A 144,179-nucleotide genomic window follows, 5' to 3' on the forward strand; every position below is an offset into this window, starting at 1 on the left:
TAAAGCTGGAAAACTAACTATATCTTACAGGGTGTTTAACGTAGCATATTCCTCTAACACATATGATTGTTTGGCTATAGACAAAAGAAACTTAGTCTGGCAATTCTGAATAATGTTGGGATTAATTTTAAGGACTAAAGAGAATTAAAGAATTAAACGGAAATTTTAAGCTCCAGCACCAAAAAGGACATGATTCAGAACACTCAGTGTCTTAGAGGCTAAGGATGAGCAATTACATTTTTCTATAGCCCTATAGGGCCTCATACAATGTGAAAAAATAGGTAATTCTCCAAGAGCGATTTAGCATGTTTTTCCTAAAGGAAGGTGAATGCATTCTGGGTAACTGAAAAACAATAAATATCTACTTTAATCCACATACATATGTTCAACTATTTTAAAATAGTCAGTGAGAAATTGTGGTGAAACATTCCCTAGGAGAGCAATTTTTAAAATGTGCAGGCTTATGTGTCTATGATGATTTACTCATAATTTACAGAAACATTCTACTCTCTTAGTCCCAGACTATGAACAATAACTGCTATTTTTTTCTGGTGGTTTCAGATGTGTTTCCTTTTTAACTTGATGCATTTACGTATTATCTTTTTCTCTTCTTTCCTTCCTGATGTTTTATATGTCACTAAGAAATAATTAGAATGCCCTAATCAACCTATCAATAGACATGATATGTAATAAAATACAATACTCATTTATTTATTCTTTCAACATATGTTTATTAAATGGCTTCTGAGTATTAGTCACAATTATAAGAGGTAGAGTTTCATCTGTGAGTAAAACAAATGAATATCCCTTCCCTTATTCTTAAAAAAGGACACTATGGCATAATTGAACCTTCTCCACAATACATGCTACTATATTTATTTCACAATCAGTTAACTAAAAATGCCCTGAATATTTGTTAAAAATTATAGCTATTTAATGCTTTGTGAACACCAGCATTTACATTTATATACCAACTGACAATGAAGATAATCCATTTGTAATAGTATCTAAAATTGGAGCCCTTCTGGAGAGTAGAGTGATCTGCTTTCTATGCTGGAAGACAGCTGGATACATATCCCTGTCTCCCCAGATATATCCAGGTGCACACAGTGTAACCTTGGTTGTGATAACTCTTACACTAGCACCTGCATTGTTTCACTCAGTTTGGATATTTGAAATGACTCCACAGACTACAGAATATACTCATATCTCATATATGGCTTTTATTTAAAAGCAAAGAATATGTGCAGGGAGAGAAAACATGATGTTATACAGTAGGAATCTAAGAGGCATTCCAGAGCACAAGCTCCCAATGGCCCCAAACATATACAGAGAATGTGCTTAATGTGTCTTAAACTGCCAAGATCTGAGCAAAGAATCTCAGTTTCAGGACAGCTATGAATGGATGAAGCTTTCAATGAGAGGCCTTATAAAAACCCTTTATTCACAAAATTAAGCCAGGTTTGTCACACAAGTTAGCCTAACTGTAAACTACCAGTAAAGAAAGTAACTACTGTGTGTTTCCAGGAAGGATTATGGACTTTCATAAATCCACTGCCCTTAATTTGGCCATGAGTCAAACACCAAATATCTAGGCATTCCCAAAGATATAGTATGTGCCCACTCCAGCCATAAATCAGCTCTATCTCCCTAACTCCTGATTTAATCATGTCCACATTTGTTAATATATTAATGTGTACTAACATCTCAACATTACATTATCACTATTTTAATAATCTCTAATGTAATCTTTCTTACACATTGTCCCCCTGCCTACTCCAGTAGATGGGGTCAGAATATAAGCCCTATACTCCAAACCAGAATGGGCTGGGACCCTGTATGTAATTATGGGTCACTACATTTCCGTTTTCTGTCATGTTGATGGCCTTGTGTCAACTCGAAAGGGTCTTTGTGGGCTGACCCTCACTGTTCTCCTTTGTAAGACTGCAAGTGTCTGCTATGCTTCAAAACCAAATTAGAGCTCTATGACAGTCTGAATTAGAAGGTCTTCATACTGTATTCTTTCCTCTGTTGGAATGATCTTCCCCCAAGTAGTCTCACCATAAGCCTCATCACTTCCTAAATGTCTTTACTCAAGGTCACCTCCAAGTGCAGCTTCTCCTGGTCATCCTTTTTAAAGTTTCAAACCCCAGTGATTTTATATTCTCCTTTGTCTACTACATTTTTTCTCCTAAGCACTTATCACTGTATAATCATAATATTTTTACTTACTCATTTTGTATACTGTATTGTCTGCCTCAATCATAAGTAAACTCCAAGAGATAAGAATTTTTCCCTTTTTTTTTTTTACTGTTATATCCCTAATGCCTAGAACAGCATCTGACATAAAATAGGTAGTCAAACACTGTTTATTGAATGAAAAAACACAAGAGTAGACTTTGAGTATTGACCCCAGCTACAATCAAGTCCCCCACGAGATCCTCCCTCATTTTAACCCTGATTTGGAATTTATTTCCATGAACATAAAGTTCTTTGAACCAGCAAATAAGTCATCTACATTTGATATAATACACTACACAGGATTTTAGAGTATCCACTTGTGTCCACTCTTGTTTCCTAAATTTCAAAATGTAACAAAGAAGCCAAAATGATATTTTTAAAATGTAAGTCACATAATTTACTCTAAGCCCCTACATTTGGCTGAATTCTGCCTCTCCAATATCCACGTGGCTCACTCCCTTACCTTTTAGTTTTTTTGCTCAAATGTCACTTTCTCAATGAGGCTTTTTTTAACCATCTTATTTAAAAGCGTTATATACTTTTCCCTCTAAAGTAGCATTCCTTTTTCTCTTTATCCTGCTCTACCTTTTCTTTTTTCTTCCACAAAACTTGATCATCTCTAATATAATCTAACTTACACATTACTCATTAGATGAGAACAGAAGTTCCATGTCACCAAGGCTTTTGTCCTTTTTTTTTGTTTGTTTTTTTCTTTCACTGACATATCTCAAGTACCAGGTACAAATCAAGCATTTGGTAAATACATAGATAATAAATTAGTGCTGTGTTTTCATGAAAGGATAAGTCATCTTGTACTGTTTTTCTTTTATTTATTTTTTGGTAAGATATATATATATATATATATATATATATATATATATATATATATATGGTCAATGGGTTATTAAATTGTTTTTAATTTTAAAGGAAAGAACAATTTAAGAAGAATTTAGAATGTATTATCCATTCTTTGTTCATTTAAGAGCTGCTTAGCCTATCTAAAATATACCAAAAGCCCCACATTGTACTTTTTCTATATCCTCTGAGGAAGTAAGTAGATAGGTAATTACAACAAAGTACGATTAGGGCTACGGTGCAATCATATTGTAATTTCAACTTTTGCCACTGTGCTCTCTTTGCATTCTAGTTCTTGGCTTATAATAGAAAAGCAAATATAGCATGGTCTCATTACAATACATTGCATTATAAATAGTAAAATATGTACACAAGGGTATCTCCATAGTGTTTATGACAGTAAGGAACATACACCCTCTTTAAAACATCACCATGCACCAGGAATGTTCTGTACACTGCTGTGCTTTGGGGAACTATTCATTACAACGATTTTTTTAAATGCATACAACACTTATAACGATTCCACTTTTTTAATGACAAGACTGCTTCATTGAAAAAGTTTTTAATGCTTAGTATATATTATCACTGGGGGCATAACTGTCTGTTTTATCTTTGAAAAGTATTTTGGAAATGTTGCAGTCTCGTTTAAATAATTAGACTGGCTTTGGTTTTCCTGGTTCAGGGGGTGCCCTACCCCTTGCTGACTCCCCTGCCTGGGACGCAGGGTGAGCTCATTTCCTCTGTACCAAAGCTGAAACCTGACTACCTCTTGGTTCAAGAGTGCCCTACTGCTCATCAGGCATCATGTTGTCTTACCAAGCACCACAGGGGAGTTGTCATGGGGATATTGCTGATTGCCTGCACTTAGAGCTGGTAAATATGCAGACGTGTAGAATATTAAATTACTTTATTAGCAATCAACATATTATGCCATTAGGTTCATCTGTATGACTAAAAATTAGCAAAAATTAATCAAGTATTTTAAAAACCAATCAAATATTTTAACCCTGTTTTTATTCTTTTAAATACAGTTTCTAGTTTGGGTGACAGAAACTAAAGTTATGTGAAATCATTAAGGCACTACGTCCCTACTATTGTCCTCTTTTAAATACATGAATATACCAGTAATTAAAATGAAAGTACAATTTCATAAGCTAAGCAGAAAGAATTTGGGACAAATCAATATTTTTCAGTTTAGTCAAATTGACAACCCAGTATACACACAAATATAAATGTTAAAATTGAAAAAAATGTATCCTAAGATAAGTGAACATGATAAAAACAGGGTTCACTTTCTAATTCTATTATTACAAATTTAGGTTAGGTATAACAAAATTGTTTTCCATTTCCTATACTTTATATTTTTTTTTTCTGAACCACATCTGATTAATCCCAACACTGATATCTTTATGTGCCTGTATATATCCTGATCTATGAAATTTGTTATTTTATTCCAGATGATTTATTCCAACTTTCCAGGCTTGAAAGTTGTAGACTGGTTCTATGTTTTGCCACTTAACTGTCAATAGTTGTAATAAATATAAGTAAAATTCATATCATTGCACTTAAGAAGGGCTAGTGCTTATAGGATATTGAAAAGAAACTGTAGAAAATGTGAGCAAAACATGGAAAGCAACCGCGAACCACAGATAAATATTATGTATTTAGATTTAACTAGAAATTTAATTAAAATCTTGGCGCATTAGCCACTTAACTCTGAATAATTTATTGAACATTAATTTACAATCAGCCAATGAACGTATACTGACAATGAAAACACACTTACTAGTATATATGAATTTTATCAACAATTTCCTCAGACAGCTATACCATGGCAACACACAACATCTTAATGATTCCTTTTATAAGAACTTAACAATCAAAATTTTCACTCTAACAGGGGCCTCTTGTTTTCCTAATTCCCTCTTCCAATGCTGCCTCTAATCTACGTAGTAGATCCCACAATCCACTGATCCTACCACTTCTCTACGTCCCTACATGCCTCTGTCTTAGCTACAGTTCTTATCTAGACTAACGTCCATGGTCACTCATTAAAATCACTGCCTGACACAAACTTTTATTCTCTAGTTATCTTACTTAACAGTACTCCCTTGGCCAAATTCTGTTCTTATTATATCAAAACTGTATCCATCACTTGTCTGCAACTGCTTAGCTGAACATGACTGGAGGACAACACAAAACCATGCTGACGGTCCTTATTTCAAATCAGTGGCCACTAATCTGAACAGTTATAATATTTTTCCTAAATTATCTGACATTCTTATTATCCTATTTAATTATCATCCTCCCCATTTAAACGTATAACACATCCTTTCTTTCCCTCATACTCAGCTGATAATTTCGCATTTGTTTTCAGTTAAATAATAGAAGCAGTTGAAAGGAAACATAGTTGAGCTCCCTACTTGGGTCTGTGTCTGTGCACTTTGTCCCTTAGTATAAATTATCTCTGTTGCTAGCAAGGGCCAACTGCCGTTTGTGCATTAGATTACATTTCTTTCCATCCACGCAAGAAGACTGCTCTGGAAATGCTCTCCTTTCTCCAATGCAGTACCAGTTTTTCATGCTCTTTCTCATAAGCCTCAAAACTAGATATTCTCTCTGAATATAACTTTCTTGTCAGGTCCCCAGTAGCTCGCCGTGATCGTATAGTGGTTAGTACTCTGCGTTGTGAATATAACTTTCTTGATGTTTCTCCATCATTTCTTTTCCTTTTTGGCACAAATTCTCAAGGGAGTTCCACACACTTTGAATCCTTTTTCTCATAGTCTATTTTCTATCTCACCTTGTCCAATAGGAATATCTAGGCTGCCAAATGACACTTAACCGAAGTCAACAAGCACTACAGTGCTAAATCCAACTGCCCATTGATAATCCTCTCCCTACCTGACCTTTCAGCAGCATTTGACTAAATTGCTTACTTCTTGAAATATTGTCTTCACTCAACATTCTTGTTTTCTTTCCTTTAAACTCTTCTCATTTTCTTTCCATCTTTCTTTCCATTTCCTTATAATCCCCCTACATTCTCTAAACATTAGTGTGCTCAAGAGTTTAATCCTTGGACATTTTCACTGTGATCACTAAGGAAATTAGTGTAATGTCCTTAGTGATCACATTTACTTAATGATTTTGATATCATCAATATGATGATAGTTCACAATTGTATGTCTCAAAGCTGGACCATTGTCCTGAATTTTTGATAGGATGTGATGCTTATTCAACTTCTACCCCATATAAAATTAAAACTTAGACTAGCTACATTTTTTAAAGGATGCATTTGGAGATATTATCTTACCTGATTTCAAACTTACTATAAAGCTATATTAATTAAAAGTGTTGTTGTGGTGTGCTATTAGTTGACTTGTGTTCCACAGCCCTCCATAAAGATAAGTGAAAGTCTTAACCCCAGTACCTCAAAGTGTGTCCTTATTTGAAGACAGAGTGTTTAAAGATGGAATCATGTTAAAATGAGGTCATTAGAGTGGCCCTAATCCACTATGACTGGTGTCTTTATAAAAAGGGAGAAATTTAAGCACAGATATGCACACAGAAAGAAAGCTGTCTAAAGACTGGAATTATTCTTCCACAGACAGAAAATGACTAGAAGTTGGGAGAGAGGCCTAGACAGATCTTTTCTTAGTGCTGTTGACAATCATGGTGCCCTCTACTAGTATCTTGGACTTCTAGTCCCAGACTGTGAATCAACAAATTTATGCTATTTAACTCACTCAATCTGTGGCATTTTGTGACAGTAGACCTAAAAATCTAATACATGATGTTAGGATTGACAAATAGATTAAAAGAATAGAATATAAAATCCACAAATAGACTTATCCATCTATGCTCTTTTGATTTTTAACAATGATGTCAAGAATATGTAATTGGAAGAGTTAGTAATTTCTAAAGACAATGATGTAATAATTGGATATTCATATAAAGAGAAGCTATCCTCAATACTTACTTTACTCCATGTTAAAAAAATCACAAATAAATCATATACATAAACCTAAAAGATAAAACTAATAAATTTCTAGAAGAAAATGAGAAACATATGAGAAAATATTTTGAAATTTGGATTAGACAAAGAATTATTAGAATCCCAAATGTTTGAATCATAAACAAAAACAGTATATAAAGTATACTTCTTAGAAAATAATTTCATTTTCAAGAGCATTTTCACAAAAATGAAAAGACAGGCCAAAAATTGGAGGAATATAATGAAAAGCACATATCTGAATAGTGATTTATATCCAGAATACATAAAGCACTTTTACAACTCAACAGTAGAAAACAAGTTGCAAAAGGGTCAAATTTTAAATAGACACTTCACAAAAGAAAATATACAAATGACCATAAGCACATGAAAAAAAGTGCAGGGATCTGGAAAGGGTGAATTAAAGCCACCACAAGATTCAGCTACATAATCACTAAAATTAAAATTCTACTAAAAATATTTTGTTGGCCAAATTGGTCTCTGTTCAGATCTTTGATGTGGTCCTTAAGTTTTTCAAGTGAGCACTAATGAAGAAGATCAAGATTCAACCTTAAAGAAGGAAAAGACAGCCCAAGCCAGTTTTGCTTAGTTGTTAAAGAGTCGGCCTGTGGACCAAAGGGTCACCGGTTCGAATCCAGGTCAAGGGCATGTAACTCGATTGCAGTTTCGATCCCTGGCCCCAGTCAGGGCATGTGGGGGAGGCAGCCCATCATTGTGTCTCTCTCACATTGATGTTTCTCTTTCTCTTTCCCCCTCCCTTCTACTCTCTCTAAGAAATCCTCAGGTGAGGATTAACAAAAAGTGGAGGTATCTTGAGCACCAGAAAAGTTAGGTTCAGGTTCAAGACAGACTCAATTCCTTGCAAGTACCTGGAGAATCAGGAATCAGAAGGGCAGAAGGGAAACCCACCAGGTGGACTAGTCATGAAAAGTGAGTTGCTAGACCGATCCTGAAAGAATTATCAGATACTCAGAGTGTGTAGGTTATGCTTTTTAAATTATATTCACCAGTAGGAAAAGATTTTCTAATATATTTGCATTGATTTATTGAACATATAGATTTAAGCCATCAAGTGACAGACAAGAATTATGTGCAGTTATAAAAGGTAAGGGCAAGAGACGATGGATAGATGAGATGTCAGTCAGGCTCCAAGCAATATTATACTATATTTGACATATCCCTCCATAAAGTAAATATATGACAAGGGTAGCTGAAACTTGCTTGCTTTTCATGTAAAATGTCATACTATAAAACTTAACCTACAACTGGATAAAATGCTTAAATTGAATTTCAGAGGATAAATAGTTAGGTAAATACAGTTTGGGTAGAATATTATAGGACATGGTTTTCAAACTGTGCTTCATAAGGGAAAATGAAAAAAAAAAAGACACAAAAACCCACAACGCCCCCCCCACCACCACCACCACCACCACACACACACACTTAGAAATGTTACTATAGCCCTTTCTATCCTCCAACTATAAAGCAACTCTGCTTTTATATATTATATAATGGTGCACATTTCTAGTTGATATTTTATTTTGACCTAAGAATAATTCATAAAAAAACAAACAAAAAACTACTCTGAGTGAATACCAGAACACAAGTCACTTAGAAATAATAATGCTGCATTATTCAAAATGCAGATTCAAAATTCAACCAAATCTAAGATTTTTATTGTTTGTCTACTTTAAAATTACTTTAATAAAACACATTTTAATTAGTTCAACATAATGAAGCCCCTAATATGATCTATAAATAGCAAACATCAAGATCATGTGAAATGACTTTTCAGGACGATAAACTCTTTTCCACAGAGATGAACATGGAGACATTGGGTCTGTATCAGTTAGGAGCTTTTTCAGAAGCTACTTATCAGTATATCTAACTAACAATAACTTAAACAAGAAAATCACCAATTACTTAACAAAATTTAAAGGTGAGAGCCATTGTGGAACTCTCAGTGGCTTCACTGTGTCATCAAAGATCCATTTATGCTCTCACTATCCTCATTGTGTTGGATATTTTTTCCCACGACCGACTATCTCATGTGAAAATGTTTGCTAGAAGATCCAGGCCTTATTTTGTCACAAAAGCCTCTGTTCCTGTCCTGTTTTCTTTTATGACCTTATTGTGCTAAAGGACACTGTTGCGTTCACATACACACACAAGATAAGGGTCAATGAAAAGGAGAAAACAGCCATTGTCTAGGCAACTGGAATTACTCTCACAAGGAACATTTTACAATTAATTTATGATTTAAAAAATCAGACCCAATGTCTTTATCATAGGAGATAATGATGACGCCAGGCTGGGCTTGCAATAATGGAATCACAGATTTAGGAGATTTTTCAGAATTAAAGTGCAGAAAGCAAAATATAAGGTATGGTTAGAATAAAACTACAAGAAAAATGAATTTCACTCCTATCAAGGAAAGATGCTGTATAGGAATCTTTTATTTCCCTTTAAAGCAATTTATACCCAATCAAATTAAAATTCTCCTTTTTTTGATAACTATAAAAAATATTTATTATACTAGTAAAGCCTGTCAGATGAGAATGAAATTCTAATGAAGTAAAAAGAAAAAGAATTTCACACAACTTTCATATAGATTTGGCATTTTGTAAAGGGAGATATAAATTTTCCTCCAACAAAAATTTAAAAGATTCCACAAAACTATCAGATGTAGATTTTCAAAGAGCAAAATTCTAAAGTGATTCCTTAACCAAATATAATGACTTATTAGTATCTAACATATGAATCAACAATTTGATTCATTCATACTGATATGTATTTCTAAACACAGATTTTTAAGTATAAATAAGATCTAATTTTATTTAGGCTATTGATTAGATCCGATACAAAAAAACCAAACAAAAAAACACGAAAGTGACTGGTAAGGTTTTTGTCAGCAACAATTTGAGCCATATACATTAAACACTGGGCTTCCAACCTGCAGGTTTCAATGGGCCCTCATAATAAGATTCTGATACCAGAGGGTGGCCATGGGTGTCTCTGTGTCTCACATCCGAGAACAATCATATCGAAGAAAGAACAATTATTAAACAATTATTAAAGGGCCTAAATTGTTGTATAAATGTGATTGCACTTATGTAATTGACTGAAACGCAGGAGAACTTTATTGGCCCTTACAAGGAAAACCCTTATTTAAAAATTTAACCCATCCAGCATGGCTCAGTGGTTGAGCTTTGACTATGAACCAGGAGGTCACAGTTCAATTCCAGGTCACACATGCCCCAACTGGGGCTTGATCCCTGGTGGGGGGAGGGGGCACAGGAGACGGCCAATGAATGACTCTCTCTCATCACTGTAATTTATATCTCTTTCTCCCTCTCCCTTCCTTTCTCTGAAATCTATAAAAATCTATTTGGACAGGGGTATTATCCCAGACAAATAATGTATAGGCTTTTTAAAAAATGAGTAAGTTTATTATTTTATAAGAGTCTTACAATTGCTTTGCATTTTATTTAGCTGTGGACTTGCTGGTTATTTAAATGGCTTCAACTTGCCCAGAGAAAGGTGGAAATGGCAATGAGGTTACAAATGTGTCACGTCACTATTTTACAGTGACAAAGGGAGGCTTGCATGGGTAAAATAAAACAGAAATAGAGAAAAATTAACTGTTGAAAAAAAGAGACTTCCATCCTCCCTTTTTTTAAGAGCATTTACTTTAAAACTTAAAATTGAAAGTGTTGTCCTGGGTCTCTTTGAAATGTCTGTGAATGTTCTTAAATGCTAACTAAGCCTCTTGCCAGGGTTATGGCCCAGCTGTGTCTCACTCATGGACCTGGGAACCATCTCTGAATATCCTCATCTAAGATAGTGCCCCTGTCTCCCAGTTGTCTGGGAAGGTAGAAGTCTCACTCTAAGTTGTAGAATTCACTTCATGTCATAAAGATTTGAGAACTCATTTTCCTTTGGATAACCCAGAAGTTCGATTAATGAAGTGAATTTGGGATGAATTGTGTGTGAAAATGGTGCTGTTAGGTGCCCTTACTGAGGACTAATTATTTTTCATTTTGGGAACCTGTATGTAACTGGCTGTATCTGTTTGGCTATATAAAAGGGTGAGACGTCTGACTGAGATCTCTTAGTAGATGTCTGTGACAGGCATCACATTCTAGTTTACTGTTTATTCAATGAAGTTACATGCCCCATTAGGGGGCCTGATCTCCAGTGGGGGACATGCAGGAGGCAGCTGATGGATGAAATAATGTTCTCGCTCTTCTGCTTTTATGGAGAGGTTTTTTAGGTGGGGAGGAGATTGTGTTTTTAATTCTTTATCCCCAACATGTCATAATTGGATTTGTTTATTTAGACAACACATAGTGAATGTCTGAAAGTCAGAGCCCGAATATTGCATATATGCTTGTACCCATGCCTAGTACTTAATAGTCATTCAATAAATGTCCATTTAATCTTGTTATATTCATGAATGTAATATCAAACTTCTATATGATGATGAATGTTTAAAATACTGTAAAAGTAAAAGCCCTTCGACTTCAAATACAGATGACATCTCTTTATCTCAAGTCTGCTCTGTACCAGCTTTTCCTTTATCTACCCCCAATAAATCACTCCATCTCAGATTTTCTGAAATAGTTTCGGGTAGTTCCTCAAGTCTTCACTTTTCGTGGCCTTATACCTTTACATATATCCTATTCCCCCTACCCCTGCCTCAGGAATGACCCCCTACAAATTCTTCTACCTCCAGCCTACCTGACTTCTGGGCCCTGGGTTTTTATCTAGGGAAGATAAAGGATGGCTAAAGATAGGAGTGGCAGGTGGGTTTACTTTTGAAAGGTGTCTCTATATGTACCTTTATAATTTTGTTCTGTGTATGCATTAGCTACTCATAAATAGATAAAATATATTTATTAAATGGATTTTGAAAGGAGAAATTTGAGGAGTCACTTCTTGTAGGAATTCACCCATTATTCTGCAATCTCATTAAAATAGAGCTTTGGAACCAGTCACAGGGTCACTGCCTAGTAAAGCGTTGCTGAGTGAATGAAGCAATAGGAGGAAGCTTGTGCTACCGAGTTATCAGCGGCACCGACATTTTAAGGTAAACATCGATGCCAACTGCTATGGATAAAAAATGACAAAGCTCACTTCTCAGCTTTCTGACTGAAAAAAGGAGGCAAGTTGTTTTGTTTTTTAAAAAAAGAGTTAAGCCGAAGCCAGTTTGGCTCAGTGGATGGAGCGTCGGCCTTCAGACTGAAGGGTCCCAGGTTCGATTCCAGTCAAGGGCATGTGCCTGGGTTGCGGGTGCGCCCCCAGTGGGGAATGTGCAGGAGGCAGCTGATTGATGTTTCTAACTCTCTATCTCTCTCCCTTCCTCTCTGTAAAGAAATCAAAAAAATACATTAAAAAAAAAGAGTTAATATCTCTCCTGCAATCAACAATTTACTTATTGCATGGATATATTAAGAACAAGCTTTAAACAAAACTCCAGATGAAACAAGTCTTTCTTAACCAGAGTAAAGTTCTATCTCTGCCTGAGACGAGCTTGTGTTCAGTGATTGCATTTCAGTGGCTCTCTTTCCACAGACACTGTAAAACTAAACAGTCCTTAATCAGAAAAATAAGTTTAATAGTTAAAATCTGATAATAATGATTCAATAGTGTATCTCTTTCAAGAGGTATCTGCAGTATATTTGGTATTATGCGTTTTGCAAATACCTAAAAATACGACTAAATAAAATAAAAATGCTTGCTAAAAAGCAAAATAATCAGAATCATGATCATAACACAATTATCCTATCTAATAAAAGAGAAACATGGTAATTAGCGTATGACCGCTACCCTTCCCATTGGCTAATCAGGGCGATATGCAAATTAACTGCCAGCCAAGATGACGGCCAGCAGCCAGGCAGCTTGAAGCTAACATGAGGCTTGCTTGCTTCAGTGACGGAGGACTCCAACATTCCCCACCTGCCGCTGCAGGCCTCTGAGCTGGCAGTTTGAAACATAGTTACAAAAATAGAAGCTAAACAAAACCCCAGAAACCAGCTTTCAGCCGGCCGGGATCTCAGACCTGGAGTTGATACAGAGTTTCGATTGTAGAACCTAAACAAACCAGATACCTGCTTTCAGCAGCGGAGGCCTAAGAGCTGGAGCCTCAGAGTTAAAGCTGGCTTAGAATAAAAAAAAAAAAAAGAAAAAAGAAAAAAAGGAGCAGTTGGGAGCTTCAGTCACCCGCCAGCCTGAAAACAGCCCTCAGCCCCTCACCCAGACTGGCCAGGCATCCCAGTGGGGACCCCCACCCTGAAGGGTGTGTGACCAGCTGCAAACAGCCATCATCCCCTCATCCAGGCTGGCCAGGCACCCCAGTGGGGACCCCCACCCTGATCTAGGACACCCTTCAGGGCAAACCAGCCAGCCCCCTCCCAAGCACCAGGCCTCTATTCTATATAGTAAAAGGGTAATATGCCTCCCAGCACCGGGATCAGCGGAGCAGCGAGGTCTCCTGGCACCAGGATCAGCATGACAGGGGGCAGCACCCAAACCCCCTGATCGCCCTGCAGCTCTGTGTGTGACAGAGGGCAGGGCTACAACCTTCCTATTGGCCCTGCTCTGTTCCTGACAGGGGAAGGCGCCACAACCCCCTGATCAGCCCTGCTTTGTGACTGATAGGGGGGAGCTCCCCAACCCCCTGATTGCCCTGCGGCTCTGTGCGTGACAGGGTGTGGCGCCCCAACCCCCTGATCGGCCCTGCTCTGTGTGTGTGACAGGGTGCGGCGCCCCAATCGCCCTCCCCCCTCCCCCCACGGGCCCTGCTCTATGTGTGACAGGGTAGAGCCATAACCTCCCCATCGGCCCTGCCCTGAGTGTGAGAGTGGCGATGCCCCAACCCCCTGATCGGCCCTGCTCTGTGGGTGATAGAGGGCAGTGCCCCAATCCCCCCCCCCCATGGGCCCTGCTCTGTGTGTGATGGGGTAGAAGCCATAACCTCCCCATCGGTCCTGCCCTGAGTGTGACAGTGGCAGCGCCCCAACCCCCTGATCCTCCCTGCTCTGTGTGTGACAGGGGGCGGTGCCCCAACTCCCCTATTGGCCCTGCTCTGAGCCCGACCAGGGGCTGCAACTAGGGATTGGGCCTGCCCTCTGTCACCCGGGAGCAGGCCTAAACCAGCAGGTCGTTATCTCCCGAGGGGTCCCAGACTGCGAGAGGGCACAGGCTGGGCTGAGGGACCCCCCTCCCCCCGGAGTGCACAAATTTTTGTGCACCGGGCCTCTAGTCCTATATAATAAAGAGCTAATATTCAAATGGTCATCACACCCTTATGCTCTCATGTCGTTAACAGCTCAGACACTCAACACTGAGAGAGGAATGGGGACAAGCCAGGCACAAATGAGCTCGCGAGAAAGGAATGGGGACCAGCCAGGCTGTGGCCTGGGAAAGGGTCAAGCCTCCCACCCCGCGGTCCCGGGTGCCAGCAGCTGTGCCTGTGGCCCTGCCTGGGAGAGGGACAAGCTGCCCACCCATGGTCCCGGGTGCCAGCAGCTGCACCTGTACCTGTGGCCCAGGAGAGGGACAAGCAACCTTCCCCATGGCCCCTGGCGCCAGAGGCTGCATCTGCACCTGCAGCTCAGGAGAAGGAAAAGCCACCCACTCTGCGGTCCCTGGGCACTCGAGGCTGCATCTGCGCCTGTGGCCTGGGAGAGGGACAAACCGCATGCCTCATAGTCCCAGGTGCCAGTGGCTGCTCCTGTGGCCCAGGAGAGGGACAAGCCGTACACCCCGTGGTCCCGGGTGCCTATGACTGGTCGGAGAAGGGAATCCTGGGTTCTAGGTGTGGGGTGAGGCAGAGGCGGTTAGGGGCAGTCAGGCCAGCAGGGGAGCAGTTAAGGGCGATCAGGCCAGTGGGGAACAGTTAGAGGCGATCATTCAGGCAGGCAGGCAGAGGTGGTTAGGGGCGATCAGGCACGGAGGCAGAGGGGTTAGGGGTGATCAGGCAGGCAGGCAGGCGAGTGGTTAGGAGCCAGCAGTTCTGGATTGCGAGAGGCAGTCAGACATCCCTGGAGGGGTCCCAGATTAGAGACGGTGCTGGCCAGGCTGAGGTAAACCCCTCCAGTGCGTGAAATTCGTGCACTGGGCCTCTAGTGATTATCATAAAGACTCAAATGGCAGTGCTGGTTTATTCAATGTTATTTATGTGACAATTATTAGAACATTGAACACCAGACATTTCCCTCTGTGTTAGTGTGCCAGACAAAATGTGGGGACTTCTGAAGTAAGTGGTATAAAGTCAGAGATGGGGAAGGTAAAACAACCATCTTTCTTCCTAATGTAACCTCAGTTGAGAAAACCTACCTAGGGAATGACTGGATAAAAGAAGTCATTCTTGATAAGTTAAGAAGTATCAGTGACCATAAGGACAATGTTTTTTTTTAAGTGTCTTGAATAGAGTTGCATATTTGTTTCTTAGACTGCCTTTGCTTAATAGCTAGCATATAAATGATCCCAACTAGGATTAGAAGTTAGTGTTTTGCCGAAACCGGTTTGGCTCAGTGGATAGAGCGTCGGCCTGCGGACTGAAAGGTCCCAGGTTCGATTCCGGTCAAGGGCATGTACCTGGGTTGCGGGCATATCCCCAGTGGGAGATGTGCGGGAGGCAGCTGATCGATGTTTCTCTCTCATCGATGTTTCTAACTCTCTATCTCTCTCCCTTCCTCTCTGTAAAAAATCAATAAAATATATTAAAAAAGAAAGAAGTTAGTGTTTTATTACCCTCATTAAGAATACCTAAAGGAGGCATCCACATTTAAATTCAGGGGGAAAATTAGTCTAACTAAACTCCCCTGAATATAATCTTGAAGCAGCCACACAACCAAATTGAGCACCGATTAAGCACCCCAAGTTCCATGAAGAAACACACACACACACCAGGAATTAAAAAATTCATTGACACTATTTTCTCAAGGAAGTTAATTTTTCACATCACTTTTTTTATAATTAGAAGTTGGTACCTCTTGAACCCCTTCCCCTTGGCAACCACTTTCGTTCTCTGAGTTTTTCTTTGCTTCTTTGTTTTTAAGACACAACATATAAGTAAGATCATAGGCTATTTGTATTTCTCTGACTTATTTCACTTAGCATAATACCTTCAAGGCGCACCCATCTTGTCAGCAAATTACTAAATTCCAAATTGTAAATTTCAATTTCCTGGTCCCACTGCTGTATGTGTTTATGTAACAGGGGTTGGGGTACAGCTGCAAAAGTATTTAAATGCGACAACAGGATTTGAAGGTTCATGATGTAATAGAAGGCACTTTTGAGTCTTATATTCTCCATATTTTCACCATGTGCTGCAACTTATGCTTCATAAAATTTGAGAAAATATAGAAACATCTATCAATCACAAAATAGCAGTCTTGTTGAGCTTAGGGATATTATATTCTGCTGATAATCAACAGAATGCATGAAACAGAAAACTGAAGTTTAGTTGACAGTTCTTATGTAGAAGTTTTTTTCCTGGATCAATAACTATATCTGTATCTAGTATCTGTCTGGAATTTATTTTTCCACCTGCAGGTGAAATGAAATTATTACCACATTCTTTAAGCTCTATTTTAAATTGGTCTACTTAAGGCTATCATGAAATAGACATTTTAATTACAAATTACATTCAAGTTGCAAATTTTAAAATGCAGATTCATAATTTGAGCTATATTAAGCAACTTTCCTACCAATTATTGTATGTTAGCATTTATTCTTAGTGAAATGTCTATTCATAATTTTTGCTGATTTTTTTCCTTTTTAAACCAAGACTTCTTTATAGTTTTCATTTTCATTGTATATGCTGCAAATATTTTCTGCCTAGGTTCTTTTTTAAAATATGTATTTTTTTTTATTGATTTCAGAGAGAAAGAGAGAGGGAGAGAGAGACAGAAAGAGAGAGAAACATCAATGATGAGAGAGCATCATTGATTGGCTGCCTCCTGCATGCTCCACACTGGGAATCAAGTCCGCAACCCAGGCCTGTGCCCTGACCAGGAATCCAATTGGCAACCTCTCGGTTCCTGAGTTGACACTAAGCCACTGAGCCACGACGACTGGGCTCTGCCTAGGTTCTTAAGTAAATTTTAAGTTTTGCTTTAGTATTATAAAACAGTTTTTATTTTATAGGAGCAAATCATCAGGGTCCCTAAGACCACTATTGGATTCAGTGATTCCCCAGAAAGATTCACAGAACTCCGAAAAGCTGGCATACTCACAGCTACAACTTATTGTAGTAAACCGAAACCGATCGAAATCAGCAAAGATAAAAGGCATACGGCAGATTCCAGGTGAGACAGCTGCAAACTTCCAGTCGTCTTTTCCCCGTGGAGTCATGCCAACAACATTCAATCCTCCAAGTAAATATGCATGACAGCATATATGGAGACTGGCAACCATGGACGCGTGGTGTCCAGGGATTTTCTTGGGGGTTATCATGCAGCCATGGGGTACCTACCTACCAGCCTGCTGACCTTATTTCCTGGTACCTCCAGAGGTCAAACTGGTACTGCAGGTCCCAAGGCCCTTCCTTAAATTAGACTGGTTAGCTCAGACTTCCTGGTGTGTCTCAAGGCCCCAGGTAAAAAAAACACTTTCATCAAGCATGATATTATAAGGGTTTAGAAGTCATCTCTCAGGAGCTAGTCAAGGGTTAAACCGTTCTTGGATATGTGTAGGGTCTATTTCAAAACCACAATGAATAATACTCTATTGTCCTGATTTAAACAAAATAAGTTTCCTCCATCAGTAGCAAAAACATATTCTGGAATGAGCTCCCTTGTCATTTTCCATACAAGCTGAGCAACATGATGAGCAATTAGTGAATGTACAGATGTATGGCCATACCCGGAAACCTCTTGAGGGTATCAGAAAAATATGCTATTTGAATATCGGGAAGTAACAAAGTCAATCTAGTCTGATCTATGCAACCTGGCCTCTGAGTACCTAGGCTGCTGTCAATCACGCTTTCTGAATTAATGCTTAGCACAGCAGGAAATACTAACTTATGCAAAACCAAACTGCTGCCAATAAGAAAAAATATTTTAAAGAAGTTTCCTATCTGAAAAAAAGATAGTTATTGTCAAGAGGTATTCCATTATTTTAAAAATATCTTTGTAAGTACATAAATAAAAGGCATTTTAGTTGTGCAACCCATGTATTTCTGCTATAAAAAGACATTAAAATATTTCATTACTGAGTATACTTTTCCTTTATGTGTTTTTATACTATGTAAATATAATGGATATTGTAGTGCTTCAAAGACATTTATGAGATAACAATAAATATTTTTAAAGATCAAGTTGTATATTTGAATATAATTAATAATAGTACTAACAATGCAACCCATCAATAAAAAGTTAGTTTCTTAAACATGGCTATGCAAATATACTAGGCTTAAATTATTCCTTATTTACTTTAACTTTATGCTAACAAAGGCCTTGAAAAATATTTAAGGAAACTAAATCATCAACTATTATTTCCTATTTGTTTTCTTACCTTTTAATAACTGAGATCATTTTGAGAGTGGTTAATTTATGAAAAATAATGTAAGAAAATAATATATATGTCCTACTTATGACTGTAAAGGAATACTGTATGAATAATGTTCCTTAAAATATTTCAAAAATTAATAATGCCCTTTTAATAATGGTCACATTCTTTTGAATAAAATAAAATATGTTTAAGATTTTTAAAAATACATAAAGCAAAATTATATAATCTCCAGTTCATATAACAGAAGCACTTAAAATTTTTTTGGAAGTACTATATACTTGCAGGATGTTTAAAATATCTAATTTTATTTAATGATGGTTACCTGGTCTTTCTCATTCATAGAAAAATAAAGTCCCAAATAATTCTGTATTTTCCCAACTATGAAGTAGGCACTCAAGCGTAAGACCTAGGCTTTGGAGCCAGATTGACTGAATTCTAATTTTAACTGCATTAAATACTAGCTGTAAAATATTAATAGGTGGGATACTAATGGTATTTGATCATATGAATTTCTGAGGATTAAATGAGCTAATTTCTGAAAAGAACTTAACAACAGGGCCTGGTGCGTTATAAGTTTGCAATAAATATTACCTACTTTTATTTTTTGTTTGCTTTATTACTTTAAAGAATCTCCAGAATATTTAGAGGATAAATGTCAATTGACCATAAAACTTTTTTTTAATAATTCTGTTTCCATAAATGGCAACTATATGGTGCTATATACTTTAAGAATTAGTGTAGTCTATATCAGTGCCAACTAATAAGACTTTCTGCAATGATGGAAAGGTTCTATAATCTGAAATATCCATTACAAGTCACCAATAGCCACATGTGAATATTGAGCTTAAAATATGACAAGTTCAACCAACCAACTATATTTTTAATTGTATTAACTTTTAATTAGTTTATTTTGCTGTGTGTGGCTAGTGTCTATAGTATTGTATAGCACAGGTCTATATGCTTTATTTTTCAATACATTCCTCAGCTAAAATCAGATATTTCTAGCTATTGCTGCAGAGTAAAATGCATTCAATTGCACTTGCATTAAGGCAAGTGATAAGTCAGTTTGTTTATACTTCTTTCTTTAGACATGAGAGTAGTGTCTTTCCTCTGCTCAACTTTAGAAAAATTAAAACTTGAATTCATATTGGGTTGCAAGAGCAAAACTATCTCCTGACACTGGCCCTGAAATTCTACATAGAGAGTATGATCAGGTTAGGCCTTCTAATAGGAAACAGACGTCTGCAACTTGGTGGACACAGACAGGAGAAATGGCACAAAGGTCAGGCTCTGGATTTTCAAGGAACAGGGTGCACAATCATGGCAGGTCCACAAAGCCAGGAGGCTTCCCAAAGCAAGGGGTAGTTGAAAGTCTCTCTCAGGGCCCTCTCTGCCATGAGATATAATTCCTACATGTCAGTCCTTTAATATTATCTGATGCTTCCCATTGGCCAGGTCCAGCTGAAAGCCAGAGAGGAAGAGTGCAGCTGATGCCCACCACACAGCTCTGCCTCCTGGGGAGAGGGCTAGGCGGCAAAGAGGCTCCCCACAGACACAGGGAAGATACAAAGCATAACCTATTTACAACCTGAAACTAGACAGGAATCCAGGGAGGGTGTGATCCTATTCTGAAACCATGCATGCAGGTTTCATGAATGAAGAGGCGAATGAAGCAGGTGTATAACAAAAACAAAGTGGGTTAAAGGAAGTGCTGACAACTTTTAACTCCCTCCATGGAAGTTTCTGCTCTTTATGTTTCATGAGACCCCTTTGAACACTTCTACTGCCTCCTTTTTTGCTTAATCGAGATTAAGTTCTGCTTTTTTGCAACCAAAATTATTTGATTGCAAAAATATTCTATATCACTCCCTTATTCTACTTTCCCCCTAAAAAGCAAAATCAGACTTATATTTAATTTTAAAGAATATATTAATTTCTTATTGCTAGTTAAGTGAAACCACATCCCTAAACAATGGTTTGAACCCACATAAATAAGTTCTCATAAATTGAATGTCTCTGTACTTCACAACTCGTAATAATTCCTTTTGAAAATTTCATTATCACAGGCCCTGGCCAGGGAGCTCAGTTGATTAGAGCATCATCCCCATATGCCAAGGTTGTGGGTTTGATCCCTGGTCAGGGCACATACAAGAATCAACCAATGAATGCATAAACAAGTGGAACAATGAATTATGTTTCTCTCTCTGTCTCTTTCTCTCCCTTCCCCCCCCCCAATCAATAAAAAAAAAATAAAATTTTATTAGCACAAATAATAACTACAAGGAACTAAAATTTTGAAAGAAATATGTATATAGTGAGCTTGTATATAAATGTGTGCACCTATTGATTATCAAAAAATAACATAATAGAGTTACTCATTATGTATTCTATCAGTAGTCTAATATTAATCTTTAAACTATGAGAAACAAATTATTTATGGAATGCTTATTATCCCATATAATAAAAGCCTAATATATTAAGTGTCCAGTCATCCATTCAACCAATCAAAGCGTAATATGCTAATGACATGCTAAGGCCACTCAACTGCTCACTATGACGTGCACTGACCACCAGGGGGAAGACAGTCTACTGGTCAACTATGACATGCACTGACCACCAGGGGGCAGATGCTCCAACTGGTAGGTTAGCTTACTGCTGGGGTCCAGCCGATCAGTACTGAGCAAGACTGGCTGGACAAGCCCTGGAGTCGCCCTGTGGTCCTTCCTTAACTGGCCAACCTCCCATGTCCCTCCCCAGCCCTGATCATGCACCAGTGGGGTCACTCAGCCTGGCCTGCGCCCTCTCGCAATCCAGGACCCCTTGGGGGATGTCTGAGAGCCAGTTTTGGCCCGATCCCGCAGGCCAGGCCAAGGGACCCCACTGGTGCATGAATTCGTGCACTGAGCCTCTAGTTACATATAAGCAAATATGGAGAAAATTATTGGCAAATATTAGCATCACACTCTCTTTTTTAAAATCCTCACCCAAGGATGTTTATTGATTTTTAGAGAGAGAAGAGAGAGACAGAGAAACATGGATGGTTGCCTCCCGTTCCTGCCCTGACCTGGAATCAAACCTGCAACCTTTTGGTGTACTTTACTCTGCATTTGGTGCATGAGACAATGCTCCAACCAACTTCCACCCGATCAGGGCATCATCACCCTGGCTGGGCATCATCACATGACCAAAAATAATGGACTTAAAAAAATAAACAAAATTTACTTTGCCTAATGGATTTTTAGGATATTTACTTTTTAATATTTACTAAAAATACATAACATTAAGTAATAATAATCAAAGGTATGATTCATTGAGTACTTTCTATATGCCAGGCATTTTGTGAAGTGCGAAGGAAACAAATAAGAAATAATCTCTCGGAAGGAGCATTTTAATTTTTCAAAATACAACAAAGGATAATTAAAATGGAACACATGCACACCCCTAATTGGCCTGATGTGTACAGCAATACTTCCAAAAGTAGATGATTACCACAATGAACCATTCCTTTTATCGATGAAGACTACATTCACTTGATGCACTGAAGTATTAACTGGCCTATTTTTTCTACAGTCTCAGGTCAATTTCCATTTTTAATTTTTAGTGAAAAAAAATCTCTGAATTATCCAAGTAGAAACAATTCTGGATTTGGCAGTTCTTTATAGTGGAATCTTGGATTCAAGGTTACCACCACTACTCAGTTATGTGACTTCAGGCATGTTATTAACTAGCTATGTGATTTGGCAAGTTAATTGATTCTCTACCCCGCTTCTGCATAACTGTTGCATGTGAGATGAGAACGCTGAACTACATTATCTCTAAGGTATCTTCCAGCTCTGATCTATTACAAGCGCACATGTGCCCTAAAATTTCAAATTTATTTTATTTTTTGACTACCAAGAGAACGGTGAGTTATATATCAAGGGACATAATCAAATTCTCAAACCTATCTTAAAATATTGAAATCCTAAAGGCAATTCATAATAAGTGTATTGGGTCAAATTTGTCTCAGCATATCAAATTGACTATTTTAGTGTAGCAACTGCAAATGTACCAAGAATTACTTAACTATAGAGTTGCAAAAGCATCACATGGATGTAACACATACTTCTTCAGTGAGTTTCAATAAAGAAGAAAAAAAGTGTTATCTGAATGTCCTCAAACCTAACCAGCCTAATTAAATCACATTAAAAGTAAGATTTACAGTGTGCGGGGCTAATGATATCCTAATTGCAGAAATGCAGCATGTCAGTATCTTTTTGTGGTTTCTTTCCATCTCTGTCTTTAAGGAGTTCCCAGAGTAAGCAATGCATTGTTGAATCAAGCCTCTGGTGCTACACTTTCATGCATGTGCAATGCATTTCCGCAGGCTCAGAAAACACAACTCCGCCACTGAACACCTGAATCACCAAGGAGCTCCATGAGCCACACCCATTTCTGAGGGGTTGGGAAGTGCTCCTGCCTCGGCCTCAATGTGCCGGGAGCCGGTCCATGCTTGCTGTTTCAAGGGACCTGGCATATATGGCATACTGTTCTTAATATGTTTGCTCACCTTCTTGGCACTATGTGTTTTAACCAAGGTCTCTGAGAAAGGTTGTTTCCCCAGGTAGGGATTTTCCCCTGAAGTTAGGGAGGGAATAAAACTTCTTAACTAAGTGCCAGGTGGGTAATTAATCACTTTAACTACGAACAATCATGCTTAAGCTACATAATCTTTACTCCCTGGAATGGAGATAAGAAACGCCCTAACCTTTGAAATAGAGATTGATAGGATTGGAATCAACTGGTATAAATACAGATGCAACAAGACAGCAAGAGCCAGAACTCAGAACACAGAACGAAGAAGACAGAACTCAGAAGAAGGAACCTACACAGACAGAAGAACTTCGCTGGAGAGAACATGGCAAAAGATCCTGCACTGAACCTGACTACAGAAATTGGCAAGAGAACCTGACTAGAACCTGGTGACTGAACCTGGCTGGAGAACCTGGACAGAACCTGGCTGGAGAATCTAGCAAGGGAACATGGCTACAGAACCTGGCTGGAGAACCTAGCAAGAGAACATGGACACAGACCCTGGCAGGAGATCCTAAGCAGAACCTCTCTGGAGATCCAGACCAGAACTTGGCTAGAGATCCTGGCTAGGCTGCTGATCAACTGAACGCTGTCTCCATGTCATACCTTCTTCACTGACTCCGTCCACACCTTTGGGGACCCCTGGACCTGCTGGGGTTGGACCCCGGCATCAATGCTCTGCACAAATAGGCCCACAGGCCCACCCTCTCTCTACCATTTTCTTGGGCTGCCAAGGAATGCACCCTACTGCACCACATGGACCGAGTTCCCATTTCTCCTTGCTAGACAGGAACACTTCCCCTTTTTCTATCTATAAATATTTTAGGGAGTCCCCACAGCAATGCTGCTTACGGAACCAGATCTTACAACCTTTTTAGTTTTGTAAGCAGCCTTTCTTCCTCAGGACATGCAGCTGTCAGGACTGAGTACTCCATTCTAGGTCTTGTGCTCAGTCCAGTGAACTGAGCTGGGTCCCTTCTCCTAGGCTGCTGTTTGCCTCCACAATAGCTTCACCAGACCTCTGTGCATCTCTGAATCCCAAATGTGAACAGAGCCCAGCTGCCTGGGCCAATCAGCAGACCAGACACTGCTAGGAAGGGAAGGAAGTCGCAGAGTGCTGGGATGTAACCAGCACAACCTGGAAAACCTATGCATTCATTTCCTGCTCAGGCTGATTGATACACAGGGTTGCATAAGGGGGTCTTGCTGTAGTTCACCTGAAAATTAAATCAACAATGTCCCATTAATAGTCTAAATGTGCTCCGGAGATCTGCAATCCACACTAACCTGGGACAAAAGTTTATAACAGCAATAAACTGAATTTATATTCAAAACCTAAGCAAAATTTTGACCAGCAAATGCACTCTTTAATGAGTATATAAACAAAACAAACAAAATAAGAAAATGTTTTTTCTAATAACAAGACAAATTTTTTAAAAACATAAGATTAACAAAAGTCAGAGAGATTCACGGAAGAGATTGAAACTCACCACCCTAAAACATTCCCTATATTGTGTTGGAGTTTCCTTCCGAGTTTAATTCCTCTGTGTAGATTGTTGCTATTGCTGTTGATGTTAGTTTTTTGTTTTTGTTTTTTAACACTGCTGCTATAATACTGTGCATACAACTTTATAAACTTTGCTTTCATATTAAGATCATTACATATTTGTCTACCCTTGCCATTAGCTTGAATTTACCATTAACTATAATACCTGGTACACCAAAAGTTATGGTTATAACAAAGATAGTTAACCCTTTCTCTATCATTGGCTATTAAAGTTTCATTTCACACAATTTTACATTGTTTTAATAAACATATATGCACAAAACATATATTTATTTCCATTTATTTATTTAGTCTAAATTACAGAAGGCATCTCATTAAAGTCTATGAGTATTTGGAGATCCATAATATGTATCATCAGTTGGTTTTTAAAAGAATACCAACTTACAAAATCAGGTGTGATATATGAGAGTATTCAAGAAACATTTTACAAACTGTATTTTTAAATAAAAATTATATAATTTAACCACTGAAATATTAACATGCAATAAATAAATTTGCGTAAAAACTAGAAAATTATTTCAAATTAGTTTCCAGTTTACTGAGATGAGTCATTAATTATATGTGAATAACCTAGTTCTTTAGCCATAAATTATATGATCTAGTTCTTTATATTATCTGTTATCCATAAACTAATACAGAGGAAATTGTCATATGGCTTCTTTAGAGTACACATGAAGGCAATTTACCAAGGTTTCCTTATCTGAGAATCATGACGCTCTAGATTTTATTTTTTCTTTCTGAGACTCAGTATGTCTAAACCAGGGATAGGGAATATCTGGCCCGTGGTTCATATAAGGCCCTCAAAATCATTTGGTCTGGTCCTGCCAAGGCATTAGGGGTGAGTTAATTAAATGTCACACCAAATATATCAAGCTAATTATTAAATTGATAATTTTGTATGGTCTGTGAATGATATTATAAATATCCAAATGGCCCTTTGCAGATAAAAAGGTTCCCCATCCCTGGTCTAAACTTTACTGAGATATATGGTAAAACATTTTAAAAAATGTTTTCTCCACATGTATTATCTCAACAATCATCCTCTGGCTGGTACTCTTTTAACTGTAATAGGTTCCTAAGTAGTAAAATATATACATTATAACCATTCATTAAAATCACATATATGTTTTTTAAACTGAAATTCAGTATTACGTAGACTTAATCCTAGAGCATAGCAATTTTCAATCATCTTTCATCTCATGGCTCATATAAACTAACTAGAGGCCCGGTGCATGAAAATTCACGCACTGGAGTGGGGGTCCCTCAGCCCGGCCTGCCCCCTCTCACAGTCCGGGAGCCCTCAGGGTCGGGAAGCAACCCAGCAATCAGGGGAAGGCAACGCCCCCATCACACCTCTGCTTCTGCTACTGCCGGCAGTGCAAGGCTTGGCAGGCCCTGGTTACCTGAGCCTTGGGCAGCCCTGGGTGGCTGGGGGCTGAGGGGACTGGGGGACTCCGGAGGCAGGCATGTGGCAGGGCTGGGGGATTGGGTGCCACCATCTTGTGGCTGTGGGCGCCGTCATCTTTGAGGGTGGGACAGTCAATTAGCATATTTCCTCCTGTTTGGCTGGAGGAAATATGGCGTGAGGGTAAATTAGCATATTCCTTCTTTATTAGATAGGATTATTAAAATTTTGTGGCACACACGAAAATATATTTTTCACCAACTTGACCATAAAAAAAGGTATAATGTTGATAGATTTAAAAATAATAGTAGTAGTAGTAATACCTACCCTTTTTGCTCCAAAGTGACTTTGGAAAAAATCAGGTGTGTATACTTATATATAAGGATTTCTGGTACCAAGAATTAACCAATCAGACACAACCTTATTATATGACCTGACCAATAAGATGCAACTCTAATACATGACCTATATTTTTACGGTTCAAGACAGGGCATTCACACCAGATGGCTATTGTTGTATTGGCTGTTGTCATTGTTTTATTTGACAGTCTAAGGGAAAAAAGGTCAATGCCTCCATTTAAATAGTCAAGTATTGCATGTTTTAAAAATTCTTGTGGCACACCAGTTGAAAATCGCACTGCAACACACAGCTAGAAAATGGCAGATCTCTTTCCAAGGGGACAAGGCTGTCCTTGTGAAATATGTGGTGCCAACCGCTGGAACAGAAAAGTTAATTCCAGGGGTAGGGGGAAGGGAGGACGCATGTAAGACTCCCAACAATAAATACAGAAAAAGAAAAGTTAATTCTAAGAAACAGCTACAGCTCCAAAATAAAGAAGGGTGGAAGGGACTGGGTCAAGAACACATGCTTCCTCCTTCAACACTTACAGATGTAGTTGGGAAAGAGCCAATGGTATTCAAAGTCAATCCTTCCTCACGTGGACTAGGAGAGGAAACTTCTCCCATAATTATATCTGACTCCTTTAAATGCTTTTTAGGGGTGATTCCAGGTGCTTTACATGTATTTCCTCATTTACATCTCCCAACAATTTCACTAGGTAGGTACTGTGGTTATTCTGACTAGACAAATGAGAAAACAGACACTTATGTAAGCTAAGTTGTGTACATAAGGTAACAAACCTAGTAACTGGTGCAGTGAAATTTGAGTGCAGGCAGCTAGACCACAGGAGGGTTTTTAATCAGCTACAAAACTGAGCACCACACACTCATAATTTTCAAAGCAATGCATTGCTCTTAAAAAGATTCACTTACTGAGTGAATCAGACTGTACAACTACATTAGGATTAAATTTAGCCACAGAGTAATTGGCTGCTGGGTGACACAATGAAGGGCCAGGACTGATTTATATGCCCCCAAAATAGTTCTAGTTTGGGCCTGGAAACTTAGGGTAAGGCCGAGTATGGGAAATTAATGAGGCTGGGCGATGTCATTCACCTTGTATCATCAAGAATGCCTGCTTTGGAACCTAGAAGACGATATTCACTTAAGTCATCTTCCCTTTGTATGAATAGATGGATGGATTGATGGATGCACTAATATATAACTGGATGGAAGGAGACAGCCTGGATTTGAGTCAGGGTTGTATAAATGGCTTAGAAGCTCTTTTTTTATTACCTTGGTAGTGGCCTTCAAATAAGAGTACTGGTGTTCAGCTAATAAAAAATACAAATACAGGATGCCCAGAGGCGGAAGGTGATTCACTGAAGTGCTTTCTAAACGTGAATCCCTGGGGATCTAGCTTCTTACTGGATGTCGGCTGGAGGTCACTCTCAGATCCTAGAGGCATCCTCAGTTCTTCTCCACATGAGTCCCTTTAAAGCCAGCAAGAAAAGAGAGACTCCAGCAGGGCCAAAGCTGCAATCTTATATAAAGTTATCATGTACACTTCATCATCTTCAGAAGCAAATCACTGGTTATGCCCAAACACAAGGGGAGAGATTATTATAGATATGTAGGCCAGTGGGGGAATCCTGGGATCCTCTAGAGAGTTTGTCCTATACACATACTAGTCTCTCTCTGCGAAAAAGTGTATGTGCGTGTGTGTGTGTGTTTCACATACACACATACACCATTTTGCAGAAGACATTACTAAATATACATTTTAATAACAGCTAGAAATAACATTCACTTTAAGTAACAGCTAACCTTTGAAGGATGTTACTAAAGGATAAGGCATTCTTAGTGGATTTACTGTGATTTTACCATCCTTGAGAAGAATGAACAAGACACCTGTTCAGCTGAAACAAGTTATTGATGTAACTTGTAAAAGCATTATTTGTAAAGTTACATCATTCTTGTAAAGTAATGCTTTTTATTTTTTAAATATATTTTTATTGATTTTAGAGAGGAAGGTAGAGGGAGAGAGAGATAGAAACATCAATGATGAGAGAGAATCACTGATCTGCTGCCTCCTGCCTGCCCCCTACTGGGGATCGAGCCTGAAACCCAGGCATGTGCCCTTGACTGGAATCAAACCTGGGACCCTTCAGTCTGCAGGCTGACGCTCTATCCACTGAGCCAAACCAGATAGGGCTAATGTAATGCTTCTTAAAAGTGTCTTCATATTGAATAAATGAGTAAGCATAAACCCTGAGCAAAAAAAAAAAAAAAAGAGCCATTTATCACAAGGTGGTTAGTTGGCTTTACAGTTTCCCTAGGAATTTTTTCCTGGAATGTATCTTCGAGAGCTAAAAATCCTTGAGTAACCATTTCAATAAAGATTGGGGCATATTGCAAATAACAGACATCGAGGCTGAGTTAATTTTTGATATCTGCTATAAAAACAATTACCAGTGACACAGTGGAACAATGCAAATTTCATTCACTTACAGTTCTGGATTTCAGAAGTTGAAAATGGGTCAACAAACCTGTTTCTTTCTGGAGGCTCTAGAAGAGAATTTGCTTCCTTGCTTTTCTAATTTCTAGAGGGTGTGTACATCCCTGGATTCCAAAGCCTGGAATGTGGCATCTAAATCCCTCTCTGACTTTGACTCTCTCTCCTCTGCATCCCTCTTTCACTTAAAAGACAAATATCACATGATCTCACTTATATGTGGAATCTAATAAACACAATAAACTGATAAATAAAATAGAACCAGAGGCATTGAAACATGGAACAGAGTGAGGAATCTCAAAGAGGATAGGAAGGGAGAATGGGACAAGAAGAAATTAACCAAATAATTTATATTCATATATGCATTACCTTTGAACACAGACAATAGGGTGGTTGAAGGGCTGGGGCGGGGCTGGGACCTGGTGGTGGGAGGCAAGAAGGGGTGGGGAAAGGGGACTGGACATCTGTAATACTCTCAAAAATAAAGATAATTAATAAATAAATAAAATTTACCTCCCCTCCCCCCCAAAAAAAACCACAAAAAACAAAAAAGCAAAACACCTGAGATTACACCTGGCTCGGCCCAGTAATCCAGAACAGGCTCCCGCTGCAAGATTTTGAACATCTGCAAACTTGCCCTGTCAGGTATCAGACACAGGTTCTGGGGATGAAGATGAGGATGAAAGCATCTTGGGGAGGGCAATTTTTCAACACAGCACAGTGGCTGAAATAAGGAGCATGTTTTCCTCATGTGACAAGAAAGTGGGAGATAGCAATAATGTTCAGATAGAAAACTCCCATTTGCTCTCAAATCCACGTTTGTGTGAGGAAGAAGGAGGAAAGGAGCGGGAAGAAAAAGCACTAGTTAATTTCAGAGTATAATTTATTCCACAGAATCCTACTGGATGCAAGAAGAGGGCAATGGAGAATATAGCTTGCACAGCCAGAATTTTAGAGATAGAAAGAGGAGAGCGGTGCTACGTTTGAATATTTTGTAATCCAGTTGACCATTAATGCCAGAATTTCAGTATCTTGTAAGGGATAATTATATATTTTACTAATTGTAAAATTATATGGGAAGTGTGCCGTAGGTATTTTCCTACTTTAAAAAGAAATATTTTTTGGTAAATAAAATTATTTCATCAACCATCTCTGTGAGAACTACTTGAATAAATGTGATTTCTTCGCAGAAGAGCAAAGAATTCATGACTGCTATTTCCATATTTATACCCTTATCCTATACAGAGTCCCATTAGTCCTATGTAATCCCTCATTATTTGTTTTCCTCTTCGGACAATGAGTAGAGATTTACGAATGAACCTAAGAAATTAGGTTCTGTAGCTTTCAGCTATCAGTGAATTAGAGCTGTAGCCTTCTGCTTTCAACTTTCATGGTATGGTAACTGGAGGGCTGTCAATCAACTTTGCATATATTTTCAGACAGAGTGGAGCAGAGCAGACACATATTGGAAATGAATTTTGAACAGTTCACGCAGAAGAGAGGTTTACTCTCCCAGGAACAAGGCATTCAGCGGGAGTTAAGGTCAAAACTGAAGCACTTCAGTCAAAATGCTCCCAGATTCACACAGTGGAGCCTCCAGTCCTCTCTGGAATCCCCTGCCTGTCTCTGTCTGAGCTGGAATCCCAGTCCTATTGGCCTTGGGGGCACTAAACAAACATTTCTTTCAAGTTGGCTTACTTCAAGACATGGGGAACATTGTGCAACACTGTATCTTCTTTAATGCAGATATTTAGTAACTGATCTTTATTAAGTGACTATTTCAGGGAATGTTACATTTTATTCAATGCATACTGTGAGTCATTATACAATAAGATTAATAGTATAATAGAATAATAATAGTATTTTTTCTGACTCAAAAGCAATTTTTTCATAACAGGATAGTAAGAAGGTAGGAAAATTTCAGGGCAGGAGGAATAGGGAAACTGAAATAAGAACATTTTAGTTTAGGCAGCCTGAAACCAGCTTGTAAATAGCAAACCTTTATTTTCCCCAACCAAGGATGCTTGAGAATAAATAGTTAATGTCTCTACTCTCTAACCAGAGAATACATAGCAGAAATCACCCTGGGACTGTTAAGGCAGAAGTGGGTGAGGAGGAAGGAAAAAGGGAGAGTTTTATCTCACCCACCAAACACAGAAGCCAGCCATATTGGGGGAAAGGGAGAGGAGGAGGAGTTTAATCTTACTCTTTAAACAGAGAAGCCATAGGTCTCTGGGCTAGTCAAGATAAAATAGCCAGATGCTTCTCATAAATTCTGGGAAAGCAAAAAAATAAAAAATAAAAATAAAAAATAAATAAATAAGAAAGAAAGAGGGAGAACTTAAGATCTAGTCTGTACCAAGATAGCCAGAAGAGGAGTTTTAAGTTTTAAAAACTGTAGACGTCCTATATAATAACAGAGAGAGAAATATGCTAATTAGCCCGGATATGCTAATTATCACAACCAGTATGCAAATTGACCATCACTCCAACACACAAGATGGCTGCCCCCATGTGGTCAAAGATGGCCACCCCCATGTGGCCACAATATGGCCACCACAAGATGGCCTGCAGGGGAGGGCAGTTGTGGGCGATCAGGCCTGCAGGAGACGGCCGTTGGGGGTGACTAGGCTGGCAGGGGAGCAGTTAGGTGTTGATCAGGCTGGCAGGGGAGTGGTTATGGGTGATCAGGCTGGCAGGCAGGCGAGCAGTTGGGAGCCAGCAGTCCTGGACTGTGAGAGGGGTCGCAGATTGGACAGGGTGCAGGCTGGGCTGAGAAACACATACCCTCCAGTGAACAAATTTTGTGCACCGGGCCTCTAGTCTACACTAATAAAAGAGAAACATGGTAATTGGCATATGACCGCTACCGTTCCCATTGGCTAATCAGGGGGATATGCAAATTAACTGTCAGCCAAGATGGCGGCCGGCAGCCAGGCAGCTTGAAACTAACATGAGGCTTGCTTGCTTCAGTGACAGAGGACTCCAACGTTCCCTGCCTGCCACTGCAGGCCTCTGAGCATGCAGTTTAAAAAACACTGTAACGTATATAGACGCTAAACAAAACCTCAGCAAGCTGGGATCTCAGAGCAAGAGTTGATACAGAGTTTCGAGAACCAAAACAAACCAGATACCTGCTTTCAGAAGCGGAGGCCTAAGAGCTGGAGCCTCAGAGCTAAAGCTGGCCCAGAATAAAAAAAAAAGAAACAAAAAAAGGAGCAGTTGGGAGCTTCAGTCCCAGCCTGAAAACAGCCCTCAGCCCATCACCCAGACTGGCCAGGCACCCCAGTGGGGACCCCCACCCTGAAGGGTGTGTGACCAGCTGCAAACAGCCATCATCGCCTCATCCAGGCTGGCCAGGCACCCCAGTGGGGACCCCCACCCTGATCCAGGACACCCTTCCGGGCAAACTAGCCAGCCCCACCCATGCACCAGGCCTCTATTCTATATAGTAAAAGTATAATATGCCTCCCAGCACTGGGATCAGCAGAGCTGAGAGGCCTCCTGGCACCGGGATCAATGTGACAGGGGGCAGCGCCCAAACCCCCAGATTGCCCTGCGGCTCTGTGTGTGACAGGGGGCAGGGCCACAACCTCCCTAACGGCCTTGCCCTGACTGTGAGAGTGGCGGCGCCCCAACCACCTGATCAGCCCTGCTCTGTGGGTGATAGAGGGCGGCGGCCCACCCCCCCCACCCCCCACGGGCCCTGCTCTGTGTGTGATGGGGTAGAGACATAACCTCCCCATCAGCCCTGCCCTGAGTGTGACAGTGGCGGCACCCCAACCCCGATTGGCCCTTCTCTGTGGGTGATAGAGGGCGGTGCCCCAACCCCCTGATCCGCCCTGCTCTGTGTGTGACAGGGGGTGGTGTGCCAACTCCCCTATTGGCCCTACTCTGTGAGTGGCAGTGGGGAGCTCCTCAACCCCCTGATGGGCCCTGCTCTGTGCGTGACAGGGGGGAGCTCCCCACCCCCCTGATGGGCCCTGCTCTGTGCGTGACAGGGGGCAGCGCCCCAACCCCCTGATTGGCCCTGCTCTGTGGGTGACAGGGGGTGGCGCCACAACCTCCCATCGACTCTGCCTTGAGTGTGACAGGGGGCGGTGCCCCAACCCCCCAATTGGCCCTACCCTGAGCGTGACTGAGGGTGGCATTGCAACCTCCCAATCCGCCCTGCTCTGTGCATGACAGGGGGCGGTGCCCCAACTCCCCAATCGGCCCTGCTCTGAGCCCAACCAGGGGCTGCACCTAGGGATTGGGCCTGCCCTCTGCCACCCGGGAGCAGGCCTAAGCCAGCAGGTCGTTATCTCCCAAGGGGTCCCAGACTGCGAGAGGGCACAGGCCGGGCTGAGGGACCCCCCCCCCCCCCGAGTGCACAAATTTTTGTGCACCGGGCCTCTAGTAAAATTATAAAAGGCTAAATCTCTACTGGGCAATGCTACTCAGATTAGGTAAGAGCCCACCTGTGCTTCATAAGCCAGATGTATTTTGATAGATTTGTTTGCCTTGCTTCTTTGATAAATTTCCTTGCTTTACTTCTTTAATAAATTTGCATTATTACAATGCTGCTGTCACTTGTTTTAAGTCTTTCCTATGAGACTGACAAAAAACTGAGGCGGGGAAAGCCCTCTCCTACCAATGCAGGAGGCTTTCCCATAACACCTTTCCTGGTGTTTCTTGTGCTATAACACTTTCAGTATAGGCATATGACTTATCCTAAGACCTGAGCACAATCTGGCTCAAATGTATACATTGGCATGATTCTATTTATTTTTATCTTAATTTGGGATTGTATAAACCCTTATTTTGTTTTATTTACAAGAAAGACAAGATCAATTTCAACCTTTACACTACAAAAAAGAAAAAATATATTGAATGGCCTTTATTTTAAAACTAGAGGCCCAATACATGAAATTGGTGCATGGGTGGGGTCCCTCACGAGGCCAGCGATCAGGGCCCATCAGGGTCATCTCACCCAGTCCTGATAGGGACAAATCAGGGCCCATGGCTGGTGGCCAGGGAGGGTCCACAGTAGCGACTGTGAGAGGGCTCCAGGGTGTGTCTGGCCTCGTCTTGCCCAGTCCTGATTGGCCAGACCCCAGCAGCAAGCTAACCTTTGAGTTGGAGCATTTGCCCCCTGGTGGTCAGTGCATGTCATAGCCACCGGTTGGTCGACTGCTCGGTCAGACACTTAGCACACTAGGCTTTTGTATATATACTAGAGGCCCAGTGCACAAAAATTTGTGCATTTGGGGGCATCCCTCAGCCCAGCCTGTGCCCTCTTGCAGTCTGGGACCCCTTGGAGAATGTCCACCTGCTAGCTTAGGCCCGTTCCCTGGGGGATTGGGCCTAATCTGGAAGTCAGACATCCCTCTGGCAGCCCGGCAGCCCTCTGGGGATGTCTACTTGCCAGCAGGGAGCAGGCCTAAGCTGCAAATGGACATCCTTAGCGCTGCTGAGGAGGCAGGAGAGGCTCCCGCCACCACCACTGTGTTGGCAGCTGTCAGCCTTGCTTGTGGCTGAGCAGAGCTCCCCCTGTGGGAGTGCACTGACCACCAGGGGGCAGCTCTTGCATTGAGTGTCTGCCCCCTGGTGGTCAGTGTGTGTCATAGTGACCAGTCATTCTGCTGTTAGGGTCAATTTACATATTACCCTGTTATTATATAGGACAGAGGCCTGGTGTACAGGTGGGGGCCGGCTGGTTTGCCCTGAAGGGTGTCCCGGATCAGGATGTAGGTCCCGCTGGGATGCCTGGCCAGCCTGGGTGAGGGGCTGATGGCTGTCTGCAGGCTGTTCAAGCCCCCCAGTGGGGACCCTCACCCCATGGGGGTGTGGCCATCCTGGGTGAGGGGCTGAGGGCTGTTTTCAGGCTAGCCATACCCCCTTCAGGGTGGGGGTCCCCACTGGGGTGCTTAGCCAGCCTGAGTGAGGGGCTGAGGGCCATTTTCAGGCTGGCCACGCTTCCCGACAACCCAAGCTCCCAGCCTCTTTTTTTTTCTTTTTTTTTCAGCAGGTATCTGGGATTTATTTATCTTCTATAATTGAAACTTTGTGGCCTCGAGCAGAGCCAGTGTGCTGGCCCGAGTAGGCAGGAAGCTTGGCTTCCTCCATCGCCAGGGGCAACCCAAGCCTCCTACTTGCTCCAACTCTGTGGCCGCCACCATCTTTGTGATGGAGTGATGAAGTGATGGTTAATTTGCATATTACTCTTTTATTAGATACTACTAGAACCTTGGTGCGCGATATTCATGCACGGGGGGGGAGGGGTCCCCTCAGCCCAGCCTGCACCTTCTCCAATCTGGGACCTCTCAGGGGATGTCTGACTACCTAGGATCAGGCCTAAACTGGCAGTCAGACATGGTCACCACTAACTGCCCCCACTGCCAACCTGGTTGCTCCCAACTGCCCCCCTCCCAGCCTGGTCACCCCTCACTGCCCCACCCTGCCAGCCTGGTCACCGCCCCCACTGTCCCCCCTGCTGGCCTGGTTGCCCCCAAATGCCCCCATGCTTGCCTGGTCACCCCACGCATCCTGCTTGTTCAGTCGTTTGGTCGTCCCTCACTAACCCCCCTGCTGGCCTGGTTGTAGGCAGCCATCTTGTGAGGGTGTGATGGTCAATTTGAATATTACCTCTTTATTATATAGGATACATTGTAACTCATGGCACAGAATGCTCGGCACACACTTTCCCTCCAACCCCTGGTCTTGGAGACCTCATGTCTTCCAAGGCTCTGCTCACCTTCTTCAGCTGCCACATGAAATCAATTGTATCATGTGCATGGAAACCCTTTGCAGGCTCCGTGAGTATGTCTTTACTTTGTTGCAGTTCCGATTATCCCACATAAGGAGAGACACCCTTGTTATCAGGTAACACCATCACGATAAGACCCCTGCTCAGCCTACTGCAGCGGTTTTAAATAGCCCATGGGTCACCCTAGATGGTTTTTCTCAGTGGTTAGAGCCACAGCCTGTGGACTGAAGGGCCCTGAGTTCGATTCCTGTCAAGGGCAAATTCCTGGGTTGCAGGCTCAATCCCCAGTAGAGGGTGTGCAGGAAGCAGCAGATCAATTCTCTCTCATCAATGATGTTTCTATCTCTCTCTCCCTCTGCCTTCCACTCTGAAATCAATAAAAATATATTAACAAAAATAAAAATAGGCCATGAATCAAACGTCGCTGCTCTCCATCCATCCAGTCCCCTCACACCCTCCTCTGTCTTCGCCCCACTCCACACTCACACTCTCCTGGGGTCTGTAAAATGGGGTCAGGATTTCTACTTCAACCAAGGGCAATGCTTCCGCACAGCCCTCCTTCCCTGCCCATCTCTGTCCCCAGTCCTGTGGGGTCTCTCCCTCTCTCCCCTACATCTAACTTGGTGGGCCCTGTTCTGACCCCTCCTTCTGCAACCTCCTGTCTTCAGCCTCCTCCTTTCTCCTCTGGGAGTGGAACTCCCCCAAGGCTATGTGGGGTGGGGTGGAGCTGTGCTGGGCAGGCGAGAGGGTGTGGGCGAGGCACTGCGAGTCAGGCTGTGCGGGCCTTGTGGCGGTTTGAAGCTGTGCAGGGCGAGCCCAGGTGGGGCCTCGGAGGAGAGCTGGGGTGACAGGTCCCCAGGAGGAGGAGGGAGGGACTTGGAGCCGGTCCTGTGGGAGAGGCACTGGGCTCCTCGGCTGCCCGCACCCACCAGTTCTTCTAGGCCTCTACACAGCTGTCACCCTCCACTACTCGCTGCCTCCCACTTCCTTTCAAGTTTTGGACTTGGTTTCTCAGACTCAACCCTGCCTCCCTCTCTGCTGGGTCCCAGGAGCCCGAGGCTGCCCCTTGGCCTGGGGCAGGCGCACCTGGCCTATCCCCCCATAATGGTGCTACCCATTCTCCTGGAGTAGTCAGTGAAACGTAACAAATAAAAAGAAGCAGCTCTGAAGATTATAAATTGCGCACTAAGAATGCCACAGGCTGCGAGGGGCTGCACAGTCCATGGCTCTCTGATCACTCGTAGCAGCTTCCTGCGCCACCTGGTCCCTCCTGGCTACTGCCCCCGCCCCTGCCCCAGCCTGCCTCCACCCAGGGCTTGGGCCAAACCCTGGGGCTTCCTGATGGCTCTCACCCCACACCTCACTTTCCAGTCCAGCCCACCAGCCCCCACAGCAAGCTAACTTATCAGTTGGAGTTTCTGTCCCCTGGTGGTCAGTGCATGTCATAGCAACTGGTCAAGCAGTCGAACTCCCAGTGAAACTCCAGTCCAGGTGACAATTTGCATATTAGGCTTTTATTATATAGGATACAATTTTTAGAAATGATTACATATGCTTACTCTGAACCTAAATCAAAATGTCATATATTATCTTTGAGAGTAAAACTTTAATTGGATGGTTCTCTGGAGTGGAAAAGGAATCTATTATAACTTTATAGTCCTGAAATGAAAATATTAATGTGTTTTTCTAATAATAGATCAAAGTCCCAAGTTTTTAGAACTCAATCATAATTTATCTGTCAAAATTAAACATCTGTTAAAAATCCTTTCAGTATTTTATATTACTTTAGTGAAGTCCAGAGTTTTCATTAAATACATAAAAGCTTTCATCATAAAGTGTATATTCTAAGTTTACTTTTAAAGAGGATAAGGTCTTACCTTTTTTCACTCATATTTTTCCATCATTTTGAAGCATGTAACAGCTCCTTTTTGAATTATAATAAATTTGTGAGCTCCCTAATAACCAGAAAGTAAATTAAAGTTCAAGAAATTATATATGTTAATCTATGTTTTTTCTTCACTGTGTTGATTGGTCCTTGGTTTTAATTTTTATAGTAATAAACATATATTACTCTTTGAAGGACACACTCATGTTTGAATTATATTTAAACATACACAGTTTCTGAACTATCCTATCTAATAAAAGAGAAACATGGTAATTAGCTGTACCTCCGCTACCCTTCCCATTGGCTAATCAGGGCTATATGCAAATTAGCTGCAAGCCAAGACAGTGGTCGGCAGCCAGGCAGCTTGAAGCGAACATGAGGCTTGCTTGCTTCAGTGACAGAGACTCCAAAGTTCTCCACCTGCCGCTGCTGGCCTCTGAGCTTGCAGGTTGAAACATTGTTACAAATATAGAAGCTAAACAAAACTCCAGAAACCTGCTTTCAGCCAGCCGGGATCTCAGAGCTGGAGTTGAAACAGTGTTTCGATTATAGAACCCAAACAAACCAGATACCTGCTTTCAGCAGCAGAGGCCTAAGAGCTGGAGCCAAGCCTCAGAGCTAAAGCTGGCCCAGAATAAAAAAAAAAAAGAAAAAAAGGAGCAGTTGGGAGCTTCAGTCACCCACCAGCCTGAAAACAGGCCTCAGCCCCTCACCCAGACTGGCCAGGCACCCCAGTGGGGACCCCCACCCTGATCTAGGACACCCTTCAGGGCAAACCAGCCGGCACCCACCCGTGCACCAGGCCTCTATCCTATATAGTGAAAGGGTAATATGCCTCCCAGCACCAGGATCAGTGGAGCAGCGAGGCCTCCTGGCACCGGGATCAGCGTGATGGGGGCAGCGCCCAAACCCCCTGATTGCCCTGTGGCTCTGTGTGTGACAGGGGGCGGGGCCACAACCTCCCTATCCACCCTGCTTTGTTTGTGACAGGGGAAGGCGCCCAACCCCCTAATCAGCCCTGCTCTGTGCCTGATGGGGGGAGCTCCCCAACCCCCTGATCACCCTGCGGCTCTGTGTGTGACAGGGTGCGGCGCCCCAACCCCCTGATTGGCCCTGCTCTGTGTGTGACAGGGTGCGGTGCCCCAAACCCCACCCCCCTCATGGGCCCTGCTCTGCGTGTGACGGGGTAGAGCCATAACCTCCCCATCGGCCCTGCCCTGAGTGTGACAGTGGAGGCACCCCAACCCCCTGATCCACCCTGCTCTGTGTGTGACAGGGGGCGGTGCCCCAACTCCCCTATTGGCCCTGCTCTGTGCGTGACAGGGGGGAGCTCCCCACCCCCCTGATGGGCCCTGCTCTGTGCGTGACAGGGTACAGAGCTCCCCAACCCCCCTGATGGGCCCTGCTCTGTGCGTGACAGGGGGTGGCGCCGCAACCTCCCTATTGACCCTGCCTTGAGTGTGACGGGGGCGGTGCCCCAACCCCCCTATCGGCCCTACCCTGAGCATGACTGAGGGTGGCATCGCAACCTCCCAATCCACCCTGCTCTGTGCATGACAGGGGGCGGCGCCCCAACTCCCCAATCGGCCCTGCTCTGTGCCCGACCAGGGGCTGCAACTAGGGATTGGGCCTGCCCTCTGCCACCCGGGAACAGGCCTAAGCCAGCAGGTCGTTATATCCCGAGGGGTCCCAGACTGCGAGAGGGCACAGGCTGGGCTGAGGGATCCCCCCCCCCCCCGAGTGCACAATTTTTTGTGCACCGGGCCTCTAATCCTACATAAAAAACCCTAATATGCAAATCAACTGAATGATCGGTTGCTATAACATGCACTGACCACCAGGGCGCAGACGCTCAATGCAGGAGCTGCCCCCTAGTGGTCAGTGCGCTCCCACAGGGGGAGTGCCACTCAGCCAGGAGCTGGGCTCACAGTTGGCAAGCACAGCATCAGTGGTGGGAGCCTCTCCCACCTCTGCTGCTGGCAGGCAGTAAGGAGCCAGGGGTCCCTGACTGAGGGAGTCCTGGACTGCGAGAAGGATGTCTGACTGCTGGACTGCAAGGGGTCCTGGACTGCAAGGGTCCTGGACTGAGAGGGCACAGTCCAGGCTGAGGGACTTTCCCCCAAGTGCACAAATTTCATGCACCAGGCCTCTAGTACCTTATATATAAAAGGTGCTTAATCTAATTTTCCTTGGAAAATTGAGACACAGAAGAGGCACAGAATAATTACTATAGCCCTGTGTTCCCTTTCCCATTCATACTCACCCTTTTATTCCCCATACTGTATACTTGTGAATAATGTTATTCAATACAAACTCTAAGGTCTCCTCAACTCCTCCTGGACAATACATGATTCAGATTTCCACAAATGCTTTCATATATTTTATAAACCTGTGTACCCAGTGTAAAAAGACATTCTGGATTTGCCTACATTTGACTTCTGGTTTAAAAAATAAAGTAACTGTAAAACTTAATAAAAGATGATACAACCCTCAATCTTGTGTCAATTAAGTGATTTTGCATTAAATTATCATTCTTATGCTAATGAAAGCTCTTATGTCATCATAGCTTAAGCTACTTATCTTTGACTAAATTTAGGATATTTTTCATTATCTCCTAGGGAAATCATGTACAATAAGCATATGTGTCATGGATTTAATTTGCTTGTCTCTTAAAGAGCTGTGTGGGATTGACTTTTAAAAGTTATGCACTTAAATATTTTAAAGTGATTACTAAAAGTAAGCAAAGCCATTTAATACAACAAAAAATACTGCTAGAGTTCTATTATTGCCTGGCCAGCGTGGCTCCGTGGTTGAGCATTGACCATGAACCAGGAGGTCAACGTTCAATTCCCACTCAGGGCACATGCTTGGGTTGTGGGCTCAATCCTGTGTGGGGCATGCAGAAGGCAGCTGATCAACTGATCAACGATTCTCTCTGATCACTGATGTTTCTAGCTCTCCCTCCCTTCCCCTTCCTCCCTGAAATCAATAAAAAATATATTTTTAAAAAAGAGTTCCATTATTCATTTGAATCTACAAAATGACCCAAATCAATTTCTTTCAGTTATCCAAAACGTTATTCATTTCTCCTCCATGTCAAAATGAAATACAGTATAATTCAGAAACATTTCTTCTGGAATAAAAAGTCATTGGACAAATGACCACTTAAATAGTTGGTTTCTGGGAACATTAAGGTCATGTCTGCACTAGAAATGTGAAGACATAAATGAGACAAATTTCCAAGACAAAGTAAAGCTGAGAGCTCTTCTGCCAGGGCAGATCAGCTGCCTCGCTAAATTATAAAACCATAATGTGCATGACTCTATCCACCAATAAAATGGGAATTATACTACAAGCCAATTCTGTCAGAAGATGTTACAGAGATAATGAGATAATGTCTTTTAAGTGCTTTCAGTGTCTCAGATGAAAGATAACTTTCCCATCCTCAGAAAAGAGGAGACCCATGATCACTAACATTTCACATTGCTAAATGTACCTTCTTTAGAAAAGTGATGCTATTAAAATAATGACATATAAAGCTCCTCTACTAACATACTGTAAAGCTATATTCATCAGCAATAAAGGCATGGATCTGTAGCTGAAGTTGGTGAGCTTTTCTAAATTTAAAAACTATTTTCCTTAAGATTAACAGCTACATTCAAGGGTGTTACCTTCAAGGTTGGCTGTAGACATGAAGCATTCCAAAACATAATGCATTTTCTATTAGGAAGGAGTTCCTCTAATCAGTATACATATGTGAATAATGAAAGTTAAAAGATATCCTCTTCAATGTTAACTAAAATGAGAGCTAGTACATATATCTAGTTGCCCTTTTAAACTTACAAACAACATAGCTAATATGTCCTCTGAACCACCACACATTCCAGTGACATGCTTAATTCTAGATGTTTCTACCAAAGGGACTAGCATATCCAAAACTTATATAGAATTGAACTGGACCATGACCCTCTCCCCAATTGCCATGCTTTACTTTAAATCTGATAATTAATTAGTCATCTTGTCAATGAGATATCTTATAAGGCCGTTCCATTTACTTTTTTCTTCCCTGTGGCCTCAGTTATCTATACAGGGGTGGGGAACCTTTTTTCTGCCAAGGGCCATTTGGATGTTTATAACATCATTCGTGGGCCATGCAAAATTATCAACTTAAAAATTAGCCTGCTATATTTGGTCAAACATTTAATTAACTCACCCCTATGCCTTGGCAGGGCCAGAACAAATGATTTTGAGGGCCTTACACTGCCCATGAGCTGTTCCCCACCCCTGATCTACAAAGTTGGTGCAGTTTCTGGAAATAATCTGCATAAAATTAAATGCCTAAGAAAGAAACAAATGCCCACAGCAATTATAAGAAATTTTAAATATTCAAAGGATATAACCTTTGAATAACAAATAGTCAATTGCTTGGTAGAAGATTACAAATTGTTTCTGAAATGTTACTCTTTTGATATTTACTAAGACATTTTTATGGTCCAACATAAAGTCCACCTTGGTAAATATTTTATGTGCATTTGATAAAATACGTATTCTGTAACTGTTGGTCATAATATTTGTATAAATTTCAATGATGTCAAGGTAGTTGATTATCCTGTTCAGATCCTCTATGCCCTTACTTATTTTTTAATCTAACACTGCAACAATCAATTGCTGAGAGAGTTCTTTTAAGATCTCCAACTATGATTGTGTATTTGCCTGTTGTTCCTTTGGTTTTGTCAGTTTTTTGCTCCGTGTATTTTTTTTTTAATTTTTACATATAGATTTTAGAGGAGAGGGGGAGAGAGAGAAAGAGAGAAGAAGAAGGCAGAGAGAAAGAGAAACATCAATTTGTTGTTCTACTTAGTTATGCATTCATTGGTTGATTCTCATATGTGCCCTGACCAGGGATGGAACCCATGCTTTGAGTATTTTGAAAATCTATTTAGTCCATACATACTAATAATTGTTAATCTCATTAACTTGTGAACCTATTAACATCTGATAGTACCTCTTTATGTGGTAATAGTCTGTGCACTGAAGTCCACATCAGCTGGTAGAATATAGTCACTCAAGCTTACTTATATGTTGTGTTTTCATTGTATATTGTTTTCCTTCATTTTACCTTGAACATTTATGTCTTCCTATTTAAAGTGTATCTCTGGTAGACAATATACAGCTGGGTTGTTCTTTGTTTTTAAGTCCACACTGGCAATCTGTGTTTCCTGTGGAGTGTTTAGTCTAATTAATGGAATTACTAATGTAGTTAAATTTAAATCTCCTTTTTTTTTTTTTCTTTGTCCCACCATATTGTTTGTTCCTCCATCCTTCTTTCCTGCCTTTTCATGGGTTAAATAGTTTTTAATGATCAAACCTTAGGATTTAAATATGCATATTTAGCTTATCATGATCTACTTAGAGTTAACATTGAGAATATAAAAACCTTATAACAGTATCATTTAAAATACCTCCCCATTCTTTGTGCTACTGTTATAAACGCTGCATCTTGTGTAGTAATTTTAACTTTTAACAGTCATATGCTTTTTTATAAAATTAGAAATATTTAACTCTCACATAATTTATTTTCTGTGCTCTATATTTCTAACTTTAAATCTGAGCTTCTTTGATATTTACCTCACATTAGCCTAAAGAATGCCCTTTAACATGTTTTATAGAGTGCAGGTTTCCTGGAAAATAAGGTTGTTTTCTTTTATTTAAAAATATCTTTATTTCATCTTCAATTTAAAGATTATAGTTGCTAAGCAGAAATTCCCAGGTTGATATTTTTATTTCCTTTCAACACAAAAATTTTGTTTCATTTCTTCCTGGACTCCAATTTTTTTTCTTATAAGAGATCATTCTTATCTTTGTTTCCCTGCATATAATATGTTTTCATTATCTTTTTTGATATTCACTTTGCTCCTTCAAACTGTAAATAGAAATTTACACCAAAATTGGAGAAATTCTATTATTTTTTAAACATTTGTTTTGTTTTATTGTCTCTTCCTCTTTTGAGCTTCCAAATACATACATTTGTCCCACTGATTACTGAGTCTATTTTTCAAATTGTATAATTTATATTGATACTCCATTCAGTGAATTTTTCTCTTCACGGTGTTTTTCAATTCTATAATTTTCACTGGTTTTTACTTTTATAAATATAATTTCTGTGCATAAAGGCCTTATATTTCAGTTCATTATGACTATATTTTCCTTCTGGTATTTGAACATATTTGTAATACTCCTTTAAAGCTCTTTTCTGCTTCTTCCAACATCTGGGTCATCTGAGAATTGGTTTGTGTTGACATATTGCTTTCATGAGCATAAGTTATGTTTTTCTGTTTCTTATTATGTCTGATCATTTTTCCTCTTAAAGTAGACATTTTGAATAGTAATGTACTAGTAGACACCCCAAGTTTAGTTACATTGCTTTGAAGAGGGTTGATTTTTGTCTTTGGAGGATATCAACTTGTCTAGACTGTGACTTCAAGCTTTCTTTTCTCTGGAGGGGAATGCAATTGAAATTTCTACTCAGTTCTGTCAGATCACACTTGCTGATTTCACTAGATGCCCTGTAGTCTCCTTGTCACATGCATAATTTAATGATAAAGCAATAATTTGGGCAAAGTTTATAAAGAAATTTTAGAGCACAACCCCTCTATGTCTTCCTTTTATCTGGGCTTCCATTCATTTAGTTTTTGTTTTTATCATATATTCTATTATCCTTCAGCTCTGTATTCTAACACCTCAAGTAATTAAGAGTGTTTAATTTTCAGTGCTGTACCCAAGTTTAAAGTATACCCTTACCTAAAAAGTAACAAGCACTTAGATCCAGTGCTCTTACACTCTTTCAAATGTCTAATTTCCACAATTTCTGTCCCCTTTTAGTCAGCCTCAATGCCACAAAAACAGAGTTTATATAGTTTGTAATTATATATATATATATATATATATATATATATATATGGCTAATATGCTAACTGTCCGGCCGTGCAGCCGGTCGCTATGATGTGCACTGACCACCAGGAGGCAGAAGCTCAATGCAGGAGCTGCCGTGACATGCACAGAGAAATGGCACCATGGACCTGGTACCCACAAAGCAACACTCAGCTTCCCCCAAGTGGGACACAGGCCCTGCTACCACCTCGGAGCAACAGCCCATCAAATCACAGCCAACGCTGCCAAGACGACAAGGCACAAAATGTGGCCCACAGCCCATCCCAGGCTGGAAACAGTTGCTGTGGGAGCCGGGTAATGATGTCATGAGCAATGCCCGGCTTCCTCTCCCTAGCAACGACTAGCCTCCTTGCAGTTTCTTCAGCCCAGGAACACGACTTGCTTTATAGCCAGGTGCAAACATTTCACACTTTAACCAAATGTCTGTGAAGCGCTTTCTAATGCCTCATCTCATTTTATCCTCACAGAAGTTCTGGACTAGGTAGATAGGAGACTCGGTGGAATCCTATTTTCTTTTCATTAGCTGAAAAACGGAGATTTAAAAAGCTTAGAAACTTGACCCGACTGAAAAGAAATAAGAAATGGTGGACCTTGAAAATGACTTCAGGTTTTCTCACTGCACAGAATATAGCCAAACACGTCTCCAGTTAAATATTTTCACCTTTGTTCTTCCTGCGTGATCTACAATAATAATCTGCTTCGTGTTGATATTTACTGGTGTGTTTCTGACAATTACCTGAAAGAGAAGTTGGGGTGCTTCACTGGGCTAGAAAAAGTTTAGCTAAATCAGAAAGCAGGTCTAATTAAGCAAGTTTATTCTACATCTATAAAAGGCTAAGTTGACTCTCGCATGCACGCTACATATAAAGCTCTCGCTGGCACCAATTGCATGCATGTGTTTCGATCTGTCATTGTTGATCATGAATTTGGTTGACACTTTTATTATAGAGAAAGGGTGAATAGTGATATTAAGATATTTCTTCTCATTAATTTTCTTTCAATATGCATGAATTCATGCACTGGGTCACTAGTTATAAGTGTTATATGTGGGGAGTGAGCATCATCAAAATAACTTGCATCACCAGAGTATTTTTATTAAGTAAAAAATATTTCCTATCTTAAAAGAATATGGGCAGTACTATTAAAATATTAGCCAATGCTTGTATATTAATTCTTTGAAATGTACCCACTTCAAGATTACATCCTCTGGAAGGAAATCCTCTTTTAGTAGAAGATGTAAAATTTCACAGGCTTTTTGTAAAAATTGTGTAAAAATGGTGAGTTTGGGAAGGAAGAATCTTCAAGAAGAAAAAATACATTTTAAATTATATAGAACATAATAGATTAGCCAAAAGTATCTTCTGTTCCTATGTATGATGACATTGAGTTTTTCCAAGCTATCTTCCCTGTCTCATATCAGGAAATATATAGATCAATCATATATCCCCCCAAATAATTCAGGTAAATAGGTTTTTGCAATGGAATCTCTGTCGATCCCAAACCTCTTCCTGGGAACCGACATTGTTAACATTTTTCTCACAATGAACAACCATAATGATCCAAGCACTTCAAAGTGGCTAAGTCCAATCGAATAAGTGTTTAACCCAATTCCATCCACTGGTTGAGAATTCATGGAATTCAGGCAATTGTAGAAGTCCCTTGATTTTCAGGCTAAAGGACAGGAAAGAGAAGGAAAATGAAAAGAGTGCTCCTTATTTTATTAAATCACTCCGGTAGAAATGCTTCTGCCTCAGCCTCACACTCAGAGTGTGTAAAGTGGCCCACAGGGGGAGATGATGAGCACACAGACATAACTGGAGACATTCTGGAGCAGCAGAGCCAAGGATAGAGACCCCACATCCACCAGGAGACTACTATTGAAGAGGCTATTCACTGGTTTTTTTTTTTTAGAATTCATCATTACAAAATTCAAGATAAATAGATATCGAGGGAAAACAAAAGAACTTTTCACCTAAGCTTACATACTGGACAGTCAGATGAAAAATCAGCACTCTTTTTCAGTTCTTCAGTCTAAACAGAAGGGGGAAAAAGTTTGATCATCTGAGACCTATACAAGTAAAGTTTTATATATCTAGCTAAAATAATTTGACTGAAAACAGTTCCCTAAAATCACTTTTCCTCCATCTAAGTAAAAAATGACTTGACTTAACATTATTAAGAATAACTGAGAACAGGATATGGCTCTATAATTTCAAAAGACACTTCGACTAAAATACATATATTAAATAAATGTGCCCATCAATCAACAGAGCAGTATTATAATTTTAAATAGTATAACATGTTGATTTTGTCAGCATTTTTGATGCAATATAAAATCTACGAAAATGCTGCCCACAGACATAATCAACTGCATCCCAAGTGATGTCAGATCATTATATTTTTCCTTGATGCAGTCTGTAGAAGTTTAAAATTGGACAGTAATATTAAATACAGGTACTTTCTGGCAGAATGCAATTTGTGACGAGGCAATCATGTCTAACAAACAGTTGCATTGTATATTACTTGTGCCTTAAGGAAGCATTTTGTTTTGTTTTGTTTTCAACCAACTCAGCACTCTGATATCAAAGCTTGTTTGTGACACTTGAAAACATAGCAGTGTAAGGAGAGATGGAAATACTTTTTATGTTTCTTAATTCTCTTAATATTCTGTTCTGTGGCATATGAATATATATTTCAAGAGAACGTCATTACAATGCTTTTAATTGAGTAAATTCTTCAGTTCCCAATCTGATATCTATATGTCAAAGAGATTATTTAAATAAATCAAGGAAACAATGTTTTACTTTTTCTTTAAATTACATAATAGAAAAATGCAGTACAGAAGGATATACATAAATTGCTAAAATTAGTTGTACTAGAAAAAAATAAAAACCATACATACAAGATAAATTAGAGGTTAAAGTTAAAAGGTAACGGTGCGGGATCATTAAGGTAGAACTTTGCAGTTATACTTTGCTTCCTCCTCTGAAAACTGAGAGAAGGATGGAGAAATGGGAGGAAATGAAGTAACAACTGGACTTTCCACCATGAATAGTCTACGGCCTAAATTTGACCCAGATACTCAATCTATTGGTGGGGATATGTGAACTTTTATCAAGTCTTCTAATATTTTCAACTGCTATCTTCAAGAGAGAGTGAATTTAAAATGTTCAGTTCCAATTATGAGTCAGGCACTTTACTCAGAAATTTCATAAAGTATCTCCTTTATAAATGTAACACTGTTGTAACAACCCTTTTCAAGTGATGAAGATAACAGTCTTACTAATAATATGCATGTTTTCCACAAGGTGGAAACAATATATAGAGAACATGGTACTTTGATTCTACCTATAATTATCATACTTAATTATTGCCTAAATATAGAACTTGCTTCTTACAAAATAGTATCTCTTCACAGGCAGTGAATTCTGAAACTTCATAGAAAAGTTGTCATCTAAACAGTCAATTCTAGGTCATGTTAATGTGAGTTCTGTGCCTTCCTGCCTTCCCTTCCTCCTTTGTTTATTTTGCCATTGCCTCTCTACATCATTGTATATTCAGAACTGGCTCAGTAACTGAGAACTGGTTCACATATTTGATTGTGTTTTACAAGTGTATACTGAATGTTACACTGTATAAACATGATTCAATTGTTAATATTTCGTTTATAAAAGTATTATTTCATTGCCATAGGATGGCATTATAGGATGGTCTTTACTTCATATTTGTCTTCTAAATAAAGATAACAAAAAATAATTATTGTTAAAAATAATGGAGAACTTGATCACTTTTCTCACAGACTTTCCATCATCACTTGGTATTTAAATAATTATCTTTCACTGACTCTTTATCATCATTTTTGTCAATGCCCCTTTCAATTACAAACATGTGAACTCTGCCATATGCACAATTTTAAATGGTATTATTAAGTTGTAAATAATTTTGCTCATCATCTCACTTTATTGACTCATGATATTCTGCAACTTTGCCAAGATATATTCAAATTCACTTTGTAATCAGTCTCCTTTTTATTTTCATTCCACCATGAGATGTTCAAAGGATACAAATATTAGTAAAATATTTCCAGGGATACATACCTGTATTCAGTATATATGTGTATGTTTATGGAAGGAAAGAGTGGATGTTTGAATAGGAACTAATTTTAGAAGTTTATATTGCAGTGCTATAATTCCACTTTATAAAATTATTTTATTCCTTTTGCAAACTTACAACTGCAGAAATTCAAAGTTGAGTACTTTGATGTTGAGGCTTCTTTATCAAAGAATTAGTTTTAAAGGCCATCAGGAAAGAGGCAAAAATCTCAGAAGAGAAGAGGATATAGACAGGAGGAAACAGACAAAAAAAAAAGAAGAATCTAGACTAGACTATCATTTTCTTAGACAAACAAACTATCTCATCACCAAATCTTCAGATGAAGAATAAAGATTGGGCTGAAGGGTCGTGGGTGTGATTCCAGTCAAGGGTGCATACCTTGGCTACAGGTTCCATCCCCTTCCCCAGTCAGGACACATGCAGGAGGCAACCAATCAATGTGTCTCCCTCACATCGATGTTTCTCTCTCTGTCTCTCCCCTTCCCTTCCACTCTCTCTAAAAATCAATGGAAAAATATCCTCAGGTGAGGATTAATAAACAAAAAAAGAAAGAAAATATATGTAAAATTCTCCAAAGAAAAAAATGGTATCTAGAAAGCATTCATTAAGCTTTAATCATTGCTATAAAATGCCAGTCCCTGTTCTATGGGGCTTTTATATGAATGACTTTATGTAACCTTATCAGCAATGAGACACACACTGCTATTCACACTTTAGAAGATACATAATCAGCAGTTCACAAACATAGAAAAGTGCTTTGTCTGACATGACACAGAGACTCCAACCCAGTGGTTCAGAATACCACTGTCCTCTTTCAATTTCACTCTGTCACAGCAGCCTCTTCATAGTCATTCTCTGCACAAAAAATGATGTAGTTATTTTAGATTAGTGATTTTTTTCTGACCAAAAAAATTTTGTTTTCTGATATCACCTGGACTTTTTTTTTTAATTTTAAAAGTACATTAGAATTATTAACACATGTAATTACCTTGGCAATGCTAAAAGAAGGAACTTTTCCAGCCAATGTGAGTATTATAAGTTGTTCATATCAGTAATTGCCCAATTCATGCAACTGTTGCAGAAATTCTTATTAAGGGAAAAAACCAAAATGGCGGCATAGGTAAACACCGGAGATTGCTGCCTTGCACAACCACTTCAAAAATACAACTAAAAGACGGAACGGATATCATCCAGAACCACAGGAAGGCTGGCTGAGTGGAAATTCTACAACTAGAAGGAAAGAGAAAAGCATACCGAGACTCAGGAGGTGTGGTGCGGAAGTAAAATTCAGAGGTACAGAGGCGCATGTGGAGAGGGCTGGCGGCTGAGGACAGGGTTGTCTTTTTCAATTGGGAGGGAGTCTCAAGCTCTGAGCTCCAGTTCGGGCGAGTCTCTGGGGACCCAGACTCATACGGGAGAAACTGGACTGTCTGGCATAGGTCGGAGCTCGAGGGCAGTTTTCTCCCGGGGGTGCTTGCAGTGATTGCCGGGACACTGAGAAGCAGGGTCTCTGAGGGCAGGACTGAGAGCAGCCATAACTGCTTTCTCCGCCCTGTTGATCCCCTGGGACCCCGCCCCGCCCAAGCCGTGCACGGAGGCTTTTGCAAAAGAAAAGCCTGGCCCTTTGCAAATTGATAATTACCTAACAAACTGAAGCTGGCCCAAGGCCCCAGGGCAACTTGCATTGCTTCACAGCTGGCTCCTGCTAGATAGCCTCAGGCAGAGGCTAGATTAGCACCTCCTTAGAGATCCAGGAGCCAGTGTGCCCGGTGGTCAGAGTGGGACCATCCAGATTGCAGCTCCTCAGATCCATAAGGGACACAGTCAGGGGGCAGACTCAGTGAGCACCAAAGCCCCATTGAAGCAAGTCTTGCCCCGGAGGGGTGTCTCCAGCACAGAAGTTCTCCCACTGCAGACACAGCTGATTCTCACAGCCAATTGGCCTGGAGGTCAATCCCTCCCAGTGATACCTACAACAATCAAGGCTTAACTACAACAAGACTGTGCACAAAGACCACAAGGGGGTGCACCCAAACTGTCCTCCCCAGGTAATTGGGGAGGCTTAACCACTGGGCCATAGAGGACACTAAGCACAGAAAACCACTCTATCAACACAGGGAAGCATAAAAAATGCGGAGATAAAGAAAAAGGACATAAATGACAGAAATGGAGGAAAGAAAACTACTGGATATAGAGTTCAAAACCACACTTTTAAGGTTTTTCAAGAATTTTCTAGAAACCGCCGGTAAACTTAATGAGACCCTCAAGAAATCTAGTGAGACCCTCGATGTTATGATAAAGGACCAACTAGAAATTAAGCATACACTGACTGAAATAAAGAATATTATACAGACTCCCAACAGCAGTCCAGAGGAGCGCAAGAAGCAAGTCAAAGATTTGAAATATGAAGAAGCAAAAAACACCCAACCGGAAAAGCAAAATGAAAAAAGAATCCAAAAATACGAAGATAGTGTAAGGAGCCTCTGGGACAGCTTCAAGCGTACCAACATCAGAATTATAGGGGTGCCAGGAGAAGAGAGAGAGCAAGATATTGAAAACCTATTTGAAGAAATAATGACAGAAAACTTCCCCCACCTGGTGAAAGAAATGGACTTACAGGTCCAAGAAGCGCGGAGAACCCCAAACAAAAGGAATCCAAAGGGGACCACACCAAGACACATCATAATTAAAATGCCAAGAGCAAAAGATAAAGAGAGAATCTTAAAAGCAGCAAGAGAAAGACAGTCAGTTACCTACAAGGGAGTACCCATATGACTGTCAGCTGATTTCTCAACAGAAGCTTTGCAGGCCAGAAGGGAGTGGCAAGAAATATTCAAAGTGATAAATACCAAGAACCTACAACCAAGATTACTTTATCTAGCAAAGCTATCATTCAGAATTGAAGGTCAGATAAAGAGCTTCACATATAAGAAAAAGCTAAAGGAGTTCATCACCACTAAACCAGTATTATATGAAATGCTGAAAGGTATCCTTTAAGAAGAGGAAGAAGAAGAAAATGCTAAAGATACAAACTATGAATAACAAATACACATCTATCAACAAGTAAATCTAAAAATCAAGTGAATAAATAATCTGATGAACAGAATAAACTGGTGATTATAATAGAACCAGGGGCATAGAAATGGGGTGGACTGACTATTCTTGGGGGGGGGAAGGGGTGTAGGGGATGAGGGAAGAGACTGAACAAAAATCGTGCACCTATGGATGAGGACAGGGTGGGGGGGAGGAAGAGGGCGGAGGGTGGTGGGGGGGAATGGGTGGAGGAGAGCTATGGGGGGGAAGAGGAATAACTGTAATAATCTGAACAATAAAGATTTAATTTTTTTAAAAAGAAATTCTTATTAAATAGGGTCACCATTTTCAGGTTAAATAGAGAGTTTTTAAAAGAGAAATAAAAGTAACCATTATATTTCATATGATACAGTCTTTAATAAAATGACTTTAAAAATGAATTGCTTCTATAATGATAGCAAAAATGAAGTCAGAATCATAAATGAATCAAGAAATACATTTAGATCTCTTGCATAAAACTGCAGGGGCTAGTTGAAGTTTGGTGACTAATAAGCATTCATTATATCGCTTCCTTTTTTTCACCCTCTTTGATATTTACTGCAGTAAATATAGAAGCAGAAGAAAAGCCTCTTTCAACTCTTATGTGACAAAGTCATATATTTAGAAAAAAGAACTCAAGAACCATCTGAAAGTAACATGTAAAAGAGTGGTTTACAGAGTCTTGATGTAATTTTCAAAGAAATTCTAGGCAGAAGAATGTTTGGGTCTTGATTATGTAGAAAACTATGCATGAGAAAATAAAGTGTTTCTATTGGTCCTTCAGATAAAAGTGATCTTTGGGCTGAATGTTGTTCAGAATAAGCAGAGGGATTTCTGCAAGGTTAGTTTAGATGAGAGGGTTAGAGAACTTGTTTATAAGCTTATAATTCAACTCATGACAAATAAGTAGATGGGATCACAAAGCAAGCCTTCTCCACAAATACCAAATCTCAAAAGAGCAAGTGGAGTGTGAGTGAGGAGGGGCAATTGATTCCTCATAAACTCATTATTGAAATATTATGTATATGTAGTGGAACTTCTAAACTTTAAAGTTATCCATTAATTTATAAAGGAAATCTGAGCAGGGAAAAATCAGAAAATCACACTTCCTTCCTCTCTTTTTTTCTTCCTTTCATTTCTTCCTTCCATGTTTATCGATATTAAACTCCATGAAATCCTTCTTCTGAGTATTAAGGAGGAAGAGACACAAATGAATATGAGATCTCTGCTCACAAATATGCATGTGCAGTGGAGAAAATAATGCCGATTGTAATAATGCTAACTCAGGCAGAACAGGCTAAGTACTATGCCAGAAGGAGTACAAATTTGATGAATATTAATTCCCCATAGAGACAGAAAGGAAAGGTCCTGTAGAAGAACCAGCAAGTCCATTAAGTCCACCTAAAAACTGACCAGGCTGAGCTGGACAGAGGATGAGAAGAAGGAAGAAAGGAATTCCATTATTAAGATTCTGGCAGCAAAACATATCAATGGTGAAATGTAAATACCTGTCGGAATTGGTACTTTAGTGTTCCTAGGACAGAAGGAACATGTGGACATGTGTAAAGCTGCAAAGTCACTTGAGTCCAGACTCTGTGTGTGTGTGTGTGTGTGTGTGTGTGTGTGTGTGTGTGTGTGTAGGAATGGTGGCACTTTTGAGCTAGACTATATACACTTTTTTTTTTTTTTGTAAGTGAGGCTTAGAGGAAAGCAAAGAGATTTTTGAGCAAAAGACTGACATAAAAGTATTGAAACTCTAATAAGAAAGCAGCAGAGGAAGGATGGATTGAAACGAAGAAGCTTTAAAGCTTGTTCAAGAGATTTAAGAGTAAAACTGAGAAGCACTGAGACCCAAATTAAAGTGGAGGGAAAGTTCCAAAGAGACACAAGACATATTTCAGAAATAAAATCAAGTGAGACTTAGAATAACCTCAAATTTTAACATTTGGTGACAGACCTGAGGAACATAGCCAAGGACTTTAGGAAATAGCACAGGCATTTCTCTTGTGATTCTCCTTCAATTTAGCACAACATAAAGCAAATTATTAAACCCTACCACTATAATTGTTTGATACTGAATGCATCACAAAATTGTAAAAAAAAAAAGTTCGAAAACAACATTTAAAATTTAAATGGCCTATGACTTTTAAGCGAGATTATTACACTGTAATTATTGGTCTTTTGAATGAGTTCCTAGCATCAAGAGATCACAATATGGTTAAATACTTTTATCATTAAAATAGGCTAAATGAACAGAATATGTTATACCCTGTTCCATTAGCTTCAATAGACTTACCCTAAGGCATTGATTACATTTCTGCTTAAGGTTATTTAGGATTAAAAATTCAAAACTCAAAATATTTTTTATTATAAATTTAGACTAGTAAATTTGATTTGGGAAAAAAATCTAATAGGGGTTCACCACAGTACTAATTGTAAATATGTTAAGTTTCTTTCTACAAGGAAAACCATTAAAAATTAAGCCATATGCTAAGTTCACTATCTCCTGAAATTGACTATAAATGTCTATCATGAAAACCATAATAAAATCACATTTTAAATTAAACATCATATATGAAAGCAAGTTAAATGTAATTGCATAATGTCTCTTAATTACTTGTTTAATAACTGTCAGACCTCATAGGATCCCAGAAATTAAATATGTAAAAACATATTAACTCACTTACTGTATCCCCTTGACAGTGCATGAATATTCTCTGTTCAGAAAAAATGGTGTTTTACATAGCTGATTACCTTGCCATTTTTTAGTATATACCTGATAACATTGTATTGTGGAATGAAATGATTTCTATATTTTACTTTAACAATGGGACTAATTTTCTGAGCTGGGGGTTCTGAAGGAAAGTCAGAGATCAATGGATTCAAAAAATATCATGCTAACATATGTATACATGATGAAATTCAATAACACTATGTTAAATAATAATGTACAATGTTAATATAATATAGGCCTTACATATATTTTTGTATTAAATAATACAAAGCATCTTTTTAAATGTAAAATTGGTAGGACTGGCAAACAGTTCAACATGGTGGTTAGAGAAGTGCTGTGAAATTTCTAGACTTCTGGTTTGAGATATCCAAAGCAAATGCTACTTTACACATTTTGTGCACCTCATAATACACAAAGCATTTTTGTGAATTTAAGTATGCTGCTGACTACCATAATCCAGCACCAAGTGACGAGTGTTACAACACTATAGATATCTATTACATGCATTTAAAAATTGATATTTAGAGATGTATTCCTATAACAAATAACAGCATTGTCTGATACTAAAATTGTAGCACCTTAGTTATGCGTTTTTCTCCCTAAAATAAAAGAGTTTAATTATTGCTACCTAACAACTGTAATTCAAAAGTTATTTTTTAGGCCCTGACTGGTTTGGCTCTATGAATAGAGTGTCAGCCTGCGGACTCAAGGGTCCCAGGTTTGATTCTGGTCAAGGGCATGTACCTTGGTTGCAGGCACATACCCAGTAGGGAGTGTGCAAGAGGCAGCTGATCAAAGTTTCTCTCTCATCGATGTTTCTAACTCTCTATCCCTCTCCCTTCCTCTCTGTAAAAAATCAATAGAATATATTTTTTAAAAAGTTATTTTTTTAGAAAAAGTGAAACGAAAGAGGTTCTTGATTTTGGCTTTTCAAATCTCAAGTTGACGAAGCTAACACTTTGACAACTGAGTCTCTCATGAAATATATTTCATCAACAAAAATCTCACATATGACATTCAAATTTATTTAACAAGTGGTATAACTAAGTCGAGTATGCAGAAACAGTTGTATCCTGATATAGGGCATTTGTAAATTAGATTTTATGATGATACCTTATGCATGCTTTTTTTGAGGAAGAAATGTCCAAACTATCCATTCAATGAGCCACTATAGGAGGAAAGAGACTCATCTACATTTAAAGAGATTTATAATAAACATAAAATATATGATTAAGTAAAATAAAGTCAAAACCTGAATAATAAAATATAAATAGCTGTGTACTTTTTTCCTCTTTCAATTCCAAATGAAGAATGTTCTATTAAGTTTGGACAACAGTTTTAAGGGTTAATTTTTTTAAATAATATATATCAATTTTGATATTAGAATTTTCAAATGACTTGACAAGGCAAGTATGATATAAAATGTTTTAATTTGAGAATTATTTAAACAATTTAAAAAATGATTCCTATGCTTATTTTGCAAGAATGTGTTTGGTTGAAAGGAAATACTGAGACGTATCACAAGTCCTACATAGGGAAGAATAATTGGTCAATCCATTAATTATGATTTTTTTGTGTCGTTTTGCTTTTTAGAGGAAGAGAACAGGGGGGGGGGAGAGAGAGAGACTGAGAGAGAGATATGAGAGAGAAATATCAATTGGTTGCCTCACATATGGGCTCCAATTGAACCCAAAATCTAGATATGTACCCTGACCGAAATAAAACCAGAAACCTTTTGGTATATGGGATGACACTCCAATTAATTGGGCTGCCCAGCCAGAGCTATGATTTTCTTTTGAAAGCTTACTCTTTTACTTAAGTTTGTGGTACTTTATATGACCTCAGGCAATGTGCTACTAGCATTTATGAAATTGAACTCCATTAGTGTAGAGGATTTCCAATTAGCTACTTAAGCTCATCAAAGGTTTTCATTCGATTGGATCCAATAAAAATGTTTTTCCTCCCCTGCGAGAAGATATGTTGTGCCCTGAGATATACAAAGATCACCAATACATGTACTTTGCCCACTAGGAGTTGAAAACAGACATATATACTAGCAGTAGGGGGACATCTCTGATGTGATAGGAGGGCAAAAGTAAAAACAACATCTAGTGTTCAAGATTAGAAAATTACAGGCAACAAACTACACTCCCATTCTGTGTGACTAAAGATGTTAGTGACTTTCAATATCAGTAACTTTTTATTCCATGATGCAACCACCAGCCATTTTTCTATTTGTGTGTTTCATTTCCTAAATTTTCTTTTCAGAAATTTAAGAATTGTTCTCATTGTTCACATTCACCAGAGATTTCAGTTCTTTTCTTTTTGTACTTTTATATTTTGAACATTGTAGGTGAGCTGAAAAATTAGCCCAGCCCATATCTCTATACGTGTAACAACCAAAAGATTGACATGATTCTTGTCCACTTAAAATATTTCAATGTGCAAATCCATATAAAATTATTGTTTTTTTCTTATATTTCCTCTTAGCTTTCACATTTGTTCACTTATTAATCATTCAATCAGCAAATGTTACTGAGCCCCTAATATATGCCAGATACTGTTCTAGGCATCAAAGGTACAGTAGTGAACGATATTGAAAAAAAAAAATCCCTGCCCTCATACTATTTCCATTTCAGTGTGGGAGGCTGAAAACGGGCAAGTACATAAAATTATTATATGATAGGTAATAATATGGGCTAAAGATTCAAACAAAATACAGAATCCTATCACCAAATATGAATCAGGTAGTGAAACTTGGATATAAGGGAGCCTGGAAAATCTACTCTCCAGGCTTTTAGCTCTTGTGATAGATAGAAGAGTGAACATGGAAGAGGTTGGGAACAAATGCTGGGTGCCAAAAGAAACAATAGGTAGTAGAGTTCACACTACTTTGGCCAATATTTAAAATTTTAACCTGCGATAATGATAAAAACTGCATGATTCCTTCTAATATAACAAAGCCATTCTTCATACAAAGATTTCCCAATATCTCCCCCAAAATTAGGGACTAGAAATACCATCAATGATCAAATCCATCCCTGAGTAACATTAATTCATCCATAAATTCACTTGCAACCCTTCTTTGATATATTTAGATCATAAAAATGAATTTATATGAATCAGCAATACTTTATGAAAATAGTAAATGAGGAGTGAAGAAAAGAAGTCAACTAATAAAGCAAGTAAAAAATATAAATGGTAGTTATTAAAGTTCTTTTTTCTGTAATGGATCACAAAGTTGTAGTTTGTGATTTTTCCCCTTTCACTTTCTCCTTCCACTAACCATTCACTGGTTCCTTGCTCTCAGCCAGTGTTTAGTTTGTGTTATTTAAATCTTCATTCATGCCCTAGCTGATCTGGCTCAATAGATAGAGTGTCAGCCCAGGAACTGAAGGGCCCCTGGTTCGATTCTGATCTAGGGCATGTACCTTGGTTGCAGATTCCCTGGCCCTGGTTGGGGTGTGTGCGGGAGGCAACCAAATGGATGAATTTCTCTGTTTCACATTGATGTTTCTCTCTGTCTCTCTCTCTTCCTTCCTCTCTCTCTAAAAACCAATGGAAAAACATCCTTGGGTGAGTTTTAACAATAAAAAGTCTTCATTCATGAACGGACTGTTGATCCTGTTTTTAGTGAGTGGCTGTTTTTCTGGGTATATTAAAAGATAGCCCCCAAAAAGAGAATTTCCAGAGTGTGTTCTGTTGTTAAGCAATATTGTGTTGGACATTTTGCCAGACACTAAAGGGTATAGTATTTTAACAGTAGTGCCAGAATATAGACTCAAAATGAAAGCCTAAGATGAGTTTTCTGAGCTGACAGGGCCAACTTATGGATAACGTTTTTGCCACCCTGGTGCTTGCTTGGTTGGTTTACATTCAGTGTTAGTCCAGGTGAGGCTTATACTAAGACTTTAAACATGAACTTTCCTTCAGCAAGGCTCACCTGCCATGACCACTGCTGTGGAGTGTCTAACCAGCCAGCAGCAAAGGTCAACACTGACTCACTAACAGGGCTTTATGTCCCAGGGGAACCAGCATATTTACAGGAGATCCTCTTCAATATGAAGAGGCCAGAGATTTCTCCTCATAAAAATAAACCTGTTGGATATAGATTATTTTTCCCCCTCAGTGTTTGCAATGCTTCTGTAAAGGCCACCTTCTTTGACATTCTGAATGTTTTATTGTAATGGGGTCCCAAGGCACGTACAGATGAAAGATCTAGAAGTTGCTGCAAAATGTCATATCTGGGAAGCCTTGTGTTTATGCATTGCAACTGCAAAAGAAAGCAATGGTTTTTTATTTTTTTCTATCTCAACAGTCCATATACACATATCTGGCTGACAGAATGTTCATCACATTGAGGAACTTTGAAGAAAGAGTTTGACAAATATGGGACCAGGACTTCTATTCCTTGTCAGACAGGAGAGAGTATAGGAAGGTGTACAGATGACTACAGATGGGAAGATGGGAAGGCACTGGAAGGTTCAGCTCGGACAGAAGCATGATCTAACTTTCCCTTCCAGTCCTTTGTGATATGTCCATTGCCTGAATCTAGTATTTTTCTTTCATCATCTGAAGACTTAGACAAATCATCTTAATTGGTTAATGCAATATAGGAACTATATTCAAGTTTTAAAATAGATGGGATTTCTTTTGAGGAATCAAGTCTTTCATAGAGTTATAATCCCTTCATAAACTGAACATGTGTTGATTAGATATAGGCACTGAGGGTACAGTGTTCAATAAATACCCAGGCTTTTGGACACAGGATCCCACACTTGAATTGAAAATATTTTTTCTTTAAATATTATGAAAAGTTTGGTTAACAATATGTAGAAGCTTCAGAGAAGAATATGATATAGGCTATGAATTAGAGAAAAAGATTTAAAGACAATATATTGATGTAATTGATCTTGAATGATAAAATTGCATTAGGAAGTCAAATCCAAATGGGAAGATGTTCTAAGAAGGAAGAGTAAATGCTAATTGAAACTGTGAAAACATATGGTCCTATTAGGGAGAAACAAGCAATCCCTATTAGATGGATGGTGTTAAGTTAAAGTGAGAGATATCACAATCTCTAAAGAAAACACAAAACTATCTTTCCTCCTGAAGAGAAAGCTTTACTGTACATGTAGCAGAAAATGCATTTCTCAAGAATAACACTAGTCCAACCTGTGTTGCTCAGTGGTTGAACATCAACCTATGAACCAGGAGGTCACGGTTTGATTCCCAGTCAGGACGTATGCCTGGGTTGGAGGCTTGATCCCCAGTGTGGGGCCTATAGGAGGCAGCGATCAATGATTCTCTTATCATTGATGTTCCTGTCTCTCTCTCCCTTCTGCTCTAAAATCAATAAAAATATATTTTAAAAAATAATAAAACTAGACCATTCTACTTGGGTAGACAGGAGTTGGGTAGAAAAGGAAGTTTTTTCCAATCAGGATAAAGATCCTATATACAGAACTGAAAAGGCTATATGTTCTTTTGACGCACATCATTTGCCTTAGATGCCTTTGTTCCATCTCAACCAGTTGCTATGTTCATGTTGTCCTGCGTAACCAAGAGGCAATATTAAACCCTGGATAGTCAAAGGGGAACCAAACAGACCCCATGTTGGCAAGGAGATGGGAATAGGCCACAACAGCTTCTCCGTTGTGGGGCTGTTTTTATGGGAGACGTCTTAGCTTCTGGTAGTCCAGCCCTTCCCAGAAACTAGGAAAAGTTGTTTGTGAACCATGTCTCAGCAACAAATGAGAGTGTGCATTTTCCAGTAATATTGTCCATCATATATATACTACTCATCAGATTAACAGGAGTAGCTACAGAGTAGGTAGCTAGCCAAAGATTTGAAAGAATTGGGTCCTTAGAGGGGTTGTATACACTCCAAAACAGGTCATGTTCTTAAAGAGTCAAAGGATACTCTATGAAAGGGTAACCTTTGTAATGTTAATTTAACTAATGTAAGAAGTAATACTGAATATGATGAAAAAAATTCAAATCCAAAACTGAGGCTTCCAAAGTAGAATATGTGGCACATTAAAAGCCTTATTTAATGTCATAATTCCTGATAATTTTTGTAAGACATTATTACTCAATTTTTTATAAAGTTTTACAACAGGTAGAATTATCTGTCAGGCTTTATATAAATTGTACAGGTATGAGATTTGTATCTGTGTGCTAATATGTATCATCTTAGTGCTATTTCCTCTAAAAAAATTAGCCCCAATGCTTAGAATTTAGATTTATGCTACTGTTTTTTGATGATACATAGATATTATGAAATATTTTCTCCTGTGAACTTCTGAAAGCATCCTATCTATCTATAACTTATTTTGAGCTTTATTATCAACAGATGCTTAGTAGATGTTTTCCTTAGTAAGAGATGGTTTAATATTGCATGCTGTAAAATCACAGTTCAAAATTACCTGAGTAAATTTATTTTTTTAACAAGTGCTTTATAAATATTCATTTAAAAAGTCATGTTTATAAATTGAAATGGTCCTTTGTAAATGTCCAATTACAAATCATTTGACAAGTATAAATACACTTTGTGGCAAACAATACCCTGATTTATGCAGATCCCATTAGATCTGACTGTGAACTATAATTATCCCGGTGGACTATAATTTTGCCTGCCCAGTCAGTCATTCACAGAGTTTATTTAATACACTCAACTTAGGCTGAAATTTTGAAGCTGTTTATAACAGTGGAAATGATGTATATGTCACCACCCTTTCTAATTCTTATTTTGCTTCAATAAATAATCTCAGCTAGGACCTCATTCAGGTTATTTTTCTCAACTCAACAGGTTGAAATATAAGAATAATATTAATAACCAGTCATTTTTCCTCAGTCTAAAGCAAAAACTTGTCAGCAACCTTTGTATCTACTTTTTCTCTTTAGTATATTTGGCTTTTTTTGTCAATAGGTAGTTTTATTTACTTGCAACAAGTAAAGGAGACACTGGATTCACATTCATAATTTTGACTCCCTAAAGAAAGACTTAGCCATTGCTTGTCCTATATAATAAAAGGGTAATATGCAAATTGACCCTAATGGCAGAATGACCAGTCACTATGATGCGCACTGACCCCCAGGGGGCAGACGCTCAACACAGGAGCTGCCCTCTGGTGGTCAGTGTGATTGCACAGGTGGAGCTCCGCTCAGCCACAAGCCGGGCTGACAGCTCCCGGGATGCCAGAGGGATGTCTGACTGCCAGCTTAGGCCCGATCCCCTGAGGAGCGGGCCTAAGCTGGCAGGTGAACATTCCCTGATGGCTCCCGGACTGCGAGAGGGTGCGGGCCAGGCTGAGGGACCCCCCAGAGTGCTTGAATTTTCATGCACCGGGTCTCTAGTCTTATATAATAAAAGGGTAATATGCAAATCGACCAAATGGCAGAACCAGTCACTGTGACGCACACTGAAAACCAGGGGGCAGCTCCTGCGGGGAGTGGGAGCAGACCTAAACCCTCAGTCAGACACCCCCTAAAGGCTCCCAGACAGCTAAAGGGCACAGGCCGGAATGAGGGACCCCCCTCCCCAGTGCATGAATGTCATGCACCGGGCCTCTAGTATACAATATTTGGTAATTACATGTTGATTTTTTCTTTTCAGTTGGCTACACTTAGTTGTTGGTTCCTGTCAAGCTTAGAAGTTAAAGACATTAGTAGTTAAATTATTGTTCTGATGAAGTAAATTGGCTACTTTAAAGAATATTATATGTGAGCAAGAAATCACAGCTAAAATAATCTGAGTGGCCAGATTATTATGACCACCCCATCAGTGCTTTGTTGAGCCATCTTTTGCCTTCAATACTGCGGCGATTCTTCTTGGCATTGACTCCCCGAGATGTTGAAAGGTGATGCAAGAAATCTGACACCATGCCTGATGAATAGCACTGTCCGGTTCTGTGAGATTTGATGGTTGTGGAACCAGCTGCCTGATGGCTCTTTTAACTTCGTCCCACAAATGCTCAATTCGATGGAGACCAGGTGATTGTGGGAGCCACCTAAGCAAGGTAAAGTCTCCTCATGTTCTTGAAACCACTCCTGCATAATACGAATACCGTGGCATGGTGCATTATCTTATTGGAAGAAGCCATCTCCATTGGGATACGCCATCAACATGACAGGATGAACTTGATCAGCAACAATACTTAGGTATGTTGTGCTATTCAGACGTTGTTCCACATGAATTAAAGGGCCCAAATCATGCCAGGAAAACATGCCCCAAACCATAACACTGCCCCCACCAGCTTGAAGGGTTGAACTCATGCATGTGGAGAGCATGCTTTCATGCTGTTTCTGCCAAATTCTCATTCTGCCATCTGCATGATGCAACTGGAAACGTGATTCATCGAACCACCTGACTTTTTTCCAATGCTCAACTGTCTAGTTCTTTTGTTCCTGTGTGAATTTGAGACGTTTTATCTTGGTAACTGTAGACAGCAAAGGTGTTCGAACAGGCCTTCAGCTTCCATATCCCATACGATGCATTGTATGGCTAATTTGCCTACAAACATCAGGTTGTCATAATAATCTGGCACTCAGTGTATGTGTCTAGTTTGAACAACTTCTAGTTCTTAGATGCTATATGCCTTTATATTACATTTCTACACACAATTTACCTTAAACAATGTAGGGGGTAGGGGTTTGCCCCCATGCATGGTCAAAAATATATGTATAATTTTGACTCCCCCAAAACTTAACTGCTAATAATATCCAGCAGTTGACTAGAAATCTTACTGTTAACCTAAATAGTCAATTAACACATATTTGTTATTATACATATTATATACTGGATTCTTACAACAAAGTAAACTAGTATAGAAAATAAAATGTATTAAGAAAAGCATAAGGAACAGAAAATACATTTACTTTTATTGAAAAAAATCCTCATATAAATGGACCCACACAATTCAAATCCATATTGTTCCCTGATCAACAGTGTGTGTGTGTGTATGTATGTGTGTGTGTATATATGTGTGTGTGTGTATATATATATATATATATATATATATATATATATATATATATATGGCCTGGTGCATGAAATTTGTGCACTGAGGGGGAGGGGTCCTCTCAGCCCAGCCTGCAGCTTCTTGCAGTCCAGGACCCCTTGGGGGATGTCTGACTGCTGTCTTAGACCCGGAGTCGGACATCCCTCTCGCTCTATGGGACCCCTTGCTCCTTACTGCCTGCCTGCTCACTGCACCTTAGAGCTGCCACGGAAGCGGGAGAGGCTCCTGCCACCATCGCTGCACTCGCCAGTCATGAGCCCGGCTTCTGGCTGAGTGGTGCTCCCCCTGTGGGAGCACACTGACCACCAGGGGGCAGCTCCTGCATTAAGCGTCTGCCCCCTGGTAGTCAGTGTGTATCATAGTGACCGGTTGTTCTGGTCGTTCTGCCGTAACGGTCACTTAGGCTTTTATTATATAGATATATATATATACATATATATACGTGTGAGTGTGTGTGTGTGTGTGTGTGTGTGTGTATATATATATATATATACACATATATATATATATATATATATATGGCAAATATACATATAATCCTATCTAATAAAAGAGAAACATGGTAATTAGCATACAACCGCTACCCTTCCCATTGGCTAATCAGGGTGATATGCAAATTAACTGCCAGCCAAGATGGCAGCCGGCAGCCAGGCAGCTTGAAACTAACATGAGGCTTGCTTGCTTCAGTGATGGAGGACTCCAACGTTCCCCGCCTGCCTTGCCAGCCTCTGAGCTTGCAGTTTAAGAAACACTGTAACATATAGAAGCTAAACAAAACCCCAGAAACCAGCTTTCAGTGGGCTGGGATCTCAGAGCTGGAGTTGATACAGAGTTTCGATAATAGAACCAAAACAAACCAGATACCTACTTTCAGGAGCGGAGGCCTAAGAGCTGGAGCCTCAGAGCTAAAGGTGGCACAGAATTAAAAAGAAAAAAAGAAAAAAAGGAGCAGTTGGGAGCTTCAGTCCCAGCCTGAAAACAGCCCTCAGCCCCTCACCCAGGCTGGCCAGGCACCCCAGTGGGGACCCCCACCCTGATCCAGGATACCCTTCAGGGCAAACCAGCCAGCCCCCACCCATGCAGCAGGCCTCTATTCTATATAGTAAAAGGGTAATATGCCTCCCAGCACCGGGATCAGTGTGACAGGGGGCAGCGCCCAAACCCCCTGATCGCCCTGTGGCTCTGTGTGTGACAGGGTGCGGCGCACCAACCCCCTGATCGGCCCTGCTCTGTGCCTGATAGGGAGGAGCTCCCCAAACCCCTGATCGCCCTGTGGCTGTGTGTGTGACAGGATGCGGCGCCCCAACCCCCCCACCCCACAGGCCCTGCTCTGTGTGTGATGGGGTAGAGCCATAACCTCCCCATCAGCCCTGCCCTGAGTGTGAGAGCGGCGGCGCCCTAACCCCGATTGGCCCTGCTCTGTGGGTGATAGAGGGCGGCGCCCCAACCTCCTGATCTGACCTGCTCTGTGTGTGACAGGGGGCGGTGTCCCAACTCCCCTATAGGCCCTACTCTGTGCATGACAGGGGGCAGCGCCCCAACCCCCTGATTGGCCCTGCTCTGTGCGTGACAGGGGGCAGCGCCCCAACCCCCTGATTGGCCCTGCTCTGTGCATGACAGGGGATGGTGCCACAACCTCCCTATCGACCCTGCCTTGAGTGTGACAGGGGATGGTGCCCCAACCCCCTAATCGGCCCTACCCTGGGCGTGACTGAGGGTGGAATCACAACCTCCTGATCTGCCCTGCTCGGTGTATGACAGGGGGCGGTGCCCCAACTCCCCAATTGGCCCAGCTCTGAGCCCGACCAGGGGCTGCACCTAGGGATTAGGCCTGCCCTTTGCCACCTGGGAGCAGGCCTAAGCCAGCAGGTCGTTATCTCCCGAGGGGTCCCAGACTGTGAGAGGGCACAGGCAGAGCTGAGGGACCCCCTCCCCCCGAGTGCACAAATTTTTGTGCACCGGGCCTCTATTTATATATAAATAATAATGCATAACCCAACTTAATCACAATAGAGCATGTACATGGAATCCCTTTAGCAAGGTCTTTGCATGACAACAAAACAACCAGACATTTCAGATGAATTACATGTTTTGGCGCCATTCAGAAATACATGGACATGAATACAATGTTAAATAGCACTATACTGATTATGAGCAGTCACCACTATACACCTACTAGAATGGCCAAATCTGGATCAGTGACTCCAAATGTTGGCGAGGATGTGCAGCAACAGGAACTCTCATTCATTTGGGGGAATGAGAATGTAAAATGGTTCAGCCATTTTGGAAGAATGTTTGGTAATTTCTTATGAAACTAAAGGTAGTCTGTGAGATCCAGTAATCATGCTTTTTGGTATTTGCCCAAAGGTGTTGAAAACTTATGCCCACACAAAAACCAGTACACAGATGTTTACAGCTGCTTCATGAATGCATAATGCGTGATAGGCCAAGACAATGAATATTCTTCAGAGCTCAAAAGAAATGAGCTATCAAGCAATGAAAATACAGGGAGGAACCTTACATGCATATTACGCAGTGAAAAAAGCCAATCCGAAAAGGCCTACTTTGTGATTCCAACTATATGATATTCTGAAAAGATCAATTAAAAGATCAATGGCTGCTAGGGTGGTGATGGTGGTGAGCAGGAATGAATAGGCACAACACAGGATTTTTAGAGCAGTGAAAATAATCTGTATTTTGATATTATAATGATGGATATACGTCACTATACATTTCCCAAAAACCATAAAATGTACAACACAGAGTGGATCCTAAAATGAACTCTAGACTCTGCATGATTGTTCATCTTGGGTAAAAAATGTAACATCCTGGTGAGTGAAGTTGATAATGGGGGAGGCTATGCATGTGTGGGGATAGGCATTATTTAGGAAATATCTCTCAGTTTGCTGTAAACATAAAACTGCTCTAAACAAATAAAGTTGTGTGTGTGTTTTTAAAGTAAGCTTAGAGAAAATTGGAAATTACAGAATTAAATTTTAAAATCAATTAGTAAAGGAAAAATTCTTGTTTTACAATGCAAATAGTTTTCCTTGTCTACCCTCATTTATTAAAGCTAATGATCTGCAAATGTGCTTGAAGACTATCATCAGTATTTGTCTTTAAATTGCCTTCTACAAAACAGAAACTCAGATATGTGATGACACTTGCTTCTAGGATATGCCTCCCTCTTTATTGTTAGGGACACTATTATTACCAGGAAGTGCTACTGTGAGATTAACTTCTGTGCCTTTGACTAAAGAGTGCTGGGCCCTGGAAAATCAGAATATACCTTTGACTATTCTTGAATATGGAGTTGTGTTCTATGTCAACACACAGAAAATATTTCTCTTTATTTGAAGTTATACTATGCTATATGAGTTTCAAAATAATACTTTTTTTTACATATACACAATGGAATACTACTCAGCGATAAAAAGATGAAATATTACCATCTGTTACTACATAGATGGACCTAGATGATATGCTAAGTGAAATAAGCCAGGCAGAGAAAGATAAATACCATATGACTTCACTTATATGTAGAATCTAAATAACAAAATAAACAAACAAAATAGAAACAGACTCACAAACTGAGGACAGACAGATGGTTGGTTGCCAGAAGGCAGGAAGTTAGGGGGAGTGAAGGGATTAAGAAGTACAAATTGGTAGTTACAGAGATGTAAATTACAGCACAAAGAATATAACTTATAATATTGTAATAACTATGTATGGGCCAGGTGGGTACTTGAAAAAAACCCCAAATGATTTTCAGTTCTTATCGATAACCTTATAAGCTTGTCTCAATTGTAAAGTCAGCCATGAGCCCATCCATGGGAGTCCGGACATAGTATATTCAAGGTAGAGAACACATGTGAATTTCAGTCAACAGCTGACATGTATAAAATCCAGATAATCTGAAGTCTACAATCATGTGATTCTAGGCAATTATGCAAGACAAACTCCCATGGAGAGTTTTTTTTCTCCAAGAGGTTTCCAATCTCTTAGTCACTTCAATTCATTTCTAAAGGCCAGAAATATTTGCAACTCAGGCTCAGGATGGACTTCTGCTGTACAATAAAATTTTAAAACATGTTTCTTAATTCTATGTATAATATTAAATATACTGATAAATGTTTACTCATTTAATTCCTGCCTGAACTCTAAATTGTATTTCTATGTTTTGTTCTGAATGTTTCTTGTTATTGATCAAAATATTTATTTTCTGATTCATCTTTAAATTTTATTTCTCTGTTCTGTTCTGAATGTTTCTTTAAATTATTTTAGTTGATTTGAGAGAGGGAGGGAAGCAGTGATTTGTTGTTCCACTTATCTATGCATTTATTGGTTGTTTCTTGTGTGTGCTCTGACTGGGGATTGAACCAGCAATCTTGGCATATTGGGATGATGCTCTAACCAAATAAGCTACCTGGCCACAGCCAACTGAATCTTTTTATTGTTATTGTTTGTATTTAATAACTATTTTGATCACTCTATTATTGTCTCCATATAGATATATTTTTGCCAATTTCATTTATATAGAGTTAAGAATAAGAAGAAATGTCAACCTATTTAATGTTTTGATTTTCCTCACAGCAATTGCAACAACATAGAAATTGCTAAGCTCTTAAATTAATATAGTCTATGGTCATTAAAATTCTAGTCAATTTTGAAGATGTATTATGCTACTTCAAAGGATGCCTGGAATCGAATTCCTCCCACACCAAGAAGTTACAATTTTTATATACTTGCCTTCTGTACAAAACACTGCCTTTGGTTTACAATTTTTGTATTACCTTTGGGAACCACAAAGTCCCAAATTCCACATTCAACTGGCATTAAATAAATTAACTGTTTTGTCAAGGGGAAAAAATGCTTTTTTCTGGATAAAAAAGACAGTGACATAGGCTCATTCATGCTCCATCTGTGGTTCCACTCTCTCAAATGGCAACTTCAAGGAGCATTAAATGTCCTGAATGCCTCCTAAATAATATAAATAAATAATGCCTGCACAATTAGACCCACTCTGAGGAATGAAATCAGAAGAGTTCCAAATAAAAGAAATACTACCTTTCTCAGTAGGCTGGTTAATTGTACGTGCATTCATACTGATTGATTTTTAAGATCAGAGGGGGGAAAGTAACTTTCACTGCAGAAATAGTTACAGCAGGAAATGCTATCTTTTACTGAATGCACAATGCTATTTATAAAGGAAGAAAATTACAAAGGTTTATTTCCTGTTGCTAATTTTGCTAGGGCATTGAATTAGTATGATGCTGCTGGGAGCTGCAGGAGACCTTTATGATCCATGAGCAGGAAAGAGCCACCTAATGAGTGGCCTTAATCATCAAAAGCTCCAGTTGGTGAACATGCCAACAAGGGGTCAGACAGGAGTTACCTACCCCTCCCTCCAAAGTTAGTGTTGCAGGTAATGCTGAGTAAAAGCAAAAGTGACCCAACTCATTGATTTTTCCCCCTTGAATCAATTAGAGGTAAAGAAACAAAATTCTTGGTGGGAACAAAGTGGTTATATTAAAGGGAAATCAACAACAAAATTAGTTCATTTCTATTTTCTGCTTGTCAGCTCTGCATCTAATTTGTATTAGTTTGCTAGAGCTGCCTTAACCCCAGTACCACAGAGTGTCTAAAAGAAACACAATTTCACTATCTCACAGTTCTGCAGTCTAGATATCCAAAATCAAGGTGTTGGCAGAATTTGACCTTTCTGAAGGCCCTGCAAAGAATCTGTTCCATGCTTCTCCCCTAGCTTCCAGTGGTTTGCTGGCAATCTTTGGCTTGTGGAAACATCACCACAACTCCGTCTTCATATTCACATGGGGTGTGTGTGTGTGTGTGTGTGTGTGTGTGTCCAAAATTCTCTATTTTATAAGGACAACACACATATGAGATCAGAGCCCACCCTACTGACCTCATTTTAACTTGATTATCTCTTTAAAGAAACTATCTTCAAATAAATTCACAATCTGAGGTATTGAGTGTTAGAACCCGAACAAAGCTTTTGAGGGGACACCCAATTCAATCCAAAACATAATTAAAAATAATTAGTGAATAAATAAGACTTTCAATGTATAGCTAAAGACAATTTAAAAAATGCTTGAGGAATGAAACACTTGTAAGAATGTTTGTAAGGAGCAGAGCATGAAATAAGCCAGACATGAAAAGACAAATACTATATTATTCCACTTAACTGAGGTGCTTAGAGCAGTCATAGAGACAGAAAGTAGACTGTTGGTTGCCAGGGGCTGGAGGGAGTGGAGGAAGAGGAATTGAGTGTTGAATGGGTTTAGAGTTTCAGTTTGGGAATATAGAAAATTTCTGGAGATGGATGGTGGTGATGGTTATCGAACAATATCACTGTACTTAACACTGCTGGAACTGTACACTTAAAAATAGTCAAAATTTTAAGTTTCATGATATGTATATTTTATTACAATTTTGAAATGTCATCATGGGCCCAAAAGGAGTTAATCCCTCTGCCATACCCTCACCCCCAACTAAGATTCTGTGTTGAGGGCTGGGCTCTTTTTCTATCCACTATTTTCAGGACAGAATCATGTTGTGGACAAAAATAAGGGGACCCCTATACTTAGGATATGGGTTCAGTTGTATGTAACAGTTACCCAAAACAGTAGCTTAAACTAGAAGGATACACATTTCTCCTACATATAATCTGGAAGTGGGCAGTGCAGGAATGGCAGGGTGACTCTGCTCCATGCAGTCATTTAGGGATCCAACCTCCTCTCTCTTATGTTCTGCCATCTCTCATCTATATATATAAATGCCCAGCGACCGGAATGGCGAAACAACCAGAACAACTTGAACAACTGGTGGCTATAATGTGCACTCCGGCAGCCAACCGGCCTGAACTGCCTGTGGCCCCTCTCCCTGGCCAGCCCCACCCCTAATCGCCCCCCTCCCACTCTGATCAGGAAAGAAAATAAAAAAAAATATATTTAAAAAATTATATTTTTATATAAGATTTTATATTTCTATTTATATATAGTAGGGTGAAGTGTACTGAGTCACAGCTTAATTCAGGCTGCCCCCCTCCCCCCACTGGCACAGGGTGGGCCAGCCAAACCCCACCTATGAATGAATTCATGCACCAGGTCTCTAGTTAAAAAAATAAAAATCATGGAAATGTGTGCATATTAAAGCTCTCTGAAATTTTTGCAAATTAAAACTTTTTATTTATTTATTATCTATAAAGATATGGTCATTGAATGTTAGCTTTGGGACTCCACATTTTAAAATGCAAAAACCAAGTTGTCTTGATGTTAAAAATCCTAAAGAGATGATCAATCTAATCAGAGGCAGGATATTCTAATTCAGTATAAATCCTAACAGAAGACCCTAAATAGAAGGCAGACAGAGTTTGCTCCTTCTGGGAGTTTTTTGTACTCAGCTGGTCTTTCAGCTTCTGATGGCCACCAAACATGCAATTACATCTTTATTTTTCTATATGAATAAAATCATCCCACGTAGTTTTTGGAATGAAGAGTGAATTTTAAAGGCATACATAGTAGTTCTGTGGGCAAATAACATTTTTATCAAAGAGAAAAACACTGTCAAAGAGAGTTAACATACATTCTGCCAGTGATGAACCTAAGAGAGTCACATTTCAAAATCCACAAGCCATGTAACATCTCTATTGTTACCAGGTCACTGCAGAAATAATTGTATTACAAGGGTCATTTTTCACTTAATAGGTGGTAAATGCCAATGGGACTATGATAATACTTTCTTCCATCAGTGATCATATTGGACATATTTTGCAAACATGTTTGGTTCCCACACCATTCATGTATCCTAGATTGATAATTATCGTACTAAGAAACCATTGCCAAAACAGCTTGACTAACAGAGGTTTTTGTTTTGTTTCTGTTTTTTTCAAGCTATGCAGGTATGAAAGGCTAATTCCCATCTTCATAGTTTTCCTTCAATCTGGATTTAAAATATGGGTACTTGCCTCTCCCTAAAACAATTGCTAATGGTTAGGTACTGACAAACAAGTCTGTCCACTGACCTACCCCCATATTCAGCTAATAATGTCTGATAAGAAAACCTTGATTCAATCACAACATTTAGCCACTCATTTATTCTCCAGAACTTTTAAGCTTTTCTGGAATAGTGCAGAGCCAGCTGCTGTGCCATTTGCCTGTGTTTAGTCAAATGAGAGATTTTATTGCCTTATATTATAATGAAAGCAGGCCACATTTGCCAACATTAAAGAGCAACTACGATATATGACTTACATCAAAGTTTTGTAAGTTTGTAAACACAGAGAGAATTGCCTTGCCCACATAGCGAAAGAAAGAGATAAAGAGGGAGAGGTAAAAATAGAACTGGATTATAATAAACTTTTACAAATCAAATATATATTGATTTCAGAGAGGAAGGGAGAAGGAGAGAGAGATAGAAACATAAATGATGAGAAAGAATCATTGATTGGCTACCTCCTACATACCTCACACTGGGGATCAAGCCTGCAACTGAGCATATGCCCTGGCTGTGAATCAAACCGTGACTTCCTGGTTCATAGGTTGATGCTCAACCACTGAGCCATGCAGGCTGGGCTAAAAATTATACTTTTACATAAGATTTTATATTTCTATATTTAGTAGGGTGAAGTGTAGTGAGTCACAGCTTAAAAATTAAATTTGTGTTTCCATGTCTACAAGTGGAAAATATGTAACTAGAAAGGTATTAGGAGCCTGGTCAAGTTTTGACATTAAGTTATTACGATCCCTTGATAGTAAGCAATACTAGAGTAAAAGAATGGTCCCTCCGTGTCCCCTCACCATTACTTCCACCCAGAAACCTGCTGGCCCTGAGGACAGTCCCAAAAGGAATCAAACTGTATAGCAAGTGCTTCCCATATCACAGAGATGCATCTGAGTCTCTGGATGTATGTCCAGGAGAAAGTAACAGTGAAGACCAGGGTCCCACCCCTGGAAAAATAACACTGAGGGTAAAACTGCTAAAGGTGCATATATGCTGGATTTTTACAAAATCATCTGGAAAAGGGAATAGGGAATTCCTGGAAAGGGATTTCTAGGAATGCCACTTGCAAGATTTATTCTAAACAGTGAAGCACATGGGTAACAGAATGTTTTGCTTCATCATTATAATTAGGAGATCTAAAAAATGCAAAGAATCAAATACAGATCCCCCATTCTCTTGCTGCTCAGAGATTATTATTGTTAATATGGCAGTGCTTTCACTTTGAAAATTTAACATTTATTTGAATCTGATACTGATATAGGGGAAAATTTATTTTCATTAATATATGCATAATCCTTTCTTGTGTCATTATAAAACTGTAAAAAATAGTCACCATAGTTTTAAAATATCTCACCATATGCCAACAAATTAATTTATATAAAAATGTCTTAATGTTGAAGTTTAGGTAATAAATTAAACTATTGTTAGCATACAGAGCATATTTATGGTACTTCAGGATTTTTCCTTGGTCTATGTTTTCAGAGGTGTAATTACTGAGTCAAACATATAAAATTTCAAATGGACCTTGGTTTTGCAATATTTTCCCCAAATACAGAACCAGTTTAAATTCCTACTTTTCATGCTTGATTCTCTTGGCTCTCAATAAAGTGCCTACTGCCTAGTTGTATTAAATGTACATTTACTTTTGGTAAGAAAGTGTTCTAATACTATTTACATTATTAAATTATTAACTAGAAATGAATTCTAATGTGTATCTATCTGTTGACCATTTGTGGTTTCTCCTCGATGATATATAAATTCCAAAGACCTGCGATATTATCTATTTATCTTAAGGTTTAGATGCCCTCAATAACGCCCACCTTATAGGATGAATGAATCCGCAATTGAATGCATGTGTAAAAATTCAAGGAAGGGAGGAATTGAGGGTTTGGAGAAAAGATATTTGAAGTGAAAGTTCTGACATCTATGCTAAGAAGTCATGAAAATGAGAAGAGTTTTAGGCTCAGGGACTGGGGATAAAAAAGAATGATCTAAGAGGCTGATATCCCAATAATACTAAAGAACAGATGTGGTTGTTTTAAAGGAAAGAGGGAGCCAGCAGGGATAAGAAGTCCATTTTCATTAAAGGATGAACAGTTAAGTTTATGTTTGGGGTTCAAGTTCCCATGGTTGATCTGAGGTACACAGAATTGTAATAGGAATTGGATACTGAATGGGGTGGAAGTGAACTCACTGGAAGTGAAGTGAAAAGAATATGGGGCTATTGAACCTGATATGTAATTCACACATTCAAAATAATGGTAGAAATGGCTGAGAAGTCTCTCTGAACCTGAAAGTCAAGATGAGAGGTACCTAGATAGCCTAAACTACAAACACCATTTTTAACAAGTGTCACAATAATGCTAGAGGTTTCCTCCAGCCAGTTAGGATGTGGAACATAAGATATCGTTAAAGAGATTAGACAAATATTATATATAAATTCATATAAAATTGATTTTTTTTCTAATTTTTTCCTTATAATCAGATTTGAGTTAAACATTTTCTGTGTGTCAAAAATACTAGATGGGTATAACATCATGAGGTGCATATGCCATTTTGCCCCCATCAGTGATGCAATGTTTGGTCTTTTTTTTTTTTTTTTTTCTGATGTTGCCTGCTACATCCTCCCATTAGATAGGAAAATTTATTTCATTGGTATTATTTATTTATTCAGTGGGTGATGCTTAAAACTTGTGTGAATGAATTTTAGCATTCATTCATAATCACTGCTTGAATAAAAATAACATGATAGCCACCATTGCTGATTTTCTATTTTCCTTCTCTTAATATTCTATTTAAAAAAGGACTCTGCCCAGCTGGCGTGGCTCAGTAGTCGAGCATCGACCTATGAACCAGGAAGCCATGGTTCAATTCTGGGCCAGGGCCCATGCCTGGGTTGTGGGCTTGATCCCCAATTGGGGGTAAGCAGGAGGCAGCCAATTGATGATTCCCTCTCATCACTGATGTTTCTCTCTCTCTCCCCCTCTCCCTTCCTCTTTAAAACCAATAAAAGGGTAATATGCTAATTAAACTGGGCATCCTTTGGGACAACCTTCTGGGCGAAGCTGGGGCTACAAGGGAAGCCCAGGTTCTGGATGCCTGCTGATGGCTGGAGGGAAGCCCGGGTCCCTGGTGCCAGAGAGAAGCCGGTGCCAGCAGCCAGGAGAAGGAAGACCTACTCTTGCACAAATTTTGTGCATCGGGCCTCTAGTAACCAATATATTTGTAAATGCTATCTGCAAAGTCCATCTAGAACAGTCCAGTTTTAGTGTTCCAATGACTGTGTATTGTGTACAACCTGTAGTGAAATGTTTGAACACTCTCAAAATTAATTCATACCAAGCAGGGATTTGGGCCAACTGATTTTTGCACAGACTATAATTATTAAAGTCCTACTATGTAACATGGTCCCCCAGGAGAAAGCATTATATTATATTTCACAGAAGATACCAGTATTCCACACACTAGGTTCATCTGACTGCCATATAATTTATGACAGGAAAGTAAAGGACAAAAAATTAAACACAACCCTATTATGATGATTCTAAAAGCACAAAATGAATGCAGTTAGAAAATGTGTATTTTCAAAGAGTGAAGCAATTTCAAAGGTAGAATCTAGATTATGTGGAGTAGAGGCTAAAATTCAGAATCAAAGCATTTTCTTTTATAATCTTTATTGTTGAAAGTATTACATATGCCCCCTTATTTCGCCCAGTGACCCTTATAGCCTGCCTCCACTCTCTACCTCCACCACCCTAATGTCCATGTTCATGGGCTATGCATATATGCATACAAGTTCTTTGATCTCTTCCCACCCACCCATTTACCTAGGCCTTCCCTCTGAGATTCTAAGGTCTGTTCACTTCTTTGAATTGGGCTTTTGATAGGAGTTAGCAAACAGGCACACTAAGACTGATTTCTTAAATAAGAACCAGAATCTCCATGTGCGATGATGTCGAATGAGGGACCATAGTAGTGAGGATGGCAACCTGACACATCCATTTGAAATCACCCCTTCACAGAAAGTTGGTTTTGCCTCTTTCCACTCCAAAAAAAGTATCTGACCTCTCACCCAATCTGGGGAGAAGTGACCATTGCAGCAGAGCAGCAGAGCATCCTGCCTTCACATTTCCTGCTCCCTCAACAGCTGGAGCACTTGCCTATGATTGAGATCATCCAGTCTGAGAGAGAATCTGAAGTGTCTGATGCAGGAATAAATGAGAATTATTCAAGTATGTGGTGATAAAGATACATTGGAGGAATAGTGGCCCATCCTGGTGGGGACAGAGATGACAACATTAATCTCCGGTGTCCAACATTAGTGGCACTTCCATTATTCAGCCACCTCCTATGGCATGACTTTCTGTGACACTGGCTCTGAGTCTCCTTCAGAACATGACTGATTTTCTATCCCACCCATCAATTCTGTGAGTCACTCATTCTTTCAATCCATGCATTTTACTGTTAAATGATTAGAAATTAGTTTTTGTTGCTAAAAGAAAGAGCACTGACTGACAAACTTTGCTATGAAGCCATTTCACTAAGTATAACACAACAATAAATTTAACTTTATAATAGTTGATATTCTTTAAAATTATTAAATTAGAAATTTAATTATAATTAAACTAGAAATTAATTTCAACTATATCAAATAATCATTTCAGTATTAGATAACAGGATTTAAGTCCCTCTCAGGAAAATTCTTGAGAGGAATCATATTGTGTAATATAGTGGGAACCATGGTCAGGTGTTAGGTATATCAATGATGCAGTTTACACCCTTGAAAGGTCAACTAGTTTATGAGTAAGAGGTTTAAAAATAAAATTTTACTAAAATAAGGGAATAAAATATCATAACATTGGCCTGAGAAGGCCATACTTCAAAGTGCAAAGAATAGGAATATCGGTTGTATTGAAAATATCCTGTATGCTGTGATATTTTGACATTGTAAAACACCTCTATGGCTGGAGATGGACCAGGAAATTCTTACAGAGGTGGCTCAGGGCCACATCAGGTCTCTAATATGCAGACTAACCAATTCAGAGCCATCCTCCCTCTACTTGGCCTGTGTCCCCAACAGGTGCTATTCCTCTGCTTTTATCATCCAAGGGCCAGGTGCAAGGCAACTGGGGACCACTGACACACTCCAAGACCCATCAAAATTATTCAAACTAGCCAATCCTAACTGCTCATCCTTCTCTGCTTTGCCTTTCTTTTCCTGTGGGAGCCCCAATAAACCTTCTCCTTGTTTCTGTTTTCTACCTACTGGCCAACTGGTGTCTTTCCCTGCACATCATGTCATGCTTCCTTTCTCAAGGGTCTCTGAGTAGAATAAACTTTGATGTTTCCTGAGCCTCTCCTCTGTCTCCTCTTGTGGCTGCACTTGACTATGCCATAAAAAAATACAAAGCACAGGCAATCAGCAGATTTTAAGTAGTGCCTAATTATTTTATATATGAACTTGTGCAACATCACTTAACCTCCTCCCTGAGGAAGAGATGGCTCTCTGGAAGGGCTGTACAAGAAAAGTAACTGTACTTACTCAGAGCAGTGGTTCTCAAAGAAGCTTTACATTGGAATCACCTGAAGAGATTAAGAACAAAAACAAGCAAATGAATAAATATTCAATTAAGTAAAACTAGAACAATTTAAGTCAAAACTCCTGGTGACAAAACGTGGGCAACAGTGATTTTTTGCAGCATTTGCAGGTAGTATTAAAAACATCCCATGTAATGGAAATAGAGATATGATTATCATAAACAGCTGTGTGTTTTTTTTGTTTTTTTTTTTAAGTAAGTCTTCATTGCTCCATGAGTGACAATAGTTAGGTGTCATACTGTAGGCATAAGACATTGAAGGTAGATCTGCTTGCATTTAAAACTATTCTGGTCATCTCTTGCACCAATAAAAGGGTAATATGCTAATTAGACTGGGCATCCTTCAGGACAACAAACGTGCCACACAGCCAAGCCCAGCCCAGAAATGGCTGCTGTGGGCACCAGGTAATGACATCACATCTCAGTGGGATGATCTTCATGGACAGTGCCAGGCAGTCTGTTTAGGGGCATTTTCTGGGTCTCAGAGCAGAAAAGGCATAATCAGATCAATGTATGATGGTCTTACAGAGTTGAGAAACTGCATTAGGGGAGACTATTATGAAAAAAGACATAAAAAATATTTAACAAAAGTTTACAAATTCATTTGAGTAATATTAAAAACATTAATATATAATGAAAAAATTCCTCCCTCCCCCCCTCCCCCGCCCAGGAATTCAAGTTTGGTTTAGCATTTGAAGATAGAAAATATATATTATTTATCATATTAATAGAATACAAAAGAAAAAGCATAGGATGAGATCATTAGATACATAATTAACATATGACAAAACTCAATGTCCATTAGTGATAAGAACTGTCAGATAATCAGGAATAAAGGGAAATTTTCCATCCTGATAATGGACATCTTTTAAAAACCTACTTCTAACTTTATGCTAAGTTGTAAATGGCTGACTGTTTTCCCCCATTTAAGAAGGCAAGATGTCCATCCTCACCACTTCTATATAACATTTTCCTGAAGGCTCTAGTACAAGAAAAAAGAAAAATAATTTCAAAGTATGCTTATTTCAAAGGAAGATGTAAAAATCTTTTCTTTCATAGGAAGCAAGATTTAACAGTTGATGGAATAGCAACAGAAATCTAGAAAAAATTAACTGCATTTTCACACACTGGCAAATAATCAGAAAATAAAATAAAAATACCACTTTAAATAACATAAAATGACAAAATACTCTCAGATAAGTTCAACACAATATATAAAAAACAATATACTAATAATTTAAACTATTTCTGATAATAATATAAGACCTAAAAGTTAGAGAGAGTATCCAATATCATAGATTGAAATAAATAATACTGTGAAGTTCTTACGTCTCCCCAAATGCATCCTCATATTCAGCATAATCCCAATTAAAAAACCTTTAAACTTTTTGTTTTGTTTTGGCAGAAGTTAACAAACTGATTCTAAAATTTGTAAGGAGCAATGAAGGCATAAAAAAGCTAAAATAAAATTAAAATAAAACAAAGTTGGAGAAATTATAGTAAGATATTTTAAGACTTACTTTCGGGATATCAAGTGTGTATTCACACCAGGATAGACTTATAGATTAAATGGAACAATTCAAAGAGTATAGAAATATACTATAAAATCTGCCTGTATCCTTCACTCAAACCACTATATTCTAAGCCTTTCCCCAAATCATGTTACTTGATTTCTGACATTGCTGCCATAGGCAAAGAATAATCTTTTCACTAAATAATAGTGGAATGGATATCCAAAGAAATATACCTCAACCACTTCCTCATTCTAAATAGTTATTAACTCATGTTGGGTCATATACTTAAACATAAAAAAGATAAGGCTGTACAAGTCCTAGAAACAAATGTAAGAAATATTTTTCCTCCAATAAAGGGGAGGCAAAGATTTTTAAAAGAACTCAAAACACAAGGCATAATGGTATTACATTATATATATCGCCACATACATATATATAAAAGGCTAATATGCTAAGTGTCCGGCCATCCGATCAGTCTCTATAACACACACTGACCACCAGGGGGCAGATGCTCAATGCAGGAGCTGCCATGACCCACACAGAGAAATGGCACTGCGGACCTGGCGCCCACAAAGCAACACTCGTCTTCCCCTAAGTGGGACACAGGCCCTGCCACCACCCCGGAGCAACAGCCCATCAAATCACAGCCAACACTGCCAAGACCCCATGGTGCAAAATGTGGAACACAGCCAAGCCCAGTCCAGAAACGGTTGCTGTGGGCGCCAGGTAATGACATCACATAGCAGCACCAGCTTCCTCTCCTTAGCAATGACTAGCCTTCTTGCAGTTTCTTCAGTCCAGGAACACGACTTGCTTTATATCCAGGTGGAAACATTTCACACTTTAACCAAATGTCTGAAGCGTTTTCCCATGCCTCATCTCATTGGATCCTCACAGAAGTCCTGGAGTAGGTAGATAGGAGACTCGGTGGAATCCTATTTTCTCTTCATTGGCCGGAAAATGGAGATTTAGAAAGTTCAGAAACTTGACCCAACTGAAAACAAGTAAGAAATGGTGCACCTTGAAAATGACTTCAGGATTTCTCACTGCACAGAATATAGTCAAACACTGCTGCAGTTAAATATTTTAACCTTTGTTCTCCCTACGTGATCTATAATAATCTCTCCATGTTGACATTTACTGCTGTGTTGCTGACAATTACCTGAAAGAGAAGTTGGGGTGCTTCACTGGGCTGGAAAAAGTTTAACTACATCAGAAAGCAGGTCTAATTAAGCAAGTTTATTTAATATATATAAAAGGCTAAGTTGACTCGTGAATGTACAATATATATAAAGCTCTCGCTGGCACCAATCACACGCGTGTGTTTTGATCTGTCATTGTTGATCGTGAATTTGGTTGACACTTCTATTATAAAGAAAGGGAAAATAGCGATATTAAAATATTTCTTCTAATTAATTTCCTTTCAATGTGCACGAATTTGTGTACCGGGCCACTAGTCCTATCTAATAAAAGAGAAACATGGTAATTAGCCATACATCCACTACCCTTCCCATTGGCTAATCAGGGCAATATGCAAATTAACTGCCAGCCAAGATGGCAGCCGGCAGCCAGGCAGCTGAAGCGGAACAAGAGGCTTGCTTGCTCCAGTGACAGAGGAAGCCAAGGTTCCCACACTGCCGCCACCAGGCTCTGAGCTCCTGAAGCAACAGCTCCAAAAGATACAATGTTTCAATTATAGAAGCTAAAAGATGGCGGTTAATTTGCATATACCAGTTGCGAGGGAAGACTGAGGACAACATGGAGGCCAAGCGGTACAGAAGGGAGCTAAGTAGAGGCCTCGAGGACAGAAACGGAGCCAAGGCTGCGGAGGTGGGAGGCGGGAGGTGGGAGGGCAAGCCCAGCCACAGTGGCTGCCAGCCGGAGGGGCAGCAGCTTGGAGGGGAAGGGGCAGCGCCTGGGAGCAGGAGGGGAAACCCAGCAGGAGTGGCTGGGAGCAGGAGGGGAAACCCAGCAGGAGTGGCTGGGAGCAGGAGGGGAAACCCAGCAGGAGTGGCTGGGAGCAGGAGGCGAAACCCAGCAGGAGCACCTGGGAGCGGGAGGGGAAACTGACCACAGAGCCTGGGAGGGGGAGAGGAAACCCAGCAGGAGTGGCTGGGAGCAGGAGGGGAAACCCAGCAGGAGTGGCTGGGAGCAGGAGGGGAAACCCAGCAGGAGTCGCTGGGAGCAGGAGGGGAAACCCAGCAGGAGTGGCTGGGAGCAGGAGGGGAAACCAACCACAGAGCCTGGGAGGGGGAGAGGAAACCCAGCAGGAGTGGCTGGGAGCAGGAGGGGAAACCCAGCAGGAGTGGCTGGGAGCAGGAGGGGAAACCCAGCAGGAGCGCCTGGGAGCGAGAGGGGAAACCCAGCAGGAGTGGCTGGGAGCAGGAGGGGAAACCTACCACAGAGCCTGGGAGGGGGAGAGGAAACCCAGCAGGAGTGGCTGGGAGCAGGAGGGGAAACCAACCACAGAGCCTGGGAGGGGGAGAGGAAACCCAGCAGGAGTGGCTGGGAGCAGGAGGGGAAACCAACCACAGAGCCTGGGAGGGGGAGAGGAAACCCAGCAGGAGTGGCTGGGAGCAGGAGGGGAAACCCAGCAGGAGTGGCTGGGAGCAGGAGGGGAAACCCAGCAGGAGTGGCTGGGAGCAGGAGGGGAAACCCAGCAGGAGTGGCTGGGAGCAGGAGGGGAAACCAACCACAGAGCCTGGGAGGGGGAGAGGAAACCCAGCAGGAGTGGCTGGGAGCAGGAGGGGAAACCCAGCAGGAGTGGCTGGGAGCAGGAGGGGAAACCCAGCAGGAGTGGCTGGGAGCAGGAGGGGAAACCCAGCAGGAGTGGCTGGGAGCAGGAGGGGAAACCAACCACAGAGCCTGGGAGGGGGAGAGGAAACCCAGCAGGAGTGGCTGGGAGCAGGAGGGGAAACCAACCACAGAGCCTGGGAGGGGGAGAGGAAACCCAGCAGGAGTGGCTGGGAGCAGGAGGGGAAACCAACCACAGAGCCTGGGAGGGGGAGAGGAAACCCAGCAGGAGTGGCTGGGAGCAGGAGGGGAAACCCAGCAGGAGTGGCTGGGAGCAGGAGGGGAAACCCAGCAGGAGTGGCTGGGAGCAGGAGGGGAAACCCAGCAGGAGTGGCTGGGAGCAGGAGGGGAAACCAACCACAGAGCCTGGGAGGGGGAGAGGAAACCCAGCAGGAGTGGCTGGGAGCAGGAGGGGAAACCCAGCAGGAGTGGCTGGGAGCAGGAGGGGAAACCCAGCAGGAGTGGCTGGGAGCAGGAGGGGAAACCCAGCAGGAGTGGCTGGGAGCAGGAGGGGAAACCCAGCAGGAGGGGCTGGGAGCAGGAGGGGAAACCAACCACAGAGCCTGGGAGGGGGAGAGGAAACCCAGCAGGAGTGGCTGGGAGCAGGAGGCGAAACCCAGCAGGAGTGGCTGGGAGCAGGAGGGGAAACCCAGCAGGAGTGGCTGGGAGCAGGAGGGGAAACCCAGCAGGAGTGGCTGGGAGCAGGAGGGGAAACCCAGCAGGAGAGGCTGGGAGCAGGAGGGGAAACCAACCACAGAGCCTGGGAGGGGGAGAGGAAACCCAGCAGGAGTGGCTGGGAGCAGGAGGGGAAACCCAGCAGGAGTGGCTGGGAGCAGGAGGGGAAACCCAGCCACAGCGCCTGGGAGCAGGAGGGGAAACCCAGCCACAGCGCCTGGGAGCAGGAGGGGAAACCCAGCCACAGCGGCTCAGAGTGGGAGTGCAGCCCGCCTCAGCAGGTTTCGCTCCCCTCTCTGCTTCGCTCCAGCCGCTGGAAGCCCTAATCTTGCAGGAATATTCCTGCAATGGGCCTCTAGTATATACAATAAAAGCCTAATCGGCCATTACAGAAGAACGACCAGAATGACCAGTCGCTATGATGCGCACTGACCACCAAGGGGCAGGCGCTCATTGCAGGAGCTGCCCCCTGGTGGTCAGTGCACTTCCACAAGGGAAGCACCGCTCAGCCAGAAACCGGGCTTATGGCTGGTGAGCACAAGCGTGGTAGCAGGAGCCTTTCCCGCTTCCACAGCAGCACTAAGGAGCAGTGAACAAGTGGGCAGTAAGGAGCAAGGGGTCCCAGACTGTGAGAGGGATGTCCGACTGCTGGCTTAGGCCTGCTCCCTGGCAGTTGGACATGCCTCAAGGGGTTCTGGACTGCGAGAGGGTGCAGGCAGGGCTGAGGGGAAACCCCTTCCAGTGCACGAATTTTGTGCACCAGGTCTCTAGTGTGTGTGTGTGTGTGTGTGTGTGTGTGTGTGTGTGTGTAATATTTACATGCATATATGTGTTTGTGTGTGGGTTTACAAATATGGTATAAATCCACAATAACATAACAACATACTGGCCAGTAATAAAGAACAAACTGCCCAGTCAGTGTGGTTCAGTTTGTTGAGCTTCAACCTACGAATCAGGAAGGTCACAGTTTGATTCCTGGTCAGGGCTCATGCCAGAGTTTCAGACTTGTTCCCTAGTAGGGGGCATGCAGAAGGCAGCCAATCAATGATTCTCTCTTATCATTAATGTTTCTATCTCTCTCTCCCTCTTCCTTACTCTCTCTGAAATCAATAAAAACATTAAAAAAAGAACAAACTATGGATCTATATGACAATTACAGGAATACTTCTCAAAAGCATTTGATAAACAAAAAAGCCAAACACAAAAAGAAGGTATTTCATTATTCTTTTTAGGTGACATTCTAGGTAAGGCATGACTAATCTATGGTGATTGAGAGCAACTCTGTAGTGGCCTGGTGTTAGGGATGTGTGGGTGGATGTAGTGCATAAGAGGCACAAAGAAATTTTAGAGGTGATGGAAAATATAAATATCCCTTATATCCTGATGTGTGATGGCTACCGATATGAACATTTTTAAATATATAAACTAAATATTCAAAATGAGTGCATTTTACTGCTATCATATGTAGATTATATCAAAATAAAGTTCAGTTTAAAAGTAAATAAAACAATACTCAGGATTTATCACAGAATTATTAATAAGCATTACTGGTGATAAAAAAATTTGTGCATCAGTACTGACTACAAAGCTTCCAGGGAAATTCTAATGTGCTGGCAATGTTGAAAAATCCTTATTTAATGGACATTAGGGTCTCATTCTTATAGACTTCTAGTGTTCTACTTAAGTATTTCTTACTGGTAAGGAATGTAATTGTTATTTTTATTTTGTTTTGTTCTCAGTGTGTGTTCATAGACTTAACTCATCAAAGATGAAACAAACTAGATAAAAAAATCTCCTACTGGTAATCCTAGCAGTACAGAACATGGCCTCTAACTTTCAAAGAAGGAGAAAAAATTGATACACTTTCATTCTAAGAGGATTCTTCTTTTGCCTTGCCTATGGGCAATTCCAAAACAGTGGCAATAAACATTTTATAAAAGGAGCTGATTTATTTAACTAGTCCTTGCACAACATGGTGTGCTTAAAACAGTTCAAACAAATAACACCATTAGATACACATGCAGACTCTAAAAAATGTCTGAAAGAGGAAAATATATCAAGGTCACAATGAGATTCTGTTCTTGGACTTCAGTTGTCATGAATCCTACACTGAACAAAAATAATCAATAAAATAAATATGCTGTGGTCATATTGAAGTAACAAAGGGTAGACAAATCTGATTATGGACTGCCTCCTTCCAGAAAACTTGAAGACTCAAAACTGACTGATGCCTTTTACCTCTTTCCTACCACCTCTGCAGGTGTCATGCCTAAGAGTTTGGGCTTTTGAGCCAGCCATCCTAGATTTTAATCCTGTCCCCATCACTAATCAGATGGCTTAGTGTAAGTAAACCCATTAGATAATATGAAGATTAATTGAATTAATGGATATAAAATGACTAGAAAACTTAAATTAAAATTTAAATACCATTAATGTTATTTTCATTTCAAAACCCTTGTTAATGATCATGCAAATTCACATGTGGCATAATACATGAAGAACTATAGCTGTTCACATAAGATGACAATGTACAGCCATTTAGTATTAATGCAAGAAATGGAGAGAAGCTAGTATTTTAGATTTCCTACAATATATTACTAGTTTTCAATATTGATGGAGGGGGTTCTGCTTTTAATAAAGAAGCTGATGTACTATCTGGTGTGTCTCAGTGTTTAGAGCATCAGCCCAAGAACCAAAGGGTCACAAGCACCAAAGGGTCACAGGTTCGATACCCATTCAAGTGCATGTACCTGGATTGCAGGTCTGATCCCCTACCTACCCCATTCAGAGCATGTGCCAGAGGCAACCAATCAATGTGTCTCTCTCATATAGATGTTTCTCTCCCTCTCTCCCTCTCCCTCTCCTTTCCACTCTATCTAAAAAGCAATGGGAATAATATCCTCAGGTGAAGATTGACAAAAAGGAAGGGGGGAGGGGTAGGGGAGGGGGGAAGGGGAGAGTAGGGGAGGGACAAACTAACTCACAAAACTTGTGTAGAGAAACCTGGTCTTCCTTACTGCAGTAATAGATCACGGTTGGCAAAAACATGCCACACACACTGCCATTACCCCCTTTGCCCATAGCAGACATCTAATAGATCATGATACTATCCTACTATGTCTTAAGAGAGTCCCTTCCATTCAAGTTGACATCTCTGATAGGTTGCTATAAATGGATATAGATGATCCTTTATAACGATTATAAACATTCTTGTTTCTGTAGTTATGTGAAAACAACTTCCAATGATGTTTAAATTGAAAAATACAATTAAAACAAGGATAAAAATTAGTCAATGTGTGTGGGGAGGGGAATTCTGTCCTTCCCACTCAATTTTGCTATGAACCTAAAACTTCTCTATAAAAAGAGTCTGTTGTTTAAAAAAACTAATATAGTCAAGATATAAATTATACATATGACCAAATAAAAGATAAGATGATTTTGTGTCAAATTAATAACAATTATAATTAATTTAAAAGGATAATGTGGGTGAGTCATAAATAATTGAGCTTCAATAAAAAGAGCAGAATAGTCAAATTTAAGACACTAAGAAACTGAAAAAGAAAGTAATCTCAAAGAGGTAGCTACAGATGGAAGCAGGACAGTATTCTGGGGTTTTGAACCTTTTCTCAGAGACAACCAGCCTCTCTAAGCTGAAAGAGATGGCAGTTATCTGCAGACTTTGAAATTAGACTCCACCCAAAACAGATTTTTCTCCATTTGGAAAAGTAAGAGTTAACAGCAAACATATTTGGCCTTTTAAACACATCTGTTCTTATTTGTCAGCTTGAAACCTCAGACTTCTAGCCAGCCTTTAAACAGAGAAGGCAGGAGAGTCACCCCCAAGCGTCCTCAGAGCTCACATTTCTGTGCTCATTTCTGGGCACTCACTTCCACAGTAGCAAAGCACAAGCATCAACCATGTCTATGACATAAACTCATGGGCTAAGCGTACAGTTGATCGGAGTTGAGTGCTAGTTTAGAAAAACTAAGTAAACAAATAGGCATTTTCCTTCTTTGATTTCCTTATAAAGTACTGAGAATATTTCCCTTGACTCCAACCAGCAGTTGATTAACATTTTAGCCTTAAATATAGCAAATATATAACTCTTCTGGTCTTCTGGTTCCTTTTAAATATCTATACTCTCATAAACAAAACTGTTCCATTTAGAACTCATTCTGTGCCTTTTACATACACGTGAGATTATGTCTAGAATAAGATAATCCATATGAAAAGCAGATTTTATTGCTTTGGGTATATTTGCCAAATGATTCTAAAAAGAAAAAATATGATGCGTTAGATGGATTTATGGGGCAAATAATCTACTCTTGGCAATAGGATGCTAAGAAAAAAGGCTGGTTTAAAAGTTAAGAAGCTCATAATGCCAGCTCAGAATTTATAGCTAACAATTTTATAGGCCAAAGCCACTATGCAGGCATCCTTATCCTGCATGCCAATAGGATTACCCTTCCCAGCATTATCCTAATGTGGAATTAAACTGTCAAGTTGGCTTGCTTTTCGCATGGACTTGTGCATAAGATGAATGTAACTCTCAGCAAAGTTTAATATTGCTCCATCTGTTAAGTGCCTTTTTCTTCCAGAAATACAAAACTAGAAACACACACATGCACAATATCCCTATTTAAGTATTCAGTCATTGGGGGTTGACATAGTGAAAAACATAACAACAGCAATCCAGATCAATAATTATTATAAATTTAAAATTTTCAATTTCTTATTTTTTTAATTGTAGGTTTTAAAGGCTGATATAATTTGAATGATTTTTTAAGTAAAATTGAGGTAAGGATCATCATCCAAAGTATCAAATATAAATCATATATGTTTGGGAATGGCTATAAGAATTTGCTGTCAATGTCAATCTCAAATAGCAATAAACTTACTTCCATAACTAAATTCTTTTCTTTGATCATTAGGAAATCTTTGGATCCTTTTAATTAGTTTGTGTTCTGTTCATAATACATTGCTATTGGTAGAACTACTGTATTTTAACCATGATCATAGTGGAAAACTGCAAGGTTGGACAGAAAATTATTAATTGTTGAAATAGCAGTTGCTTGATAATTTAGTAATCTGAATCACACTGAATATAGAAAAAAAAGAGCTATAAGGACCTAGTTTCCTCTAAGATGAAAGACTTAGAAGAGTCGATATTTTCAGGTAGTAGAATCACAAGTTTTGAACTTGTTTTTTTTAGAGAGAAACTTGTAATTAAGCCTTTTTCCATAATTACTTATGTAATTTTCAAAAATATGTTTTTATTGATTTTTAGAGGGGAGGGAGAGGAGAGAGAAAGAGAGAAACATTGATCAGTTGCCTCCCAACCAGGGATCAAACCCACAACCAGGGTGTGTGCTTTGACCAGGAATCAAACCAGCAACCTTTTTGGTGCATGGGATGACACTCAAGCAACTGAGCCACACTGGTCAGGGGCTTAGCTAATTTTTTAATAGGTATTTTTTGTTCTATTTCATTTTTAAAAAGGAAAATTTTCACCATCATCTCACAAAGATAATAATTTGTCCCTAATCCATAAGTATTTTCCATAATTTTCCTTGAAATTGTTTCCCAGAAGGCATAAGCATAGCTCAGTAGATAGCTGGCCCTTATTTTTCAAGAAAAGCAATACAATAATGAGTATTTTGTTATACTAAATCAAGAAGAATAGCTGGCCTTTCCTTTCTCTTCCCATCTTTCTTATTTTTAGAAGAAATATTGCCAAGTAATAGGATTTTATGAAATTGCATACTGTTAACATGTCTCTGACCATATTTAGATAAAACAAACAGAAGTAATTATGTAGGTTCTAGGGAGCCTCTCTTTGTGACTAAATTCCTAAATTTTTGATCATTAGAACTGATTTATGAGCCAATCATTTGTGATAGTGTACTTAGGGATTTTTTTCTTCTGAGTACAGTATTACAATGAAGTAATTTTTACTATATAAGTTGGGGGAGATAATTTATATACACTTTAATATACTTTTTTTACTCATAGGTAATACAATGTACTAGACATATGCAAAATCATAAAATCAAGGATTGGAAGCAACTACACAAACTGTTTAATGGTTAATTCTGGGGAGGGATATGTGATTAAGAAAAGAGGGTAATAAAATGTGTATGAGGGAGGGACAGGAGAGTGTTGTATTGTACTGTAGATACAGTGTAATCACATTTAATAAAATAATAGTATATAAAACATTGACTTTTTCATTATTAAGAATTGTTTAATTCAAAAAATAGCAAGCCATCTTTACTCAAATTTTTTTTCTGATTGCCACTAGCTAGCATCACTTTAGCTGATAAAAGACATACCTACTTCCCTCCTTTTTATTCCTGTATATCTTTTAAATCATACTGTTTTTAATATGCATTAGAATTTCTAGAAAAAAATTATAACACCTGTGCAGTTATTTTGACATTCAGTTATTATAATTTGATATTAGCTTTATCTTATGACAATAGCATCTAAGAATTCATTAAACAGTAGTCTCACCATTAGTTCTGAAAAGTGCTGCCAAGCAACAAAAAAACTTTGGAATTCAATTAGGTATGTTAAAAAACTATGAAAAAAAGGTCAAGTGTTTTTTTTAGGTAGCTTTATTTTAGACAAAGTAAAGAACATTATTAGAGGCCCAGCTGGTGTGGCTCAGTGGTTGAGTGTCAACCCATGACCCAGGAGGTCACAGTTCAGTTCTGGTCAGGGAACATGCCTGGTTGCAGGCTCTATCCCAATCACTGGTAGGAGGCTTGCAGGAGGCAGCTGATCTATGATTCTCTCTCTTCATTGATGTTTCTATCTCTCTCCCCTTATACCTTCCTCTCTCTGAAATCAATTAAAACATATCATGAGGGAAAAAATACATCTGGAAGATGTGTGTGCTGTGATTAGAAATCACTATATTCTAAGACTGCATTTCTCCATTGCCTTTTCTATAGAAAAATTATTCTTGAATTATATTAGGCTCAAATTGTGCAAACTTCTAATTATGTAATATACAGAAATGCATTTTTTTTAAAAAAAATATTTTTTATTGATTTTTTACAGAGAGGAAGGGAGAGGAATAGAGAGTTAGAAACATCAATGAGAGAGAAACTTCAATCAGCTGCCTCCAGCACACCTCCTACTGGGGATGTGCCCGCAACCAAAGTACATGCCCTTGACCGGAATCGAACCTTGGACCTTTCAGTCCACAGGTCGATGCTCTATCCACTGAGCCAAACCGGTTAGGGCCAGAAATGCATTTCTTAAAATAAAATACATTCTTCCCAAATCTCACTATTTGAATCTTTTACAATGAGAAAAGTACTATTTTATTTTGCAAATAACCACCAAAGAAAGCAAAAATGATCATTATAGAAATTTTAAAAATATAAAGAGATTTTTTAAATGCTATCAGTAACACTACCCACCAGATATAAACATTGTAGGTTTCCATTGTATATATAACATATAAGTTTATATATTTATTATTATATTATATATTTTAGCATTTTTCCTTTTAATATATATATACATATATGCATATGTTTTATAAACTGATAAATATGCATATATTTTCTCCTATCATTGTATTGTGAGAACTCCATGTCAATAAGATAATTTGGAAAGCACAACAGGATAATAAAATGTGTGTGAGGGAGGGTCAGGAGAGTGTTGCAATGTACTGTATATGCAGTATAATTGAATTTTATAAAACAAGAGGCCCGGTGCATGAATTCATGCACCAGTGGGGTCCCTTAGCCTGGCCTACGAGATCTGGCCGAAACTGGCTCTCCAACATCCCCTGAGGGGTCCCAGATTGTGAGATGGCACAGGCCAGACCAAGGGACCCCACCGGTGCATGATCAGGGCCGGGGAGGGACACAGGAGGTTGGCCAGCCTGGGAAGGACCGCAGGAGGGCTCCAGGGCATGTCTGACCAGTCTGGCTCAGTCCCGATCGGCCAGACCCCAGCTACCTGGTGGAGCATCTGCCTCCTGGCCGACTGGGACTGAGCGAGATGGGCTGCACACGCCCTGGAGCCCTCCCACGGTCCCTCCCTGGCCCGACTGTGCACCGGTGGGGTCCCTCCTGGCCTACACACTCTCACAATCCAGGACCCCTCCAGGGATGCTGGAGAGCCGGTTTCAGCCCGATCCTGCAGGCCACTCCCCTTGGGAGGGCACCAGATTCAGGGCTCTTGGCTGGCGAATGTTGCTGCAGCAGCACGAGCCTCTCCAGATCGGGACTGATTGGGCACAAGCCTGTGGCAGGCATAGTGGGGCCAGGATGAGCAGGAGCTGCAGGTGGCATTAAACTGTGAGTTTCGACTCAATCCCTGCAGGCCACCCAGAGGGAGCACACCTGTGCATGAATTTGTGCACTGGGCCTCTAGTTGTTTTATATAAATAAACTATATATAACTATATATAGTTTTATAACTATATAGTTTTATAGCTATATAACACTAATAATTTCCACTCTTTTCTAAGTACATATGACACTGTATATTACGTAGTCTTATAACATAACACTGTAATATTATGGAGGATTCATGATAAATCCCTTACTACAATTTTTTCCCTGAATGAAATTATACAATATTAACTCTTTTAAAGGCTATTGTAAATTTTGCTGTATTAGTTGACTGAGGACAGTGTACCAAATATGAATTGCACGGTCAAAAATGAAATGCAAAAAAACTCTACCACAAAATGGAAATCATTTTATAAGAGCAAGTTTTTTCCATCTTTCCAAGCCTGATGCCTGCCTTGGGAAGATCTTTCAGGCATTAACACCCAATAAGTCTTCATAGACCCCTTGGTCAAGCATGTCCTCTCTTCATGAGTATACTTTTTCCCATTTCTGGAATACGGCTGCTTCTGATTTCCTCCTCTCTAGAGAGACTATGTCTTGGGCCCAGGAGGAGGGGGAAAAAAAAGGGTGATTGACATGTGGTCTTTTAAAAATATATATATTTTTTATTGATTTCAGAGAGAAAGGAAGTAGAAGAGAAAGATAGAAAGATTAATAATGAGAAAGAATCATTTATTGGCTGCCTCCTGCAAGCTCCCTTCTGGGGATCAAGCCCACAACCCAGGCATGTGCCCTAAACAGAATCAAACCATGACCTTCTGGTTCATAGGTCACAGCTCAACTACTGAGCCATGCTGGCCAGGCTGAAAACCTTTTTAAAACCACAACTTCTACTTCAGCACATGTGCACCACACACACACACACACACACACACACACACACACACACACCAATGCTGCTTACTATTCGGTTTCATACAGAGCATTGATCGCTTATGATTTACATTTTGAAGACAGTTTTAGCTTTTTAAATTTGTACCTTTATGTTCTCATTAGTCTTTTATCTAGACTGCCAACCTCACAGGCAGAAATCATTCTTGTTTCATCCTTCTATCTTTACACACAGACTTAGGACAGAACTAAGTACTTAGATCTGCTTTGTAAATTGTATTGCCTAGTAATCTATATAGCTAATACATACTGACCAGGTACTTTCCAAAAACTTTACAAGCTTTCTCAGATTTATTTTTCCAAGAACCATGCTGTGTAGGTGTACCTAGCCCACAAATAAGAGTTAGTGTCAAAGGAGCTGAGATTCAAAAATGGAGTCTGAATCCAAATCACTCACTTTCAACCATGACAGCATGGTATATTATTCCCCAGTAATGAGTGAATTATTTGAATAATAAATATAATCTGTTGACTGTCACATTAGAAATGTTTTCTCATATTTCCCCCCACATTTGCATTTTACTAATTAGTTTACTATAGTCTTTTTAATAAATGTTGTTTTATATAAGTAGTACACTCAGTTAAAAATCAAATAGAATAAAAAAGACTGGTAAGGAAGAGTGGTCTTTCCCCCATTATTTCCTTGTACCTCCTAATCCCATTCCTTTATTTATTTTTTAGGTGAGTCTTCTTATATATACCTTGTGTATATAAAATTAATATCCATACTGCTATTTCTAGATATATCATTTTTAGAAAGTGTATATGGTTTTCCATTATTGTGTATAAAATTTAGACTATAATATCAAAAGCCTTGTTCTCTCTCTACTCCCCTCTTACAATAAGCGCAAGTCACAGCATTTGGTTAAATACCTTGTATATATGGTTATGCGATTACAATTATTGAGCCAAGTATTATACATGAATAAGCACACCTATAAAAATATTTCTAACTTTTCTGAAATAGTCCTATTTTTCAAATCATATTGTTTTCTAATAAATATTGTTCCTTTTTCTGTAATAGTCCACTAGATTCTAAAAAGTCTCAAGGTATTTCCTACATGTTCAAACCCATCAAAATATCTACCCATCCATTATTTTCAAGGTGAGCTCTATCATAAAGCCCTCCTCCGGCACTCATTCCCATTGCGCTGCTGTTCTTCATGCCTGCTCTATAGCTCTTCCTGAAACTTCCTTTCGCTGCCATCCTTTTTCCAGAACTAACTCTAGATCCTCTATCTTCCAGAATTGAGGTGTTCTTTTTTCTTGGAGTAATCTCTAGGCATCTGGAGTCCATAACCTCTGGCAGTGTCCATAAAAGGCACAGTGGGTAATATTTTGAGAAGATTCACGTCTACCAAAAATTTTTTTATTCTACCACAATGCAATGACCTTATTTTGCCTTAGTTTAAAACTCATGGGAAAGGGGTGGCACTTTCTTAGTATATGAAGGTATTGCTCTCTTATATGCTACTTCCATGTATTATTAAAAACTAATGTAGTTCAATTTGATCTTATCTTTATACTCTGTGTTCTGAAATTGTATAATGCGCTATTTTAGTTTGAGTCTTTTTTTTTCATTTTTGCTGAATATTAGATGGACTTATTAATGTGAACACTTGTCCTTCAATTCTGAGAAAATTATTTCATTGTCTATGATTAATGTCTTTCTTTAAAGTCTAATTATTTGGGGTTACCTATTCACATTAAAGTGAAGCGAAGTACTAAACAGAAGTTCTCTTTGAATCGGCAGAATTTGTCCAACAGTGTGTACATTCATTTCTGTTTCTTAATGTCACATTACAAATTACCACAAATTCAGTGCCTTAAAAAAATCACATTTTTTCATAATCTCACAGTCCTGTAGGTGAGAAGTCTGGGCACGGCCAAGATACTTTTTCTGCTCAGGGTTTCAGGAGGCTGAAATGAAAGTGTTGGCTAGGCTGCGTTTTCAGCCAGAGACATGACAAGGAAAGATTCTATTTCCAAGCTCATTTCGGTTATTGGCAGAATTCAATTGTGCAAATTCTTACTGTTATAGAACTGAGGTCCATGTTCTCTTGATGGTTGCTGGCCAGGGGTTGCTTTCAGATCCTAACATCTGCCTTCTGGTCCTAGGAACATGGCCTTCTCCAGTGCATGGCAGCTTGCCGCATCGAGGCCAGGAGGGGTAAATCTGCTACTGCTTCAAGTCTCTTTTAAGGGATCATTTGTTTGGGTCAGGCCAACCCAGGATAATTTCCCTTTTTATTAACTCAGAGTCAATCAGTTAGATGTCTTAAATATATTTGAAAAATCCTTACACCCTTATCAAATAAGGTGATCTTATCACTGGAGTGATATCCCATCCTATTCACAGGCGCCTCCCAGCTCACAGGACGGAATTACCTAAGGCTATGGGTCATCAGGCATCATAGAATTCTACTCACCACAACGGGGATCAGAGTACACTGAGCCAACAATCAAGGCTATCTCACTGTGGAACTGTACACTGTACAGAGAGTATTCTTTCCCTTGTGCTGATTGAATGATTCCAAAAGAAGGAACCATTCAATTATATTTCTTGGTGGGTAGGGGTTATAACTAATTTTTAAAATTCTGAGAGACTATCAGGAGACACACGCTGGATTCTACCAAGTAGAATGCCATTTAACTGACTTGCTTAAATCTGAGCGGCCTCCCCATAGCTGTGCCCCAATTACCCAAAACCACCAGTCCTCCACAGAGCAAGCAATCCATCTTTTGCAAAGGATAACGCTTTGTTTTGTTCTGGTTTTGGGCTAGGGAGAGAACATTCTGGAATCTAAGTTCTCCATTTACTAATTTTCAATTATTCATCCACCTGTTTTCAATCCCACCTACATCCCGTCTTACATCCTTTGATTATTTGCATTATTTTCAAATTGTGTTACCAGCTTCCATCTGCTATGACATTCTTTCTTCTCTCTTACTCCTATATTGGATCACTATGACCATGTAACAGATTAGAGCAATGTTGGCCTATTAAAACAGCAAACACTGATCGTCTCAAAGTTTCTGTGGGTCAGAAATTCAGAGGTAGCTTAACTGAGTGGCTCTGGCGCAGTGTGCCTCTGGAGGCTGTGGTCTAGATGTTGGGCAGTGCTAAGTTACCTTGACTGAGGCTGGGAAATCTGATTTTACAATGGTTCACTGACAAGGCCACTGGCAGGAAACCCAGTACCTAAAGGGCTATTCACAAGAGAAGCCTCAAGAAAAGCCTGGGTTCCTCACTTCAAGGGCTCCCCATTAGGCTGCTAAGTGTCTGCACATGCCCACTCACTTTCCTCAAAGCCAGTCATCCTTTAATTTAATTGCAGTGCTGTTTGGGGAGGTAACTGCATGGCCCAACCTGCATGGTTAAGTGGTTGAGCATTGACCTATGAACCAGGAAGTCACAGTTTGATTTCTGGTCAGGGCACATGTCTGAGTTGTGGGCAAGATCCCAAGAGGCAGCCAATCAATGATTCTCTCTCATCATTGATGTTCCTATCTCTCCCTCTCCCTTCCTCTCTCTGAAATCAATAAAAGCATTTTTTTTTTTAAAAAAAAGACATAACTGCATGTGTTCATAGATTGAGCTCTGGACAAAAAACAAAACAACAAAAAACAAAAACAAAAAAACAACTATGCCATTAAGCTGTTTCTTTTTACTTTGTTCTTATTTCAAATTCCATCTCTCCATATGTCTCATGTGTCTATAAAGTTTTATAGTTTTGGAAAATCAATGTTAGTGATGAAAAATTCATCATATCAAATATCTAGCAATCTATATACTAGAAAATCTTGTGAATTTTTTTATTTGTCTAAAGTTTTTCAAAAAGATATTTTGGTCAAACACAGTATATTACTTTTAGAACACAACATTTCCTTTCCAGTGGGGTAAGGTTTCTTTAAATCAAAATGCAGTCTAATAATGGTTGAGAAATGATCCACATTTTTGCCACACAGCACTCAATAAATTTCAAAGGTAAATGATGGTTCTCACTGTTTCTGTGTTTATTATTAAGAAAGATAAATGTGTGTGTGTGTGTGTGTGTGTGTGTGTGTGTCTAAATGTAGAAAATCACTAAAATGTGATAAATTGAATTTTTATTATGAAAAGGTTCAAAACATTTTTTTCTTTTTAGTATGCAATGCTTCAATAGACAATAATTTTTTTTCCCCAAAAAGCTTACAAGTAGAGATGAAGTTAGAAAATTCCATAATTCTATTATTTCAAGGGAGGAGGTTTTGAACTTTAAATTTAGATTAACTTAGTAAATACTTGTGTAAGAGCAAAATTATTTGTTTTGTGATAGTTTATTTATTCGTATCAAAAAATGCAAGCATCTTCCGGAAAATTATCTTTTACAGGGCTCTTAATGCTACTGGAAAAACAAGACAAATTATCTATATGCCAGGTACACACCCTGATTTTTTGGACTTTATAAACCAAAGTGCAAATGGTTTCTTTGTTTGGGAATTTAGACTGTGTGATTATTATAAAGCCCTGAAATCTCCTGGTGCTCATCAGAATTAAGGCCATTATCTCTGGTTTTCAGTGGTGCTCAAATTATATGTCATTTTTACCTTCTTCCAAAACTAGACCTTTCATCATTTTGGTATGATTTTTGCTTGTTTTGCCACTGAAACACTAACAGTTTATACCTGGAGATGGTATGGAAGGAGAAGTGAAAAAGAAAACAAAACATACTTAGTATCATGATGGCTACCTCAGGTGGTATTTAATTAAAACAAAAGGAAATCACAACCAGATACAAATGAATATAGCAACAAGATAAGTGGATTCTGGCAAATTTGCTTTAATAGGTTTGGATTAAAAAATCACATACAGTCATAAGCAATAATGCTGTAGGTAATATATGACAACAATTAATATTTTAAATTGTTACCTTCATTTAGGTACTGTCCTAAGCATTTAATTCTGATGATAACCTTTTATGCATGAGTAATTACCTCCATTTTTAAAAGAAAACTGAAAAACAGGGAAACTGTCCAACATCACAGATACTTTCCAAGCACAGCCACGATCTGAACCTGGACAGGTTGACTGCTGAGCCTAAGAATCATTTGTTTTCATATAGGTCAAGGTTTTCAACCTCAGCACTACTGACATATCAGGATGGATAATTCCTTTCTGTGGGGGACTCTCCTGTGCATTGCAGGATATTTAACAGCCTTCCTGGATTCTGTCCACCTCTTCTTGTGGCAATCAAAAATGTCTCCAGGCATTGCAAATGTTCCCTGGATGGCAAATCCACTCACAATTGAGGACTGACAATAGAGATCTATCTGTTCTATATTTAATGTTGTTTTACAGTAACTCATAACTATGGTAAATAAAATGATGCCATATAGATGGGCTTAATATAAACATATTTTTAAAAAATTGAATGGACTTACCAATTTTTTTGTTCATCAGATATATCACATTCTTATGTTTTAAACATCATCAAGGAGAAAAATGAAGGTAATATGAGAAGAAATTAATTTGAAAATGGCATTATAAACAAAATTGGAGGACTTGTGGGAGCTCTTAAGAGGGAGACGGAAGACTAATACAGTCAGGGAGTTGCATCCGGTGCAGCAGAGAACAGAATCTTGTGGGACAAATAGGAATAAATCTAAGCAACTTGCCTAGACAACATAGAAATCAGAGCCCCAGGGAAGACCAAAGAGCCTGTCTCCACTAAAACCATTCAAGTTCATTTTGTTTTTTAAGTCAGCTAATTACATTTTTTTCCCAAACAGCATTCTTAAGGACACTAATTTTTGAGACCAAAAGTAGTAGATTTTCTAGGAAGAAAAGCTGTCAAGTGAAGAGGCCTACAATCAAGGGAACTAAACACAGTTTAATGTATTTGAACCCTAAGATTTGATGACAAGATAAATGCCTGGTAAGGCAGAGTAGTGGTGCCTTCCACGCTGTGTGAAGGAGCCTGAGAAGTGTCTTAAAAATACAAGCCATTTCCCAGCCAGCGTGGCTCAGTGGTTGAGTGTGGACCTATGAAACAGGAGGGCAGGTTCAATTCCTGGTCAGGTCACATGCCCAGGCTGTGGGCTTGACCCCCAGGGTGGGGCCTGTAGGAGGCAGCCTATCAATGATTTTCTCTCATCATTGATGTTTCTCTCTCTCTCTCTCTCTCTCTCTCTCTCTCTCTCTCTCTCTCTCCCTCTCTCTCTCTCTCATTCTCTGAAATAAATAAAAATACATATTAAAAAATACAAGCCATTAACCATGTATGTATGTATGTAACCATGTAGCATGATTCTATTTGCATTTAGAATTTTTCATTTTTTGAATAATTGGGAGGTTGGTTTGGAAGATATACTGGTTGCAAAAAGGCTGTGAAATAATCTGGCCAATAAAGATGGCCAGAATCACAAAATTACAGTGAGACTTGGGGAAAGATTCAATTCTAATGTTAATAAAGAGGTAGCATCCAGTTTTGGAATAATAAAGTGAATGCATGTGAGGATTATGTGAATAAGATTCTAAGCTGACTCCCAGATTTCTTGTTTTAGAAACTAGGGAGTTGGAAGCATTCCCAGCAGATAAATGGGAGGAGGGGTAAGTGAGGGGGGATGGATGCTGAATTCACAAATAACTAGATGTGGACACAAAAGTGTTTATCATGTAAAAGTCTAATTTTAGCTTTCTCTTTGCCGTATTATGATGCAAAGTAAATTTTCAACAGTGCTTAAGCAATCTTCAGCCTTAGCTTGGCACCGCCTTATCCCACTGGCACTCTGTAAGCTTGCCCTGGCTTCAATGCCAATACTGCCAGGGTATACTTGGCAGCCACAGGATCGAGGTGTCAAATTGTTAAATGATTCTGTTCCACCTTCTTTTAAATAAATGATTTTACAAGCGAACTTTACTTCCTGTTTGGTGATGTAAAGAGAATTTTCTTGGTAAAGTGAATTTCTGATACATATTTTTCATAAAAGTGAAAATTCAGCAATTCTATTACTTTAATGGTGATTCTGTGCATTTCACACACCCCAGTCACACTCTCTTATGTCCACTACTCAATCCACTGAAAAATTAGCCCTTTCAAAAACTGTAAAAAATGTACCTGGAAAGCCATGCTCCTACAAGCATCACGTTAGTGCTTATTTGTTTCACATTGGGTTTCCAGGAAACAGAGTCTGAAACAGGGAGTCCTGTGCAGAATGCTTATTGTGGTTACCTATGAAACAGGAGTAAATCTACTGAAGTTTTCCCCTTACTTGCAGGGTATGGCAGATATTCAAAGCCATACTCTTTCCTCCCAACAAAAGGAGAAGAGCCAAATAAATAAAATCAGAAATGAAAGTGGAGAAGTAACCACTGACACTACTGAAATATAAAGGATTGTAAGAAAATACTATGAACAACAAGCTGGACAATGTGAATGAAATGGACAAATTCCTAGAAAAATACAATCTCCCAAAACTGAATCAGGAGGAATCAGGAAATCTGAGTAGGCCAATAACAACCGATAAAACAGAAGCAGTAATCAAAAAAATCCCAGCAAACAAAAGCCCATGTTCAGATGGCTTCACAGAGGAGTTTTACCAAACATTCAAAGAAGAACTAATATCTATACTCCTCAAACTATTTCAGAAAATCCAAGAGGAAGGAACACTTCCAAATTATTTTTAAAAGGCCAGCATTATCCTAATTCCAAAACCAGATAGAGACACTGCAAAGAAAGAGAATTACAGGCCAATATCCCTGATGAACATAGATGCTAAAATCCTCAACAAAACACTAGCAAACTGCATCCAGCCATATATTAAAAGATCATACACCATGACCAAGTGGGATTTATACCAGGGATGCAGGGCTGGTGTAATAAACATGATACATCACATGAACAAATTGAAAGACAAAAATCACATGATCATATCAGTAGATGCAGAAAAAGCATTCAACAAAATCCAACACCCATTTTTGATAAAAATTCTCAGCAAAGTGGGAATAGAGGGAGCATATCTCAACATGACAAAGGCCATATATGACAAACCTACAGCCAACATCATACTCAATGGGCAGAAATTAAAACCATTACCCCGAAGAAAAGGAACAAGACAGGGATGCCCACTTTCAACACTCCTGTTCGACATAGTATTGGAGGTATTAGCCACAGCAGTCAGACAAGAAGAAGAAATAAAAGGCATCCAAATTGGAAAGGAGGATGTAAAACTCTCATTATTCACAGATGACATGATATTGTACATAAAAAAAACCCTAAAGACTCTGCCAAAAAAAATACTAGATTTAATAAATGAATTTGGCAATGTAGCAGGATACAAAATCAACACCCCCAAATGGAGGCTTTTTTATATACCAATAATGAATTCTCAGAAAGAGAAACTAAACAAGCAATCCCATTTACCACTATAACAACAACAACAACAACAAAATTAACATACTTAGAAATAAACTTAACCAAGGAGGCAAAACACGTGTATTTGGAAAACTAGAGGACATTGAAAAAAGAGAAAGAAAAAGATATAAACAAGTAGAAGAATATACTGTGTTCATAGGTTGCTAGAATGAACATCATTAAAATGTCCATACTACCAAAGCAATCTACAGATTCAATGCAATACCTATCAAAATACCAACAGCATATTTCACAGAGCTAGAATAAATGCTCCAAAAATTTATATGGAATCAAAAAAGACCCCAAATAGCTACAGCTATTTTGAGAAAGAAAAGAAAGTTGTAAGAATCACAATACCAGATTTTTGATACAAAGCCACCGTTATCAAAACATCCTGGTACTGGCACAAGAACAGGCATATAGACCAATGGAACAGAACAGAGACCCCGGAAATCGACCCAAGCCATTATGCTCAATTAATATTTGAGAAAAGAGGCAAGAACATACAATGGAGTCAAGAGAGTCTCTTCAATAAATGATATTGGGAAAACTGAACAGATACATGCAAAAAAAAGAAACTAGACTACCAACTTACACCATACACAAGAATAAAATCAAAATGGGTAAAAGACTTAAATGTAAGTCATGAAACCATATAAATTTTATAAGAAACCATAGGCAGCAAAATCTCAGACATCTCTCATAGCAATACGTTTACCGATACATCTGCTAAGGCAGTGGTCGGCAAACTGCGGCTCGCGAGCCACATGCGGCTCTTTGGCCCCTTGAGTGTGGCCACGAAGTTTCAATCGCACTGTATGTGTGTGCCCGCGCGTGGTATTTTGTGGAAGAGTCACACTCAAGGGGCCGCAGTTTGCCGACCACTGTGCCAAGGCAAACTAAGGAGAAAATAAACAAATGGGACTACATCAAAATAAAAAGCTTCTGCACAGAAACCATCAACAAAAGGAAAAGAGAGCCCACAGTATGGGAGAACATATTTGGCAATGATACATCTGATAAAGGGTTAATATCCAAAATATATAAGGAACTCATACGACTTAACAAAAGGAAGATGGGCAAAGGACCTAAAGTAGTGGTCTACTTCTAGAAATATAACCTAAGAAACTAGAGGCACCAATCAGAAAGAATGTATGCACCCCTATGTTCATAGCAGCACAATTTACAATAGCTAAGATCTGGAAACAGCCCAAGTGCTCACCAGTAGATGAATGGATAAAAAAACTGTGGTACATTTATACCATGGAATACTATGCAGCAATAAAAAAAATAATCTCTTACCCTTTGAGACAGCATGGAGGGACCTGGAGAGTATCATGCTAGGTGAAATAAGTCAGTCAGAGAAAGACAAGTATCACATGATCGCACTTATATGTGGAATCTAAGTAACAAAATAAACTAATGAACAGAGTGGTTCCAGAGACATGGAAGCATGGAACAGAGTATGGAATCTCAGAGGGAAGGCGGGAGAGGGTGGGTGGGTGGGAGGTAATCAACTGAGACCTTGTATGCATATATGCATAACCCATGGACACAGACAATAGGATGCTGAAGGCCTGCGGCAGGGGGGGGATGGGCGCAGGCTGGAGGGGATCACTGGGGGAGAAAGGAGGACATATGTAATACTTTCAACAATAATTATTAAAAAACAAGTTTAAAACATGCCTAAAAAAAAACAAAATAAAAGTAGTGTGATGACATAAAAGTGGTATAATGATACAAGCATATACTCTGTTCCTTTAAATGTTCTCCAGGTCCTCTCTTTTTAAGACCCTAACTCTACACACATATTTCTATTGGGGGGGGGGTAGTTTTATATTAACAAAGAAATGTGAGCATTTTCTCATTCAGACATTTGTGTTCTGGATATTACAAAGAAATATGGATGACAAAGGATCTTGATTTTTAGGAGGAAAATGGTGAAAACAAATCTTTTTTATGTTGGTGTTACTTTTGGCAAGCAATATAAAAGTATATATGTATTTGGATTCAAATATGAAACATCAGAAAGCACAAAACTTGATTTCAGAAGTCGTTGTTTGCTGGTCAGAAATAATTTTTTTAAAAGAAATATAGTTTTATTAGCAATTATAAATCACTTTCTCAAAATGCCCTAATATAATCCCTAGTATTTTCATAGTTTTTTCATAAATGTTTATCAGCATCACTGTAAAACCCTTTAAACTTCATACTTTGAAGAAAAAAAAAACTGGCTTCATTTTCTTATGTATTGTCATTAAAAATAAAGTCATTAAAAATAAAGAGGAGAGAAATAAAAAAGCAAATAAATAAATTTTTTCTACAAAAGTTTATAGCTTTATCACATAAACTAGAGGCCTGTTGCATGAAAATTGTGCACTGGAGGGGGGCATCCCTCAGCCCAGCCTGTGCTCTCTCACAGTCTGGGAGCCCTCGGGGGATGTCCAACTGTGGCAGAGGCGGGAGAGGTTCCCACCAGTGCCGCTGCACTCACCAGCCATGAGCCTGGCTTCTGGCTGAGCGGCACTCCCCCTGTGGGAGCGCACTGACCACCAGGGACAGCACCTGTGTTGAGCATCTGCCCCCTGGTGGTCTGTGTGTGTCATAGCGACCAGTTGTTCTGCTGTTGGTCTATTTGCATATTAGCCTTTTATTATATAGGATTAAAATAGCTTGTTAATGGTTTTATTTCACTTGTTATTCATTTTTATATACCTCAAAAAACATTGAAAGGGAAAAACACTGAATATTTATATTACATTTAATGAAAATTTTTTGTATAATACCTTATTCCAGTCACTATCATAACTACTACACTATAAAAATAGCAAAAGCCATGGTTTCTTTCGCCAATGAACTCCTAGTCTACTGAGTGGGAGAGCATTTGTTTTGTAATATCATATGAAACTATCAATTTCTCTAATAAACTTTATATCTACATTTGGTCAGAAATATAATGTCTAATAATTGTATTATGGAAGTCATAACTGACTTTTAAAATTTCTAATCTAAGAAAAATTATTATTTTTATTCCATGAGGAAAGTTTCATGGTAGGGGTCATACTTAAAATTTTCAGAAAGTGTTGGTGTGCTCTCTAAATGATTGCTATGTAGAGTCCTTGTGCCATTTAAACGCTGTGCCTAGGGAGGTATTAATTTGCATAGCTGGAACTGAAGGAGTCTGTCTATACACTCATTTTATGTTTAGAGGTATTACAGATTGTGATGGATAAAATCAGAGACATCAGCCATATATGTTATGTTATCGTTGTACAAACAAAACTACAGGTGGCTTATTGGCTTGTTTTCCTCATCAGATGGTTAATTTACCAAGACCTTCCCTCTAAAACATTTAAAGTGACAATATACCATATGATCATTGACACAGTAAATACCACTACAAAAATACTGACTCTGTAATGAAAATGTTTTGTTTGTAAATTCATTTTATTTTCTAATCTTAAATAAAAATTAAATTTTTGATACCATTGCCATTTGTAGTTTTTGGTTTTTGGGTTTTTTATGTGTTTTTTTTTTTCATTTGTAGTTTTTGCATCACATTTCTTTTATATTTCTGGACACTGCCTAGTGGCTAACTGCATTCCTATATAAAGTACCCAGATCTCATTTCAAGGCAAGATAAAATGACTTTAGAGATTTTGATAACTCTTCATTACTCATTCCCCTGTTCTATTTTCTGAAGGAGCTGGCCATGTCTTCATATAGATGTAAAATTGCCTATCATCTCACTGATCCATATTTTCACCTTCTTACTTTAAGAAAAATAGTTCACAGTGAGCAATATAAATTGTTCATGATATCCATGAAGAAATAAAATGTTTAATTTTAATTTTATGACAGTGAGTTTTTTCTTATTAGCTTGTTTTTGATAGTAGCATCATAAAACAAGCCCACTATTGGAACAATTAATGTGTTTAAAGGTGGTTTCTATGAATGTAAAGTTTCATAGAACTTTCATAATAAAATGTTCATATTGTTGAATTTAAAACATGAAAACATGAAAAATGTAGCATGGGGGTAATGTGAACTGATTTGGCTTTTATAAAATATTTTGCTCACTACAGATTATAGCATTTTACATTAATGAAAATCTTAAATAACCCCAAAGCAAAGGATCTGGTGTCTATGTTTTTCATAAGATGGTGTTTCATGTAACAAAACCCTCCTCAAAAACCCTGGATCAATATCCACTTAATAGAAAATAAATGCCACGCATATTATTAGCATCATGTCTTCTGACATCTGTAACCAAGGTGAGGCACTTCATAGTCACAAAGACACAAGGTAGCAATGATATGCCATTAGTCATGAAAATAAACCGTCTTACTATCAAGGGTATTGTCAAGGTCAATACTGTGACTCAGGATTAAAAATAAACCCTATATCATATTTTCATGTATCCAAACTTGAAATTATTAAAACTCCAAGATCAATCTTCATTAGTTTGAGCTCATGTACTTTATTATACAATTATTAAGACAAGATGAAGAAGAGGAAGAAAAAGAAAAAGGAAAAGAAATTCTCTAATTATCTGGAAAGCATAATAGACTATTAACGTTTTTCATTTATCTTTACTTACGCTAATCATCAATTACTAACAAAGATGTAGTAACTCAACAAAACAAGACTTATAATAGTTTGTATGAACAATAAATAATCCAGGAAATAAGATATATGCTAACCACACTTAAAAAGTAGCATTCACTTTGGTTTAACTTCCTCCGAAGGAACTCACAGTCTTTGTTAAAAATAAAAAAGTCAACATGCCATTTATTGAGTGTTGACTAATTATCAGGACCTGTTCTTGGTCATGGAGATACAGAATGAAAAAAGCTAAAATCCAAGGCGTCCTGAGGCTTTACATTCTAGAGTTAAAAATGACAATCAACTAATAAATAAACAAAATATATGGCTTGTCAATGTTGACAATAGTATAGTTATTTGGTGGCTTGGAATAAATGTTCTCAGATTTAAAGTAGCCAGAAGAACTACTGAATGAATCACAGAAATTGGATAGGAAAAAGGACAAGGGGGAAGTTGTTGCAATTTTATTTAAGATGATCAGGAAGCTCAGGTACTTTTCACTGGTGACATTTGTGCCAAGATCTAAAGAAGAAGAGAAAGCAATCCCTGAAAATATTTGTGGCCAGAGTGCTTCCGTGAATGTAAAAGCTTGGGCCTGGCCTCGAACCTGTTCTGCAGCCTGTCTGAACACAGAGCCAGCCGATGCGCTGGGAGGAAAAGGAGCACTAGAGAGAACATCAGAGGGAAGTCTAGAACGGAAGGGAGGGGCAGTTTGAGGAGGGCCACCTTGTCTAGGTAACAGCTTTGGCTTTATGCTTACAGTGATACATTCTGAACAACAATCATAAAAATTCTCAAAGACTGGACACAAGTGGTTACTAAGATGATATCTCACCAATTGTCAGACCAGCTGGCATTGACCTAGTCACCCAATCTAATGTTGTTATTGGATTAAGAATGTCAGTGAGGGGAAAACACTGCCACTTATCAATAGTCTTTCCATACAATTTAACCTAACGGGGTGGGGGGGGGCGGGGCGTTTACTTTAAAATATTAACAAAATAAAACATAACGTGTTTTTATAGTCTCTAATTCATATTTCAAATTTGTGCAAAAGGAAATTTGTCCTAGATAAGTTTTTATTGAGAAAGGAAGGTGAATTGATATCTGAAACTACCTGAGGTGGAACTTGGACACATCACTTCACCTTTCTTGGATTCTATGTGTGTGTTTTTAATCTGGAAAATGATAATGGAGAAGAAGAGGATTTAGGAGTATGTATTTATTATCTAAAATGTTATGATTTAGAAACGGAAATGATACTGTAAATATAGCATATATTAGAATCTATTTGAAAGGGAAAATTGCTAATCATCTGTAAAATTAAGACCTAAATATTGTATACCCATGCATGAATATGGTGTAAAAATAAAAGAAACATATGAAACATACTGAAAAACTTCTTTTTTAAATCACCAGAAAGGAGAGTTCTTTGGATTATTTTAAATTTAAAACATTTCTTCCAAGCAACCAAAGAGCTATGCTGCCACCTACTGGCCAAATAATTATCACCTACAAGATGTTGCAATTCCTTGTTGTTTTTAAATACAAAGTTAATAAACACATACCCTTGTCAAAATAGAGTCCTAACATTCTAAAAATAGGGATTATAAAGATACTTATGCATTCATTTAAAACAACATATAGGTGAAATCTATTTAGATCTCTGTACTTAGTTTACACAAAACAACACTGCTCTTTTCAGGTGGTCCTCAGTAGTGATAATGCAACACATTTCTCATGGTATTTCTAGGGGGAAAACATCAATGATACTCTGATCAATGTTCTAGTATTTTATTCTTTTACAGTAACAAAAATAATGTATTTTCTGGGACTCCGAGAAACAAAGCATTTAGTACTAGTTAATGACTAGCTCTATTAAAAGTGAGTCAAGTAAGTGCTAATAATACATTAGCTTTTTTTTGAGCACTAATGTCCCTAAAATAGCTATGGCACTTAAACACCTTACATTTAGAAACATTAGCACCTAGGTTTCTTACAGCACTAATGAGAAAGTAGCCATTTGTTCATCTTTAACTGCTATTTTCATTAGCAAAGGCACAGCCAAGTGTACAGTTTTAAGGGTGCTATCCTGCTATTGCACACTGGTAATGAATCACATTGATGGATTTACGCCACATCACCCCCACCACCTGAATGAACCTGAATGAGGTCCTTCAACATGATTCTTATTTTTTTAAAATTTGTCACATCCAAAATAAGCACTTCTCTTTTTAACTCTTCATTCTTTAAATATATATATATCAGAATTATCAATCGGCTGCTTCCTGCATGCCCCCTACTATGGATTGAGCCTGCAACAAGTACATATACCTTGACTGAGAATCAAACCAGCTACCTCTTGGATCCCGTGTCAATGCTCAACTGCTAAGCCACAATGACCGGGCTTACCTCTTCATTCTGACAAGGTAACAGAAAACATAAAAAAGTGAGAGGACCCTAACCGGTTTGGCTCAGTGGATAGAGTGTCGGCCTGTGGACTCAAGGGTCCCAGGTTCGATTCCGGTCAAGGGCATGTACCTTGGTTGCCGGCACATCCCCAGTAGGGAGTATGCAGGAAGCAGCTGATCGATGTTTCTCACTCTCTATCCCTCTCCCTTCCTCTCTGTAAAAAAATCAATAAAATATCATTTAAAAAAAAATAAAAAAGTGAGAGGAAAATGCTAACAAGCCATTTTAAAAATTTAAGCTTGAATAATTTGTGTTCCACAAATAGATCTTGATGTGTATGTGTGTTTCCATGAAACACACATTGTAACTATTAGAGATGGAAAGGTGCAGCAAATAATTTCTGTGCTTACTCTCAGAGCAAAGCCAGGCTGAGATGCCTGAGTGCTCTGAGCTACCCGGCTTTAATGTTCTGCCCCTGCATCCTTACTCAAATAGATTGCTGCATCAGAAGATTGTTGTGAACATTTGCTTAAAATTCTTTAAACACTGTTAATTTTCTTCTAATAAAGCAAACTCACATTTTTACCATTTCCTTTCTGCACAGTACTTAAATCTTTGATAAGAACCACATTGTTTTGTTCCTGTTACTACATACATATTTTGCCCTCCTCCCTTTGTCATTTTCTCTCAATTCCTCTGTATCTATTTCTCATTACCTATTACTTCTATGTTCTCTCGCCTCTGTTTTTGAATGCGGTATGTCTAAGTTTTAGAACACCGAATTATCAAATTTACTGAGGCAAGCACAACAACCTATCTCTTCAATTGTTACACACAACATTGATTTAAACCCATGCACTACTTCTTAAATAACTGACATGTCCTTTTAACTAGAATTAAAAAATAATAATTTGCTTCACAATAACATTCTGAGGCCTAAAGAAATTTGAATATGACCCTTTAAGGTTCTTAACTTTTATGCTACCTGTATCTGAATTTTTCCTTCTGAAATTTCGTGGAATGAATATTTTGAAAATAACCCTCCTTGGTTATGATTCAGAAAACAAAATGAGAATTATCCAAATAACATACTCTTCAGTTTCACAATAAGCAGAAAGTAAATCCTCAATATTCACTGTTGCTCTAAGAAAGCAATTCTATTTTTGAATTTTCACACTAATTATTGCATCTAATGCACTTCCTAAGTTAACTGCAGTTCAAATATTAATACATTTGCTATAAACCCTTAAAAAATTAAATCATGACTATAAATGAGTTAAGTAGATATATACATACTGGGAGATACTAACTAATGCAAAGCCAAACAGCAAATAATTGAACCAATCTGTGTTTCTTTCGATTAGTTCTATGGTAATTATTCACTTTAAGACTCCAGGTTCTCTCAACTCTCAGGAAATGCATGCATATGAGAAATTGCAGATTCCTTTGATGTTGATCTGAATAATATGACTCCAATGCAGGACAAAGAGAAATAAAACTTAATCACGTTCTAAATGTTACAAGCACTTAAATATTATTTAATAATTCCACATGTTTGATAACAATACTAGTATCTCCATTCTATTACTATTATGACAATCTCCACATATTTCCTGTCATAGCTTTCATTTACTGCTGTTCATATAGTGGACAAATTGAGAATCTGAAATCCATGTGGTGTTTGAATACAAATGTTCAGAGGAATAAGTCAGATTACTCATGTAAAACAAACAAAAAGGTGAAGAACCACAGAAGTGACCCCTGTGTGTTGTGTATGTGTGGTTACCCTCATGCTTACTAAATTTAGTTAAAAGCTGTTTCAATAGATTAAAATCAGGCTTTGGGAAGCCAGTGGTTTACAGAATATCACCAGACTGTAGCCACCTAACCTTCTTTACTTTTTAATACTTCTTTCTTAGGTTTAATGCTTTTAGAAGTTGACGCATAATGTGTACTCCAAGACTCCAGAAAGTCACTTGGAAAACTATTAGTGGAAGAGAGATAAGAACACCAACGCTTGCCCTAGCCAGTCTTGCTCAGTGGATAGAGCGTCGGCCTGTGGACTGAAGGGTCCCAGGTTCGATTGCAGTCAAGGGCATATGCCTGGGTTGCGGGCTCAATCTTTGGTAGGGGGCGTGCAGGAGGAAGATGATCAACGATTGTCATCACTGATGTTTCTCTCTCTCCCTCTCCCTTCCTCTCTGGAATCAATAAAAATATTTTTTTTTAAAAAAAGAAAGAAACAGAACGCTAAACTACACAGAGTTATTATGCAGGTATCAGTCGCTCCCTATGAAAACCTAGCTCACAGACGGGCAGGAGGTAGGTTTCATTCACCGTGTACTTTTTCATGGCACATCACATGGCACAAGGGAGCTACATGTTCATGTTTGTTGAGGCATGGTAGGAAGAAGGGCAGGCCAGAGGAGGAGGAAAAAGGACTGAAGGAATTGTTTATGCTACCTAGTTACGTCAATTTTATTTTTCACAACTTTGAGATGAATTTGTTAAATAAAGATAAAAGAATGCCCATTAGGTAAGATTATCCTCAAAATATAATTTATAGCCTTACCTTTCACACACAGTCTTCCTAAGACATTAAATTCATCTTGAATTGAAAATTACTTCAAATTTCACAGATACGACTCCATCACTTAATTAAAATGCAAAAGGGACAAAACTGCATTTATTCATCTTCCTTCCCACCTCACATATTTTAATCTGAGTTAAGATCCTAGTGAAGCACAAATTGTCCAACCTGCTGTGGGCAGTTGTTATAGTCAGGGGTAGAAATAACTTTTCTCTATGCCATCTTGTGCCTGCCCTCAATTATAATGAAAGATAAGTGATTGGTCTACTCTAACCTTTTCTAAATGACACCTGTAGACCACATATCCTTAAATGAAAATGTTCTCTATGTTTCTTAATTTTCTCTCTCACTAAGGTTATGGAAAGCCTCAAAGTAATAATTCAGATGAGAAGAGCCAAGTGAGAATTTCCTTTCTTTTTATTTCTTGGCACATTAACCAGAGATAAAATTATTTAGAGGCGAAAAATCCCAGACATAGGGATCAAATAGTCCACATGATACCTGAGCTTCGTTTGGCAACAAGCGCACACACACACACACACACAATGGTTTTGTACAGAGAAAAGATGATCCATACCCCCAGATGATATCTATAACCTTATTCAATTATTCAGTAACTGCTGTTATTGGTAATCAGAGAAACTTACAATAGGAGTATTTGAAAGTTGAGCCTGCTCCAAATCTATTAAAAATCTATCTAATTGAAGACGGTTCCAGTGGTCGCCAACCAGTGGTCTGCAGACCACTGGTGATCCGTGAGGTCCAAAAGGTTGGTGACCACTGTTTAACCTATTGAGGAATTATAATAACTTGAATTGTTCCCCAAGGGGGAAATCTATAAGGCACTGTTCCTACACTTAAGTCATTGACAAGGCAGATGGGATGTTGTCATTTACACACACACACACACACACACACACACACACACACTCTCTACCTTGTCAAAGTGATACAACTTCTCAGAGTCATGAGTACAGTATTGCTATCTTATGCATGGGCAAAGGGAAGGGAGGTCTATAAATGAAAGTTCTCTCATCCAGAGTCCTTGAACTTGAGTTAAGAGTAAACAGAAAGGCAGGTCAGAATAGTCAAGGAGACTTGAGATATGGGAAGGAGAAAAAGTGTGGAGTCCTTGATAGGTCTACTCAGTCAGCATTTCATAACGTATCCAGTAACCTCTTATTTTATTTTATTTCACTATATTTTATTTCATTTATTCATAGTTGGGGTCAGTGAGAAAAACATAAGCAAATTATGCAAGAATATAATATTATTAAGCATATTTTACAAAAGACAAAAGAGGTATTTTTCCTAATTAGTTTTAAAATAAATGTAATAACTTGAATTATTACTTTGCATATGGTATGCTGAATTTTTATTAATAAATGTATGCTTTATACCCAAACTTAAAAAAATTATGTCAGAATCATAATTTGAAGCATATTGCATGCAATATGGTTGCTGTTTTGTAAACTCTTCCTACTTACTCCCTTGTTGGGTTTGACTTAATTCTAAAGTGACTATGTTTTGTACATTAATAAATGCATTGTTCAGAGAGTATATACATATAACATAAACAAAACATTACATGTCAATAAATATGCAAATGAGATATAATCATCAAATATCTAAACAAGTGGAGTTCATAAATAACCACTAGATAGTTATAGCCCATGTTTTCCTGCTTCATGTAACAGTATTTTCTGTTTATTTCTTTATGAAATAGTTTGAATAATATGACCTTAGTGCTTCTCTTGAGACACAATATAGTATTTCAGCAGATTTCACTTTAAGAAAAATTTGTGGGCTGCACATCCAACTCCATTTTTGCTTGGTAGCTTTTACTTACTGTATAGAGTTATGCTCTTTCCTGTTCTTCGTTCTCCTCCTTCCAGATTAACCTACAATGTGGGGGGTCTCCTAGGAACAGTTTATTTCAAGTTATATAAATATTAATTGATTTTGGTTCAAGTGCTTTGGGTATATGTTTCCAAAGAGTGACATATATTTTTAATGAAGACAGTGGGTGACATACCCGTTGTGAAACATCAATAAAAGTAAGTATTAGATAGTTCTCAAATTGAGAAAAAACAAAAAGTCAAATAAGATCAAATAATTTTTCTCATGTGAAATACCGAGAAAAAACATCAGTTTTGTTTTCCCTTTTTGGAAAACACTCTGAAGAAACAGATATAGGAGAGCCCTGCACCACATGCAACATGCACTAGTAGCTTGTGTCTCTTTCAGTTTCCTCTGCCACCTTCACTGCAGAGTGGTTTGTTTATGGGAGGCCTCATTAACGGTTCTTTACAGCTGACCCCTGCTGTAAAGGGTATTACCACTCCACAGGTTTCTATCACACAATTTTCTGGGTATGTCAAAAGCATATGTCAGAGCAGAAAGGGCAGAGATAAACCTTGGGGATCCTAAAGAGTGACACCTGGCTGGAATTCAATTTGCAAGGAAATGTAAAGCTGTGTTGCGAAGCACCAAGAAGCTTGGGTTAGCCTAAATGACTCATTTGTCGGAGTTTAAAATAAACTCTAAGGACCCTCTGTGACAGTGTTCAGACTCTGTACAAACATAATGCTGAAATATTTAAACCCAGTGCAAATTATGTTTTGATTCAAGACAATGAATATACTTAATTAAACTGGCACTGAAAATGTAAATATTTTAGCTGGTATCGCATTAACGCTAAAACCCTGGGAATTAAATTGTACATTTCTAATCTTTCATAATGATGAAATTCAAAATGTTATTGTTGTGTTTATAAAGGAGTCCATTGTTCGGCAGCATATTCATTATGAGATAATGGTTACACATCTAATTCCACAGCAGGGAAAGGATTCAATGGTTCAACATTGCATACAGCAACGGCAAGATTTTACCAAAAAATCAACCCAATGTAATATTGGATTCCAAAATCTGAAGTCATAGAAAAAGAGAATGTATCACAACCAGTTGATCTTTATAATTTTAGTCATATTCCATCATAGCACATACTGCAAGCAAATTATCGATAATGAACTGACATTCTAATTAATTAAACTAAGAAGTGGCTCTTTCAGGGGAGAAATGGTTTGCTTTATCCAAGAAATAACATTAACCAACAACAACAAAACAGGTCAAAACATCACTTTGATTTTCTAAATTGTGTAAATGTGGTTCTTTACCAAGGAAATAATCCCCTATCATTTTATATAAAGCCATTTTATATTTTTTTTTATCTAACATTCACTTTGTTCAACAATTTGGGATAAAGACAAAACATCTTAATTTGATATCTATTACCCCGAAATTAAAAAATCAATGCTATTAGAATTATGAAAAACATCTGAAATTCAATGTCTGGTGGTCTTTTGTTGAATTTTAAATGTAGTCTTAAATGCAAGTGAAATCTGTTGATATTTTTAAATATTTAATTAAAATCTCTTGAAAGTGAGACTGTGTGCATTTGTAGCATTTAAATTTATCATCCCTTTATATGATTAGTTTCTCACCTTACCTCACAGCCACCTACATTGACAAAACAAGATTATCTTGTTTCTAGTTGATTTCATTCTCCTGTTCATTTTCATTATTTTCTTTAATCACAAGTGTGAGAGAAAAGAATCAATTGGGTTTTCAAGGAAAATAATTTGGTTCCATCAGCATTGGCAATGCTGAGCACCCTCTAATATGACCCCCAGTGATTCCTGCCTCCTTTTTATTATGCCCTTGAGTAGAATGAAGCAGGGTGATGGGATAGCATTTCCAAGATATGGTTATCAAAAGAGGTGATTTTAGTGTTGGGAGCTCTCTCTTGTTCACTCACGAGGAGGGAATCAGTAGCCATGTCTTCATCTGTGCTGGAAGGAGACCTTCATGACAAGGAATTAAGGCCGACCTTTAACCAGGCTGTGAGGAACTGCACCCTATCAGCAGCCACATGCATGACCTTGAGGTGAGTGCAGCCCAGCCTACAGCATGAGGGCAGCCTTCTGAGAGAATCAAAGCAGAGGATCCAGAGAACACACGGCGCTCCTTCCACAGAAATTATGAAATAACCAAAACTCATCGTTTTAAGCCACTTAGTTTTGGGGTCATTTATTATTAACATTAGGTAGTTAATACAACCTTGTTCACCCTCACATCTCATACAGAACTTGTCAATCAGTGAACAAAATTTACTGACTCGACAATGGGTGTTCAAAGGAAATTTGGATTTAGTTTTTGACACTGAGTGAACTTCCCAAGGTTTGCTATTCATTCCCTTGCTGCTGATTATCAGTGACTGTTTGTGGGCAGCTGGTGCTACAGATAGCTACAAATCATTATGTTATTTTATGGTTTTTTAAAATATATTTTATTGATTTTTTAAAGAGAGGAAGGGAGAGGGATAGAGAGCCAGAAACATCTATGAGAGAGAAACCTCAATCAGCTGCCTCCTGCACACACACACCCTACCGGGGATGTGCCTGCAACCAAGGCACATGCCCCTGACCGGAACCGAACCTGGGACCCCTCAGTCCGCAGGCTGATGCTTTATCCACTGAGCCAAACCGGCTAGGGCTTATGTTTTATTATAATTGTCAACAACTTTTAATAGGGTACCATAAACTCTAAAAAAAGTATTAGATACAGGTTAATTTTATCTTTCAGCTTCTATGATCCAAGAGGTTTTGGCCTAAGCCACACCAATACATGTGAATAGTCCTTGAAACTATTCAGCCTTAGACAGAAAGAGATTCTGAAAAAAAGAAGTGGATTTATCTTTCAGTCATTCCCACACAAACCTCCAGCTCTGAGCCTGATATAGATATAGGTACAAAAATATAAGTATAGAGATAAACTTTCAACTACCATAGCTAGCAAGTATTTACTAAACATCTCAAGTATACAAGCTATTTACTAAAACAAAAAGTCAAATATAGGGTAGCATGGTTTCAAATCACTCCATGAAAAAGTTTCTCTAGATGCCACACACGGTTAGGGAAGAGGTTGGAGAAGTTGTGGCCAAAGTCTCACTACTTTCAAAAAGCTTTTAAATTATGTGGATGGTGGCACATGCACACACATACACACTCAATTCCTGGTTAGACATGTGAAGGAAATGTTGATCTGATCTTGATCTGATTCTATACCATCTAGTCATTTATTTGTCTCTGGATCAAAATGAAGTGAAGTGGCCCTGGGGCTTAAGTGTTTACACTTCTATGCAATTACCACAAACACCAATACAAGCCACCGTCTCACCTTCTGCATTCTCAGCTTTTTGAGGGTGTACTTGGAAATGTGCAGAATAAATGAGGTTTGTTTTTAAAATTGAAATAAAAACTAACAAAATAACAGAATTTATAAAAGATTCCACCTAAAAGTGATGATAGTCCAAAACTAATAGATGGTTTTTAGGATGCATTACTTGTTTCTTACAGCAATCAGTTTTATCTTACAAAATGTAACCAAACTTTATCACTGTGACACATGACATTAAAATATTAAACCTAGAAACAAGATGCTTACTCTCTACCATTTACTCATACTGGGTTTTTTTTTTTAAGTTATTATATTGCATCCATTTAATAAAAAAAGAAAAAGTATAAGGCTGGAAGTAAATCTTATAATAACTGACAGAAATTATTAGCTGATTATTCAATCCTATATAATAAAAGAGTAATATGAAAATTGTCCCCTCAACCTGGAGTCATCTGGGAGTTTGACCAGGGAGCAGGGCTGGCTGGGGGAAGGCAGGGAGTACCCGGCCAGCAGCAGGCAGCCACTTGGGGCCCTACTGGGGCACAAATTTCATGCACTGGGCCTCTAGTATCAACATAATATATAAAGATGGGAGGGCTGATTATGGTGTATATCAGTGATGGCAAACCTATGTCACCTCTGACACGCGAACTCATTTTTTGGGTTGATTTTTCTTAAATGGCATTTAAATATATAAAATAAATATCAAAAATATGAGTCTTTGTTTTACTATGGTTGCAAATATCAAAAAATTTCTATATGTGACACGGCACCAGAGTTAAGTTAGGGTTTTTCAAAATGCTGACACGCCGAGCTCAAAAGGTTTGTCATCCCTGGTATATATGAAAATTAAGGCAGTAAATTCTAAGAATTCTCATCATGAGGAAAAAATAATTTTTTTCTTTATTTTATATCTATATGAGATGATGCATCATTTCATTATATGTAAGTTAAATAATTAAGTTGTACAGAGTGTACTTCAATTATGTCTCTATAAAACTGGGGGTAGGGGATGATGAGAGGCTCAGAACATACCCAGAGCTATTTTATCTCTAGTTTATTTCTTGCTATTTATAGCCTAGGAGTTTACTGAAATTTTTGATAGAAGGAATTGTTAATTAATATCACAATCACACTGCAAGTGCACCTATCTAATTTCTACGTGCACGGTAAGTAGCTCTTTCTTTTTCATAACTGCATACTATATGTATATATACACACCAACAGACACACAACACTTATTGTATTTATAAATAAAAGGACAAGGCATATACTTACTGTAAAAAATTGTCTGAACAAGAACTGAGTCTCTTTCTGGTGTTTTATTATGCCACACTATAAAATGAATTTCTGGAAACTTTGGCTAAGTTTAAAAGAACTCATCTCGGGTTTGAGATTCCTCTCCTTAATTACTAATTTATGTAGATTACATCCCTGGGAGTCCATAAAATGTACACAAGTCAACATAATTAATAATCCCCATTAAATATATTTCATAATGATAAAAGGATCAATCATAAAGCTATAGAAATATTAAACTGTGTGTACACCAAACAACAGGGCCTAAAATACATCCAGCAAAAGTCAATAGACCTGAAAAAAGAAATAGACAAACTCCCAGTTATAAGTAGGGATTCCAATATTCCCCTCTTGGCAATTGATAGAACTACTAAACAGAAAATCAAGCACATAGAACAAACAAATTTCATAAGCAATAACCAGAATATAAATGACAAATAGAACAGTCCAGCGAACACCAGAAAAATACTCAATTTTTTTTCAAAAATATATATAGACCATCTCATGGGCCATAAAAGAAATCTCAGCAAACTTTAGATAGTAGGGAGGGCCAGAGAGAGGGAGAGAGGTAGCTGTCATTATAAAATGGTACCGAGAGATCCTTATTTTGAAACTTTTCTGTATCTTAAATATGGTTATAGCCACACAAATGTATGATAAAATTTCATAGAACTAAATACATACACACACATATGTAATTCAGTGTATATAAACCTGGTGAAACCTGAATAAGGTCAGTGATATGTCATATATACTTCATGCTTGTACTATTAGAGTTAATGCAATATGTTAATACTGGGGGAAATGTGGTGAAATTCATATGAAATTGCTCTTCTTTAATTTATTTATTTAAATCCTCGCCGGAGGATATTTTTTCTATTGGTTTTTAGAGAGAGTGAAAGAGAGGGAGGAAGGGGAAGAGAGAGGGGGGGAGAGAGAGAGAGAGAGAAACATCCATGTGAGAGTGACACATCCACTGGTTGCCTCTTGCACATGCCTCAACCAGGGCCAGGATTGAACCTGCAACCAAGGTACATGCCAGGAACCAAACTCATGATCCTGCAGTCTAAGGGCCAATGATCTAACCACTGAGAAAATCGGCACTCTAACTTATTCTTAAAATTACACAGTGATCTATAATTATTTTTTTAAGTGTTCTTAAGGATAAGCAGAACTAATGACCATGATCATAGTAGCTACTTACCAGGTATCAAATGCAATGCTAAGACCTTATAACGTATTTTTCATTGTTGAGAGCTCTATGAAACAGGCACATATTATTAATCCCTACTAGTATTTCACAAATAAAACATTGACGTTTTGAAATTCATAACATTTGCATAAGAGGATATAGCTTATTAGTAAGAAAGGAAGGATTTAAACTTTAGAGTACAAGAGCTAAGACTCTTGATTATAACACTTTCTTGTTTTATGAAAAAAAGCAAGTTTGTTATCTCATGTGTCCTTTATATTTATAATTGGCATCATGATTAGTAATAAATTTGTAAATATTTATAAATAGATGAACACAATCATTAAACCATCAAATTTTATTATCTGAAAGCACGGGTATAATGGTGAGAGAGAAAGAGAAAGTTCTATGTTCCTTCAAGTCATAAAATTTGGAAAACAAAATGAAAATGTGCTCTTCAGTTTCTTCATCGCCTGACTAGAGAAATGGATGCCCCATATAACTTTTAGATCCTCTCTCTCAAATATCAGATGTCTGGAGCAAGTTTTTGGCATCACAGTCAATTTATGATTGACATTTTTAATGAGTGTAAGAAATGCCAATATTTTGTGTTGTTGATAAAACGATCCATATGTTTTACATTTCACACACTTAGGCAGCTGAATTGACATTCTTTTGTGAAATGTTAGGTTCCTAATATGATTCCAAATGCAGGCAGTAGACTAACCCATTTCCATAAGGAATTTAGAATATGCTAAAGATTTTATTCTTGTTTTCATCTGCCACTTGGAGTTTTTAAGTACCTAGAATGTGCAGACTAGTGTTGCAATAGATTAATCTTAATCAAGAATGGCAAATGCTCTGTAGACGAATTAACAATATTATTTGCTAGCACAAGGGAATGGACCGATAATTTTGCCGGGGTCCAACCCCAGCAGGTCCAGGAGTCCCCAAAGGTGTGGACGGAGTCGGCGAAGAAGGAATGACACGGAAACAGCGTTCAGTTGATCAGCAGCCTAGCCAGGATCTCCAGCCAAGTTCTGGTCTGGATCTCCAGAGAGGTTCTGCTCAGGATCTCCAGCCAGGTTCTGTGTCCATGTTCTCTTGCTAGGTTCTCCAGCCAGGTTCTCCAGGTTCTCCAGCCAAGTTCTGTAGCCATGTTCCCTCGCTAGGTTCTCCAGCCAGGTTCTGTCCAGGATCTTCAGCCAGGTTCAGTCACCAGGTTCTAGTCAGGTTCTCTTGCCATGTTCTATCCGGGTTCTGTAGCCAGGTTCTGTCTCGAGGTTCTTCAGCCAGGTTCTCTCCAGGTTCTCCAGCCAGGTTCAGTCACCAGGTTCTAGTCAGGTTCTCTTGCCAATTTCTGTAGTCAGGTTCAGTCCAGGATCTTTTGCCATGTTCTCTCCAGCAAAGTTCTTCTGTCTGTAGGTGCTGTGTAGGTTCTGTCTTCTAAGTTCTGTGTGTAGGTTCTGTCTTCTAAGTTCTGTCTTCTTACATCTGTATTTATACCAGTTGATTCCAATCCTATCAATATCTATTCCAAAGGTTAGGGTGTTTCTTATCTCCATTCCAGGGAGTAAAGATTATGTAGCTTAAGCATGATTGTTCATAGTTGAAGTGATTAATTACCCGCCTGGCACTTAGTTAAGAGGTTTTATTCCCTCCCTAACTTCAGGGGAAAATCCCTACCTGGGGAAACCTTTCTCAGAGACCTTGGTTAAAACACATAGTGCCAAGAAGGTGAGCAAACATATTAAGAACAGTATGCCATATATGCCAGGTCCCTTGAAACAGCAAGCATGGACCGGCTCCCGGCATAATTTCATATCAGAGCGCTCAGGAGACCCTCACTGGCACGTAAACAGGACTTGTTCCAAAGTGTCAACTGTCCACATCAGATCTGTAAGCTTCAGGAGGGTAGAAAGTCAGTGTGTCTCCTTTCCCACGCTGTTCCCAGCAGTTAGAGCAGTGTCTGGCACACACTGAGGATTGTTGTATCAACAAAGTAGCTGGAAAATAACTAGTACACATCACAGGCAAGCACATTTAGATTTTTTACCCATTTACTGCATATTGATCCTAACTGCTGTGTTTATTTGAACCACATCCCAGTCAGCTTGGAATTAAAATCACTGCATTGTCTTCTCTCGCTCTTAAACTCTGGCACAAATAAATATCTCAGTACAGTATTTCAGACTGCTTTTATTTCCCTTTTCAGAGTCTCTTGCTAATATAATAACCCAAATTATTTCCTTGGAATTCTTTATTTCTCCCTTGGCTTATACATAGCACAATAGAAACAATTTTCTGAAGATATATCTTTATATTGAGAATACAAAAGTCATCTATGCCTTTTATCTCATTCAAAATTCATAATTATACATTTTTTCTTGTTTGGAATAGTAGCAAACCAATACATTTCCTCTTATCACCTTTAATGTGAAAGCAATGATAATTTGTATATAATTTAACACTGGAATACATCAAAGAAAAACACATAAAATAAAATTTTTTCATAGAAATACCATTTTCAAAAGTTAAAAATTATTTCACAAGGAGAAATACATTTATTCTTGTTATACAGTAAATTTTCATTAATCTCTAGTAGTCATAATTAATATTTTTTATTAATTCCCTTAGCTTGTATATTTCTAGTTAACCTCTTATAAGTCTCAGAATTTGATTTCTCCAATGACCAGAAGCAGCATTTAAATATAAAATTTAGCAAATTAGATCACTGACACTGTGTTACGTATCCTCTACCTTTTTGCCTTTTCCAGAATCCAGTGGAGACTATAATTTAAAACATTTAATTATATTTTTACATTTTGAATAGGAAATTATCTTGATTTGTTGTTCATAGAAATCTTAATAATTATTATTAATTTTAATTTCCATAATGTTAAATACTTACATAGTAATACTAAGTAGTTCAACTTTTTGAACTAGAATTTTATATTTGCACTCAATTTTGTCCTTGTAAATTTAAATATTTAAATATGTGAAATGCCTTTATATAATACTTAATTTACTGACATTATGTTGTCCATTTAATATTGGATCATTTGCTTTTTCCTTCTTTGTTGGAAGTTTTGTGTGTATGTTTTCAATTATAGGTGTTTAAAAACTATTTAAAATTTTTTATACATGCTTTTATTGATTTCAGAGAGAGAGAGAGAGAAATAGAAACATCGATGAGAGGTCATAAGTGGGGTACATGTGTTAAAGTTTTGAGTGAGATATATGGTCATGTATTTTTTTCTCATCTGATAGTTTTAAATTTAGTTTTGCTTTTTACACAATTCTTATTGAGCCTAAAGGTCAATTATATCACAGATATCCTTTATAATTTTTCTCTTTAGATTTTTTCTTAGAATAATCTTTCTTAGTTTTAAACAGATATTAATTTTTAAATTATTTTCTTAAGTTATAATTTAGTACTGTTTAACATTTTGTGTTTTCATATTTCCTAGAATCTTCAGTGATGGTATGGTAAATTATGTAATGTTAACAGAGATGCTCATTATAATAGTTAAGAAAATTATTTTACTCTAAGCTTTCTCTCATGTCATGCCTTCAATTTTCCAGGAAAATACTCAATTTATCAGATGGGATTTCAGAATCCAGAAAGGTATTTTTTTCCTTGTATTTTTTTACATTGATGTGCATTATTGTATAGTACATTTCCAATTATTAAAATGTTTTCTTTGCAAGCATTATTCCTTTGTAGAGGAATATATTAATTTTAACCATATTTAAGTTATGAAGTTTTTATCCACCACCTTGTTTATTGCATTTAGTTTTTAGTTCTTTGTATTTCTTTGTATTTTTATTTGTTCACTGTTTTTTTGTTTGTTTTGTTTACTGTAAGTAGTTTTTCTTTTCTTGTTAGGAATTTCAAAATAGTCTAGTAGTGATTTTATTCACTCATACCTTTTAAATAGCCTTCTTAGAACAATTTTAGATTTAGAAAAATGCTGAAAGATAATACAGAAAATTCTGATATACCTCCTCATCCAGTTTCCCCTATTGTTAGCATATTACATTACCAAGTTATATTTTTCACAACTAAGAAACTAAATCGGTGCATTACTATTAGCCCCACTCCAGCTTTTATTCATATTTAAATAGTTTTTCTATTAAAGTCCTCTTCTGTTACCAAGATCCCATCCAGGACACCACATTGCAGTTAGCTGTGATGTTTCCTCAGTTGCCTCTGGTTTATGATAGTTTCTTAGTCTTCCTAGTTTATCATGACCTTGGCATTTTAAAAAGCATTGAACAGGGATATTGTAAAATGTTCCTCAATTTGGGTTTGTCTGATACTGTATTTTTCTCATGGTCTTAGACGAGGTATGGTTTTAGGAAGATACCAGAGATGAAGTACTCTTCATATCACCTCACATCACCAGTACTTGGTATCAACATGACTTATCACTGATTATGTTAACCATGGTTTCCCACTATAAAAATGTTATATATTTCTTCACTTTCTCTCTAGATGCTTTGAAAGCAAGTCCCTAACAATAGCCCACATGCATGGACTGTGCATGGTAATTAATCTCCACTTCCCAGACAGAGGTTTAACATGAATTATTTGCCACTCTTCTAGAAGGAAGATTTTTATCTTAACTCTGATTTATTTATTTAGTATTCATTTATATAATCATGGACCCAAATATGATTTACTTGGTACTTTGGGCACTGTAGTGATATATAAATGCAAAATATATATATATATAATTAACTTTTTTCTCTACCTATTAGTGTCAAGAATTAAACTGTCTTTGTCACTTCTACTCTTACCTATTCTTAGTCTCAGATATGGATTATTTCAAACCCCTTTACAATCTAATCCTTCTATTTCTTTTTATCTAAGTAAATGGAGATTTCATTCTACCAGTTACACAGGGGAAACTCTGTGTTTCCTTTGTCTCCTCTCTCTCTCTCTCACCCCACATCAAATTGGTCATCAAATTTGCCACCTTCACTGCAGAATGGTTTGTTTATGGGAGGCCTCAAAGCGTTGAAAGCACTCTTCAACCCTTTGTCCTTAGTATTTGCTATCCTTTCTTACTGGGATAACTATCCCCCAGATAACTTCAAGACCCAACTCCCTCACTTCCTACCATTCAAGCGTCACCTTAACAAAAAGGCCTTTCCTTGTGGCCCTCTCTATTCCGTTCATCTGCTTTATTTTACTGAAGGCCATTCATTACAACCTGTTTTGTGCGTGTGTTTTATTGTGCCTCCACCATCCACACTATATGTACACCACATATAACAGCAAGGTTATATCTGTTTCATTCATTTTTTTATCTCTAAGACCTAGCACATAGTTGTCACTCAGTAAATAATGCAACATCTGTGTTTAATAACATTAATGTACACATTGCAATTTATAAACCTATTTATAGTGTTTATATTTTTCCTATTGTTTTTTTACAGAGATTCCATATCACTGAATAACTTATTATGATTTATATCACTATTGGATGCAAATATGTCTTTTAATTACTCTTTATTTGAAAAAAAAATAAATTTTTTGAGATTTTTTTCCTATGGCCAGAGATAATTTAATCACAATCTGTTTTACTCAAAGTTCTATAGAAATGGAATCACTGTTTTTGGTACCCATTTATGTATTTGACAATTTTCATGCCTGTTTTACTAGTTTTTTGAAGTGTTTTTTATATTTCTGCATGAATAAATAGAGTTTTTGTTTGTTGTACTCTTGAAGCACAGTAACTACTAAGATGTAGGTCTCTTTTCACTAGGAGAATCTGGTCCAGAGATAATTAGAGTGAAGGGTTCAGGGAAATGCTCTGTGGGTTTGGATCTAGGCTTTAACTTTCGCCCTGCACTTCAATTTCTGCTGCTGCAAAATGCTGATAATAACAGCACTCCTTTAAAAGGGTTTAATAGGGTTAATAACTTGTGAACATTAAATGAGTTTATAGACACAAAGACCTTTGGAAATTAATTATTATTGTCCTCACGATCACCATTATCCATATAACCTAGTATATGGTAAATGCTTACATTAAAAAAGAAAAATATTTTCAACTTTTTTCTTATTTCTTCAGTTGCTTGTCATCTACTTTTCATCCTGGGATTCTGTGGGTGGGTGGGAAGAGATCAACTAAAGAACTTGTATGCATGTATATATATGCATAACCCATGAACACAGACAATAGGGTGGTGAAGGCCTGGGGTGAGGGGCAGAGGCGGGCTATAAGGGGTCAATGGGAGAACAAAGTGGACATATGTAACAGTTTCAACAATAAAGATTTGTAAAATGTTTCAAATATTTCATCCATGATTATTTCCCTTATTTTAATTTTTGCCCCTGTCATTTATTTTTAATTATGGGAACTTTAAACTTATTATTTTGCTGATTTTTTTTTGTTTGGATGACCCAACATGACATACTGCTTACATTTTTAAAAATTAGAAATCCTCTTTTAAATTTAACAAAATTCAAGTCAACAAATACTTGTTGAGCTCCTACTGTGTACTGCATGTTATCCCATGATCCTTTTCTGATCTCAGGTTCTTCTTTGAGTCTGCCACCTCTATCTCCCTGTACAAAATATACCTTTAAGTTTGTATTAAGAATAAAATTTGTGAAAAGGAGAATATAACAGAATTTATTATAGTGGTTAAATGTTAACATGTGAAACACCCTTTGAAAAGCACCTGGCATATAGTGTTTTGAATGTAATATTAAGTCTAATAAATTGCAAATATGAAAATTATAAATTTACTTTTTCTTGACTCATTATGATTCTTTGTCACAGGGAGACATGTTTCTTCATATTGTGCTCTTTCTTTTGAATGGCAACATTTTTTCATGTGCAAGATTTTTTCTTTGTCCCACGTTTAACACAAAGAGGAATTAACTTTCATGTTGTAAACTGAGGTAGGTTCTGCTAGAGATTGTTGAAAACCCACATCTCTTCTTGCAAGTTACTGAGAAGAACATTTCGGTTTTCTGGAGCCCTATTTGGTTATTAACGAGATTTGACAATAGGCGAGGTACTGAGAGAAGACAGGAAAGAGAGGATGGGTGGTTTTCCCTGTTTGGTGTGGAAGCAGCTGGACTCTGGCTGCAGCCACCTATTCATCAACTGGCAAGGATGCATTACCTGAAAACCGTGGGTCACTTCATGGTCACTTTATCTAGTCCACATGCCAGGCTATAAGCTGCAGCCCAGGGTAATCAACACCTCCATCAAGGTCTCTGTTCCACATGACCTCAGGGGTTTCAGAGAAAACACTATTGGAAAGGCTACTGATGTAACCTAATCCTTACCCCTTCAAATTATGAGTTCCGACTATCAATTTACAATGTGGCAGGAGGGTCCTGTACCACATTTTCCCTTTCATTCAGCTGTTTTTACCTGTACTTTGCTGGCAGAAGTGTCTTTATGCTTTTCACATGTATATACAATCTTTTTTTTCCTCATTTACAATGCTATTCATTTTTCTGTTTCATAGCCATTTGAAAATGAATCTAGGTTTTGGGCAACTTAAAAACACATTCTTACATTTCATATCACAGGTTCAATTCTTATAGTATCAAAATAAAATTTTGGTGGAATGTCACTATACTTCACCATACTCATTAATGTGATACAACAAAGAATAATGTCTTCCTACATAAAAACGGAACCGATTACTAAGGAATGAGAGGAAATTAAGACAAAACTTTTCCTAAGACACAACCTCATACATATTCACCTTACACAGATTTTGTTGCATATGTTTCATGCTAAGACCCTGTATTCGTGTAAACCTTAAAAGAATGGTTCCTCCCAGTGTAAATGAAAGCAACACTTGAAGTGTGGTATCTTAATTATAAATGATATGAGTCCACTGTTTGAGAAGCTTTTCCCTAGAGATTACAAAGAGAATGAAGTGTACCCAATTAAGTTCCAGTTTGACAAGAATTTTCCTTGATGCTTATTGGCAACCCTCAGATAACTCATTCAGAAGTAGAGATTCAAGCACTCTCAATGACAGCAGGATGCCGCTTTCTACTTTTTGTCTTTCTATCTCTGCATATGGAAATACCAAAACTCCTATTCTAATAACGAGCACGCATGCGCGCGCGTGTGTGTGGTAGAAGGAACAAAGAAAAGGAAAGAAAATATACTGCTGCCTATTTTTCTCTCCATCTAAAATGATTTTTAAATTATTTTTCTCAACATGTTATCTACAACTACATAGCTCAAAACCAAATTAAAAACTATCTTCTTGATAATGATTTAGTGTTTACATGAAAGAAATTTACATAAAAATGCATATGCACATATATGTTAAAATAAAGCAGACATTGCTGCCAACCCTCAGAGTAACTGAACATATACAGTTAACAATATAATCTATATATATATAAAACCCTAATATGCAAATAGACCAAATGGCTGAACAACCGAACACCTGGTCACTATGATGTGTGCTGACCATCAGGGGGCGCATGCAGAACATAGCGGGCATAGTCTGTGTTGGGATGGTGAAGCAGGTGAGTGGGGCTCCAGACCAAGGTGGGGCGCCAGTTGCTGTCATTGTGGGGAGTCTCTGGTGGTTACTGAAAATTCTTGACTCCCGTGCGCCGCGGTTCCACTGGGCGCTTGCACCTGCTGCTGGCGCGGGCCCCACTTGCACCTGCTGCTGGTGCCAGCCCCAATTGCTCCACGCAGTCACTGGGTGCAGGCAGGGCTGTCAGTGCATGGGAGCAGCAGTGGCAGGAGAGGGGCTGCTGGCAGACAGGGGACCAGGAGCCGCGGCGGGAGGAACCAGGCAGGGGTGTGGAGGATCGGCCAAGACCTGCCCCTGTGCCCGCCACAGCCTCGCAGCACAAAGTTCCTTTCAAGATGCACGGATTTGTGCACTGGGCCCCTAGTATTATATCTACACTAATAAAAGAGAAACATGGTAATTGGCGTACGACCGCTACCCTTTTCATTGGCTAATCAGCGAGATATGCAAATTAACTGTCAGCCAAGATGGCGGCCAGCAGCCAGGCAGCTTGAAACTAAAATGAGGCTTGCTTGCCTTAGTGACAGAGGATCGTTGGAAGAAACCAACGTTCCCCGCCTGCGGCTGCAGGTCTCTGAGCGGGCAGTTTAAGAAACATTGTAACAAATACCGCCGGACTTCAGCCAGCAGATTCGCAACATTGTAAGCAAAGGCCAGAAACCTACTTTCAGTCGTGGAGGCCTAAGAGCTGGATCCAAGCCTCAAGGTAAAGCTGACCCAGAATAAAAAAAAAAAAAAGAAAAAAAGGAGTGGTTGGGAACTTCAGTCACTCCCAGCCTGAAAACAGCCCTCAGCCCCTCACCCAGACTGGCCAGGCACCCCAGTGGGGACCCCCACCCTGATCCAGGACACCCTTCAGGGCAAACCAGCCAGCCCCACCCATGCACCAGGCCTCTACCCTATATAGTAAAAGGGTAATATGCCTCCCGGCACCGGGATCAGCGTGACAGGGGGCAGCGCCCAAACCCCCTGATCGCCCTGCGGCTCTGTGTGTGACAGGGGGTGGGGCCCCAACCCCCTGAGCAGCCCTGCTCTGTGCCTGATAGGGGGGAGCTCCCCAACCCCCCCCCCACGGGCCCTGCTGTGTGTGATGGGGTAGAGCCATAACCTCCCCATCGGCCCTGCCCTGAGTGTGAGAGTGGCAGTGCCGCAACCCCCTGATCAGCCCTGCTCTGTGGGTGATAGAGGGCGGTGCCCCAACCCCCTGATGGGCCCTGCTCTGTGTGTGACGGGGGCAGCGCCCCAACCCCCTGACTGGCCCTGCTCTGTGCGTGACAGGGGGTGGCGCCACAACCTCCCCATCGACCCTGCCTTGAGTGTGACAGGGGACGGTGCCCCAACCCCCCAATCAGCCCTACCCTGAGCGTGACTGAGGGTGGCATCACAACCTCCCAATCTTCCCTGCTCTGTGCATGATGGGGCGGCGCCCCAACTCCCCAATTGGCCCTGCTCTGAGCCTGACCAGGGGCTGCACCTAGGGATTGGGCCTGCCCTCTGTCACCCAGGAGCAGGCCTAAGCCAGCAGGTCGTTATCTCCTGAGGGGTCCCAGACTGCGAGAGGGCACAGGCCGGGCTGAGGGACCCCCCCCTACCCCCTGAGTGCACAAATTTTTGTGCACCGGGCCTCTAGTATTATTATAACACTAATAATCTGAAATTAGGATAGTAGGATATATAACAAAAGAGACCAAACAAATACAAAAACTTACCAGAGAATATAATGTCACCATTCTAAATTTATAAAACTGCAGTCTTAAAAAGTAAACAGACTAATTGGCCTATCACTTAGCAAAGATGATTACGCAATATAAATAAAAAATTTTTGACAGCTGGGATAATGTGCCTTAATGGTCCATTGACGGGCAGACTGGTTTCAAGCATCTGCGTATTTATTTCTATTTCCATGGTGGTCCAGCTGCAAGTGTTACCATATTTGATAATATCTTCAATTAGATCTGCACTCTTAATGGCTATCATTATTTTTCATAAACACCCTCCCATGGGTTTCATTCAAAGTAGGCAACAACAAAAACATGTAAGTGATATAGTTAACATTCAGTAATTTTATGTCTCATTTTACCATAAGAGTAACAAATATTGATAGGCTTCAGCATATGTATGGCTGTATACTGATTCTGTATATCTCAATTTGCCTCCCCAGTGATTTTGTGACCTAATCCTTTATCACTATTTTTTAATATATTTTTATTGATTTCAGAGATGGAGAGATAGAAAATCAATGATGAGAGAGAATCACTGATCCAGCCTCCTGTACACACCCCCGACCTGAGATCAAGCCTGCATGTGCCCTGACTGAGAATCAAACCTTGACCTCCTGGTTCATAGGTAGTCACTCAACTACTGAGCCACACCTGCCCGGCCCTGTGTCACTATTTGAGATTAAAATATACATTTATCTGGTACATTTAACAGGAAAGAAGTAGGTCATGTGTGTTAGGGCATACCTAAAGATCCATTCCTTTACTTTGTAATGGATTCCTGCCTTCTTAATCAGCTCGCCCTTTAATATTATGGAAACACATATGCTTCTCCGTGAAGTTAAGATGAAAGCTGAATTACAATTCATTTTCTCCTTAGGGCCTCAAATGATAAAGGTGAATTTAGAAATCTGAGACATGCTGAGCTTTAGCTGAAAGCGAGAAGAGATTTAAATCATCCCCACAATAGAAAAGCCTGCAGGCAATTAAGGTGGACCAATTAAAGCATTCCAAGTCATTCCCAACGGTTTTAAAATCAGATGTTAATTATCACTAGACTCACTAGGGATTGAACATTCTTTCTGTGTATTAAGACCTACCTGGACCTTAATATGGCTTTGTCAAAATAACCTTTGTCTGGGACAGACGTCTTCTTTAATTGTAAGGCTGATTAAGCTCTACTATGTAAGAATGGTAAACTCATTTTATTTTGAAGCTCTCTGATAGCCACACTAACTAAATTCCTGTCCAGAATATATCTGCCAGTTAAATATAGTCAAGTGAATTCTTGGAGATAATATTGAACCATTTGGATCTTTTTTATTACAAAGAGCCAGTATTATCCTATATAATAAAACCCTAATATGCAAACTGACCGCATGGTGGAACGACTGGTTGCTATGATATGCACTGACCACCAGGGGGCAGATGCTCAACTAAGAAGCTGCCCCTGGTCAATGGCAGCTCCTGTGTTGAGCATCTGCCCCCCACCCCAAGGGAGGTGACCGGCAGTGACCATTGGGGGCCAGGGCCAGCCGGTGGGTGGTGCCAGGCCACCAGCCAAAATGGGTGCCAGCGGGGGCCCCTGATCACCCTGCCCGCCAGTCACCCCACAGATGATGACCTGATCACCAGTCAGGCCTTGGGATCCTATCCTATATACTGGGAACAGTCTCTTAGATTTAAAAATTAAAACCTGGCAAGGCTACTCTAACACTGAAAAAACAGGATGATGCAGTGATGACATGCATGGACTCTGGCTTGCACGTTTTGTGGTCAGCTCTGATTGACACTTATAACTGTGTGACAAAGCCAATTACTTAACTTCTCTCTGCTTCAATTTTTCCACCCAGAAGATGGGGAAAATGGTACTACTACTTCAGAAGGATCATGTTATGTACTACTTTTTATAATCAGAGCAAAACAATGTAGCTGCCCATACAACAGCAAGATGCCTTTCACATGTATGAAAAGTATGGCCCCTGGTGAATGCAGCGTCCCAGATGGTGAGAGGGATGTCTGACTGCCGGTTTAGGCCTGACATCCCCCGAGAGTTCCCGGACTGCGAGAGGGCATAGGGTGGGCTAAGGGACCCCCCTCCATGCACAAATTTCGTGCACAGGGCCTCTTGTAATATTTTTAATCACTGGATAATTATAATGCTTTTTTTGGGAAAGAATTATAAATTTATTAGATCATCTAGTAACCAGATTGGCTGAGCCCCAAAATGGTACCTGTCTAAAATGCTTTTTAATATCTAAAATGTTTGGGGTTTTTTGTTTTTTTTAAATTAGAAAAGAAATAAATGAAACTATCTTACATATGACAAATACTATAGCTCTAGTTTACTTCTTGGAGAGAAAAAAATTTGGTTACTTGGTGGTGTCTTTGCCTGTCAACTCTGAACTAAAACCTCGGTTGTTAGAGTATTATATACGTACAGATTATCTAGAAGGTAATATAGATAATCTGTTATCCCCACTATTCCTTTTCTGAAACAAGACAATGTATTTCCTATGATCTAATTTTTGTCCATTATATACTATATTTTGTGTCAGAAAGAAACAGACCTTGATTTGAATAGTGGCCCTTCCGCTGACCAGGTACATATCATTTGGCAAATGACTTACATGAGTCTCAAACTCTTCACCTTTAAAAAGTGGGTAATGAAATCAAGTGTGCAGGGTTTGTTGAAAGGATTAGAATTTAATATATGTGATATACTACCACGGTGCCTGGAAAAAACTGAATGTGTGCTATTATTATTATTATTAGGATTCTCATTCTGGTAGAGTGTTTCAAATTACCTGATCACTACTATATTCACCCTTTGTACGCCATAAGTGTGTATAGACACAAGTGGTAGACCTTCCCTACATGTCACACACATCTATAGCCACAAACCTCGCATATCAACTCTGGTTGCCCAATTTTAAAATCAGACTTGTTGGTGAAATCTCTGGGTTTGCAAAGAAAAATTATGGTAACTTAAATTCATAAATATTCTAGCACATATGGAAGAAATTCCAATATTGTCCCATTTTGGATGCATGGCAGTTAACTGGTTAAGAATCCTTCATAGCCATGGAAACTTACTATGTCCTGCTGTAATATTATTTAATATTTGGAGACAAATAATAAAGAATTAATGCCTCTTGGATATTTTAAATGTTGCAGCTTCAGAATTATCCAGGATATGTGTCAAAAGTTGTTTTCTACAAATCTATGCTAAAGAGTTCCGTTTCACTGTAAGCACATGGTGAGCGTGGGCACATTGAGAACTGTCTCATTTGTGTCTTCCCATCTGCCAAATCGCACAGAACCTACCAAAGTGAGGTGGAGCATGAGCCAATTTTCTAAGAAGCTTTAGGAAGGGCACATGTGAAACACTGGAGGAATACAAGACCAGAAATAAACAGTTGTATAGCACAATCTCTTGCTAAGAGTACTATTTCCAAGACTGAGCTAAATTTCATCAGTTCCCTAAGATGCAAGCCAGGAAATGACTAGTATGTAACTTTGTATATGGCCTACTTAGAGTTTCCCTCAACTTTCAGCTATAGAATTTCAGTTTCCCATAAATCTCAAAAGGCTCGATTTGCTGGTAAATTAGGGTGAATATAAAAGTGTATGAGCAACAGAAATTGAAAGAACAATATTGGTGGTTTGAGGAAATTTTGCTAGGCCATGTGGTGAGCAGAAACAATAGAAGTTGAAGTCAACAAGTGCCCCTAGCTGGCAGGTATTTCAGGCAAGAGATGTGAACATGACCTAAAGTTAAAGGTTTTTATACTTGAAAAACAACAACAATAAGACAGTCATGCTGTGTTTAAAGATGAATACTTTCCACAAAAATATGAAAGTAGTCCATAGGTTAGGACTGTTTTGAATCAAACAAGCTAAACTCAGACCATCATCATATGTGAGTAAAATATCAGTTACCAAATTTATAATTTTTAACCCACTGAAGATTAGAGAAACATTCAATGATTCCCCATACTAATTGTAATCACTTGAGCTGTATATAATAGTGCTCTGAGAACATCAGTAGCTTAAAATTGATAACAGTTCCACACTAGAATTACACAGCCAATTAGGTGTCTCTTTCATTTGTCACACCAGATTAGATTTCTGGCCCATCTAGTTAGGCAGACTGCCTCTGCCAGTGACCAATATGAGCAATGTTTCAACATGAGGAAAAGAGAACACAATGATGTAAGAGGTGAAATAAATTAGCAGGTCTCACTATGTATGCTTCCTGAGAATACTTCCATGGAATCATATATCCAGGGCATATTAAACATAAATAATAAAATATACATCTGATACACATACATCTGCCTCATTTTGACATGAAACTCTTTAAGGACTTTAAAATATCTCTCAGGACATTTGTTTCTATCACTTTAATAGCAGTTGAAAAGCACTGTCTCACCCCCAGGTTTAAAAGAAAAAAACAACCACCACCTAGTCTGTTTGGTTGTGGATAGAGCATTGGCCTGTGGACTGAAGGGTCCCTGGTTCGATTCCTGTCAAGGACACATGCCTGGATTGCGGGCTCAATCCCCAGTAGGGGGTGTGCAGGAGGCAGCCAATCAATGATTCTCTCTCATCATTAATGTTTCTCTCTCTCTCTCTCCCTCTCCTTTCCTCTCTGAAGTCAATAAAAAATATACTCTAAAAAAGGAGAAAAAGAAAAAAACCCACTAAATTGTGAATGCATTGCTTGATAGGACTGAAATACTTAAAGAAGTATTCAGGCAGTAGCATTTACTGGGGTTCTATTCCACTGCCCCCCATTTCAATGTTACTTCTGGCTTTAGGTTACCTTTCCTCATGGTACCTTGAAGGTTCCTCACAGTTTCTGCGGGCATGTCTTTTTCTCACACAAAAAAAAATGTATACAAGCCATCCTGTCCAACCACCAGAAGACAAAAGACCTTAGTCTACTCTAATTCGATCATGGTAGACCATATATCTTAAAAACAAAACAAAACACGTTTTCTTGGTTTCCCATTTGTTTCAAGAGACTTGCGAAAGTAGTATACCTGGCCATTCTTTCCACATTTCCCTCTCTCATTGTAATAAAGGAAACATGTTCTATATAATTGGTGAGGGACCTGGGTCTTCCATCTTCTAGCAAATTTTTTCTGGTAGAATACCAGGAGTGTTTTTTTTTTCTTTTTTTCCCTGAACTCTTGTTGCTTCCTGTACTTACACTGCAAATATCACATCTTTTTTGGAATTTCTCCTTTTCTTGGCTGCAAGCTTTTCCAAGGGAAAGATGAAATATTTATCACCATATCTGCAGCCTGTAGTACAGTGCCAGATCCACAGCAGATACTCAAATATGGTTGACGATGAATATGTTAACCTAAAATTTAATTAAGTAGTGTCACAGCATGTTTTAGATTTGCCAATGTGAATTCATATAGCATTCAGTAGCATTTTCTCCACTGATTTCTTCCTTCTACTTTCTTCAGTTTCAACTTGCTATGCATTAATCCTTTCACTTGGGGAAGAATCATTATAGTGTGAAAACTTGATCCTTATTCATTTAAACTGCTTTTAAAAATACTCATCTGAAGGCTAGCTGTTATTTGGTATTCTAAATTGAAGGACAAACCAGATCTTCTCATGTAAGATGTCTAGGCCTTGCAGACAGAGGAAATATCTAAGTTAATTCATAATTATCTAGCAATTATACACTATTAACCATTGCATTTATCAGCTCTAACAATATTGTGGGTAATTCATTTATACTTCATTTAGGGGCCATGCATAAAGAAAGTCTAATCATTATCCCTACTTGGAGATTTCAAGTGGAAGTAGGATTAGTTCTAGGAAGAAGAGTACAGAATCAATGGGGAGAATGAGTTTACAAATTCCCCGAGAAGCTTTTTGGTTCATTGAAAGACTTACCCTGAGGTAGATCATCCAAATTTGGGGGCTTGGGTCCAGCATTAGACACAGTCCTGTAGCTTGTAACATCTCTTACAGCAAGCATGTCAAATTCTCGGCCCACAACAAATATTTTTGTGGCCCAGCCAATATAACAGTATGTAGAAAATGTTTTAATAAAAATTTTGTAACTTAATTTTTACAATATCCTGTTATACATAATTATTAATAACAAACTACAATATTCGCTAATGACTGATTACTATAATCATGTCGCATTCATTGCTCTTAATGTGCCTTAAGCGCAGGCGCCCCATTCTCTCCACTAATACTAGCAGCGAATATTTTAGCAGCCGATTGCCATGTCATTAATCTTGGACTGACTTGTTTGGTGTGTGCAACAGGAAATATTTTGCTTTTAGAGAACAAGAAAAATAGGTTTATTTGCATTACACTTATTAATCTGTGCAGTTATTCAGTATCTGGTATGTTAATGTTCAAGAAAAAATATTAATTTTTATTAAAATGTTCTATTATTTCACATTAACGATTACTCATTTATTTCAGCCCTTTGTATTCAGGATGTCTGTATGGAAATAAACCTATGTTTCTGTGAAAATTTAAGCTTTTGTTTTTTTGTGACCCACATAAATTTAAGCCTTGTTTATTTGGCCCATGTTATCCTTTGAGTTTGACATGCTTGTCTTACAGGGAGTCTGTGCTCTGGCCTATGAGGTGAGAAATTCCAGAATATCTCTTGAACACGTTCCTCTGAAAGGTTTCTGCATTTGTGGACTGAAGTATCCAAATACGAAGAGCTCCATCTTCTGGAACCCAAGTATGTGGCATACTTTTCTGACCTAAGCTATAAGAGAGTGAGAATATCCTCTCTGGAAGAACACAGTGGGATGTAAAAGGGCTAACTTAGTTAGCTTAATTGGAAAAGGTTTAGGAATGAGGAGGATCCATGGGAGAGGAATACATACATGGAGACTTGTAAATGCCAACATGTTATCTCACTTATACAGAGGATAGAGAAATGCCACAGGAAGAGGGGGTCCAAGCAGATGGAAACATTTCTGGCCTGAGCAATTAAAATAGCCATAAACCAAAGACAGAGGTATCTCTGGCCTGAGCAGCCAGGAGATCAAAGGCAACTCCAACCAGCAAGATAAAGGGGAGAAAAAAAGGGGAACACCATGTGGGCTCTGAGCTTTGAAAACTAATTCCAGGTAGCAGAATGACCAATGAGGAAAACATGGGGATCCTAAATTAAGAAAAGAGACCAATAAAAAATGGGTCAGGTTCAGACAAAGCACTGTAGCATATATAAACAGGAGACAAAGGGACACCAGGAGGGATTTTTTTATTTCTCCCATAGACAGAGAGCATGCATTTCCCACTGGGGAGCCCATCCCCATGGAGTCCCCTTTGGGGACATCTTTGCCCAGATGGAGTTTGTATCTGCTTCCAATAAACTTCTGCATTTTTTATTAAAGAAGCCTTTTTGTCCATGAGTTTATTTTTCAAAATTCGTGAGGATAACAACCCAAGGGAATAAAAGTCTGCACCCCGAGCCCCACGTTTCAAATAGGTAGACAAGTGATTATCACAAAATAATGCATAAAATAAAGGACCAGAATCATTCATTTCCAAAGAGTTAACCATGACTCAACATATTCACAGGCAGAAGCAACAGATACAGTGAGCTGATCCTACTCCTATAATCCTTTAGTTTAGATGTGAAAACTGGACGCTTCAGATCAAGCTTTTGCCATGGTCATTGGAAAAGTCAAAGAAAAAATAACTGGACTTTCTGATGCTGTGGCCAATGGTAGTTGTAGCAATTAATGGAAAAATAAAAAAGGCACAAGCACACTGATTTAGAACACTTTGTTCTGACAATTACACTATGTTTTCTAAGTAGTTACCTGAAAATGAATATCCTTCCCTCTCCTAAATTTCTTCTTTAGAGTTTCCATAATGTCCTATAGATCACATTATTGTAGCTCTTAAGGCACATAAGAAGCATGGTCTGTGAGCATTTGATAATGAGGATTCTGTCTTACTTGTTATGAATCCCCTACTGTGGTTATTATCACACAAAAGCATTTAATCATTTTTTTCTTGAATAATTGACTAAATAATCAGATTTGTAAAAGTCCGTGATCAAGAGAAGACTCCCAGCTAGTTTCTAATCTGATTGAAAACTTGTTTAAGTGCAATTAGAAAACCAGAAAAACAGTACCTAATTATTTTCCCTTGCTTTCTTCTAATAAAATCAAAACTTTTCAGAAGGAAAATGTGCTTATTAAATCTCCTTTTTCATCTGTATCACAACGATTTTATGATGGCTGGAGTTCCCAGAAGGAAAATGATGCTGACTAATATACATGTAAAATATTACTATATATAACTTTTATTGAGGTAGGATATTCATCATCTATATAATTTTTACTTCTAGGATAAAAGTCACAACCTATAGCCCTTGGGTCAAATCCAGTATTCAAACTGTGTTATAAATAAAGTTTTATTTTAACAAACCCATCCCATTCTTTTATATATGTTTGCTTCCAAGCTACCATGGCAGAATTGAGTAGTTACAACAGAGATCAATGAACTGCAAAACCTAACTATTTACTATCTGCTTCTTTCTAATAAAAAAGTTTGTCAACCCCTATTAGGCATAAACTAACTCAAACTTCCATCCCTTAGACAATTTTTAATATCTTTCCTAAAGTTCTTAAATGTTGCTTGGTCTTATAAATTTCTATAATCAAAAGGAATTGCATTAATAAGACTGTTTCATGTTGTCATCTTTAATTTACATTTTCAAAGCATTTTAAATAGGTTATAGACTGAGGCTTTTTGGTGTTGTTATACGTCTTGATGCTTTGAACCAAAGTAGTTACATGTGTTTAACTATTTATGCCAACACTTCTTATTTAAATAAATTAGAAATCCAATAAATGTCCGGGGAAAAGAATGAACCAAGATACTTTTTTATCTTTCTTGGGGGGGGGGGGGTAGACATTTACTCTTTATATTAATTTGCTTCAAACCTAAAATTTTTATATTTTCCTATTTAAAGTGGTTTTTTGTTTGTTTGTTTGTTTGTTTTGGGGGGGGGGAGCTATAGTCATATAATGAGACACAAATGTCAATGTCTGACTTAAAATAACAGTAAATCATTCCTTCCCTAATCTCATTTCATTTTCTCTTTCTGCCCCCAGTCTTGGCAGAAGAAACATTTCTAGGATCCATAGGCTTTCATTTCTGGAGAAACAAAGGCAGAACTTACAAGGATTGAGTAATGGGATGACTTTACTACTGCTCTGGCAGAGCCGGAGACATCAGAGACAATATAAACAGCACATGAAGGAGTAAGCGAGAAAATTAGCAGTAAAGGTTACCAGAGGTCAGGCGGTCCTGCCTTTAAGAATTTCAAGGCACAGTTAGTTCTCCTTTATCTCTCTCCAAGGTATCCTGAAATTAGGATCCTGCTTCACTTTGCTTTGGAAAACACCTTTTGCATTTGATCAGGGTTTCTCTTTTTTCCCCAGACCAAAGTAGAATTAGAACAAAATATTATTTTTCTAACACATGTACACAAAACCTACAGTCCTTACAGCTATCCTCAAAATTGTTGCATTTATACAAAACAGATGAAAAAGAAAAACAGAGATGTCCTTGCTCATGCTTTCCATTATTATTCAAATAATTTTAAAAATTATACTTTTTTTCTCTTAAAAAACAACCTTCCATTAACCCAATCCTCATATAGCTGCTTCTTTTTCTTTTCCATGACAAAACTAAAAATTTCTTGAAATAACCTATTAAACTCACTGTCTTTTTTTTCTTAAATTACTAATAATTTTCTACATCCATAATTTCCCTAAATCTGGGCTCTAAAGTCATTTTACTTGTTTACATTAAGTTCACTGAAACTAACTTTGTATTTACATATAAGTGACCTCTTAGTAGCGTGTTTCTTTTTACTAACTCTTTTTACTTCTGTAAGCTACAATGCTATCTCAAAGAATACCCCTATCTTATTTGCTAAAGATATTCAACTGCCGATTGCACATATATGCTTGAGTATCTTCCAGATACATCATGCTCAATATCTGGGCATCTAAACTCATCATCTCCCAAACCTACATCCTCTCCAGTGATCCTTTTCCAGTGAACAGTATTAATGTCTATTCAGTTGCCTAATATGGGAGAGATATATCTGATTATAACAGTTCTCTGTTTGCAACTTTTCAATGGCTTCTATTTCCTTTTAGGAAAAAGTCTACCCTCTTACTCCTGATTTACAAGTGCCATCATGACCTGGTCCCTTCTTCCCTCTCCAGTTTCGTCTCTTATACTAGCCTCCTTTACCCTCTCTAATCCAGTAACTATGACTGAATTCATTTCAGTCCCTAGACAGTCCCATATTTTCTCATTTATAAATATGCTCTCTCTCTTTCTCTGTCAGAAATATGTATCTCCACTCTGTTTGATGAGTATGATGGGGATGAGGGAAGGCATGTCTGTTTTCACCATTATATTCCTATCCCTTAAGGCAGGGCTTGGCACCAAGTTGGCACGTGGCATAAGACTACACGGAAACATTCAGATTTATCAGTTACACTGTTCTAGGCATTTACTGACTCTGGAAGTTTTTTGGTTGGTGGTGTTATTGTGCTTTATTTGCTTGTTTGTTTTAAGGCAGTCTAATGAATTTTTAAATGTAAAAGCATTTGAGAAAGAACAGGTACACAACTTACCACAATGATGTTCTGAAGGCTCTGTGTTTTGATGAAAAGCTACAATCATATTTTTCAGAATCCCAGCCAGCAGAGCAGGTCTCCTTACTGTACATGAGCCACTTTCCTAACGAGAGCAATGGGCCAGACTTGAGTTGCAACCTTGGGCCATTATTGCCAACTTTTCTTTCAAATATAAATGAAGTATTATGCTATTTATGACTAAGTCATAGATAAGAAAAGTTTTATTTTCTATTATTTTATAATGTTGAAAATATTTTTATTATTTTTCCTCATCTACCTTATAGGTTAGGTTTTTTTTGTGGTTTTTTTTTGTGGGTTTTTTTTTGCCAATGTAGCTTTAAAATTTTAGATGCATAGACTAAAACAAAAGAGAAACTTTAACATTTTAGCTTTCATGTTTCTAAGCTTTAAATTTGTTACTAATAAATTTGAAACTGTTTTTGTAAATTTGAAACTCATTTTTTAACTACATGTTTTTAATTTCTAACAAAAAATATTCTACATTCATAATGGTTATAAACCTACCCAAAATTTTTATTAGTTTAGGTGGTTGAGATACTTGAAAACTGCAATGTAAACACCATATGCAATATGTTCTAATTTCTTCCACACACACAGTGCCACAGTCTTACACAAGTTACTCTGACACTCTGAGAATGATATATGAACTACAAATGCATTCATACTACCTACCTTTCTAAGAAAATATTCAAAATTTTAGTCTATTATATGTCACAACTCGAATCAATGGAAATTAAATACACAGCAAGATCATTTGGAATGATGTGTGCAATTTAATTCAAACACAAAATATTTCCTCCAGATTTTTCCACTATCACTGGTAGATTTTTAAATTAAATTTCAAGAGCTAGATGATTATGCCAGAACCACCAAGCTCATTAAAGTGACAGAATATTTTAAAGAGCTACTAATACATGTTCATCATTAGCCATTAAAAATTTCGGCCCCGTTATTGGAACAGATGGAAGGAAAAGTACATCTTAGAAACGACTTGGCTAACAGGAGCATAACTTATCCAGAATAAATGAAAATGCAAATTGATGTACTTTGCTTCAAATCCTATTGAAAAGATATTCAAAAGTTTAAAGAGTAGTAGAGCTTGAAAATATAAATTACTTTTTTAATACAATGCAAAACAGGAAATGGAATATGACCAAGAAGGAATATAGAAAATTAAACACAGAAATGAGGTGATTGTATCTGTTTAATACATTATCATAGTGGCAGAACATTCAGGCAAAAGTTGAAGTGTTTGATGAAGACTATTACTATTTAAGTAATGATGACTATTTTTTATGACACTGCTGCTAATATAAACAAATGTCTTTTTTTCCCTGAACTATAAGAGAAAGTTTATTTAGAAAGTCACAGAGGCAAAAGAAGTGAGCTGTAGAAGAAATGGGCTCAGGAAACAAGTTACAAAGGGAAAAAGAAGGGTCCTTGGAGCTTAGGAGAAAGACAGAGACAAGGAAAAGGAACATGGGGGAGCAGTGTGGGAAGAGGGCACAGGTGTGCTCTATAGAGACAGCTACCAGAGAAGGGGTGGGGGAAATGCAGGCATGCTGGAGAAAGAATGCCAACAAATATCTAACTTTACACAGGTCAGCCAGTGATTGGTAATATAAACTTCTATTAATTTTAATTCTGTTTGCAAACTATAAGGGTGCTAAAAATGGATAAACACACATTTTTGGAGTAAATAAAGCAGTTCAATCTTTTGAAGAGCTACACACTTATAAACTTACCTAATGATTTACTACATAAATTTATCAAGTTAATTCAGTTTCCTGAGTCTATATGGTGAGCTCTTAAAGCATGATAGCAATGTTATTTGGGTAAATTGTGAGAAAGTGTGAAATTCATACACTTAATACATGAAGGAGCTTTAGTTCATATAATAAAGACTAGAGGCTTGGTACACGAATGCATGCGAGGGTGAGATCCTTCAGTCTAGCTGGCGATCAAGGCCTATCTGCGGGCCAGCCAGGAGGGGGGAGGGACCAAGGGAGGTTAGCTGTGGGAGTGCACTGACCACCTGAGGGCAGCTCCTACATTGAGTGCCTGCCCCCTGGTGGTCATTGGGCATAATAGTGACTGGTCAACTGGTCGTTCTAGACGTTCGGTCGTAAAGGTCACTTAGGCTTTTATATATATAGACTAGAGGCCTGGTGCACAAAATTTGTGCACAGGAGGGGAGGCCCTCAGCCCCGCCTGCACCCTCCAATCCGGGACCTCTTGGAGGATGTCTAACTAATGGTTGTCCAACTAAACCAGCAGTTGGACATCCCTTTCGAAATCCAGGCCTGCTGGCTCCATACCACTCACCTGCCTACTGGCCTGATACCCCTAACTGTTCTCCCTTCTGGCCTGATACCCCTAACTGCTCTCCCCTGCTGGCCTGATCCCTCTAACTGCTCTCCCTGCTGGCCTGATCGCCCCTAACCACCTCTGCCTCAGCCCCTCCACTATGGCTTTGTCCGGAAGGACATCCAGAAGGTCGTCTGGAAGATGTCCAGTCTAATTAGCATATTACCCTTTTATTAGTATAGACCAGAGGCCCGGTGCACAAAAATTTGTGCACTCGGGGGGGAGGGAGGGGCCCCTCATCCCGGCCTGTGCCCTCTCGCAGTCTGGGACCCCTTGGGAGAGAACGACCTGCTGGCTTAGGCCTGCTCCCGGGTGGCAGAGGACAGGCCCAATCCCTAGGTGCAGCCCCTGGTCGGGCTCAGAGCAGGGCTGATTGGGGAGTTGGGGCGCCGCCCCCTGTCACACACAGAGCCGCAGGGCGATCAGGGGGTTGGGGCGCCGCACCCTGTCACACTCAGGGCAGAGCCGATGGGGAGGTTATGGCTCTACCCCGTCACACACAGAGCAGGGCCCGTGGGGGGTGGGGGGTTGGGGCACTGCCCTCTGTCACACAAAGAGCCGCAAGGCAATCAGGGGGTTGGGGAGCTCCCCCCAACAGGCACAGAGCAGGGCTGATCAGGGGGTTGGGGTGCCTTCCCCTGTCACGAACAGAGCAGGGCAGTTAGGGAGGTTGTGGCCCCGCCCCCTGTCACACACAGAGCCGCAGGGCCATCAGGGGGTTTGGGCGCTGCCCCCTGTCACGGTGATCCCGGTGCCAGGAGGCCTCGAGGCTCCGCCGATCCCGGTGCTGGGAGGCCTATTACCCTTTTACTATATAGGATCAAGGCCTGGTGCATGGGTGGGGGCCAGCTGGTTTGCCCTGAAGGGTGTCCTAGATCAAGGTGGGGGTCCCCACTGGGGTGCCTGGCCAGCCTGGGTGAGGGGATGATGGCTGTTTGCAGCTGGTCACACACCCTTCAGGGTGGGGGTCCCCACTGGGGTGCCTGGCCAGTCTGGGTGAGGGGCTGAGGGCTGTTTTCAGGCTGGCAGGTGACTGAAGCTCCCAACTGCTCCTTTTTTTCTTTTTTTCTTTTTTTATTCTGGGTCAGCTTTAGCTCTGAGGCTTGGCTCCAGCTCTTAGGCCTCGGCTGCTGAAAGCAGGTATCTGGTTTGTTTGGGTTCTATAATCGAAACACTGTTTCAACTCCAGCTCTGAGATCCTGGCTGGCTGAAAGCAGGTTTCTGGGGTTTTGTTTAGCTTCTATATTTGTAACAATGTTTCAAACTGCAAGCTCAGAGGCCGGCAAGGCAGGCGGGGAACGTTGCAGTCCTCTGTCACTGAAGCAAGCAAGCCTCATGTTCGCTTCAAGCTGCCTGGCTGCTGGCCGCCATCTTGGCTGGCAGTTAATTTGCATATCACCCTCATTAGCCAATGGGAAGGGTAGCAGATGTACGGCTAATTACCATGCTTCTCTTTTATTAGGATGCTACGATAATTAGAAGGCATCATGAATAAAGTGTTGAAAGCTGTGTTCTTTCATCATGACCTGATTGTATAATTTGTACACTAAATTAGCACATTCATACCGCATCTGTGCAAGTGAAAATAACAAACTCTTAAGAGATATAACATTTGAATAATAGAATATGTAATACCATAAGGTTAACTTTCTGGTACTTATATTTTTTTAATGACAAATGGCTTGAAAATTGATCATCTTGGATATTTGAGTCTCACATGCTCTTACAAATTTTCAAATATATTTTCAAAGGCATCATGTTCCTGTTAGAAATACCAAGACCCATCACCTGAGTTTCTCTCAGGATAAAACAATTTATCTGGCAGGAATAGGGCAAAAGACCTTCACCTCCATCATTTGCCAAAGTAAATAATCCGCTCTGAGCCAAAGACAGATTTTAATCAACTACAAATTTGATTTCAACAACTTCTAAGAAAAACCTCCAACAAATTCCATTTTCTCACCTAAATGACAGACTAATGATCTCCATTCATATTAAAGGGTTGGAGAGGAAAGTGAGTTTGTCTTAAGGCAGAGATAATTTAAGTAGAAAGGGAAATTGATGCTACAATTCTATCTCATCTCTTCTGATGGGCTGTGTCTCTCTCTGTCCCTGTCTCTCATTCTTCCTCTTATAACACTTTATTTTCCTCCATAGTTCTTAACATCTGACATATTACATATTAGTCTATTTCCTTATTATCTGTTTCTCCTCTCTGGTATGTAAGCTCCACCATGCAAGGATTGGTCTGTTTGCTTGAGTACCATATCCCCATACCTAGAAGAGTGCCTACCAAATAGTAAGCACTTAAATATTTATTGAATTGAAGTTTTCCCTGTATTCTGAGAGTTCTTATTTCCTTAATTAATATCCCAAACCACCTAAGACTAGATATCCCACTATCTCTGCCAAATTTCAAAATAAGGCTGGCTATATAATTTGTTGAACCCAGTGAAAAGTGAAATCGTTCAAAAAAATTCTTAAGCAAACAGCAGAGCATTATATTAAGTGCAGGCATGTTTGAGAGCAGGGCCCAGTGCAACTATAGAAGTCTCACACTTATGAATCCTACCATGTCCAAAATCCTTTATGTTTATACTTTTATATAACCAATAAGGAAACAAATGCATTCTTTAACATCCCTAGATAGACCAATGTTTATGGATACCAAGCTATAAAAGGGATCCAACTTGAGATACATTTTAAGTATATAAATTGAATCAACAGAGAAGAAAATGATTACAAAGAAGCCAAAATACAGTGATACTGCTATTCAAACCACACTTCTTAAAAACAAATTTTATGTACTCTCCAAGGTCACTGTTAATTATATGTAATATTAGACCTCTGTATGATTAATATTATACCTGAAAACTACACACATGTTGGGCTATCACAGAGTGCTAAACAGCTGATGGTGGCTCTATATAAAGTTGTATTTCTTCACAGTTTAACAGCCAGTGTATACCTAGGTCTGAAAGAATCAGATATTATTCAAATTTGAGGGACAAAGTTGAAAGATTGCAAAAAAGACAATTTAATTGATTTGCCAAGTAGGATTGCCTAAGAGAAGAGGAGGTAGAGTTAATCAAGACTCAAAATTAGTTTGGTCGAAGGAAAATTAGACATAATGGAACAAATGAGAAATTGTGGTGCTAGTGTCATATCTGAAATGTTGTTATGGCATTCCCCTTAGGAGCACTCTGGCACATCATACAATGCAGAATTTAGCAGGATCAGAATGTAGAATTTAGTCACTTACATTTTAGAACCCATATTTTTCTTAGAGTTTGCATAATCACAATCCCTTAAATGCCAATCACAATAATGTCATATGTATATTTAATCTATTGTAAAACTACATCTATCCCAATGAAAAGCTATATTTAAACTAGTTGTCAGATGTCAAGCTTATATCCAGGAGTTATTCCAGTATCCTTAAGTGCCACTTCAAAAGAAACCCACTTATTTTATTTTATTGTTTAAAGTATTACATATGTCTCCTTTTCCCCATTGACCACTCCCCTCCCGGCCAATCCCACCCCCGAGGACAAGTTCTTACCGCCCCAGGGTCTGTGTCCATTGGTTATGCTTAATTGCATGCATATAAGTCCTTTGGTTGATCTCTAACCCCCACTCTCCTGTCTTCTCTCTGAGGTTGGACGGTCTGTGTTACCTTGTCTCTGGATCTTGTCTATCAGT

Source organism: Myotis myotis, unplaced genomic scaffold (assembly GCF_014108235.1).
Source record: "Myotis myotis isolate mMyoMyo1 unplaced genomic scaffold, mMyoMyo1.p scaffold_m19_p_6, whole genome shotgun sequence".
Lineage (NCBI taxonomy): Eukaryota > Metazoa > Chordata > Mammalia > Chiroptera > Vespertilionidae > Myotis > Myotis myotis.